The following is a 116,070-nucleotide window of genomic DNA, read 5'->3' on the forward strand; positions in this document are numbered from 1 at the left end:
AAGTGAAGTCTTCCAGCATTTAGCGCTACTCGCCTGAAGCGCTAAATGCCTGCATGTCTGGGCGTCGGGCAATACAAGTTATATGCCGGTCCGTGCGGCCGTTTGTGTGGCCGCCGGGCCTATTTTAATGCAGGGGCCTGGAGCTGCCGCTCCACCCGCCCCTACATTAATCCGGCCCTGCCTATAAGGAATTTTACTTTTAAGGGTATTATGGTCATCAAGAGAAAAATGCTGTTTCTTAGCGCATTTACCGGAATGGTGTCCTTTAGCTAATTGCGTGGTAGATTCTTCTGCTGACCAAAACTGGTCAGATTGAGTAGAAGGATGGGCTTGAATTGGTTGGTTCTGAGACATGGCAATAGAGATGGATTTAGAAATGGATTCACTCAGGGTGGACATAGCTGATTTAAGTGCATGTTGGACTGATTTTGAAACTGACTTGTCTAGGATATCATACTCTGAGGTACAGGAGGGGTTAATCTCCTGAGGAGCAATCTTATTAGATTCCATAGTGAAATATAATATGGAAAGGCACAAAAATATATATTTATGAAAGAGATAATTATATATATATAGGATGGCATAGAAACAATAGATATATATATACTAGGGGTATGAATTGGCAAGAATCTGGAGATACGATACGTATCACGACACACGTATGACGATATGATATATCCCGATATATACCGATTCTGTCTCAAAGACAATATAATGCGATTTTTTCGCATGAGGCTGTATGAGGGCAAATTTTTTGCGCCATAATCTCTTTTTTGTATTGGTACCATTTTGGTATTGATCTGACTTTTTAATCTCTTTTTTTCTGGGATATTATAAAAATTGCAATTCTGTGTTTTTTTAAATTTATTTATATATTTATTTATTTATTTACATTTATGTCATTTACCGTACGGGATACATAATGTTATATTTTAATAGGTTGTGCAATTATGCACGCAGTGATACCAAATATGTTTACTTTTATTACCGTATGTTTACATGTTTTTATATAGGAATAGGGGGTGATTTGAACTTTTAATAGGGAATGGGTTAATGTATACCTTTTAAACTTTTACTATAATTTTTTTTTTTTTTTTTTTTACACTTTATTAGGCCCTTAGGGGACTTTTAGGAGGAATCATTAGATTCCTCATACAGATCAATAGAGTTCTATTGAACTCCATTGATAGAGCCTAGTCCAGCCAGGCTCTATCAATGACAGAGCCTGACAGCAGGGAACAGAGGTAAGCCCCCTGGCTACCTCTATAGTGGATCTACCCCCCACGCGATCGAGCTGCGGGTCGGCGATTCACCCCACCAGACCACCAGGGAGCATTCACAGGTCCCTTTAGATGCCGCTGTCAGCTTTGACAGCGGCGATCTAAAGGGTTAATAGCCAGCCTCAGTGATCACCGCATGCTGGCTATTAGCAGCGGCCCCCAGCTACTGAGAACAGCCGGGGGCTGCAGAGTATGGAGCGGGCATGAATCGGGACCCCCCCTCCATACAGACTGCTGAGCGCCGCAACGCTTGTCAGGTCCGGCCCTGCTTGCCCGAAGCAGTGCTAAGGGCCGGAAAAATTCACCTGCCCAGTGCCCAGAACGGCATGTCCCGGGCGTCTGGAGATAGGATTTCCACATCCCTGAAAAGATCGATTTGAAAATATTTTTAATCGATACAGTATTGTCAAATGAAATATTGCGATACTTGACTGAATTGATTTTTTCTTACACCCCTAATATATACAATATCAAATATGGATATCACTGAGATGATATATAAAATATTATGAGAGAATCAATATGTGGTGTCCCGATACCGTACCTTGTACCGTACCTTGTGTGCTAAGTCCCCAAAGTCAGTTCGTGTGTACCGGTAGGATCCTCCTAGTGGGATAACCCCTTGTAACCTCTTCCTTCTTTAATTTTATGTGTTTGATATATATAATATAGATATGTATAGTACTTCCAGGACCTTATGTCACATGACTACTAAGTCTACTGTTAGGTTATTCTTAAGGACCTTCCAGGTCATGTGAGAGGGTCACATGATGTACCACAATGTGGTACATTGTGAAAGGACTGACAGTTGGTGGAACCAATAAGCTATGAGCCTGCCACCTTGCCATATAAGGGTGCTGTATCCAATGATCACTCTCTTCTCCCCTTGCTCTTGTTCCTGATCATCTCTAGAGAAAGCATCACTCTGTACAATTCTGCAAGAGAACTTAGGCCTGAAGCCTGCTAACTTCAGCCGAATACAAAACCGTGAGTTCAACTAAACTCAATTCTAAATCTACATGACTACTGAACCTAAAACCAAACCCTAAATTCAGTGGAACAGCGTAAAGCAAGCCTCAGAGCTTATTTCATATAAGGTCCCAACCAACTGTGAGGAACTTAAAGTCGGTCCTCTGTAAAGACTGTTACTCCTGTTAACCTGCATAAAAGTTGTATTAAAGTTATTTCCAGTTTGCTAAACCTCCAGTTGTGGACAATCCTTTATTCCTCCCTATCGTTCCTGGGACGGGTGGCGGTAGGCTATATATACAGAGAAAGAACCCGCACCCTGGCGTCATGACAGTTAAGGGATAATCAGACACCCTTTCATCACTGCACAGCTACACCCTACCTACCCTAAATCCCCACAAGCTCACCACAAATACGTAACTTAATCCTGCAGGGAGCAGTGAGAAAGAAATGAAGTGTTCATCAATTACAATCCTTTTATGACCTATCCTACATTATGATTGGCTGTTCATGCTCATTCATGTTTGGTTGTATACAAGTTTTGTCGGAAATAAAATTGTAATTTTATACATCACTATAGCAGAGGCAGGAGTCATATAACCTACCTCTAATGGAGACACAAACCTGGCTCAGAATACATACAAGTGCCTCACATTGCTTAAGAGCATATCAATACACAATATCCGCTATCTTTAATAAACAGTGCATCCTCATAGGAGTATACTAAAACACTCAGCAGGTGGAAATTTTGAGTTCCCACACTTTTTTCCCCAGGACTTGACCAATCCTGGTGTAAACATTAAAGATATCCACAACATTGTATTTACCCAAAGGGGGCCAAGAGGGGTCTAGCAGGCTCCATATGTTGGTATAATTTCTCTTTTATTCCTGGATAGGGTAATGTAGTCACCTATAGTATTTTTTTTACAAATGCATCCAGTAAAAAAAAAAAAAATACACAAATAATGTATTCTGCACTGTCTGTTTTTTTTTTGTTTTTTTTTTTTTGTTTCTGAACTTTACCTTTTATTTCAGAAAGTTTTCTACCCCTCAAATTACTGTGTAGACTTAACATCCAGTGACAATATTTCATGACTAATGCAGTTTGACAGTTAATTTTACAGTAAGTCCAATAAAAAGGGTGGAAACAACTGCTAGTGCCTGAAACCCTCGACACCTGAGCAACTTCTGGAATGCTGCCTTGTCTGCCATTTCTTGTAGCTCTGTTTCCTTGTTGGTGCAGTCCAGGGAAGCGTAGTTAGTCAATTCAATATTGTCTGTGATGACAAAACGAGGTAAGAAAAATGACATCAATTCACAATGTCCACTCCATCAGTCTTCCAATACTTTTACATTTCAAATGAGTAGAACCACTCAATGTTTCATGACACTACAGCATTTTGCTACTCATTTGGGGGTTAGAGGGAGGGGTAAGCCTTATTGGCTGATGCCCTGTGTTCACAGCCAGTGATTGACTGCCACCTTCAAGCCAGCAATCTCTGACAGTACCAGCCAATAGGAGCACTATATCTGTAGCAAAAGGACATTCCATTCTAAGAAGACAAAGCTCACCAGAACATCCAACAGGTGGCAGCAGCTAGGGGTATCAGTTAAGCAGTTCTTGTACAAGGGATCTTTCAATTGCTGTACTGTCATTTCTGAAATTCTGCTGGCTACAGCAGGCTGTGACAGTTGATATGATGTGGCAGCCACAAAATGTTTCAGAAGACCCTTGGCTATCCCACAACTGTGCCACAGGTGACCTGCTATGAAGTAGGCCAGGCTCCTGAGAGACACAATTTTTCCGGGGACAGTGTCCTCAATATAGGGATGTCTGGTTGCCTAACTCCAAAGTACTCTCCAGTTTACACCTAACAAACTGTGCACTTGACCCAATTACATCCCACCAGAAATGCTACCATCCCACCACCAAATGCTACATACCTGGGGCATCTATATTGGGTTCTAAAGATGGGACTGGTTTCATTTTCAAACCTACACGTTCTTTTACCTGGAATAAAAAATATTTACTATTCTAAATGAGAGGTGATTGTTCAGTTTAGAACTTAATTCACATTTTTTTATTTAAAGGAAAACTGTCACATATTTGCTCCCGCACTATCCACAGGTACTGATGGATAGTGCGGGAGATGCTGATTCCTACAATCCCTACCTTGGCCGGATCCGCCCGGCGGTATGCCCGCAATCTTAGCTTTATTGTACCTGGAAATACGGCTATAACTGGCACGAGCGGGTTTCTGCAGCTCAACTTGCACTGACATCAGCGCCGCCCGTCCGCAGCGCCGCCCGCTTATGAATATTCATCCCCCCCTTCCTCCAGCTCTACCTCTCTTCGCAGCTCCTAACTGGAGGAAGGAGGGATGAATATTCAAAAGCATGCGGCGCTGACGTCAGTGCAAGTTAAGCTGCAGAAACCCCGCCCGTGCCAGTTACAGACGGATTTCCAGGTATAATAAAGCTAAGATTGCGAGCGAACGGCGGGGCAGATCCGGACAAGGTAGGCATTGTAGGAATCAGTATCTCCCGCACTATCCATCAGCACGTATGGATAGTGCGGGAACAAATATGTGACAGTTTTCCTTTAAGCAGTTGGTCTATAATATTTGTGCAAATCCTTATCCCACACATTTAGGCCCCATAAAGACAGAATTCATATAAGGCTAATTCTGTGCCAAAGATTGCAAAAGAAGTGGGTTTATATACAATATTTATGGAAAGTCCAATCGATTAATACTGAGTCTGACAGGAAAAAAACATCACAGGTAAATGGTGGTACTGCCAAGGCAGTTTACTGGGTATTCATCTGTGCTAGAGAAAACACATGAACATATGTACAGGGCCTAAACAGAATTCAGGCTTGAATAGATACTTTTACAGAAGAACGTAACATTGCGTAAGACATTGCAGTGTTAACCCAAAGAAATTAGGATTTATGATCAAGAAGAAGCCTTGGGTGCCCATATCACATATCTTTTTACAGTTGCTTGATATGCTCTCCCATTCCTGAGATATGAGTTTATAGTCCCTGGGCAACAGAAGATCATGGGGCCACTCTGTGCTCACCCATGTGCAAGTCACAATTTTATAGAAAGCCCTCCCCCACAAACAATATAATTTATTTCTCCTCCTGTACTGGCTGCCTGAGAGTGATAGTAGTGAGTAGTCCCCTCACCTCCATACTGACTGCATCCAGATCCCAGAGTCCCCTCACTTCCATACTGACTGCACCCAGATCCCAGAGTCCCCTCACTTCCATACTAACTGCACCCAGATCCCAGAGTCCCCTCACCTCCATACTGACTGCACCCAGATCCCAGAATCTCCTCATCTCTTTACTGACTGCACCCAGATCCCAGAGTCTCCTCACTTCCATTCTGACTGCACCCAGATCCCAGAGTCCCTTCATCTCCATACTGACTGGAGGTTAGGAGACTCTGGGTGCAGTCAGTTTGGAGGTTAGGAGACTCTGGGATCTGGGTGCAAACTGACTGCATCCAGATCTCGGAGTCCCCTCACCTCTATACTGACTGCACCAAGATACCAAGGTCCCCTCATCTCTTTACTGACTGCACCCAGATGCCAGAGTCTCCTCACTTCCATATTGACTGCACCCAGATCCCAGAGTCTCCTCACTTCCATACTGACTGCACCCAGATCCCAGAGTCCCCTTACTTCCATACTAACTGCACCCAGATCCCAGAGTCTCCTCACCTCCATACTGACTGCACCCAGATCCCAGAATCTCCTCATCTCTTTACTGACTGCACCCAGATCCCAGAGTCTCCTCACTTCCATACTGACTGCACCCAGATCCAAGAGTCCCCTCACCTCCATACTGACAGCACCCAGATCCCATCTCCTCATCTCTTTATTGACTGCACCCAGATTCCATCATCCTCATCTCTTTACTGACTGCACCCAGATCCCAGAGTCCCCTCACCTCTATACTGACTGCACCCAGATCCCAGAGTCCCCTAATCTCCATACTGACTGGAGGTTAGGAGACTCTGGCATCTGGGTGCAGTCAGTTTGGAGGTTAGGAGACTCTGGGATCTGGGTGCAGACTGACTGCATCCAGATCTCGGAGTACCCTCACCTCTATACTGACTGCACCCAGATACCAAGGTTCCCTCATCTCTTTACTGACTGCACCCAGATCCCAGAGTCCCCTCACCTCCATACTGACTGCACCCAGATCCCAGAATCTCCTCATCTCTTTACTGACTTCACCCAGATCCCAGAGTCTCCTCCCTTCCATACTGACTGCACCCAGATCCCAGAGTCCCCTCACCTCCATACTGACAGCACCCAGATCCCATCTCCTCATCTCTTTATTGACTGCACCCAGATTCCATCATCCTCATCTCTTTACTGACTGCACCCAGATCCCAGAGTCCCCTCACCTCTATACTGACTGCACCCAGATCCCAGAGTCCCCTAATCTCCATACTGACTGGAGGTTAGGAGACTCTGGGATCTGGGTGCAGTCAGTTTGGAGGTTAGGAGACTCTGGGATCTGGGTGCAGACTGACTGCATCCAGATCTCGGAGTACCCTCACCTCTATACTGACTGCACCCAGATACCAAGGTTCCCTCATCTCTTTACTGACTGCACCCAGATGCCAGAGTCTCCTCACTTCCATACTGACTGCACCCAGATCCAAGAGTCTCCTCACTTCCATACTGACTGCACCCAGATCCCAGAGTCCCCTCACCTCTAAACTGACTGCACCCAGATCCCAGAGTCTGCTCACTTCCATTCTGACTGCACCCAGATCCCAGAGTCCCCTCACCTCCATACTGACTGCAACCAGATCCCAGAGTCCCCTCACCTCCATACTGACTGCACCCAGATCCCAGAGTCTCCTCACTTCCATTCTGACTGCACCCGGATCCCAGAGTCCCCTCACCTCCATACTGACTGCAACCAGATCCCAGAGTCCCCTCACATCTATACTGACTGCACCCAGATCCCAGAGTCTCCTCACTTCCATATTGACTGCAAAAAAACACCAAAAGAGCACAACGGAGTCATTTTAAGAAAGAATATGCGCCAAACCGGCACCAATTTTATTATTTCTGAAGAAAACAAGCAAGTGCATTCATAAAAACACATATATGCGAGAAAAGAGGAATACAGCAACAAAACAGTGATATCACCGGCTCTGCACAGGTAATAATAAAAGTACATAAGTTTGTTATAACTGAATGTATCCCAATTTAGATATGATAAAATTGTATATGAACAGTGTAATAAAGATAACAAGAAGGCATCACTAGTACATGTAAATAGCTATTGCACATCCTTAAGTATTGCACATAACAAGTATATAAAATCCAAGGATATTAATATGTAGTAAAAGTGCAATGTGCATATAGCAGCAGCCTGCGTCCGCAGGCACAGGGGATACAGACCTAATAGCAATGAATCAACAAGGTACGATACACTAGCAGAGACCGGGATAGCACCACTCCAACGTACGTTTCGGTACGTCACCTTCGTCTGACTCCCAGACGAAGGTGACGTACCGAAACGTACGTTGGAGTGGTGCTATCCCGGTCTCTGCCAGTGTATCGTACCTTGTTGATTCATTGCTATTAGGTCTGTATCCCCTGTGCCTGTGGACGCAGGCTGCTGCTATATGCACATTGCACTTTTACTACATATTAAAGGGGTATTCCAGGCAAAACCTTTTTTTTATATATATCAACTGGCTCCGGAAAGTTAAACAGATTTGTAAATTACTTCTATTAAAAAATCTTAATCCTTCCAATAGTTATTAGCTTCTGAAGTTTTCTGTCTAACTGCTCAATGATGATGTCACATCCCGGGAGCTGTGCATGATGGGAGAATATCCCCATAGGAACTGCACAGCTCCCGGGACGTGAGTCATCATTGAGCAGTTAGACAGAAAACAACAACTCAACTTCAGAAGCAAATAACTATTGGAAGGATTAAGATTTTTTAATAGAAGTAATTTACAAATCTGTTTAACTTTCCGGAGCCAGTTTATATATATAAAAAAAAAGTTTTGGCCTGGAATACCCCTTTAATATCCTTGGATTTTATATATCTGTTATGTGCAATACTTATGGATGCGCAATAGCTATTTACATGTGCTAGTGATGCCTTGTTGTTATCTTTATTACACTGTTCATATACAGTTTTATCATATCTAAATTGGGATGCAATCCATTATAACAAACTTATGTACTTTTATTATTACCTGTGCAGAGCCGGTGATATCACCGTTTTGTTGCTGTATTCCTCTTTTCTCGCATATATGTGTTTTTATGAATGCACTTGCTTGTTTTCTACGGAAATAATAAAATTGGTGCCGGTTTGGCGCATATTCTTTCTTAAAATGACTGTGGTACTCTTTTGGTGGTTTGATGAAATAAATTGGAGTTCATAGTTTCACGGCCCTACTATAGACGTGAACTTATACCCTCCCCAATATTGTGTGTATCGTTTTGCACATATTGACTGAACCCAGATCCCAGAGTCCCCTCACCTCTATACTGACTGGAGATTAGGAGATTCTGGGATCTGAGTGCAGTCAGTTTGGAGGTTAGGAGACTCTGGGATCTGGGTGCAAACTGGCTGCATCCAGATCCCGGAGTCCCCTCACCTCTATACTGGCTGCACCCAGATACCAAGGTCCCCTCATCTCTATACTGACTGCATCCAGAGCCCAGGGTCCCCTCACCTCCATACTGACTGCTTCCATCCCTCCTTACTGACTGCTCTCACCCACCGCTCCGTTTCCTGATATAGGGGGTCTCTGCTCTGTCGCCTGCTCTGGAGATCCCTGCTCTGTGGCCTACTATGGGGGTCTCCGCTCTGTGTACACCCCAGTGGTTGGCACAGGGTCCAGTCTTGCCCTCAGATTGTTTTTCTTTTTGAGAGGGTGGATAGGGATGGTGTCCCCCTCTTCTCCTACCTCTGAAGGTTTCCTGCAGTGCTGACCTCCTATATCCTGTATATGTCACGCGACCCTCCAGGTCAGGAAAAGAAGAAGAGGGGAGCTCCCCTGCAATAGCTCTAACCTCCGATGCTGGGACACAGTGTTCCAGAATCGAAGGAGAGACTTACATGAGGGGAAAAAAATTAGTTTCGGACCTCAGGTAGTGCCCAAGTGCCGAACTGTCAGTCCAGCCCTGATTGAGGGGCATGCATGCCTCAAACCCGCCGTTTGACTATATAATTTCGTTCATCGGGGGATATGGCATAGATCTGTAGAAGAGAACAGATTGACCTTTATATAGAGATGAATATCCTAATATGCATCGGTCACTGACAATAGTTCCTCTAAAATGTTCCTTGCAAGACTACAGGAATTATCCAGAAAATCTTTTCTTCATTTATAACATTCCATATATTTGTGGCTGTAGAAACAGACTGTCATGAAGCAGACATAATAATCGGAAATGTCACTACAAATTATGGTGAAATGTTAAAACTGTCATTAAACTGAGTTATCTCTGCAACGTATTAAATAAAAGGGCACACAACTCATGATATATGAATGTTCTAAAATATGCAGAAGATTTGTTCCATCTCTCAACTTTTGTGATAGTTTTTTAAGACAACATTTTTAGCTTGTGTAATACACAGTATTATGCCAATTTGTAATTACAAGACCTTTACATCGATGACCTTGTTACAACGAGCGCTCTGGGTCCCTGCTCCTCCCCGGAGCGCTCGCGGCGTTCCTCTCTCTGCAGCGCCCCGGTCAGACCCGCTGACCGGGAGCGCTGCACTGACATTGCCGGCGGGGATGCGATTCGCATAGCGGGACGCGCCCGCTCGCGAATCGCATCCCAAGTCACTTACCTGTCCCGGCCCCCGGCTGTCATGTCCTGGCGAGCACGGCTCCGCTCCTTAGGGCGCGCGCGCGCCAGCTCTCTAAGATTTAAAGGGCCAGTGCACCAATGATTGGTGCCTGGCCCAATTAGCCTAATTAGCTTCCACCTGCTCCCTGGCTATAATACCTCATTTCCCCTGCACTCCCTTGCCGGATCTTGTTGCCTTGTGCCAGTGAAAGCGTTTAGTGTTGTCCAAAGCATGTGTTTCCAGATCTTCTGCTATCCACATTGACTACGAACCTTGCCGCCTGCCCCGACCTTCTGCTACGTCTGACCTTGCCTCTGCCTAGTCCTTCTGTCCCACGCCTTCTCAGCAGTCAGCGAGGTTGAGCCGTTGCAAGTGGATACGACCTGGTTGCTACCGCCGCAGCAAGACCATCCCGCTTTGCGGCGGGCTCTGGTGAATACCTGTAGCATCTTAGAACCGGTCCACCGACACGGTCCACGCCAATCCCTCGCTGACACAGAGGATCCACATCCAGCCTGCCGAATCGTAACAGACCTGTCCTCATGATAGGCCATAAATGTCTGATCGGTGGAGTACCTGGCACCCCACCGATCAACTATTCGGCAAAGCCAACTTATGCACAATGAACAGGGTCAGAAGCAGAAGTGAAGATCCATTCATTGGGTGTAGGGGGGGGGGGATAATAAAAAAAAAAGTGTGAGATTTGTAGCTTAGGCTACAGATACTACAAATGTACCAGATTTTTTTTTTTTTTACAAGTAACGAAGGTTGTTTAAAAAGGTGTTACATAAATAGGCTATGTTCACACTGCATAACTGCGTAATTTTATTAGAATGTCCATACAAAAAATTTCTTGCCATATATTCCATCCACGGATAGCTACGACCAATGAGAGCTGCACTGCAGTAACTGAGTACCTACACTATAAAATGAATGGAGCCGTCCACTCCAAGCCTTGTCCACAGTGAATATGCTGGAGCTATGACTTTGCAGAACAACTATGCAGAACAACTGAAGAATAAGAATTTTTTGTAATTTGTTTTTTCTAATTTTCCATTTTACAATGTGCATTGTTGCTGTTTTCAGTATGACCACTAAACCTAATAACAAGCTGACATTTTCTATTCTGTAAAATAAACTTTTCAGCAGTCTCTGCAAAGCATGCCTAGAAAACTTCCCCATGGAAGTCAATAGGGTCAGCTCCAGTCTATTATTCCTTTGTCCATGGGGCTTACTGTAAAGCATATCTCTAAATACTGTTAAAATCAGCTCAGGAAAGATAACAGCTGATTATATAAAATAGGCAATGAGAAAATAGGAGCATGTTAGGAAAAAAATGAATATGTTTCAGTATATGCCTCTAATCAGTAAAAAAATTTAGGTTATGCATCTCTTTAAAGGAAAACGGTCATCAATTTCACCCACACTAACCTGTTGGTACAGTTGTGTAGTCCAGGTGACACTGATGATAACAAAACTTACCTGTCCCCGATCCATAGTCCTGTTGGCCCATTATCCTCCTTGTTTGAGCGGCAGGCTTGGTGCACAGGCATGGCTTCAGGAGCACGCTGACATCACCGATGTTGCTTCTTTGCTGGGTCCAGCTGCGAGCAGGGCTTGGGAAGTAGCAGGGGTGACATTAGGGTGCTCCTGAAGCCCTAACAAGGAAGACAACGGGATTATGGTATAGTTATCATCAGTGTCCCACATTACACACCTATACCAACAGGTTAGTGGAGGTGAAACTTATACATAGTTTGTGAGGTTGAAAAAAATATAGTCCATCAAGTTTAGCCTATTGCCCTACTGTGTTGATCTAGAGGAAGGCAAAAACTTCCCATTAGGCTGATGCCAAATGCCCCATAACAGAGGAAAAATTCCTTCCCGGCTCTAATATGGCAATAATGAATATCAGAATAAATCCCTGGATCAATGTTCTGTCCCAATAAATCGAATATCTATAAACTCTAATATTATATTTATTCAGAAAAACATCCAGAACCCCATGAACTTATTTGGTGAGACATCACAATATCATGTGGCAGAGAGTTCCATAGTCTCACTGCTCTTACAGTAAAGAATCTCTGTCTGTGATGATGGTGAAACCTTTTTTCCTCCAGATGTAGTCATGGTTACTGGCCTAGGTATAAAAAGATCACTAGAAAGATCTCTGTACTGTCCATTCATATATTTCTACATTGTGATCAGATCACCCCTAAGATGTCTTTTCTCCAAACTAAATAATCCCAAGATTGATAACCTGTCTTGGTCCTGTAATCCTCCCATACCATTAATTATCTTTGTCACCTTCCTCTGTACCCTCTCCAGTTCGGCCATGTCCTTTTAATATACAGGTGCCCAAAACTGGACACAATGCTCCATGTGTGGTCTGACAAATGATTCATACAGAGGAAAAACTATGTCCTTATCACGTGCCTCTATGCCTCTCTAGACACATCCCAAGACTTGGCAGCAGCTGCCTGGCACTGATCACTAAAGTAGAGTCTACTGTCCACCAGTATCCCCAAGAACTTTTCAGTAGTATTTTTACCTTATGTCTTATTATTTAGCACATAATTGCACATGTTGTTTTTACCGCCCAAGTGCACAACCCTACATTTATCCACATTAAACTTAATTTGCCATGTCTGTGTTCAATTCTTCAGGTTTCCCAGATTCCTCTGTAATATTATGTTATCCTTATCTGTTGTAATAACCTTACCCAGTTTAGCGTCATTTGAAAATATAGAAAGTCTACTCTGTAATCCCTCTACAAGGTCATTAATAAACATATTGAAATGAAGTGGACCCAGTACTGACCCCTGTGGTACCCCACTTGTAACTGTCACCCAACCAGTGTAAGTTCTATTGATACGCACCCTCTGCTTCCTGTCACTGAGCCAGTTGCTAATCCATTTACATATATCCTCCTCTAGGCCCAGCTATTTTATTTTATGTACTAACCTTTTGTGTGGCACAGTATCACACACCTTAGAAAAGTCCAGATATCTAACATCCACATCTTCATCCTGGTCCAATCTATAACTGACCTCCTCATAGAAGATGATCAGATTAGTCTGGCAGGACCAATACTGCATAAACCCATGTTGGGTGCTGTGTTAGAAGGCTATTTTCATTAAGATATTCCAGAATAGCATCTCAAAAATCTTACCCACAACAGATGTTGAGCTTACAGGTCTATAGAGGGAGACTTATCAAAAACCTATGCAATGGAAAAGTGGTCCAGTTGCCCATATCAACCGATCAGATTTATTTTTTTCATTTTTGAAAGGGCCTTTCCAAAATGAAAGAATCAATCGGATTGATTGCTATGGGCAACTGGTAAACTTTTTCTCTACAAAGCTTTTGATAAATCTCCCCCATAGTTCCCAGGAACCCTTTTTGAATTTTGGTACCACATTTGCTAAGTGCCAGTCCTGTGGAACCCTATCATTATAGAATCTTTAACCCCTTCACGACGAGCGACGTATATGTACGGCGCCGCGAAGTGTCACTTGGCGCGGCGACGTACATGCACGTCGCGGGGTTCCGAGAGCGCCACGTCCCCGATAGCGGTGATCGGGCCGGGATGACTGCTGTTATCTAACAGCAGGCATCCCGGCACATCGCCGAGGGGGGTCCTGAGACCCCCCCCATCACCGCGATGCGCGTAAATCGCAGGTCAATTCAGACTTGCGATCTGCGCGATTCCGGGTCATACGGGTCACTTGTGACCCGTAAAATAAGAGGGATCGGGGGTGTCCGAGACACCCTCGATCCCCCTGAAGGGATAGGAGTTTGGTGGCAGGGGTGCCACCCCTCCTATCCCTGCTATTGGTCGGTCGAGCGACCGACCGATAGCAGACCGGGGGAGGGGGGGGTTAAAGTTCGGTTCCCTCGCTTTGCCCACCTATCGGTGTCCGGGCAAAACGGGGGAAGTGTCCAGGGAAGGTCGGCGCCGAAGGTCCCTTACCTGGATCTCGGATCCCCGTTCTCGATCCTCTCCTACATGCGGCGGCAGCAATACTTCCGGGTCCTAATAGGTGAGTTGTTGCCTAGCAACATCCGGAGGGCCACAGTTTACAGTGGTCTCTAAACCGTGGCCCTCCAGATGTTGCAAAACTACAACTCCCAGCATGCCCAGACAGCTGTTTGCTGTGTGGGCATGCTGGGACTTTTAGTTTTGTAATATTTAGAGGGGTTCAGGTTGTAGATCACTAAGTGGTCTCAAACTGTAGCCCTCCAGATGTTGCAAAACTACAACTCTCAGCATGCCCAGACAGCAGTTTGCTGTCTGGGCATGCTGCGAGTTGTAGTTTTGCAACATCTGGAGGGCCACAGTTTTGAGACCACTGGACAGTGATTTACAACCTGAACCCCTCTAAATCTTGCAAAACTACAACTCCCAGCATTCAGGAACAGCATAAGGCTGTCTTGGCATGCTGGGAGTTGTACTTGCGTGCCTCCAGCCATTGCATAACTACATCTCCCAGCATACCCTTCCGCAATCAGTACATGCTGGGAGTTGTAGTTTTGCAACAACTGGAGGCACACTGGTTGGAAAATATTGAGTTAGGTCATAGAACCTAACTCAAGGTTTTCCAGCCAGTGTGCCTACAGCTGTTGCAAAACTACAACTCCCAGCATGCATGGTCTGTCAGTGCATGCTGGGAGTTGTAGTTTTGACCCCCCTCCCATGTGAATGTACAGGCTACATTCACACTGGCGTCAGATTACAGTGCGTTCCCCGCTACAAATTTGAGCTGCAGCAAATTTTCCGCCGCAGCTCAAACTCCTAGCGGGAGACTCTGTGTAATCTGCTGCCAGTGTGAATGTAGCCTACACTAACATAAAATAAAGAGTAAAACACTACATATACACACGTATACTGCCCCCCCCTACCACCCCCCTCCCCAATAAAAATGAAAAACGTATTGTACGGCAGTGTTTCTAAGATGGAGCCTCCAGCTGTTGCAAAACAAAAACTCCCAGCATTTCTGGACAGCAATTGACTGTCCAAGCATGCTGGGAGTTTAGCAACAGCTGGAGACACCCTGTTTGGGAATCACTGGCATAGAATACCCCTATGTCCACCCCTATGCAAGTCCCTAATTCAGGCCTCAAATGCGCATGGCGCTCTCACTTTGGAGCCCTTTCGTATTTCAAGGCAACAGAATAGGGCCACATATGGGGTATCGCCGTACTCGGGAGAAATTGCCTAACAAATTTTGGGGGTCTTTTCTCCTTTTACCCCTTATGAAAAGGAACAGTTGGGGTCTACACCAGCATGTTAGTGTAAAAAAATAAAGATTTTTACACTAACATGCTGGTGTTGCCCTATACTTTTCATTTTCACAAGAGGTAAAAGGGAAAAACGCCCCCCAAAATTTGTAACGCAATTTCTCCCCAGTACGGAGTTACCCCATATGTGGGCGCAAAGTGCTCTGGGGACGCACAACAAGGCCCAGAAGGGAGAGTGCGCCATGTACATTTGAGGTGATTTGCACAGGGGTGGCTGATTGTTACAGCGGTTCTGACAAACGCAAAAAAAAAACACACCCACATGTGACCCCATGTTGGAAACTACACCCCTCACGGAATGTAATAAGGGGTACAGTGAGAATTTACACCCCACAGGTGTCTGACGGATCTTTGGAACAGTGGTCCGTGAAAATGAAAAATTTTGCACAGCCCACTGTTCCAAAGATCTGTCAGACACCAGTAGGGTGTAAATGCTCACTGTACCCCTCATTACATTCTGTGAGGGGTCTAGTTTCCAAAATGGTATGCCATGTGGGTTTTTTCTGCTGTCCTGGCACCATAGGGGCTTCCTAAATGCGACATGCCCCCCGAGCAAAATTTGCTCTCAAAAAGCCAAATATGACGCCTTCTCTTCTGAGCATTGTAGTTCGCCCGCAGTGCACTTCAGGTCCACTTATGGGGTACCTCCATACTCAGAAGAGATGGGGTTACAAATTTTGGCTGGTCTTTTCTGCTATTAACCCTTTAAAAAATTTGAAATTTGGGGGAAAACCTGGTATGCCATGTGTTTTTTTTTTTTGCTGTTCTGGCACCATAGGGGCTTCCTAAATGCGACATGCCCCCCAAAAACCATTTCAGAAAAACTTACTCTCTAAAATCCCCTTGTCGCTCCTTCGCTTCTGAGCCCTCTACTGCGCCCACCGAACACTTTGCATAGGCATATGAGGTATGTCCTTACTCGAGAGAAATTGGGCTACAAATATAAGTATACATTTTCTCCTTTTAACCCTTGTAAAAATTCAAAAATTGGGTCTACAAGAACATGCGAGTGTAAAAAATGAAGATTTTGAATTTGCTGCTTTTCCTGTGAAACACCTAAAGGGTTAAAACACTTTCTGAATGTCATTTTGAATACTTTGGGGGGTGCAGTTTTTATAATAGGGTCATTTATGGGGTATTTCTAATATGAAGACACTTCAAATCCACTTCAAACCTGAAATGGTCCCTGAAAAATTGTGAGTTTGAATATTTTGTGAAAAATTGCTGCTGAACTTTGAAGCCCTCTGGTGTCTTCCAAAAGTAAAAACTCGTCACAGGAAACTTACACAGGAAAATCCATTGTCAGATAACAAGCGAAGAAGTAAATTCTCCAGAAAATCTTGCCTATTTAACTCAACAAGAAGTGTGGTGCAACACAAATCACCAGGCACCATTTGGCATCCATCCTAGGATTTTCCAGAAATTAAGTACCGTAATAGGCAGACCATTATTTCTTATATTTAAAGGGGTATTCCAGGCAAAAAAAATGTTTTATATCAACTGGCTCCAGAAAGTTAAACAGATTTGTAAATTACTTCTATTAAAAAATCTTAATCCTTTCAGTTCTTATGAGCTGATGAAGTTGAGTTGTTCTTTTCTGTCTAAGTGCTCTCTGATGACACGTGTCTCGGGAACCGCCCAGTTTAGAAGCAAATCCCCATAGCAAACCTCTTCTACTCTGTACAGTTCCCGAGACAAGCAGAGATGTCAGCAGAGAGCACTGTTGCCAGACAGAAAACAACAACTCAACTTCAGCAGCTGATAATTATTGAAAGGATTAAGATTTTTTAATAGAAGTAATTTACAAATCTGTTTAACTTTCTGGAGCCAGTTGATATAAAAAATGTTTTTTTGCCTGGAATACCCCTTTAAATATAAGAAATAATGGTCTGCCTATTACGGTACTTAATTTCTGGAAAATCCTAGGATGGATGCCAAATGGTGCCTGGTGATTTGTGTTGCACCACACTTCTTGTTGAGTTAAATAGGCAAGATTTTTTGGAGAATTTACTTTATCCCTTCGCTTGTTATCGGACAATGGATTTTCCTGTGTAAGTACAGTAGAGAAGAAGGCATTTAGTAGATTGGCCTTTACCTCATCTTCCTCCACCATTACACCTAGATTATTTTTTAAGGGGCCAACATTTTCAGTTTTTAAAGTTTCTTATTATTTATGTAGATGAAGAATATATATAAATGCATTTTACTTCCTATGGCAATCCTTCTCTCTGTTACAATGCTAGTTTTATTTCTTGATTTACATAATGTATTCCTCTCATAATTTTTTTTTATGTTTCCCCACTGCTTTCTTGTTTTAGTAGTCTGAACACAGATGACAGTTTCCCTTTAAGACATTTTCTTTCACACACAGTATAACAATGGAGTGCATACAGTGCTGCCAATTTTGAATTGTACAAGCATTACTTAGGGAAAGAATTACCTTTTCTGTCATTAAATTCCAGTCTAATCTCCAGAAATAAATAAAAAGGTAAATATTAATGCTCACAATGGCGGTTAGCATTCCAATCCAGAAACCTGAAAGCAGAAGAGAGAGAAGCATGTTTACTGTTGACTTATTTCACATACGCTGTAAAACAGATTCAGAAACATGTTATTTTTTCTAATGTGTTTCTATCTTATGATGGCCATTTTTTTTATTTTACTTTTTGTACATTATTATTGAAGCTCCCATCTTGCCTGAGCTATTTTTAACAGCATCTAGAGAGATGGACCAAAGGATCTTAGACAGTAGACAGGACCTGTCCTATTCAGCTGAATTAGAGACCCTACTGGGCATTCTCTGTGACCTTTTAAGAGTTGTTAGACCGGAAGGGGGATGTTGAGCTATAACGTGTAAGGTAGTGGATCCAGTGTTATTTCTCTACTGGTGTCATTTTTCACTATACTCCTGTCTGTACTTAGAAAAAAGGCATTACATGGAAATGATCTATATACAGAAAGCCTCAGCTTAGTTTAATGCCTAGTGGCTAGAATGGAAACTACTAGATTTTAGGATTATTACAAAATTTAAATAGTAAAATGGAAAAAATATATATATATGGTTACTATAAAAACTTCATTTTTTATGACACATTGGGGGAGATTTATCAAAACCTGTGCAGAGGAAAACTTGCCCAGTTGCCCATAGCAACCAATCAGATCGCTGCTTTCATATTTATGAAGGCCTGTGAAAAATGAAAGTAGTAATCCGATTGGTTGCAAGGGCAAGTTTTCCTCTGCACAGGTTGATAAATCTCCCCCATTGTCTTTAACGTTACTAAACAAGTATAACATTAAAGGTCACTTAAGTTAGACCACCATTTACCTTGTTCTTTCATAAAAATACTTTTTGCTGCTAGATATAGCTGGACATGATATACAAATTCCATTGTGGACATTTTTGCAAAGCATTTTTTTTATTCTTGTTTTATACATGTCCAAGCACATACGGCAGATTCTTTAGCAAAAATTTCTGTGAGTAAAAATCAGTTCCATTTACTTTATGCTTTCTGCCAAAACAACCCCATTCAGAATTTTAACTCTGATTTATAAGGTAGGGTCAAATGTGGCGTTCTTTGCTGCTTATTTTCTGCAGCTGATTTTTCTATCTATTAAGTTTAAAGGGTGACCCTACCCAGAGCCGGCTCCACCTATAGGCAAAATAGGCAGCTGCGTGGGGCGCCCGTTTCAGTGCAAGAATGTTACTATACACTGTCTCCACACAGGTCCTGATAGCAACTACTCAGTGCTCATCTCCCCCCTCATTTTCATGACACGGCCAGGTAGAGGAGCGCAGAGTTTACGTGATTTGAAGGTGCACAGCATCACCACTACTGCTGCATGCTTCTCCTGAGCATGACTATATAAGCCTTGAATTATGCCTCCTCCCCTTGCCCAGCCCTCTAGATGCTGGAGGTATAGGACCTGTAATGATTTTACCATCATATTAGCCGTTCAGGATAGAAGCAATAGTGGATGAAGGACCTGTGTGATGCTGTGGAGGAGACAGGACTGAGTTGGGGTGGAGGTAGCCCCAGTAGTTAGGTAATTCTATTACCTAAGAAGGAGGTTTGTTGCAATGTGTCACACTAGTAGTAAGAAGATAACACAAGGAGGAGGTTTGTTACACTGTGTCACCCCAGCAGTAAAGAGATTACATGAGGAGGGGGTTTGTTACAGTATGTCAACCGAGTGTAGTAGGTGGGGTGTGTAAAAGGGTGGAGCCAATGGGAGGAGTAAAGGGGGTGGCAAAATTATGTTTTGCCTAAGGTGGCCCTACCCTAAAGGAAATCTCATCTACCTGCCGTGGAGAAAATCCGCACAATTTCCACAGTCTGGCCTTTATTGCATTTTTAATGTGTAGCAAGTCAATTCCTTTTTTTAGTAATGTGAATTTATCAAACATTTTAATTATTGATTTCAATGGGGAAGTCAAACTCTGCAATACTGTAAAGCAAATTCCACAGCTGAAGATTTTTAAACACATGGGCCCAGATTTATTAATTTGCCTGAAATACCAACTGTCCGTTTTTGCCCATAACAACCAATCACAGCTCAGCTGAGCTGTGATTGGTTGTTGCGGGCAAAACCGGTTTGTGTTTCAGGCAGATTGAAAAATCTGGGCCATTGGTGGAGATTTATTAAAACCAATCAGCTCACTTCTTTAATTTTTAAAAAGGCCTCTGAAAAATTAAAAAAGCAATTTGAATGGTAGCTATGGGCAACTGCTCAACCTTTCCCCTGCACAGGTTTTAATAAATCTCCCCCATTCATTTCTTATTTGCATTTTCAGCAGTAACAAATCCACCCAAAATACACACAATTTGGTGTGAAAATTCTGCAAAAAAAATTAAAAATCTTCAACATTTCCATTATGTGTGGCTGTATCCTTATGGTCTTACCTTTTATCCCAAGTTTCGCTAGAAACATTAGAGGCACTCCAATAGGAAATGTTATTAGACAATATGCAAATAAAAATGCTAATGCTGCAATCTCTGGCTTTCCAATGCCTTTTAATGCTCCAGAAAAGACACTCTGCAAATATCAGACAGAAATCAGGTTATTTAAAAGTAAATAAGGAATCTGACGTAAAGCAGCTTTATCCAAAGAAGCTTAAACTGTATAGTAAAAAGTAATCCTAAGAGTCCAGCGCATACACTGCTCATACACACAACATTAAAATTGCAGCAAGAGAAGGACACGCTGTAAAGGTATAAGAATGATCACATTTCCTAGCTTCAATCTGTGGCATGTGGGAACCACTACTTTAATGATCATTTCAGCCACGTGATACCTCAAAATTTGGATTAAAGAGGTACTCCGTCCCTAGACATCTTATCCCCTATCCAAAGGATAGGGGATAAGATGTCTGACTGCGGGGGTCCTGCCGCTGGGGACCCCACCGATCTCAGACAACCACTGCATAGAGTGAACTTCTCTCTGTGCCGGATGACTGGCAATGCGGAGCAGAGGCTTGAGACGTCATGGCCAAGCTCCGCTCGTGATGTCACGGCCACACACCCTCAATGCAAATCTATGGGCGGGGGCATGATGGCCGTCACTCCCCCTTCCATAGACCTGCATTAAGGGGGCAAGGACGTGACATCACGAGTGAGCGTGGCTGTGACGTCATGAGCCTCCGTTGCTGCACCTATCAGACATCTTATCCCCTATCCTTTGGATAAGATGTCTTGGGGCAGAGTATCCCTTTAAGTCACTACAATATGAATGTGTGATGTCTCCTGTTTAAAGGGTGGGAGGCCAACGATGAATTGGAATGACAGCAAGAGGTGCACAGAGGTATACCTCTGCACAATGGAATCATTACATTGGAAGAATATTGCATAATGATCCATTCTGTCCCTCTTTTGTCTTGGATGCAATGATAGCTGGAAATTCATCTGGAGACCACATGAGCAATGCCAATAAGAGGCCTTCACGAGGGAAAATCACACCAATCCTATTCCCAGGATTATGGTGTGGGGTGACATAATGTACAGAAGCCAGACCACTCTAGCCCTTGTTACAGGTATACTAAAAGCTTGGCATCACATTAATTCAGTTGTGGAACAAATGGTATGGTCGAATGTCCCAGGAGCATTTTTCAATACAAAGCTAGGCTGCATGTTGCTCAGCCTACTGTAAGCAGCCTGTGTGACCTAAACCTGCTACCATGGCCTTCAGTGTCTTTGGACTTGTCTTCCATCAAGCACATTTGGGACATAATTAGTTGGCAATTGCAAAGGGAGCTGTCAGCAGTGGATGCCCAACTACATTCAGCATGGCAGAACATTCTACAGATAACCATTAATAACATGCCAAGGCATGTAAGTGTAGGCTAGGTTCACATGCCCGTTGTTTCCCATCCCGCTATTCTCCCGTCATTGCTGCTAAATGGACCATACTAACAAACAGATGCAAACTGAAGCAAAAGGATGCCATTAAGTGGCATCCTGTTGCAGCAGTTTTTAATCCATTTATTTTTCATTTTGCTCAGAAGTAATAACTGATCAGAAACGGATTGGGAAAAAACAGGCGCAAACAGAGACATTAAAGGCTCATCTTTTTTCAACCCGTTACCCATAGACTTCAATTTTAAATTTATAATATCCGTTTCTATTCCGTTATTTTTGACGGTAGAAAAATACTGCATGCGTGTTAAAAAAATAAAAATAAAAAAAACAACAGGAAGCAAACGTGTTCAAACAGGTGATAAAGGATTGTAAAAAAAAAAATCCCATTGACATCAGTGGAATTATTTTACAGCCGTTTGCAACCAGTTTGAAAAATTATCAAACGGATTGATAACTGGCATTTCTTAACGGGGCCAGACGGTAATGTGAATAAGCCCTATGTTTTAACACGTGGCACTCATACTCGATATTGAATAAATCATTAAAACCTGAGATTTATTAAAACCTGTGGAGAGGAAAAGTCAATCAGTTGCCCATAGCAACCAATCAGCTTGCTTCTTTTATTTTCAGAAAGGCCTCTGAAAAATGAAAGAAGCGATCTGATTGGTTGGTGTGGGCAACTGGTCGACTTTTCCTTACCACAGGTTTTGATGTCTCCCCCTTTATCTTTGGATATCAGAACAACAGCAGCAGATTACAACCATATGCCTACAATCCACCTGGCAACACTACATTTTTTCTGATGCCTCAGGGTTGTGCAAGAATAAATTGGGCATTAGAAAACAATAGTATGCTAATAATTAACTAGTTAATAAATATTTGCATACTTACGACTGATGGAGTAAAAATGTAAAATAAAGCACATATTGGTATGGTCTCATACACTAGAGATAAAATATCCCTATAAGAAATAATCAGAAAAGATGTATTGTCAATATTTTTTAACATGTTTCTAGGCAAATCATTTAAGATATAAAGCTTCGGTTAGTTTCATACTGCTTTTTACAGTCTTCAAAGGCCGATTTACTGAGAAAGCCTCCCAGGTGCATATGTCTGACATATTCTAGGCCCTTAATTACCCAACATGGGCCACAAGATGCTGTTTAGAGGGGAGGAGGGGGTCTATTGGGGTTGAAGCCCCGGGTCTGGCACCCATAGCCCTGGGTCTGACTGGTTGCCAGGATGCCGCTGCCACTTTAAGTAAGTCTCTGCTGCTCACTGACTTACCGTGTAATGTAGTAGCTCCTAGAAGTCTCAGTCTCTGCCTCTCCCATAGTACACAGCTCTGAGGTAGGGCTGTACTGTCCATATGGGAGGCTGTAGTAGAAGGGAGGCAGCTAGGACCTTCTGATCTTGCAGATGACAGGAGAGATGCAGGTAGGAGACCTAAGTCTGCTGTGCATTGTCTACTGAGCTGATATACCTGAGTACGTAAGAATGATAGGAGTGTGGTTGCAGCATTCACACTCCTATCACTCTATTACAGCGTGTACATGCTGAGATCTGAGCGTGATAGGAATGTGATTGCTGCAACCACACTGTATGGTTTCCTTCTGGTTTAGTGAGGATACTGATCAAGCAGCTTGGCGTGGCTGATGGCATGGTTAGGGGCTTAACTAAGGAAGACCTAGCAACGCCCCTGCTGTCTAGTTTAGTGCAGACTACAGCCTAGAAATGTGATCTGGTTCACCCTGCAGGTTAACAACAACATTTCTTAATGGAATCATTTTAAGAAATTTGTTTCTTGGACTATTCCTGCACAATAACTGTTTTTCTTTAGAAATTTGAGGTTTGCTTTAAGATTGGCAAATTCTAGCATTTTATATTTTAATGTCAAATACTCTCGGAGTTCATGTACATTATACAGTTTTTTCCTTGCTTCACTATGCAAAGTACCACCAGCTAAATTATCACAAGGTATAAAAAACGATCACTTACTTTTCATTGACAAACATTTTTCCAAGCTGACTTCTCAGCCCAATCAATAATATGAAAATGAATATCGCAAGAGTTCCTGAAAAAGACACATCAGACTTGATATGATATAATTTTTACAGATACATATTGGAGGGTCCTCTTGGCAAATTTGTAATATGTAATAAATAGAAAAACTTATGTGTAGCTCTGCAGTGGATCTTAGACAGCCCCTGCAGTGCCACACACATAGTCATCCTGCTCATACCAGTGTAGAATCCAGGACGGTGGAGCAACAGGGCAATTGCCCCCCCTTCCCCAAGAGATTAATTTCCCCTGTCACATTCAGGACATCCCTGTGTACCGAAACATCTTTTTGGGACACAAGGATGTCCCGGTTACCTTTCTGCGGCCCCGCATTAATTTTAAAAACGCAGGGGCCCCAGGAGGTAGCATACACAGGGACGTCACTGACGTCCCGTGCGTGCGCCCATAGGAGCGGAGCGAAGAGGACGCGTGCATGGTAAGTTACCAGCGGCACGTCATCTTCGGTGCTTCAACCACCGTTCCTCCGGTCCCGGGACCTACTGCTATGGTCTATAGGCCATAGCAGTAGATCATGACCAATGACTGGAAGAGCGGTGGTCGGAGCACTGAAGTTGGACAGTACGCAGACATACAGCCTCCAGCCATACACTGTATATGGCTGAAAGCTGTATGTCTGTGGGGTACACTGCCTACCTAATGTGGGGGGAACTATATTGCCTACCTAATGTGGGGGAACTACAACCTAATGTGGGGGAACTATACGGCCGACCTAATGTGGGGGAACTCCAACCTAATGTGGGGGAACTATACGGCCGACCTAATGTTGGGGAACTACAACCTAATGTGGGGGAACTATACTGCCAACCTAATGTGGGGGAACTATACTGCCAACCAAATGTGGGGGAACTATGCTGCCAACCTAATGTGCCAACCTAATGGGGGGGAACTATGCTGCTAACCTAATGTGGGGGAACTATACTGCCAACCTAATGTGGGGGAACTATGCTGCCAATCTAATGTGGGGGAACTATGCTACCTACCTAATGTGGGGGAAATATGCTGCCAACCTAATGTGGGGGAACTATACTGCCAACCTAATGTGGGGGGAACTATGCTGCCTACCTAATGTGGGGGGAACTATGCTGCTACTAAATGTGGGGGAACTATACTGCCAACCTAATGTGAGGGAACTATACTGCCAACCTAATGTAAGGGAACTATACTGCCAACCTAATGTGGGGGAACTATACTGCCACCTAATGTGGGGGAACTATACTACCAATATAATGTGGGGGGACTATACTGCCGACCTAATGTGGGGGAACTATGCTGCCAACCTAATGTGGGGGAACTATGCTGCCAACCTAATGTGGGGGAACTATGCTGCCAACCTAATGTGGGGGAACTATGCTGCCAGTCTAATGTGGGGGAACTATGCTGCCAATCTAATGTGGGGAAACTATGCTGCCAATCTAATGTGGGGAACTATGCTGCCAACCTAATGTGGGGAACTATGCTGCCAACCTAGTGTGGGGGAACTATGCTGCCAACCTAGTGTGGGGGAACTATGCTGCCAACCTAGTGTGGGGGAACTATGCTGCCAACCTAGTGTGGGGGAACTATGCTGCCAACCTAGTGTGGGGGAACTATGCTGCCAACCTTGTGTGGGGGAACTATGCTGCCAATCTAGTGTGGGGGAACTATGCTGCCAACCTATTGTGGGGGGAACTATGCTGCCAACCTAGTGTGGGGGAACTATGCTGCCTACATAGTGTGGGGGAACTATGCTGCGTACTTAAAGGGATACTCTACTGCCTCAGCGTTCGGAGCATTTTGTTCCGAACCCTGGGTGCGGGCTGCGGGGTTGTGACTTCACAGCCACGCCCCTTGTGACATCACACCATGCCCCCTCAATGCAAGTCTATGAGAGGGGGCATGTCGACCACCGCACGATACTCTGATAGTGCCCCTCCTGAGACTACACTCTGGATCCGCCCCCGGCTCATACAGAGTAAAAGTTTTATTACTACTGTGTGAGCAAGTGTGAGCATGAGGACTTTGGCTGTGGCACTTTCCTCCTTTAGTGTGCAGGCCTGGATCATCCTTCAATGGTTTTCCTGATACCATGCATCTTCAGTCACACAGTAGATGACTGTCCTAGTTTGTGACACATTGTCGCAGGCCACGGCATAAAGTGGTAAAAAGAAAGCAGCAATCGGCACAACTATCCTAAAACAAACAGGCACGCTAGAGAGAAAGAGAGGAGTGGCACTACTGGAAAAAAAAAAAAAATATTTTTCTAACAGTATTCTTCACAAATACAACATCACAGTATATTCCAAAACTAGGAATATTATAATGCAGTAAAAGCAATCAAGGTACTGATTTTAGGGGTGTGTGGTGTCCCGGTACCGTATTACATACCGTACCTAGTGTAGAGGTCCCCAAAGTCAGAGTAACTACGCTCAGGTAGGGTCCCTCAGGTGGGACTGCCCATAGTCGCCTCTCCTCAAGTCTAATTCTCTAATGTTAATGCATGTATATCTTTAATAAATAATGCACAGTGATCCCTCAACTTACAATGGCCTCAACATACAATAGTTTCAACATACAATGGTCTTTTCTGGACCATTGTAACTTGAAACCAGACTCAACATACAATGCTATGGAATCTGCGAAATGTGTCAATGACTGGAAGAACCGACCAATCAGAATGGATATTTCACTGGTAAAACCCCTGTATTCCTAAAGTGCATGCACTGACTGGTGTCTGGTAGTGCCCCCTACAGTACAGGGAGCTATTACTTGTTCTGTACTCTTTACCTGTGCCAGGGTTAGCTGCTCCTTAGGGCATCAGGTGAGGGCGGCTCAATTTTCCTTTTTTTAGGACATTGCGTGTTCTGTACAGGACCCTGAAGAAGCTCCTGTCCTCTACATAGAGCAGTGTTTCCCAAAGAGGTTGTCTCCAGCTGTTGCAAAACTACAACTCCCAGCAAGCCCTGCTGGGAGTTGTAGTTTTGCAACAGCTTGAGGCACCTGGTTGGGGAACACTGAAATAGACAGTGATTTACAGCTCCCAGCAGATCTTTCTTACTTTTAGGTGTAAGGATTTGCTTTATCTGTTTAAGTTATCTACTTATTTATCTTTAATCCTCACTTTTTCCTATTTTTGGATGACATTTTGGTGGGTTCTGAACCAATTACCAGGTTTCCATAGAGTTATGGTCTCAACATACGATGGTTTCAACATTGAATGGTCGTCCTGGAATCAATCAATATTGTAACTTGAGGGACCACTGTATACCTAATATTATGTAAAGTACTTACCTTGTTTAGCGTCGCAGGACCTTCGGTCATGTGACCATGTTAATATCCTCTATGGTATGTTGGAGGACCATTGGAGGTCCTTGGGTCACGTGTTACCCACAAGTCTTTGTAATTGTGATTGACACAAGTATGGACCAATTAGCACTAGTCCAGCCCCTGCCCATATAAAAGAGCTGTAGCCAATTATCACTCTCTTGGGTATCTGCTCTGGTGGATGCCGGACTAGCAGGACGGATCTGCGCAACTTGCAAAGACACGCTGGGCCTGAAAAACCTACCGGCCTCAGCTGAACTAAAACTGTGAGTTCTAAACTACCCCTGCTAAAGCTAGCGTGACAAGTGGACCGCAACTAAATCCCCTAAATCCAGTGGAACAGCGCCTAATACCTAAAGACTCTAAATTGCTAAAGTCCCAACCTTTGTCAATCTCCAAAGAAAGCAGTTGTATACATAGAGTCTGTTCAGTTTAGGAAGCTTGCAGAAAATCTTCAGTAAAAGTTATACCTTTTTCAGAAAACTCTCCAGTTGTGGACATTCTATTATTATCTACCTCACTATCGCTCTTGGGAAGGGTGGTGGTAGGACAAGCATTACTGAGGAGCCCTCACCCTGGCATCACGAATAGCAAGGGTTAACAAGCACCCTTTAATTACCACACAGCTGCACTCCCTATACCCCACATTCCCCAGGCTATCACAAGGGGTGCAACAATGAAAAAATACTGAAAATAGTACTCAAAAGTAGAAAAAAATTTTATCATTGTACATTGTACTAATAATAGCATCCTTTATTTCCTGTATAAAAAAAACTCATGCCGAGACATGTAAACAGAGGTCATCAGTGAGCTGAGCGCAGAACAGGCTACAGCACTGTTTTGCGGTTACCCGATTCCTCAGGCCCCCATATAGCCAGAATCAGAAATAACCAGATACTTTGCAGGAGCTGGTGGTGTTTTTTTTGTTTTTTTATTATTAATTTTATGGGAAAAGGAGTCCCACTGCAGTTGTGCCGATCGGAGAGCTGACCGTTATCCATTCTGTCAGAAGCCTCTTAAATGCTACGATCGCAACAGTTAGGTGGTTGATGACCAACATCAGAGTGATTGCTAATGTCTGTCATTGACTGTGAGTGCTGGCTGGCAGCTATCACAGGCATCCCCTGTGCTTGCTTCATAGCCTTACTGTGCCATCCACCAGGGGTTAAAATTTCTAATTCTTTGTTTGATTAAGAGCTAAGCAATGCCCAATATATGTGACAATCCCATATCTTTCACATGACAGTATTCTGGGTATTTTGTATCAGTATTTGTTAGCCAAAACAAGGTACGAAAGCTGCAAAGAGTTCACACTATAGTTCATAGTTTTGTATAATTTGTAGGATTCTTTTTGGGCTTTCCAGTTTTTAAAAATGTTAAATTTCTATGATTTTGGCAAATTGCCCAGAAAAAAATAAAAGGAGGCTGGTGTGAGGTGCAGAACTGTGTTCGCTCCTCCCCTTAGCGGTCCAAGGATTGCCAAAGATACAGCAAGGGGAGTGGAAGGCATAGCAAGGCAGGACGCAACTCTGCACCTCCCTCAGCTCCGCTCCTGTCAGCGGTCATTGTGTAGTTTATGACAGGAGGGACGTAGATATGCACGGTAGTGTTCATGTCAGGAGGACGTACTGTATATAAATGAACACTGCTGTGCATATCTATGTTTCTCCTGTGATGACCGCTGACAGGAGTGGAGCTGAGGGAGCTGTGTACGGAGCTGAGGGAGGTGCAGAGTTGCGTCCTGCCCTGCTCTGCCTTCCCCTCCACTCACTGTATCTTCGAAAATCTCCGGACAACTTAAAGGGGTACTTCACTGTCCCAGTGTCCGGAACATTTTGTTCCGAATGCTGGGTGCGGGCTATGGAGGTCGTGACGTCATGCACAAGCCCCCACGGATGTCACAACCCCCGTAGCCCTCACCCAGCATTTGGAACAAAATGTTTTGGATGCTGAGGCAGTGGAGTACCCCTTTAAGGAAGGAGCGAATGCATAGGATGCAGTTCTGCACATTACACTAGCAACATTGCGAGTCTCCTACTGTACTTTAACATGTTTGCTTGGCCCATCTCGCTGTGCATATTCATCCAGACTTGACAGCTATCTGATGTCTAAGGTTGGCCTTAGAAATATAAATATTACTACATATACTATAAAATACATTATATATATTATATATTTATTTCTACCTGCTACTACTAAGCCCAGTTTAGAAGATTTCTTGGCCCGGTCAGTCTCTCCAGCTCCTAGATGGTAACCAACTCTTAAGCTGGTAGCAATTCCAAGAGCAAATGGGATCTGCAAAGTATTGAGACATAGCAAATTATTATTAAAAAAATTGAAACATAGTAATACAAGTAACAAAGAAATGACATGACAATAATATTTTGCTGTACCTTTATTAACATGGTTATTAACTGAATTAAAAGGGACTGCCCTCCAAGTTCCACTAGATTAATGAGACCTAAAAATATGAGAAAGTCAACAATACATCTATCTATAAAAGTTGGGATTGTAAAACATGGATATGTAAAAACTGATGCTATTAACCTGCTAGAATCATTGCTATTTCAAAAGCCCAGCATTCAATCATATTTATAAGTACTCCAGGAATTGCCAGTGCTAGGAAAGGTCCCCAGTCATTTAGACATTCAATTGACCATCCTACATGTAAAAGAGAAAATATTACAAACACATAAAAACAAATATTATGCAGTTTTACTGCAGTATATTATGCCAGTGGTGGATTATAATATGGGAAGTTGGGTGGCTGTCTGGGACCCATGGTGGGTCATATTCCTAGTAGAATAGTGGTAGTGGTAGTGGTATCTATAGTCTGAGAATCCAGGGTTACATCCGTGACTACTCCGGATCCCCGGGCGAAAGTTGCTTTTGTCTGTAGCCTAAAAATAGAGTCAGGAGCCGTCACAGAGGCCACAGTTACATGATGAAGACTCACTTTGCCTGCAGTGGGCTGTGTTTAGCAGGAAGAGAAACAGCTGCATTGTGGGAGTTAGGAAAGGTTGAGATTTTTTTTCATACTCTTCTACTGTTGCCGCAAAGAGGGTACTGTTGAGGGTAACTACTGTGTGGGGGCACTATTGGAGGGCTTACTGTGTGTGGCACACGATAAGAGAGGAAAATACTGTTTGCAGACACTATTAAGGGAGTAACTACTGTATGGGGCACTTTTGTGGGGCTAACTACTGTGTGGGGGCAATACCGAGGGATAAGCTACTGTCGGTAACTGCTGTGTCTAGGCACTATTGGGAGCTCTCTACTGTTTGTGGACACTATTAAGGGGTTAACTACTATGTGGAGGACACAAAGAAGGAACTAAATACTGTGTGGGGGCACAAGGGGTACATGATAACATTACTGTGCGGTGCAGAAAAGGTGGGTATTATCACTCTGAGAAGTTTGCATATAGGAGGTGAGGATGCTGGAAAAGTGAGGAGCTAAGGAGACTCTACCTGTGGGTCAATGGATGTATTTAAGGAGGGTCAAGGGAATATGTGAATGTTTTTAGTGTTTTTTATTCAGTTACAGTATGGTGATGTTAGTCAGTCATTAGGCGGAGTCATTCATGGTGTAGACTTTCTGTTTGTCCCATGTAAAGTTATATTATTGGTAATATTAGACTTCGTAGAAGTTATCCCACCAATCAACATTATCTTCTATCAACAGGATAGGTGATAACTATCTAAGTGCGGGAGGTCCAACCCTTGGTGTGAAGAATGGGGACCTGAGTAAGTCCATCAGAATGGAGCAGTGGTGCGTCTCCTTTCATTTTCTATGACAGCTGCCAAAGACAGAAGAGTGCTGTGCTCTGCCATAGAGGAAAAACAGTGCAGCAGTGCACACATGTGACTGCCACTCTGCTCTGACGGGAGACTTGGGTACCTGCTTTTGAGGTCATGGGGGAGTTCTAGAGGTTAAACCCACACAATCTGATTATTTCCCATCATGTGAATAATGTAGAACTTCTAATGGTGGGACAACTCAATTACTAGAATATAACGTGCCACTGCACACTATTGAAATGCTTGGGGGGGGGGGGGGGGGGGGACTCCTATGATTTAGTGTTAAGGCCTAAAAAAATCTTCAATATGCCAATGGTCCATGCCAATGTTTCTATTGACAGTCGCTTAGAGGTTTAAAGTTCATTTATCAAAGAAAATAAATTGTCCTCCTTCCAGACCAAAGATGCAGGTAGCAGGGAGACAATAGTATTTTTATGTGTTCTAGTGATGAAAGGAATGTTGACATCGAACATGGGACACACAATTTTAAGAACCTAACCGTTTTGTTCTTTAAGTATGTAGTCACACGGACAATATCCGGAGCATATTTGATGCACAGGTTCTGAAGCTGCAGATTTTATGCTGTAGAGTTCAGTGTAAACTAAATCTGCAGCTTCAAATCATGCGCATCAAATATGTGCAGGATACAGTCTAAAGGTGCATTCACACCTGCATATTTTCTGCTGAAGATATGCTTTCAGAAGATTGTGCTGCCCATTGACTTTCAATGGGTAGCAAAATCTGCAGCAGCAAATCTGCAGAAGATCTGCAGGGAAAAAAACGCCCTAAGGGTACATTCACACGTACAGTATCTGCTGCATATTTTCTGCAGCTGACTTTGCTACCCATTGACTTCAATGGACCGCAAAATAAGTGGCACAAAATATACAGCAGATACTGTACGTGTGAACGTACCCTTAACCCCTTACCGCAAATGGACGTTCATAAACGTCCATCTCCGGCTCCCGAGGTATAACGCTTGCTCAGCAGGTGAGTGCACATCATAACCGGTGGGTCCCGGTTGTTAGAGCCAACCAGTACCCACGGCTAATGGCGGGCATCGCTGATCGGGCTAATGTCTGGCATTAACGCTTTCAAACTTGATCGCCGCGTCTAAAAGGAAAGCAAACATTGCCGGTTAGCTGAGTGGTGCTGTTCGGGACGCCGCGGTGAAATCGTAGCATCTCGAACGCTTGCAGGATGCGAGCGGGATCCCTACCTGCCTCCTCGCTGTCCGATCGCCGAATGACTGCTCCGTGCCTGAGATCCAAGCAGGAGCAGTCGAGCGACGATAACACTGATCAATGCCATAACAGTGATCAGTGTAGGAAATCAGTATGAGGGCTATAACATTGCAAAAAAAATTAAAAATAAAGTGATAATAAATGTGATTTAACCCCTTCCGTAATAAAAGTTTAAATTACCCCCCTTTTCCCATTTAAAAAAAACCTGTGTAAATAAAAATAAAGGTGTGGTATCGACGCATGCCTAATTAAACCGCACGGTCAATGGTGTACATGTAAAAATTCCAAAGTCCAAAATATTGTATTTTTGGTCACTTTTTATAACATAAAACAATGAATAAAAAGTGATCAAAAATTCAGATGAAAAAAATGGTACGGATAAAAACTTTAGATCGCGGCTTTAAAAATTAGCCCTCATACCACCCCTTATACAGAAAAATTAAAAAGTTATAGGGGTCAGAAGAGGTAATTTTTCAACATATAAATTTTGGCACATGTAGTTATAATTTTTTTTGTAGTAAAATAAAATCAAACCTATATAAATTGGGTATCTTTGCCACTGTATGGACCTACAGATTAAATATAAGGTGCAATTTTTATGAAAACTGCCCTGCATAGAAACGGAAGCCGCTAAAAATTACAAAAGGGCTTTTTTTTCCCCACAAATAATTTTTTTCTGGGTTCGCAGTAGATTTTGTGGTGAAATTATTAATGGTATTACAAAGTAAAATTGTTGGTGCAAAGAACAAGCCCTCATATGGATTTTTAGATGGAAAATTGAAAATGAAAAATCGCCAAAGAGGGAAGGGGTTAAACAAAATTGAAACATAAGATCAGTCAGATCTAACTGTTAATGTGTGAATATGCTCCTTGATCTCAATAAATCCTATCTGATATGAAACCACTTTTTGTTTACATGGATACACAATTTAGACATCAACACATAGGGACATACCAGGCCAAGTTGCAAGATGTAACTTTCTTATTCTGATATAGATGAACAGCAGGAAACAATCACAAAAAGTCCCTACAGTGATCGCCACAGCTCCACCTCTAAAGAATGAAAGTAGTAAAAATTAAAATCTATTATCCTTATATTGGTATGTGAACACATAAGTTATACAATGAATCTAAATACTCACAACTTTGCGTCTATAGCTGGTATAACCAAAAAGGTATGCAGACACCTCTCCCAATTATTGAGCTCAGGTGTTGCAGTCACATATATTGCATAAAAGTGCATAAAAGTAAACACACAGCTATGTCATCTCCATAGACAGATATTAGTATAAAATAGATTTTGGGGGGCTCACACTAAATAGATGTATAAAGTGATATATATATCGAGGTGTTTATGTTGCATGTAACCTCTCGTACCAATAACAATACAGACCTCCAGATATATATATGGTGTATGAAGATGAATAATAATAATTAATAGATATGTGTTAAGGTCTACAGCAAGGGCTGCTGTACGTATACAATTAATAGCAATGTTTATTAAGATGTGATAAATAAGTGTCTAAGCAGGGCCCTTGCTGTAGACCTTAACACATATTAGAAGTAATATATAAAAATGTTCAATATTATAAATTAATTAAAAAAACAAACATAAATGTATGACCGGGTAGAAAGTCAATTATAGTTCAAATACAGCCACCAGATATTATTAATGCGTTACTGGCTCCAGACTCAGATTGCGGTGAGTGGTGCAAGGCACCAAACTACCATACAAAATGTTCATGCAAGTACAGTTTGTATGGTAGTTTGGTGCCTTGCACCACTCACCGCACCACTGGATGATAACGGAATGTAGCAGCTCGGTGACCAGCGGTCTTCACTCCTGCGAACTGGCACAGCTGTGCAGCCGGCACGGAGATGGTAATCGCTCGATGTGTCGGATCACAGTGGTTATTGCAGCATAGACTTGCGTCCGGCCAACAGATGGGTGCTGTGGGATGTGGTGAGTAATGATGCGGGCAGGCGGCATCCTCGTGGGTGGATCCAGTGGTAAATTGCGCACGCCTAAACAGTGGTCCCTAGACAGAGGGGTTCAAGCTGTTGCAAATGTAAATATGAGTCCTTTAACAAGGTGGTCTGTATTGTTCCGGTGTATTAAATCGACTAAACTCGTTTTGGGGAGACTCCTTCTTCAGTAGAGATATATCAAGAACCCCATATTGATTGTGATCTTATATAGTCCATGAACTTTGAATGACATATGTTTTGGCTTTTTAAAAGATAAGGACTGGATTATGTGAACTTGTAGGGTTGCTTATATACAACGATATACATTTTGAGTTACTAGATTGGCAACCTAATGTATACTTAATATTATTAGGATAAGTAGGTATATAGATATATATAAAAAAAAAAAAACACATAAGAATAAAACTACATAAAAATAAAATGAGTACAACTAGCCAGTTCACGTAATAAATAAAGCAGTACAATATAGATATATAAATAGGAACCTGATAATATTAATAGGGTCTATATCTAAAATGAATAAATACACATATGGATTGCAACAAATTATATATCAAGCAGCTGGGGTATAAAATATGTAGTATAAATAGAATACAAGAAAACATGAAATAAAAGATATATATATACATGCTTGAAAAAGATGTCGGGATGCCGTCGAAACGTCGCATTTGATATGGGTCAATAAATCCCAATTTTTGCACTTTATTACTGGGTGTGCTGCTATACTTTCTGCATTTATATATATATATATATATATATATATGAAATATAGATAAAATATAAAGTGCAGATGTAGATGCACTGTGGGCTAGGTCTCTGGTCCCATTGGTCCCATCCAGGCACCGATATACAGCCTGGCACTGGATGGGGCAAAAGCCAGAGCCCCCAGGGAGTTCTTACAAGAAACCAAACACCTCTAACTTGGAATTCACTCCTCTTGGTTCTATAGTCTCTAATTAATAGATTTTTCTTGCTTCAGCTCTGGACATTTTTGCAATATGATTTACCCCCACCCCACCCCACCCTCCCTCCCTCCAGTCTTTTTTGATCTTCTGTAAACCTGTAAAAATTTAATCTGATGGATCTTGATTATGATATTGTAAAAAATGTGAAGATAAAGGATGATTTGAGTTGCCTTTTTTAATGTTACGTATATGTTCCGAGATACGTGTTTTTAATGGTCGTTTTGTCCTACCTACATATTGCTTATTACAACTTCATTGACTTATGTATATACCACCTTTTGTATTATAAGAGATATTATCCATGATTTCCCATTTAAAACCATTTACTGTGGAAATAATTTCCACAGTTTTCCTTTGAAAATGTATTTTACAGTTTGATCATAGACCACAACGATAAAAGCCTTTTAAAAATAACTAAAATGTTTCCATTTTTGAACAAGTCTTATTTTGTATGGTGGGGGCTACTTGTAGACTGCGATTAGGGGCTTTTGTGTAAATAATGGAGGGGGTGGAAGATATAATTGAGCTTAAAACTTTATCCTGATGTAATAGATGGCAGTTCTTTTTAATAATTTTCTCAACTTTTTTATAATCATTATTAAAGGGGAGAATATGACGTATTTTATCTTCTTACTTAGATTTTAGGGGTGTGTCAGTAAAATATGAGCTTCTGTCTATGCTTGCTATTTTTTCTTTTGCTTTATGTAGAACTTTATTGGGATAACCTATTTCTTTAATATTTTTGGTAAGGTATGGCGTATCATTTGTGAAGTTTCTTTTTAATCTTCTAAACTGACCGGACGGGATATTTAACAGCCACCTGTTTTTTTGCAGTAGGTTTATGGAATGTGCTGGATTCTATTTGGCCACCAGTACTAGTGATATATATATACCGTATATACATATATATATATATATATATATATATATATATATAAAATTATTAAAAAGAACTGGCATCTATTACATCAGAATAAAGTTTTAACCTCTTAAGGATGCAGGGCGTACCCCTACGCCCTGTGCCCGGTGCCGGTATACAACGCAGGGTCACACGTCATACCGGGTCGGTCCTGGCTGCTAATGAAAGCCGGGACTCTGGGCTAATAGTGTGCGGCACCGATCGTTGTGCCACATGCTATTAACCCTTTAGACGTTCAAAGCTGATCACCGAATCTAAAATGAAAGTGAAAGCTTCCCGGCAGCTCAGTCAGTCGGAGGTCCCCTTACCTGCCTCCGTCACATCGTATTAAAAATTAATAAAGATCATTTAACCCCTTCCCTAATAAAAGTAAGAATCACCACCTTTTTCCCCATTTAAAAAAAACTGTGTAAATAAAAATAAACATATGTGGCATTGTCACGTGCAGAAATGTCCAAACTATAAAAATATATCATTAATTAAACCACATGGCCAATGGCGTACACGCAAAAAAATTCAAAAGTCCAAAATAGCGTATTTTTGGCCACTTTTTATAACATGAAAAAATGAATAAAAATCGATCAAAAAGTCCGATCAATATAAAAATGGTACCAATAAAAACTTCAGATTATGGTGCAAAAAAATTAGCCCTCATACAGGCCCGTAAGCAGAAAAATAAAAAAGTTATATGGGTCAGAAGTCCGTTTCGCCATGGATATTTTGGTAAAATGACTAATGTCACAATAAGTGGTGCAAAAAATAAGCCATAATATAGAATTTTAGGTGCAAAATGAAAAGCGTTATGATTTTTAGAAGGTGATGAGGAAAAAATGATAATACAAAAACGGAAAATCTCTGCATCCTTAAGGGGTTAAGCTCAATTATATCTTCCACCCCCTCCTTTATTTATACAAAAACCCCTAATCTCAGTCTACAAGTAGCCCCTACCATACAAAATAAGACTTGTTCACACATGGAAAAATCTTGGTTATTATAAAAAGGCTTTTATCGCTGTGGTATATGCTCAAACAGCAAAATAAAAAAAATTCAAAGGGAAACTGTGTAAATTATTTCCACAGTAAATGGTTTTAAATGGAAAATTATGGAAAATATTTCTTGTAATACAAAAAGGTGGTATATACATCATTCAATGCAGTTGTAATAAGCAATATGTAGGTAGGACAAAATGGCCATTAAAACACGTATCTCGGAACATATTCATAACATTAAAGGGGTTATCCAGGAAAAAACTTTTTTTTATATATCAACTGGCTCCAGAAACTTAATCAGATTTGTAAATTACTTCTATTAAAAAAAATCTTAATCCTTTCAGTACTTATTAGCTTCTGAAGTTAAGGTTGTTCTTTTATGTCTAAGTCTTCTCTGATGACACCTGTGTCAGAAAACGCCCAGTTTAGAAGCAAATCCCCATAGCAAACCTCTTCTAAACTGGCCGTTTCCCCGAGACAGGTGTCATCAGAGAGCACTTAGACAGAAAAGAACAACCTTAACTTCAGAAGCTAATAAGTACTGAAAGGATTAAGATTTTTTTAATAGAAGTAATTTACAAATCTGTTTAACTTTCTGGAGCCAGTTGATATATATAAAAAAGTTTTTTCCTGGAATACCCCTTTAAAAAGGCAATTCAAAACATCGCTTATCTTCAAATTTTTTACAATATCATAATCAAGATCCATCAGATAAAATTTTTACAGGTATACAGATGTGGTAGCGGGGTGTGATGAGGGCAGATGTTGTTACCCTACGGGCAGATGGCATTAACCCCTTGTATTCGTGACGACAGGGCATGGTTTAGCTTAAAACCACTCGAAGGTATACCGCTGGACCCTGGGCTAGGCACGGGGGCAATAAAGACTCCGAAACCAAGTTACAGAAAATGGTGGCTTTACTGAGGGTAGACAGTTGGTAAAGTCTATACAGTTCAGCCAGGGCCCAAGGATGTGACCAGTGACACAGAGACGTTAAGGGCTTGCTGAGACTTGTATTAGGACTGGACAATTGACTGCAGACCATGCTGACTTGACAGACGTCAGGAACTGACTTGGCTTGACTCAGAAAGCTGTAACTTTAACTTACTTGACTTGATGGTGGTTGCAGGACTTGACTTTGAGGCCTCAAACACTCTGGACACACACATTAGACACGACTGCACTGGACCTCAGCAGGAAGTGAGCTTTAAGCTCCAAGAGAGAGAAGCTTCACCCAGGGCTTGTGTGGGGGAGGCTAGCAGGGAACCCCTAGGTCACTCTTTGGATCACCTGGTCACTGATACCTCCTGGGTTACAATAACATGACATAACTCTTAAAGATACAACACATTTTATAATACAATCCACTGCAGAACATATGTATAGGGGTGAAACAGGTGCAAGGGGCCCTGGGGACACTGGAGGAGGCTGCCTGACAGGACAGGAAGGGTACGGGGCAACATCTCCCGTACTGGGCCACCTCACAGAATATACAAAATGACTGGAGGGGGGGGGGGGGTGGTAATTATATTGCAAAAATGTCCAGAGCTGAAGCAAAAAAAAAAAAAATCTATGAATTAGAGACTATAGAACCAAGAGGACTGAATTCTGAGTTAGAGGTGTTTGGTTTCCTGTAAGAACTCCCTCTGGCTCTTGCCCCATCCAGTGCCAGGCCGTATGTCAGCGCCTGGATGGGACCAGAGACCTAGCCCACAGGGCATATGCACTTTATATTTATATTAATATTTAATTTTACACTTATATTTTATCTTTATTTTATATATATCTATTTTATATTTCATGTTTTATTGTATTCTATTTATGCTACATATTTTCTTCCTCAGCTGCTTGATATATAATTTGTTGCAATTCATATGTGTTCATTTTAGATATAGACCCTATTAATATTATCAGGTTCCTATTTATATATCTATATTGTACTGCTTTATTTATTACTTGAACTGATATGGCTAGTTGTACTCATTTTATTTTTATGAATGTTTATCCTTATGTATTTTTATATATATCTATATACCTACTTATCCTTATAATATTAAGTATACATTAGGTTGCCAATATAGTAACTCAAAATGTTTATCGTTACATATAAGCAACCCTACAAGTTCACATAATCCAGTCCTTATCTTTGAATGAGCCAAAACATATGTCAATCAAAGTACATGGACTATATAAGATCACAATCAATATGGGGTTCTTGATATATCTCTACTGAAGAAGGGGTCTCCCTGAAACGTGTTTGGCCGATTAATACACCCCAACCATACAGACCACCTTGCTAAAGGACTCATATTTACATTTGCAACAGCTTGAACCCCTCTGTCTAGGGACCACTGTTCCAGTGCACACAATTTACCGCTGGATCCACGAGGACACCACCTGCATCATCACTCACCACATCCCACAGCACCCATCTGTCGGCCGGACGCTAGTCTGTGCCACTCCGGCAATAACCACTGTGACCAGACACATCGCGCGGATACCATCTCCGGGCCGGCTGCACAGCTGTGCCAGTCCGCAGGAGTGAAGACCACTCTGGATGGGAAGAATAGCCACATTCAAAATGTTCCTGCTTCCAAAATTCTTATACCACTTTAGGACCCTTCCTATCCTCCTCCCTAAGTCCTTTTTTCAGAAAGCCAACCGTATATTGTCAAACTTTATCTGGTCAGGCAAAAAACTTAGAATTTCATTATCTATTCTTACTAAATCCAAAAGGGCTGGTGGATTAAGCACTCCGGATATTAGAGGATACTACATCACAACACTTGTTTCATTTCTGAAGCATTGGTGGAATGTAGCTACAAACTCCTCATGGGCCATGATTGAACAACTTTCTACTTATCCATACACATTATACAACATGCTCTTCCTTCCTGCCTGGAAATAACCAGTCCCTAAATTATATAACCCGTTAGTCAGAGCCTCCTACAAAGCCTGGACACAATATCTAAACTCATTAACCCCCCTTAAATATTCAACTATAGAGGATCTTCCCCTCTCCATGGTCCTTGCCAATTCACCTGATTTGGACCTACAAAGTTGGTTTGATAGTGGTATCACCCACATCAGACATATTATGAAACACTCTGAGATCAGGCCTTTCGAAGATACAGTATTCATTCAAGTTATCATGTTAATAATAACCAATTTCACAAATACCTAATTATTAGACACTTTATGAATACAATTATGCCTTCTCAGCTTAAATTGGATAGTAGCACTTTACAATATTTTTCATCCTCTATAAAAGGCATTAAACCTTTATATAACTTGTATACTAAATGTGATACATTTTACAAAAGCTACCCATTCCGCTTATGGGAAGGAGATTTAGGATTAGACATAGCAACAGAAGATTGGCAATACGCCTTTAAATATATACATAAATAATTTCAATGCTCTTCTCACATTGAATCCGCATACAAAACCATCCTCAGATGGTACTTTACTCCTGAAAAGATTGTGAAAGCTTATCCTGGTTCTTCAAAATTGTGTTGGAGGGGTTGCGGTCATAAAAGTACAGTGATCCCTCAACTTACAATGGCCTCAACATACAATAGTTTCAACATACAATGGTCTTTTCTGGACCATTGTAAGTTGAAACCAGACTCAGCATAAAATGCTACGGACAGTCCAGATCTGTGAAACGTGTCAATGGCTGGAAGAACTGACCAATCAGAATCGGCAATTTACAGGTAAAACACCTGTATTACTGAAGCGTATGCACTGACTGATGTCTGGTAGCGCCCCCTACAGTACAGGGAGGTACAACATGTTCTGTACACTTTACCTGTACCAGGGTTAGCTGCTCCTTTGGACACCAGGTGAGGGCGACTCCATGTTACTTTTTTAGGACATTGTGTGTTCTGTACAGGACCCTGAAGAAGCTCCTGTCCTCTACATAGACCAGTGTTTCCCAAGCAGGGTGCCCCCAGCTGTTGCAAAACTACAACTCCCAGCATGCCCGGACAGCCTTTGGCTATCCGGGCATGCTGGGAGTTCTAGTTTTGCAACAGCTGGAGGCTCACTGCTTGGGAAACACTGACATAGACAGTGATTTCAGCTCCCAGCAGATTTTTCTTACTTTTATATGTAAGGATTTGCTTTATCTGTAATAGTTATCTACTTATTACTTTAACCCCTTAAGGACCAAGGACGTACCGGTACGTTTTTGGTCCTGCTCTCCTGATATAACGCGGGGTTACACAGTAACCCCGCGTCATATCACGGCGGGCCCGGCGTCATAGTGAAGCCGGGACCCGCCTCTAATAGCGCGCAGTGACGATCGCGGCGCCGCGCGCTATTAACCCTTTAGCCGCGCGCTCAGGCTAAAAGTGAAAGTGAAAGTTGCCGGCTAGCTCAGTCGGGCTGTTCGGGATAGCCGCGGCTAATCGCGGCATCCTGAACAGCTGACAGGACAGCGGGAGGGCCCCTACCTGTCTCCTCGCTGTCCGATCGCCGAATGACTGCTCAGTGCCTGAGATCCAGGCATGAGCAGTCAAGTGGCAGAATCGTTGAGGACTGGTTTCTTATGAGAAACCAGTGATCAATGATGAAGATCAGTGTGTGCAGTGTTATAGGTCCCTATGGGGGCTATAACACTGCAAAAAAAAAGTGAAAAAAAAGTGTTAATAAAGGTCATTTAACCCCTTCCCTATTAAAAGTTTGAATCACCCCCCCTTTTCCAATAAAAAAAACACAGTGTAAATAAAAATAAATATAAACATATATGGTATTACCGCGTGCGGAAATGTCCGAATTATAAAAATATATCATTAATTAAACCGTTCGGTCAATGGCGTACGCGCAAAAAAATTCCAAAGTCCAAAATAGTGCATTTTTGGTCACTTTTTATATCACTTTATATCACTTTTTAGATCAATAAGTCCTATCAATGCAAAAACGATACCGTTAAAAACTTCAGATCATGGCGCAAAAAATGAGCCCTCATACTGCCCCATACACGGAAAAATAAAAAAGTTATAGGGGTCAGAAGATGACAATTTTAAACGTATTAATTTTCCTGCATGTAGTTATGATTTTTTCCAGAAGTCCGACAAAATCAAACCTATATTAGTAGGGTATCATTTTAATCGTATGGACCTACAAAATATAGATAAGGTGTCATTTTTACCGAAAAATGTACTACGTAGAAACGGAAGCCCCCAAAAGTTACAAAACAGCATTTTTTTTTTCAATTTTGTCGCACAATGATTTTTTTTTCCGTTTCACCGTAGATTTTTGGGCAAAATGACTGAAATCATTACAAAGTAGAATTGATGGCGCAAAAAATAAGCCATCATATGGATTTTTAGGTGCAAAATTTAAAGAGTTATGATTTTTTTAAAGGCAAGGAGCAAAAAACGAAAATGCAAAAATGGAAAAAACCCCGGTCCTTAAGGGGTTAATCCTCACTTTTTCCTATTTTTGGATGACATTTTGGTGCCTTTAGAACCAATTACCAGGTTTCCATAGAGTTCTGGTCTCAACATACAATGGTTTCAACATACAATGGTCGTCTCAGAACCAATTAATATTGTAACTTGAGGGACCACTGTACTCTCCTTCACATACTATGGAACTGCCCACTCCAAATATTCTGGTTAGAGTGCAACAATCTCCTGACGTCTATATTTAACTGTTCCATTTCGTGGAATCCCCAACTAGCCCTTCTTTATATAGCTTTACAAAATATACCGCCTCCACTAAGAGAATTATTTTGTATTATCCCGATAATTGCTAAAAATACATTACTGAGTAACTGGAAAACTCCAATGGTCCCCTGTTTTGATATCATCCTGAATAAAATAAATACTACATATTCATTCGAAAAGGTTATAGCTAGGGGTTCTGAAAAGTTGGATAAGTTTAACATCAGATGGGCTTCATGGTCTCTGTCCTCTCATTGTACAGATATTTGAGTAACAGTGATGTTTCCACTGCCATGATACTTACACAAAGACATTATGTTACAAGAGGCACATTGACATCCATTATTAGAGTTACACCTTATCATCATCTTATTCTATAAGTATTGTCTTGGCATTTGCACTTTTCCACTATGTTTCAATATGCATCAGATATACAGTAACCCCCCCGACCTACGATGGCCCCGACATATGATAAAATCAACATACGATGGCCTCTCAGAGGCCATCGCATGTCGATGTCAGCATCGACATACGATGCTTTTATATGTCGAGGCCATCGCATTAACTGTTATCCGACAGCGCAAAATGCTTAAGCTGCTGTCGGATAGCAGTTTAAGCATCCCTGGCAGGTTCGCTCACCTATTCCCGCTGCTCCGGGTCCACTTCGCGATCCTCCGGTGTCTTGCGCATCTTCTCCAGGGTCCGGGCCTTGCTTTCCGGCGTCGTTATTACGTCACTACGCACGCCGCGCCGGCGCAGCAGCGTAATAACGTCACCAGAAAGCGAGGCCCGGACCCTGCAGAAGATGCGCAAGACACCGGAGGATCGCGAAGAAGACACCGGAGCAGCGGGACAGCATCGGGAGCCCCTGGGAGACCATCGGGAGTGGTGAGGACCTGGTGCGGAGCGGCGGGGACAGGTGAGTATAATTTCCTATACTTTACATTGCACGGATCCCTCAACATACGATGGATTCGACAAATGATGGGTCGTTTGGAACGAATTACCATCGTATGTTGAGGGACCACTGTATAAGGATAAAAGAAAACTAAAATATATAACATTATTGGTACGCACGCATACTACTGTGTATGTCATGTCGGAGATGTTATATTTCCTTTATTCCTATTTATTTTATTTTTATTTATTTCTGTTTTCCTTTTGATTTGGTTAAACAACTACCTATCCTATATGTAAGATTGAATGGACAACCAAGTCTACCTATGTACAGTAAGCAAATGTTCGCTGTGTTTGTTGTAGTAAAATAATAAGTTGACAGCTGCGTCTGTCCTTTATGCATGCTTATGTTTTTCTATTATGGTAAAATTCAATAAAAAATTATTGAAAGAAAAAAAAGGAGTGAAGACCGCTGGTCACCAAGCTGCTACATTCCGTTATCATCCAGTGGTGCGGTGAGCGGTGCAAGGCACCAAACTACCATACAAACTGTACTTGCATGAACTATAACTCAGGAGCAATCTGAGTCTGGAGCCAGTAACGCATTAATACTATCTGGGGGCCGTATATGATCTATAAATGACTTTCTACCTGGTCATACATTTTTTTTATTTTTTTTAATTAATTTATATTATTGCACATTTTTATATATTACTTCTAATATGTGTTAAGGTCTACAGCAAGGGCCCTGCTTGGACACTTATTTATCGCATCTTAATAAACATTATTGCTATTAATTGTGTATGTATAACTAGCCATATCTATTAATTATTATTATTCATGTTCAGATATTAGTAGTAGTATCTCACTGAAGAGTTCAATGACTTTAAACAGGACACGCTCATTCTGGCCAGCTTGCTTGCTAGAACTTACATTCTATCCTAAGGAAAGTAGAAGAGATTGTTAGCAGTGTGTGACCATGTGGGGACTTTATGCATTAGGGTACGTTCATACGTATGCAGATTTGATGTACAGGATTTTCTGCTGAAGATTTCAATGTAAACTAAATGATTGAGCACAGCTTGTAATCTGCAGTTACAAATCCAGCGCATCAAATCTGTGCAGGATCCTGTACCTGTGAATGTTTCCTTAACTCCTTGAGGACAGAGGGCGTACCTATACGCCCTCAGCCAGCTCCCTGTCTATAATGCGGGGCCATGGTGAGTCGGGCGCATTCAAAGTTGAACGCCTTGTCTAAAGGGAAAGTAAACCATTGCCGGTTAGCTCAGGGGGCTGTTCGGGATCACCGCAATGAAATCACGGCATCCCGATCAGCTTACAGGACAGATGGAGGGTCCCTACCTGCCTCCTCGCTGTCCGATCGCCGAATGACTGCTCAGTGCCTGAGATCCAGTCATGAGCAGTCAAGTGGCAGAATCATCGATCAATGGTTTCCTATGAGAAACCTTTGATCAATGTAAAAGATCAGTGTATGCAGTGTCATAGCCCCCTATGAGAGCTATAACATTGCAAAAAAAGTGAATAAAAAGCTAATAAAGATCATTTAACCCCTTCCCTAATAAAAGTTTGAATCACCCCCCTTTTCCCATAAAAAAAAATAGTGTAAATAAAAATAAATTCCCAAAAAATTCCAAAGTCCAAAATAGCTTATTTTTTGTCACTTTTTATATAATGAAAAAATGAATAAAAAGCAATCAAAAAGTCCAATCAATACAAGAATGGTACCGCAAGAAATCTGCCCTCACACCACCCCGTATGCAGAAAAATAAAAAAGTTATAGGTATTAGAAGATGACAATTTTAAACGTATACATATTCCTGCATGTAGTTTTTTCAAAAGTACGACAAAATCAAACCTATATAAGTATGGTATCATTTTAATCGTATGGACCTACAGAATAAAGAGAAGGTGTCATTTTTACCGAAAAATTTACTACGTAGAAACGGAAGCCCCCAATTTACAAAATGGCATTTTTTCTTCAATTTTGTCACACAATTAATTTTTTTCTGTTTCGTCGTAGATTTTTGGGTAAAATGACTAATGTCATTACAAAGTAGAATTGGTGGCACAAAAAATAAGCCATCATATGGATTTTTAGGTGCAAAATGTAAAGGGTTATGATTATTTAAAAGGTGAGGAGGAAAAAAGAAAGTGCAAAAACAGAAAAACCCTCCATCCCCAAGGGGTTCAACAATATTTTATAATAAAAACTATTACAAAATGTGCTTGATTTCTTATGTTAGATACATTGTTGCAATAAGTACAGTTAAAGCAGAAGTACACATAATCTTTAACCCCTTAAGGACTCCTCATTACCTTCTAAAAATCATAACGCTTTCAATTTTGCACATAAAATTCCATATGATGACTTATTTTTTGCGCCACCAATTCTACTTTAAAGTGAGGTTAGTCATTTTACTAAAAAATTCACAGCAAAACAGAAAAAAAAATCATTGTGCGACAAAATTGAAGACAAAATTTCATTTTGTAAATTTTGGGGGGCTTCCGTTTCTACAGAGTGCATTTTTCAGTAAAAATGACACCTTATCTTTATTCTGTAGGTCCATACGGTTAAAATGATACCCTACGTATAAAGGTTTGATTTTGTTGTACTTCTGAAAAAAATCATAACTACATGCAGGAACATTTATACGTTTAAAATTCTCATCTTCTGACCCCTATAACTTTTTTAGTTTTCCACGTACGGGCCGGTATAAGAGTATTCTGAAGTTTTTATCGGTACCATTTTTGTATTGATCTGACTTTTTGATCGCTTTTTATTCATTTTTTCATGATATAAAAAGGTGACCAAAAATACGCTATTTTGGACTTTGGAATTTTTTTGCGCGTACGCCATTGACCGTGCGGTTTAATTAACTATATATTTTTGTATGTATTTCCATACGCGGCAATACCAAATATGTTTATTTTTATTTACACAGGTTTTTTTTTATTGGAAAAGGGGGGTAATTCAAACTTTTGTGAGGGAAGGGTTAAATGACCTTTATTAACTTTTTTTTCCCCTTTTTTTTTTTTGCAGTGTTATAGCTCCCATAGGGATCTGATCTTTTACACTGAACCCTGCAAAGCCATAGCTTTGCATGGATCAGCGTTATAAGGGGGTTGATTGCTCAAGCCTGCAGTTCAGGCTTGGAGCAATCAAACGCCGATCAGATGCAACGGAGCAAGGTAAGGGGACCTCCGCTCGTGTCCTAGCTGATCGGGACATCGCGATTTTTATCGCGATAGTCCCGATCAGCCCGATTGAGCTGCCGGGAAGCTTTTACTTTCGTTTTAGACGCGTCGATCAACTTTGATCGCTGCGTCTGAAGGGTTAATAGCGCTATTAGCCCAGGGTCCCGGCTATCATAAAACATTTTTGGATCTGACAGTGTCCATTTAAGTCCTTAAGGACCAGGCTCATTTTGGCCTTAAGGACCAGAGCGTTTTTTGCACATCTGACCACTGTCACTTTAGCATTAATTGTTTTTTCATGACTTATTCTACTTTATGTTAGTGTTAAATTTCAACTTGCATCATTTCTTGGTGAAAAATTCCAAAATTTGATGAAAAAATTGAAAATTTAGCTTTTTTTTTTTAACGTTGAAGCTCTCTGCTCATAAGGAAAATGGACATTCCAAATAAATTATATATTGATTCACATATACAATATGTCTACTTTATGTTTCCATCATAAAGTTGACATGTTTTTACTTTTGGAAGACATCAGAGGGCTTCAAAGTTCAGCAGCAATTTTCCACAAAATTTTCAAAATCTGAATTTTTCTGGGACCAGTTCAGTTTTGAAGTGGATTTGAAGGGCCTTCATATTAGAAATACCCCACAAATAACCCCATTATAAAAACTGAACCCCTCAAAGTATTCAAGATGACATTCAGTAAGTGTGTTAACCCTTTAGTTGTTTCACAGGAATAGCAGCAAATTGAAGGAGAAAATTCTAAATCTTCATTTTTTACATTCACATGTTCTGGTAGACCCAGTTTTTGAATTTTTACAAGGGGTAAAAGGAGAGAAATCTTCCTAAAATTTTAACCCAATTGCTCTTGAGTAAGGAAATAACTCATATGTGTATGTCAAATGTCCGGCGGGCGCAGTAGAGGGCTCAAAAGGGAAGGAGCGACAACAGGATTTTGGAGAGTGAGTTTTTCTGAAATGGTTTTTGGGGGGCATGTAAAAAAAAACACATTGCATAGTATTTTGGAAACTACACCCCTCAAGCAATGTAACAAGGGGTCCAGTGAGCCTTAACACTCCACAGGTGTTTGACGACTTTTCATTAAAGTTGGATGTGTAAATGATTATTTTTTTCACAAAAATGCTGGTTTTCCCCCAAATTTTACATTTTTTACGAGGGGTAATAGGAGAAAATGCCCCCCCCAAATTTGTAACCCCATCTCTTCTGAGTATGGAAATACCCGTTGTGTGGACATCAAGTGCACTGCGGGCGCACTACAATGCTCAGAAGGAGTCACATTTGGCTTTTGAAAAGCACATTTTGCTGAATTGATATTTGGGGGGGCATGTCCCATTTAGGAAGCCCCTTTGTTGCCAGGACAGCAAAAAAAAAAAAAAAACTCATGGCATACTATTTTGGAAACTACACCCCTAAAGGAACGTAAAAAGGGATACAGTGAGCCTTAACACCCCACAGGTGTTTGACGACTTTTCGTTAAAGATGGATGTGTAAATTATCTTTTTTTTCCCACTAAAATGCCGGTTTCCCCCCAAATTTTACATTTTTACAAGGGGTAATAGGAGAAAATGCCCCCCAAATTTGTAACCCCATCTCTTCTGAGTATGGAAATACCCCATGTGTGGACATCAAGTGCACTACGGGTGCACTACAATGCTCAGAAGAGAAGGAGTCACATTTGCAAATTTTGCTGAAATGGGGGGGACATATCGCATTTAGGAAGCCCCTATGGTGCATGAACATCAAATTTTTTGGAAAGTACACTCCTCAAGGAACGTAGCAAGCAGTACAGTGAGCCTTAACACCCCACAGGTGTTTGATAAATGTTTATTAAAGTGGGATGTGAAAAGGAAAAATGTTATTTTTTACACTAAAATGCTGCAGTTACCCAAAATTTTTCATTTTCAAAAGTGGTAATAGGAGAAAATGGGAGAGCAGGAGCGCAGTCAGGGGCATTGAACTTTTACATAGCTGCCTATGGAACCAGAACAGCCGATCCCCCCTCAAGGAGCGTTACATGGGGTAAATTACTAAAATGGGGTACACTAACTAACTAAAGTGGGGTACAGTGGGACATAAAATTATAAAACAGGTTATGTTCCAGAATGATGAGCATAGCCAAAACTAAAAAATATGCCCACCCCAAACCCTATGCTCTGAATCATCATTCTGGGAATGTGATGTGTGTGGCCGTCCCTAACCTGTTGCCTCAAATGCGCACCCCACTCAGGTGGAGAGAGAGCGCTGCGCATTTGAGGCAACATAAAAAAAAGTCCCCTATGATAGTGACTCAGGTCTTATCAGGTCTTATCAGTTTTTTTTTTATAAATTAGTTTTTGGGGAAATGTTGTGGTTTTATGGGGTTAAAATTTGGAATGTACTCTGGACTTGGTACATTGGGGTCAAATTATGGAAAATTAAAATGAAAAGGGAGAATTAGTACTCCATGGAAGTGTGATACTCCCTGAAGCAGTTTTTAATGCAGAGGCCCGGATGATCGGGGCAAGTGTCACATTGATAGGTGGTGTCCTTCCGTATCCCCCTCTTGTTACAAACTCTGCATTTTTTCTGGGATCGTCCCTTCTTTCCAGTGTGGGGGACCTGGCACCTATAACTTCAGTTCCTTGGGAAGTCCAGCCTGCTCTTTCCCGGTCACCAAAGATCAGGACCTTTAGGACTTCTTCTTGGAACTGGAGGTATGTCTCTGTGTTGCCAGCGTACTGGGACAGTACAAAAGAGTACTGGCAACCTGTACCATGTAGACCACAACTTTTTTGTACCATACCCATGTTTTCCGCATGGCGTTATGTGGCTTGAGGACTTGATCAGAAAGGTCAACTCCCCCCATATACTGATTGTAGCCCAGAATACAATCAGGCTTGAGGACCATTGTTGTGGTACCTCGCACAGGGACAAGTGAGCTGCCGTTACCATGAATTGTGGTCAGCATAAGAACATCCTTCTTATCCTTATACCTGACCAGCAAAAGGTTTTCATGGGTAAGGGCATGGGACTCACCCTTTGGCATAGGTGTCTTAACAAAATTTAGAGGGAGGCCTTTCTGGTTCTTCCGCAAGGTCCCACAAGCGGATGTGGATCTGGCGGCAAGGGATGTGAACAGAGGGATGCTGGTATTAAAGTTGTCCACATAAAAGTGGTAACCCTTATCCAGCAATTGGTGCAAAAGGTCCCAAACGATTCTACTGCTAGCACCCAGACATTCTGGGGGTTCAATATGGGAATCTCGTCCCTCATATACTCTAAACTTGTAAGTGCACCCAGAGGTACTCTCACAAAGTTTGTAGGGTTTCACGCCATATGGCGCCCGCTTCGAGGGAATATACTGGCGGAAGATGAGTCTCCCCTTAAAACTCGAGACTCATCTACCGAGAGCTCCCTGAGGGGTACGTAGGCCTCCAAAACTTTGGCTCCAAAGTTGGGGGGGGGGGGCATGCTGTATTATCGGTGTAATGTCGGCATTTCCGAATGGCCTTGAACCGCCTCCGTGCCATGACCATACTGCAAAGCGGATAGGTATGTTCGGATAGGTATGTCTGGTATAGGATGTCCCCGCTCCAGTACTGTCTGACACTGGGCTTTTTGACCAGGCCCATATGCAGCACGAGGCCCCAAAATTTTCTCATTTCAGCTGCATCAATGGTGTACCATTCATTGGGCCTGGCCAAAAAAATCAGGATGGGGGGTGATGAACTGTTGGGCGTACAGATTCGTCTGCTCCACCATAAGATTGACAAAGCTGTCACTGAAAACATAAATAGTCAATTTCAGTGAATCCAGCCATGTCAGTCTGGATTCCTGAGTCGCCAACAAACTCCGGAATCCGTCTTCAGACAGGTTCACCGGAAGGGGGCTCCGGTATTCGTCTCTGAGGGGTCGGACTTCTATTACGAGCAGCATGGCCACTCGTACTAGTGCCGGCCACTGGGTCACTTTCATGGGGGTACGTGGCCGCCGCCGTACAGGGGACTCATCATCAGTACTAGATGATGAGGAGGACGAGGAAGAACACTGGAATTGTAGGATCTTACTCGTCCTCACTGACAGATTCGGAGTCGGAGGCTAGTAAGGTGTATGCCACCTCCACCAAAAATGCCTGGTGACGGGGGGAGGGTGTGTGTGTGGGGGGAAGTATGTAGCGTGTGCTTTGTGTAACTTTTATATATAATGGTGTGTGATTATAAGTCGCACACCGTTACGTTCCTTGAGGGGTGTTGTTTCCCAAATAGTTTTGCTGTTCTGGCACCATAGGAGCTTCCTAAATGTGACATGCCCCCCAAAAACCAATTCAGCAAAATATGCTTTCCAAAAGCAAAATGTGGCTCCTTCTCTTCTGAGCATTGTAGTGCACCCGCAGAGCACTTTACGTCCACACATGGGGTATTTCCATACTCAGAGGAAATGGGGTTACAAATTCAGGGGGGCATTTTCTCCTATTACCTCTTGTAAAAATTGTACATTTGGGAAAAAATACTGCAAAACTGCAAACCCCATGAGAAAATAGAAAATTTGGGGTAACACCAGCATTTTAGTGAAAAAATGTTTTCATTTTCATGTCCAATTTTCATGTCCAATGAAAATGTGTCAAACACCTGTGGGGTGTTAAGGCTCACTGTACCCCTTGTTATGTTCCGTGAGGGGTGTAGTTTCCAAAATGGGGTCACATGTGGATGTTTTTTTTTTATTTTTTTGCGTTTATGTCAGAACCCTTGCATCAGTCACCTCTGTGCAAATCACTAATTTAGGCCTCAAGTGCACATAGTGCATGAGACCTATTGTGCATCCACAGATCACTTTACACCCACATATGGGGTATTTCCGTACTCAGGAGAAATTGTGTTACAAATTTTAGGGTCTTTTTTTTCCCCCTTTTACCTCTTGTGAAAATGAAAAGTATGGGACACCAGCATGTTAGTATAAACATTTTTTTACACTAACATACTGGTGTAGACCCCAACTTTTCCATTTTATTAAGGGTAAAAGGAGAAAAAGTCCCACAAAATTTGTAACACAATTTCTCCAGAGTATGGAAATACCCCATATGTGGCCCTAAACTGATGCCTTGAAATACGACAGGGCTCTGAAGTGAGAAAGTGCCATGCGCATTTGAGGCCTAAATTAGGGATTTGCACAGGGGTGGTCCAACACCACAAATACCCCACAGCAGTGTTTCACAAACAGGATGTCTCCAGCTGTTGCAAAACTTCCAGCATGTCTGGACAGTCAATGGCTGTCCGGCAATGCTGGGAGATGTTATTTTGCAACAGCTTGAGGCTCCTTTTTGGAAACACTGCAGTACAAGGCGTTTTTAATTTTTATGGGGGGGGGGAAGACTGTGTAGGGGTAAGTGTATACTGTATGTAGTGTTTTACCCTTTATTTTGAGTTTAAGCTGCAGTGGAATATTTGCCGCAGTTCAAACTTTGCAAGAATTTAGGTGCACTACTCTGGAAGATGTGAACAATGACATTGGCTAACCCTCAACACTGATGTTAAAATTGAGACATTAGCCAGTATATCCTTATATGAAGGACATACCAGAGCCTGCACACCAATGCCAAGGTTTCTCAAGTGGCACGGGACCTAACACTAACCTACCTGTGCGTGATAAGCAAAACCAGGGGCCAGTGGGCAATTACAGCAGTATTAGGCGGACTCACAGCCTGCTCCCAGTTACCTCCAGTGTGAAACTGGAGGTAACTGGGAGTAATTGCCCACTGGCCCCTGGTTTTGCTTATCACGCACGGGTAGGTTAGTGTTAGGTCCCGTGCCACTTAAGAAACCTTGGCGGTAGTCGGGCTCTGGTATGTCCTTCATATAAGGATATACTGGCTAATGTCTAAATTTTAACATCAGTGTTGAGGGTTAGTCATATGTTATTGTTTACATCTACCACAGTAGTGCACCTAAATTCTTGTATTGTATTCTAATTGTTACACATCCACACATTTATCTGGTGTAGGATGCCATTCTGGGACTTGTAGTCTGTTGCAGGCATCCCCCATTGTATGCATTTTTATGCCGGGGATCACCCTTAGCAACAGACCACAAGGGTAGGATCTGCTCCCCCAGTATATATGCACAACTGCATTTGGGGTTGAGCACCTCCTGCCTGCCAGTTGCTCCTTTTTTGTCCGCAGTTCAAACTTGCAGAAGAAAACTCACTGTAAACCCCCGCCCGTGTGAATGTACCCTCCAGCTGTTGAAAACTACAACTCTCAGCATGGACTGACAGACCGTGCATGCTGGGAGCTGTAGTTTTGCCACAGCTGGAGGCACACTGGTGAGGAAACTTGAGTTAGGTAACAGACAAACTCAGTGCTTCCCCACCAATGTGCCTCCAGCTGTTACAAAACTACAACTCGCAGCATGCACATTCTGTCAGTGCATGCTGGGAGTAGTAGTTTTGCAACAGCTGGAGGCACACTGGTGGGAATACACTGAGTTAGGTTCTGTTACCTAACTCTTTGTTTGCTCACCAGTGTGCCTCCAGCTGTGGCAAAACTACAACTTCCAGCATGCACTGACAGACCGTGCATGCTGGGAGTTGTAGTTATGCAACAGCTGGAGGCACCCAACTACAACTCCCAGCATACCGAGACAGCAGTGATCTCCAAACTGTGGCCCTCCAGATGTTGCATAACTACAAATCCCAGCATACCCAGACAGACATTTGCTGTCTGGGCATGCTGGGACTGGTAGATCTAGAGGGCCACAGCTTAGAGACCCTAGACTGTGGTCTCCCAGGCCACTTACCCAGATCACCGCCGCTGAAGTTCTGTGCCGCCGTCGTCATGACATCCGGATCGCTGCCGTCAGATAACGTCATCTTCGCCGCCTGGATGTGGACCGAGTGAGCTCCACTGTTCCCCTGCTCTGCCTGGACACCCATGGATGGGCAGAGCGGGGGAACTGAACTTTAACCCCCCCCCCCTTTCTGCGATTGGTCGATTGCTTCTGACCGATTAATCGCAGGGATGGTAGTGGTGGCACCCCTGCCCCCTCACTGCTATCCCTTCAGGGCGACCGGGGATGTGTTGGACAGCCCCGATCCCCCTTATTTTCCGGGTCACCAGAGACCCGTATGACCCGGAATCGCAGCAAATCGCTGGTTTGAATTGACCAGCGATTTGCGGCGCTCGTCGATATGTCAGCGATGTCACAGGATGACTGATGAATGTTTTCAGCAGGCATTCCGGACCGGCCCCTGCCAAGCGAGCGGCAGGGACCGGAAATGCTCAGGGCATACAGGTACGCCCTGTGTCCTTAAGGTTTGGGGATGCAGGGCGTATGCATACGCCCTGTGTCCCTTCAAAATAACTCAACACACAGCCATTAGTGTCTAAACCTTGGCAACAAAAGTGAGTATTCCCCTAAGTGGAGATGTCCAAATTTGGTCCAAAGTGTAAAAATTTTGTGTGCCCACCATTATTTTCCAGCACTACTTAACCCCTTAAGGACGCAGCTCATTTTCACCTTAAGGACAGAGCCATTTTTTGCTATTCTGACCACTGTCCCTTTATGCATTAATAACTCTAAGATGCTTTTACCGATTATTCTGTTTCTGAGACTGTTTTTTCGTGACATATTCTACTTTATTTTAGTGGTAAATTTTCATTGTTACTTGCATCCTTTCTTGGTAAAAAATCCCCAAATTTCATGAAAATTTAGCATTTTTCTAACTATGGATATTCCAAATACATTTTATATTGATTCACATATACAATATGTCTACTTTATGTTGGCATAATAAAATTGACCTATTTTAACTTTTTGAAGACATTAGAGGGCTTCAAAATATAGCAGCAATTTTCTAAATTTTCATGAAAATTTCAAAATCTGAAGGGACAGATGTTACAGAACTACAACTCCCAGCATGCCTGGGCAGTCTAGGCATGTTGAGAGTTATAGTTTTGCAACTTCTGGAGGGATACTGTTTGGGCACCACTGTATATAGTGGTCTCCAAACTGTGACCCTCCAGAGTTGCAAAACTACAACTCCCAGCATGCCCAGACAGCCTTTGGCTGTCTGGGCGTGCTGGGACTTGCAGTTTGGCAACCACTAGGAAGGAAGCAGTAAATATCGCTTTACTGCCACCTTCCTTGATGCTTCGCGCTGTCGCCTCCCTACCTCCGCCGCTGATCTCCGCTGATGCCACCGATGATCGCCGGTCCCCACCACATCTTCTCCCCAGGTACCGGCCTCCATCTTCTCCCCCCGTTCTGCCCGACATCCAGGGGTGGGCAGAGCGGGGAGTTTCCATGGTAACCCCCCGTCTTCAACTGCCATTGGTCAGTAGTCATAGCTGACTGATGGCAGGGGATAGGAGGAGGTGGCACCACTGCAACCTCGCTGCTATCCCTTAGGATGATCGGGGCTGTCACTGACAGCTCCGATCATCCCTATTTTCCGGGTGATCGGGTCACCAGAGACCCGATCAGCCCGGAATAGCGACAAATAGCAGATCTGAATTGATCTGCGATTTGCCGCAATCACCGACATGGGGGGTTCTCAGGACCCCCCTGGGCGATATGCCCGGATGCCTGCTGAACGATATCATGGAGTCCCACGGGCGTATCCATACGCCCTATGTCCTTAAGGACTCACGACACAGGGTGTATGCCTACGCCCTGCGTCCTGAAGAGGTTAAAGGGGTACTCCCCACATTTTTTTTTTTAAATCAACTGGTGCCAGAAAGTTAGACAGATTTGTAAATTACTTCTGTTTAAAAATATTAATCTTTCCAGTACTTATCAGCTACTATATGCTCCACAGGAAGTTCTCTTCTTTTTGAATTTCCTTTCTGTCTGACCACAGTGCTCTCTGCTGACACCTCTGTTCATTTTAGGAACTGTCCAACGCAGGATAGGTTTGCTATGGGGATTTGCTCCTACTCTGGACAGTTCCTAAAATGGACAGAGGTGTCGGCAGAGGTGAGAGCACTGTGGTCAGAAAGAAAGGACATTCAAAAATAAAAGAACGTCCTGTGGAGCTTACAGCAGCTGATAAGTACTGGAAGGATTAAGATTTTTAAATAGAAGTAATTTACAAATCTAACAAATTGAATTTAAAACACCGGCGCTCCTGGATAAGTTATTGAAGCTGCTCTTACACCACTATAACAGACCCCTGATCCACTGTTAAATTATTGTGTATTTATAGAAAATATTGTTTTCAGTGGTATTAGCGCTATTATGATGTACTATTGTAGGAACTGCTGTTTCCCCAATAGTTAATTGATCATATTAAATGAAATAAAATTGCATAGAACAAGTGTATATGGATAATGATTCTTTACCTATTTTTGCTGAATGTGATGGACGATCTCCTGCTTTATACTGGTTAGCTGAAGTAGTCTGGATCTTTGTGCTGTATCTTTAAAAAGTTTTTCCTGCGCTGTATGCGATCGTAGATATATTCCTCCTCGATGCGATGCTCACGTGCTAGGAGAACGCCCCGGCCGGTAGCGTCTGCAACCAGCGTACGCGAGGTAAAAAAAGGGGAGCCGGGATTGGACCTCCGGTGTTTGCTGACTACTCCTCAGGTACCTGTGAGCGCCAAGACTTCACCTGTCTGACGCGTTTCGGAAATGAGCGATTTCCTTTTTCAAAGATCAACTTTGAAAACACGCTCTGGGCACTGATTACAAACAGGGTGCCGCATGCATGATCCCGGGCGTCCCCAGCGGCGGGACTCCCGCGATCAGGCATCTTATCCCCTATCCTTTGAATAGGGGATAAGATGTGTAAGCACCGGAGTACCCCTTTAACTTTCTAAGCCTCTTGGACATGGAGTTCACCAGAGCTTCACAGGTTGTCACTGGAGTCCTCTTGTGCTCCTCCATATTAACATCACAGAGCTGGTGGATGTTAGAGACTTTGCACCACCCCACCTACCATTCGAGGATGCAGCACAGATGCTCAATAGTATTTAAGTCTGGAGACATGCTTGGTCAGTCCATCACCTAACGCTCAGCTTCTTAACAAGGCAGTGGTCTTGGAGGTGTGTTTGGAGTTTTTATCATGTTGAAATACTGCCCTGCAGCCCAGTCTCAGTATGTTACAGTACATATTGGCCTTCATGGATTCCTCAGTGAACTGTAGCTCCTCAGTTCCAGTAGCACTCATGCAGCCCCAGATCATGACAATCCCACCACCATGTCTGACCCCAAAAAGTTTATCTTGGTATGCGCTTTTAAATTTTCATTCCATTCGGTGTGCGCTGTGCATGTGCAAACTCAAAAATCGTATTGTGCAAACCGGATGGAACCATACGCACATATGGTTCTCTACGGTTCTCATTGACTCCAATCTAAAAGGAACCGTATACGGTTTCAATACTGTTTTTCACCCATACAAAAAACTGTGGTAGGCTACGGTTTTGGTTACGGGAAAAACTGGACAAAACCGTACAAGACAAAAAGTACACAACCTGATGCATACGGTTTTCAATGGAGGGTCAATGCATACGGTTTTCAAATTGAAAATGTATATGGGAACTGAATTGCAAAAACAAGGTGTGAAAGTCAGGTTTTGAGGAATCCGTTTTTCATCAAAAACCTGATACAGGAACTGTATTGCAAAAATGTTTGAGTAAGGCATTACATCTCCCACAAGCAAATTGCAGGGCAGAATACTTTAAACTGTGCACTAAAAGTGAGGAGCAAAGGTGCCAAAAATACTACTAATACTACTGCCAAAAATAATTTTTTTTTTTATGACATAGCTGGGTATATTTATTTAGTAGAGTGTAGGACTTTAAGGGGAAACATTTTACTCTGGGCCAACCCTTTTTAACTCCTATGCTGGGTTCCCATATAATGTTTTGGTCAGTATTTATTCCTCATTTTGGAACACATTTTGGTCAGTATTTCTAGCCTAAACACCAAAACACAGAAATGGGTGGAAATGTTTCCATTATACACCTGTGCACGAAGGTTTGCATACACTGGCAGAAATTGTGAAATTTTTACATTGATTTAAAAAAAATATATATATTTAAGGATAGTGATCATATAAATCCATTTATTATCACATATTAGTTTGGCTCCCTTTTTTAACCCCTTTAAAGGGGTTATTCAAGAATAGAAAAACAGAGCTACTTTATTTAAAAAACCACTCCATGTCGGTTACCAGGTTGGGTGCAGTATTACAACTTCGGTCTATTCACTTTAATGGAACTGAGCTACAGAACCACACCCACCTGACGACAGAAGGGGAGTGGTTTTTGAAAGAAATTAGCTCTGTTTTTCTATTCCTGGGAAAACCCCTTTAAGTTTAGTGAGTTTTTATAAAAATTTCTAAAAAGTTGCACATTTTATAAGCAAAGCCAAACCACTCAATAGGTGGCAACAAACCACACATCAGAAATATGTGCAAAATCATCATAAACCATAAGACAATTGAGTTTGAGCAATTAAAGGGGTATTCCTGGCAAAAAAACATCTTATCCACCATCGAAAGGATAGGGGATAAGATGTCTGATCGTGGGGGGCCCGCCGCTGGACCCCCCGCGATCTCCCTGCAGCAGCCCACATTCTATGCATAGCTGCATCTGCATTTTCGGAAACCGCCGGGCTTCCGAGATAGGGAAGTGATGTCACGCCACGCCCCCTCCATTCATTTCTATGGGAGGGGGCGTAATGGCTGCAACGCCCCCTCCCATAGACATGAATGGAGGGGGCGTGGCGTGATGTCATGTCCCTGTCTCGGAAGCCCGGCGGTATCCGAAACTGCAGACGCAGGTTCGCATAGAATGTGGGCTGCTGCAGGGAGATCGCAGGGGGTCCAAGCGGCGGGCCCCCCGCAATCAGACATCTTATCCCCTATCCTTTCGATAGGGGATAAGATATTTTAGCCTGGAATACCCCTTTAAAACTGGCATAAAGAAGAAAGTGCAAGTGTGGAAAATTGGAAAATGATAAATCCCCTCCCTTCCCGTTTGTTTGCATTATGGTCAGCTCTACTTTTTCCACATTGTGCTTCACCCTTTCTTGATAACTAGCAAAAACAGGTAGGAACATGTCATGCCAAATTCACAAGAAGAACGGTGACAGCCAATTGTCAATTTGATCATAAATTTTCACGATTAAAAAAAAAGTGCAACATTGAGTTCTAAAATGCTTGAATTGTTATTTTATGTGTAATACATTATTTACTGAAAAATACTTGCCAGGAAAGCTGAAAGGACATCTTTAACTTAAAAATAAGTGTTACATAATGACTTACATGACCCCAATTTGTAAAACGAAAAGTAGTAAATAGTTCAGGAAGGTACTGACTAGGATTCCCAGGCAGCTTACTGCAATTTGAGGCCAAATGACTTCCTGAATGGACGAAAAAGAAATAGAAATATATATAAAAAAGGGCACAACTATATACGTAAACAAGCAGAAACTGGAACTAGAAATCTTAAAGATAATCCATAAAGTGTAAAGTTTCATTAATGTGATGATAATCTGAACTATTTTGCAGCCCCTTCAAAGGACTTCCCTTATTAAAGAAATGTTGCAACAATAAATCTAAAACAGTAGTTTAGTTTGGTTTCACCTGCTGTGTTTCTGAGTCAGAATACAATGGGGTTGATTTTTTAAAACAAAATATGTCAGAATTATTGCCGCCCTTGCACCAAAACCTGGTGTGCATGTGTGAAATATAATATTTGTTTTGAATACTTTCAATGCCTCACTAGACAGTTTTCCAAAATATCTATAAAATTAGGCATGGAGAAGAGGACATATAAAATATCACAGATATCCTAATGATATTTGACATTATTTTGATGCCCAATATTGTAATAATAAAAAGTCTAATATGCGTTATCTACCATTTAATAGTTGTACCACGCCAATTTATAGTGGGTATACATTCTGGTGTAAGAGTTCAAACAAACAAAATCTTCACCAAAAGAAAGAAAAACACTGGGCACTCACGGTTGGATGCTTGTGTGGATTTAATATTAAAAAACGTTACATCAGTGCGGCAGATGCTCATGCAGGCGTGTTTCACAGGCTACGGTCCATTTCTCCCGATACTTCGCGCTTCAACAGGCCTTACACGTCACTGCCTTCAGGAGTACATCTTAAATAACACCTGCTCACCTTTCAATGCCGGTAAATATAAAGGGCTCTGCTTCTTTACCGGCATTGAAAGGGTCGAATATGCTCACAATGGTTGGAAGAAAGATGATATTCTGCTAAGAAAAGAAACACGGTGGATATTATGGCTAGAGGCAATGAGTCATATTGGTCTTAATGACAGAACTGAACTGAATGCACTTTTGTAATTTTCTATGTTCCACACATTTGTTTTTAGAGTTGTTTTAGATCACTTACCTGGTTACCGTTGTTATGGGCGTGTCCATGATGACAGGTGAACAGGTGTTATTTAAGATGTGCTCCTGAAGGCAGTGACGTGTAAGGCCTGTTGAAGCACGAAGAAACGGACCGTAGCCTGTGAAACACCCCTGCATGAGTGTCTGCCGCACTGATGTAACGTTTTTGAATATTAAATCCACACAAGCATCCAACCGTGAGTGCCCAGTGTTTTTCTTTCTTTTGGTGAAGATTTTGTTGTAATGGACTGCATCTACTATACACTGTGAGCACCACTTAATCATTGTGTGAACGGATTTGCTACTAGTGGGATCGGCGAAAGTCTATTTGGAGTGCTTTGAGCCGGGCAGTGCCGGGTAGCTATTGCATGGACTAGTAGAGTTCAAACAAAACTACCTTAAAGAGTACCTGTCACCAAACTAAACTTTTAATATATTATTCCTTATGTAATTTTAAGACACTTTGCTGTTAAAATTATCAACCTTTATATGATTTTAATGTTATTGAAGAAACAGCCACTAAGTGGCTCTGTTCTGTTTCCTGTGCAAGTCAAACTGTTAGTTTAGTCTCCTCCCGGCCTGACAGGAGACCAAATTGCATGTGGGGCATGGCGAGGCACAGCTCGCAGACTTCAGTGACATTGAGCCTGCTGGGGAATGCCCACTTTCTCCTGCCGTGAGCAAGGGGAAAGGTATGATACAGAGCTTTTTAACACCTTAAGGACGAAGGGCGTACTTGTACACCCTTTTGCTGCTCCCCTTCTATGACGCGGGCTCAGGCAGCTGGTAGCCATCTGGACCGTGGTAATATGGGACATCAGCGATTGTGGTAATACCTGGCATTAACCCCTTAGATGCCGCGGTGAAACTTGATTGCGGTGTCTAAAATAAAATAAAAAACTGGCCCGGCAGCTCAGCGGAGCTGATCGGGGCCACAGCGGTAAAACCGCGGTGTCCTCTTAAGCTTAGAGGACGGGGGAGGGCCCTTACCTGCCTCTTCTCTGTCAGATCATTGCTCTGAAGCTCCAGTCAGCCATAGCAGGCTGGAGCAGCAGAGCGCGATAACACCGATCAATGCTATGCTATGGCAAAGCATTGAACAGTGTATGCAATCCAAGGATTGCATGTAATAGTCCCCTATGGGGACTAATAAATAGTGTAAAACAAAAAGTTAAACATTTTTTAATAAATGTGAATTAACCCCTTCCCTAATTAAAGTTTGTATCACCCCCCTTTTCCTATAAAAAATGTAAACAAAAATAAACAAACATATGTGGTATCGCCGCGTGTGTAAATGTCCAAATTATAAAAATATAATGTTAATTAAACCGTGCGGTCAATAGCGTATACGTACACTTTGTGTACCATAAAAAAATTATAAAAATTTTGCCCTTCTCAGTAGTGGCTTAGCGGGTCAATAAAATCATGTTGTCAGAGAAGATGTCAACAGTATGGGAGAACTCCCTGGACCTCTTTCATGAAGTTTGGCAACCCTGGCTCGATTCTCCGCATTCCGCTGATGTCGCCATTTATTTATGACTTTGACTGTTTGCTGTGTGTGTTTTACTTTCTATGCATGCCTCTGTTTATCTGTAGTAGTAGGCTATGACCTGCCCTAATCCCCATTCATCCTTCCCTACTTCTTGACTTCATCCCTTGTTTTGCCCTTCCATTGCCTGGAATTTTCTTTATATTTTGCTTGTCTTTTAAATACTATTTGCTCTTCATGCCACGTCCTTCAGACCTCTTTATTATGCACTTGTATTTAGCTGTTTATGTTTTCAATAAACTATTGAACTGTTTGACACTTGTATAAAAACCAATCAATAAGTCCCATCTATACAAAAATGGTACCCATAAAAAAAACTACAGATCACTGCGCAAAAAATGAGCCCTCACACATCTTCGTATATGGAAAAATAAAAAAAGTTATAGAGTTCAGAACAGGACATTATTAAACGTACTAATTTTGGTGCAAAAAATTATCATTTTGTAACAGAAGTAAAACAAAATCAAACCTATATAAGTTTGGCATCATTTTAATTGTATGGACCTACAGAATAAATCGTAAGCCCCCAAAATGTAAGCTTAGAATTGGTAGCCCCCAAAATTTACAAAATGGCATTTGTTTTCTAATTTAGCCCCACAAATATTTTTCTTCTGGCTTCGCCGTAGATTTTGTGGTGAAATGATTGATATTATTCCAAAGTAAAATTGGTGGTGTAAAAAACAAGCCCTCATATGGGTCTGTAAGTGGAAAATGTAAAGTGCTTTTTAGAAGGTGAGGAGGGAAAAATGCAAGTGCAAAAATGAAAAAAAAAAAAAACATGGTCCCTAAGGGTTAAAGCTCAGAATTTTAATTTTTTTTAAGGAAATCTGTCACCAGTGTCACCTGCACTAACCTGTTGGTACCGACAGTTAGAGCAGGTGACACTGATTGACAATGGTACTCACCTTGTCCTGTTCCGTGGGGGGATCTTCGGTAATTTCCTCTGTTAGCTCTAGTCCCGGCAGCGTACTTGGGGCACGGGCAGAGCTTACTGACATCACCGCTGCTGCGAGATGCTGCTCCCTGCTGGGTCCCGCTGTGAGAGAAGAGCAGCAGTGACGTCAGTAAGCTCCGCCCGTGCCCCAAGCCTGGTGCCCGGAGCGGAGCTAGTGGAGGAGATTACCGGAGATCCCCGCCACAGAATGGGACAAGGTGAGTACCGTTGTCATCAGTGTCACCTGCACTATCTGTTGATACCAACAGATTAGTGCGGGTGACACTGGTGACAGATTTCCTTTAAGGGCAGGAGAGGTATAGGTACTAGTTAGGGAATATTATCTGAGTTAGATTAGATAAAATGGTTTGATGACAGGTATTCTTTAAAAGGTGGCCTTACCAATTCACTAGAGTGTATGTGGGTCTCCTGACCAACCCCTGGTGACAGATGTAGGGGGAAAGAAGTATGAAGCAAAATAAACTACAGCATGCCTAATACTTGGTTTTCACAGGAAATAAACTGTAGTTTTAGGTGTCAAGCAGTGGTTCATTCTCTCTTTCTTTAAGGGGTTGCCCCCTGTCGGGGGAAAACCCTTTACTAGAACCCCCCCTTTTAAAATATAACCTTTATTGGTGTTTTAATAAAATGATACCCCACATAAATGTTTAAAACTACAGAGGATTTGATGTGGTGTGTAAACTGTTGTCTGTTATACACTTGGAAGGGGTATAAGGGTCCAAATTGCGCTTATATAATCTTGTGCTGGTTGTCCAGAACACGTCAGCTATTGGTACCCAATCCCTATGCTGTCATTATCCTCCGCTGATCTAAAACCAAGCAACTACTAGCCTCCCCGACGTTTCGCTGAACGGATCAGCTTTGTCAATGGTAGCGAGGCTAATAAAACCCTAATACCCTTCACAGCTGATCCGTTCAGCGAAATGTCGGGGAGGCTAGTAGTTGCTTGGTTTTATATCAGTGGAGGATAATGACAACATAGGGATTGGGTACCAATAGCTGACATGTTCTGGACAACCAGCGCACGATTATATAAGCGCAATTTGGACCCTTACACCCCTTCCAAGTGTATAACAGACAACAGTTTACACACCACATCAAATCCGCTGTAGTTTTAAATGTTTATGTGGGGTATAATTTTATTAAAACACCAATAAAGGTTATATTTTAAAAGGGGGGGTTCTAGTAAAGGGTTTTCCCCGGCAGGGGGCAACCCCTTAAAGGTTGTTACATATTAATTTGCCCTGAAACCTCCAGGGACACTTTTGTTGTATTTAATTATACCATTGTCTCTTTCCACTGATAATAGATTAAATAGACAGATGGATAGATTGGATCTAATAAAACAACATCTTCTTGTATCTTCGTGATACCACAAGTAGTAAAATCATGCAGCTGAGTCTTTAAAAATAAAATGTTGAAATAATAACTTTTTGTAATAATGCAAGTATACATTAAAAATAGTATTTTTTTTTCTTTGTAATCACGCCAAATGTTAATTTTACATTCTAAGATAATATTTCAATGTGATTTTGGCTTAGGGGTGTAGTGACATAGGGGGCCTTTGATGCAGTTTTTATATAGCAAATGAGGGAAGAACATATATTTGTTTGTTTGTTTAAACAGTTCTTAAAAGAAGGGGAAAGACTGCAGTGCCTATTTTGACTATTTGAAGAAAACAGCAATCATAGGGACAAATTTCTGATCTTCCATGATAAAATGCATTTTGTATATATGGCATGTAGATGGTAGCAGGGAGCTAACATCAATAGAAACAGTAGTCAAAATGTTACTGTACAATTAAAAATAAAGAGGTGTCTCCCTTAAAACTACAGCTAAAGTTGTCCACATTGGAATTTTTTTATCAGCTGTAACAACATCGAAGGCGGAAAGCTGTCAAAAACTCAATCTGATAGGTTGTGTATTTTTGGTCATTTCTCCGGTATAGTCGTCATTGTATATTAGAAATCTATCATAAGAAATGACAGAGCATTACCACTGAGCACGCACTATTCACTTTAGCACATGATTTTTGATTTAGAAAACATCATATATTTTTAATGCGCACTTGATCTAGTCACAAAAACTACAAAAGACTAGCTCTGCTGACTATAATCATGAGTGAATGACCAGCTTAAAGTGTTAAAGGGGTATTCCAGGAAAAAAACTTTTTTTTTATATATCAACTGGTTCCAGAAAGTTAAACAGATTTGTAAATTACTTCTATTAAAAAATCTTAATCCTTTCAGTACTTATGAGCTTCTGAGGTTAAGGTTGTTCTTTTCTGTCTAAGTAATCTCTGATGACACATGTCTCGGGAAACGCCCAGTTTAGAAGCAAATTCCCATAGCAAACCTCTTCTAAACTGGGCGGTTCCCGAGACACATGTCATCAGAAATTACTTAGAGAGAAAAGAACAACCTAAACTTCAGAAGCTCATAAGCACTGAAAGGATTAAGATTTTTTAATAGAAGTAATTTACAAATCTGTTTAACTTTCTGGAGCCAGTTGATATATAAAAAAAAGTTTTTTTCTGGATAACCCCTTTAATGTCATTGGTATAATCTTTTGACATGTTGTTCAGACGCTAAAGTGCATGAAAATTTGCTTCACCGCCAGGCCAGCCTCCCTATTTAACTTTTTCATTCCATAGACTAATGCATGGAAAGAGTCAGATTTCATTGAAAGCAAGGGAAAGAAGTGCGCTGCAGGTGCGACCTAAATTTTTGAACTGTCTGGACAACATGACAAACGTTTTTACAAATGACACTAACACTGTAAGAAACAAATATCAATTTAGAAATATCTAATCATCGCATAAGTAAGGGGACGTACCTGGTTTTGTAAAAAGCGAAGTCCAAGTTGGAAAAAGAAAAATGCCTACAAAATATATCAGGAACAATTAAGTAGAATTAATTAGTGTCAACAAATGGCACAAATTACAAACAGATTTGCTGTCCATAGAAAAATAATAATTTTGCTTTCCTTGAGTCCAAAAGCAGCACCAATGGGTATTCCTGCCTTTAATTCTTCCTTAAGACTGACCCACATAAAAATCAAAATCATTAGCCACAGTATAAGTGGAATTCAAACTGATCACAACCTTGTGTTATTGAATAGATACTTTAACATATAGTTTGGGTAAAAAGTGTGCTGTCTTTGGACTCAAGGAAAGCAAAATTAAAGTAAGAATTAGTACTAACTTTCCATATTATCCAAAGGCAACACCGATGAGACTTAGGCTGGGTTCACATTACATTTTGATGATACGGTCAGTGTATCCGGCTGGGGGGAGTGAAAACCGGGGGCTCCTGTATCCCAGCCCCGATCTCATTCATTTGAATAAGCTGACCGGAGTCAGCACATTTGCCCCGTATCCAGTGGTATACTACAGTTTTAGGTTCGGTCAGAAAACCGACCGGAGTAACTATCTGACTCCAGTTGCCTCATTTAAATGACTGGGATACGGGAGTGCCCGGTTTTCACTCCCCCCAGCCTGATCCGGTGACCATATCATCAAAACGTAGTGTGAACCCAGTCTTACATGGACCAAAGAGCTTAGGGTAGGTTTTAAAGGTTGACTGCTGCACTAAGGACTCCAGTGCTGAAGGCTGGATTTCTGGTCTGGATGTCCAGCCTATAGTGCTTATTAAATGTTGATAAAGATGTCCAAGATGCAGCAATACAAATATCCTGTACTTAAGCCTGCTCTGATCATGATGTGGTAGTAGATATAGTGGACTGTGCCCTAACTGGAATTAGAGGCACACTACCATTTGTTGTGTACGTGGATTTAATCCATCTTGCCAATTAATCTTTGGCTGCTTTATTTCCTTTATTAGGTCCAACATACTGTACAAATACATTTTCTTCTTTTCAGAATGAATCAACTCTTTTCAGATATCAAAGGATAGCTCTTTTTTATATAGAGAGTCTGAAGTCATACGTTTTCATTAAAATTTGGATAAGAATTAATATCTCTTGGTGCTTTCGTACATTTGTTCCAATGTTTTATTTCTTTAACACTACCTGTATGTTTTGATCTGTTCTATTTCGGCCCGTCAGGCCGTTGTTACCATACATTGCTTGCTTTATTGAGTTTTTACTGATTTGTTCAATAAACCTTTTTTTGAATTTGAAAAAATAAATTGGATAAGAATAAAATTTGTCTATAATACTTGTCTATAATTTTAACCTCTTAATCCACTTTAGGACGAAAAGTGGCTTAGGTTCTTAACCATATTCCATCCGACATGATCTTCATTTGTTTAAGTAGAGAACTGTAACTGCGTTGTCCGACTGGAACAACACAGACTTGTTCAGATTGCCCTCGAAATGTAAGAAGGCTAGTCAAACTGCCGTCATCTCTTTTAGATTTGAAGAACTTTGCTGTAGTGCTTATGGCCAGACTCCTTGCACCCACTGATCTTTGAGATGTGCCCCCCAACCGGAAGATGATGTGCTCTGTAGAAACTACAACCGGCTTCTGTGGTTGAAATTTAATTACTTGAAGTAGATTTTTTTTCCATCAACACAAACTCTTTGTGCTCCAGCTGATTTTTTAGTGGGGCTTACAGAGATTTTATGTCTCTGTGACGCAATATCTTCAGTTTCAGGTCTCTCATATGGGCTTTTGCCAAAGGCATAGCTTTTATGACTGTAGTCAAAAGTCCCAGTAAAGAAAAAAGGGGAAAAAAGACTTAGACATATGCAGGGAGCACAGGAGGAAGCACCAAGCCTTATCCTTGGTTGATCACAGAGCAATCCAACAAGTGGAGGAAGGGTACTCCAGCTCCACGGAGGGTAAAAATAATTAACTTTATTCCATTACATAAACAAAGTCTAGAGACTAAACTGAATCCTTTGAACTACGTATCATTACTTCAATTCTGATAAGTGAGTAAAAAAAATGATTAGAATATATATATATATATATATATATATATATATATATATACATATGCTAGATCGTTCTTATAATTCATGCCTAGCGGATACCTTGCGTCAAGCACTATTATCCAAAAGTTTTTGATATTATGCTGAGAAGCAATTAGATCATTATACAAGATTGTAGATGTGCGACCATGTCTGTTTCTTCTACCTGAATTCACATTGTGTTTTCTATCCCCTCCTTTTTTTTTTGTTTGAACATGTGTCTGCACTCTTCCCCACCCCCTCAGCCCAACCCTATATAAGTAGTAGTTAGCTACACAAGGGCAATTTCTTTCCTAGCAGCCTCCCAGTCTGACTGGGAGAGCATGGTAAGTGTGCTGTTACACCTTGTTCACACTGGTGTGGTGCTGTGCGGCGTCCGTTGCCGGCGTGTCTGTGGGGGGGGGGGGGGCGGCCCATAGACTGGTTTGAGTGGCATTGGGGCCGCTCTGCCAGTGGGTCGTTTCCCCCCCGTGGGCACTGGTGCCGTGGCGGTGGTGCTCGCCGCCCAGTGCTACGCCATTTTATGCTAGGGACCTTAGGGACCCACTCTAAATAGGTGGCCTTGATGTGGTGAGTGGGCTTGTACTTTTTGATCAAAAATGTATACTAACAACCTGTTAGTTTTTGATATTATGCTGAGAAGCAATTAGATCATTATACAAGATTGTAGATGTGTGACCATGTATGTTTCTTCTACCTGAATTCACATTGTGTTTTCTATCCCCTCCTTTTTTTAGTTTGAACATGTGTCTGCACTCTTCCCCACCCCCTCAGCCCAACCCTAGATAAGTAGTAGTTAGCTACACAAGGGCCATTTCCTTCCTAGCAGCCTCCCAGTCTGACTGGGAGAGCATGGTAAGTGTGATGTTACACCTTGTTCACACTGGTGTGGTGCTGTGCGGCGTCCGTTGCCGCCGTGGCGCCGTGTCTGTGGGGGGGTGCGGCCCATAGACCGGTTTGAGTGGCATTGGGGCCTCTCTGCCAGTGGGTCGTTTCCCCCCCCGTGGGCACTGGTGCTGTGGCGGTGGTGGTCGCCGCCCAGTGCTACGCCATTTTATGCTAGGGACGTTAGGGACCTACTCTAAATAGGTGGCCTTGACGTGGCGAGTGGGCTTGTACTTTTTGATCAAAAATGTATACAAACAACCTGTTAGTTTTTGATATTATGCTGAGAAGCAATTAGATCATTATACAAGATTGTAGATGTGCGACCATGTCTGTTTCTTCTACCTGAATTCACATTGTGTTTTCTATCCCCTCCTTTTTTTTGTTTGAACATGTGTCTGCACTCTTCCCCACCCCCTAAGCCCAACCCTATATAAGTATTAGTTAGCTACACAAGGGCCATTTCTTTCCTAGCAGCCTCCCAGTCTGACTGGGAGAGCATGGTAAGTGTGCTGTTACACCTTGTTCACACTGGTGTGGTACTGTGCGGCATCCATTGCCACCGTGGCGCCGTGTCTGTTGGGGGGGTGCGGCCCAAAGACTGGTTTGAGTGGCATTGGGGCCGCTCTGCCAGTGGGTCGTTTCCCCCCTCGTGGGCACTGGTGCCACGGCGGTGGTGGTCGCCGCCCAGTGCTACGCCATTTTATGCTAGGGATGTTAGGGACCCACTCTAAATAAGTGGCCTTGACGTGGCGAGTGGGCTTGTACTTTTTGATCAAAAATGTATACTAACAACCTGTTAGTTTTTGATATTATGCTGAGAAGCAATTAGATCATTATACAAGATTGTAGATGTGCGACCATGTCTGTTTCTTCTACCTGAATTCACTATTATCCAAAAGGCTTCTCTTTTCAGCAGTGCCCTACGTAGTGGGTGGACTTATTCAATTCCACGTACCTCCAAACAAGATGTATCACCTTCATGAACATCAACAAAGCGCTTAGATAAACCAGAAATTGAATGTGAAACTGGAAACGCACTATGGAACTATGGAAGTGTTCATAGATGCATCTTTTGAATTTTCTTGTAGTGCAACCTACGTATTGTACATTACACAATTTACATGTTACTAAATAAATTATGTGAGTGGTATCACAGTTAATAAATGACTTTATAATGTATTTCTTGCCACTAACTGCAGATGAAAAATTAGTAGACCTAGGAATAAACTTACATAGGTTGCATCTACTTCTTGCACATTTGAAACACCACTTAACACGTAACCACGTACCATTATCTGATTTGCTGGCAAAGTCACTGGGTGACAACCGATTGCTTATAGAGCGGCCTCGTCTTGCAACAACATTAACACTGTTACGAAGAATATCATTGAGTACAACATCGTCATAAAGAATGGGTAAATGTTTCATGACAACAGATTTGATTTGTGCAAAATCGGTGCTATAAGGTGTAGAAAATGTAACCTTCTTATGAGTATATTCACACTTGACATCAACCTTATCATCAGACAATAAAGATGTCCGGCCCCCGGGCTCTCCCCAATACAGAAGAATAGCCTCTACTGCATAACCTCCTGTCAATGTCACAACAGGCACTCTGTACTCAGTGATATTCTTCGTAACGGTGTTAATGTTGTTGCAAGTGGAGGCCAGTCTATACGCAATCGGTTGTCACCCAGTGACTTTGCCAGCAAATTAGATAATGGTACGTAGTTACGTGTTAAGGGGTGTTTCAAATGTGCAAGAAGTACAGTCATGGCCGTAAATGTTGGCACCCCTGCAAGTTTTCAAGAAAATGAAGTATTTCTCACAGAAAAGGATTGCAGTAACACATGTTTTGCTATACACATGTTTATTCCCTTTGTGTGTATTGGAACTAAACCAAAATAGGGAGGAAAAAAAGCTAATTGGACATAATGTCCCACCAAACTCCAAAAATGGGCTCAAAATTATTGGCACCCTTAACTTAATATTTGATTGCAAACCCTTTGTAAAAAATGTCAGAACTTCAGAACTCTCCAGCGCTTTGTTGCCATCCATTTCTGGGTGCTTTTTGACATATGTTTGGGGTCATTGTCCTGCTGGAAGAACCAAGATCTCGGACGCAAACCCAGTTTTCTGACACTGGGCTGTACAGTGTGATCCAAAATCCATTGGTAATTCTCAGATTTCATGATGCCTTGCACACATTCAAGGAACGCAGGGCCAGAGGCAGCAAAATAACCCCAAAACATCATTGAACCTCAACCATATTTCACTGTAGGTACTGTGTTCTTTTCTTTGTAGGCCTAGTTTTTGGTAAACAGTAGAATGATGTGCTTTACCAAAAAGCTCTATCTTGGTCTCATCTGTCCACAAGATTTTTTCCCAGAAGGATTTTGGCTTACTCAAGTTCATTTTGGCAAAATGTAGTCTTGCTTTTTTATTTCTCTGTGTCAGCAGTGGGGTCCTCCTGGGTCTCCTTCCACAGCATTTCTTTTCATTTAAATGTTGACGGATAGTTTGCGCTGACACTGATGCTCCCTGAGCCTGCAGGACAGCTTGAATATCTTTGGAACTTCTTTGGGGCTGCTTATCCACCATCCAGACTATCCTGCTTTGACACCATTCATCAATTTTTCTCTTCCGTCCACGCCCAGGGAGATTAGCTGCAGTGCCATGGGTTGCAATCTTCTTGATAATGTTGCGCACTGTGGACAAAGGCAAATCTAGATCTCTGGAGATGGACTTGTAACCTTGAGATTGTTGATATTTTTCCACAATTTTGGTTCTCAAGTCCTCAGACAGTTCTCTTCTCCTCTTTCTGTTCTCCATGCTTAGTGTGGCACACACAGACACACAATGCAAAGACTAAGTGAACTTCTCTCCTTTTTATCTGCTTTCAGGTGTGATTTTTATATTGCCCACGCCTGTTACTTGCCCCAGGTGAGTTTAAAGGAGCATAACATGCTTGAAACAATCTTATTTTTCCACAATTTTGAAAGGGTGCCAATAATTTTGTCAAGCTCATTTTTGGAGTTTGGTGTGACATTATGTCCAATTAGTTTTTTTTCCTCCCTTTTTTGGTTTAGTTTCAATACACACAAAGGGAATAAACATGTGTATAGTTAAACTTTTGTTACTGCAATCCTTTTCTGTGAGAAATACTTCATTTTCTTGAAAAATGTCAGGGGTGCCAACATTTACGGCAATGACTGTAGATGCAACCTATGTAAGTTTATTCCTAAATTTACTCATTTTTCATCTGCAGTTAATGGCAAGAAATACATTATAATGTAATTTATTAACTGTGATACCACTCACAGAATGTATTTAGTAACATGTAAATTGTGCAATGTACAATACGTAGGTTGCACTACAAGAAAATTCAAAAGACAAAAATATGCACACTTCCATAGTTCAGACAGTGCGTTTCAAGTTCTATTTCTGGTTTATCTAAGCACATAGCTGAAGTTCATGAAGGTGATTTGTCTTGTTTGGAGGTATGAGTCCACCCACCACGAAGGGGTGGAGACTGGTCTTGGACACTGTTGAAAAGAGAATCCTTGACACAAGGTATCCGCTAGGCATGAATTATAAGAACGATCTAGCATATATATACTAATCATTCTTTATACTCACCTATCATATTTGAAATAAGGATACATAGTTCAAAGGTTTCAGATTAGTCTCTGGACTTTGTTTATGTGTATGCGACTGCCTAGGTGTTCTGTTTGGGGAGGAGAAGCAGCATCTTAATTCTGATCGGCACTTCAGTAAATAAAGTCATTCATAGTGAGCAGACCTTATGCCATGACTAAGAACTTTATAGTTTGAAACGCGTTGGCGTATGTGGGTTTTCACTTACTTGAGCACCTTATGTTTTGTTTGGTCTGTTTTGGATTTTAAGACATGATGGAATAAAGTTAATTATTTTTACCCTCCGTGGAGCTGGAGTATCCTTCCCCCACTTAATAAATTGTCACTTGGGAGTCTGGATCAGATGACAAAGCTGAAACTTGATCTTAAAAGACAGAGAGAAACAGCTTCCGTTGTAGTGTAACGTTGATCAACCCTAGGAACTAGGTTCTGATTGTAGGAATCAATTCTGACTTCTTTAGGTTTATAATAAATCGCACTATATGAATCAGATTCATAGCTATCTGAATATGCGCTTGTAGCATAAGAATTGACTCTGCCAAAGGGCATGGCATTATTTAGTAATGTAGAAGTTTTCTTCTGGTCTTGGTGGCAATTCTTAGATACTGACTGAACATGTCCAAGTGGGGCAGTAGATGCAAGGGTGTGTTTTGGCACAAGTGTGCATACAGCAATTTTAGACAAAAGTTCCTTGGGCCCAATAATTCTAAGGCTCATCATAATTTTTGTAAGTCCACTTTAAAGTAAACATTGCACACCCAGGGTTTTTAAATTTATTAAGAATGACAGTGGCATTGTTCACTGTGGGGGACAGTAGTATGATTGATTAAGGGAGGCAATGGCATATTTTATTGAGGGGGACAATGGCATAATTCATTAAGTGAGACAGTGGCACAATTAATTAAAGGGAAAGTCGCCCAATTTATTAAAGGGGTACTCCGGTGAAAAACTTTTTATTTTTTAAATCAACTAGTGCCAGAAAGTTAAACAGATTTGTAAATTACTTCTATTAAAAATCTTAATCCTTCCTGTACTTATTAGCTGCTGAATACTACAGCGGAAATTCTTTTCTTTTTTAAACACAGAGCTGTCTGCTGACATCATGAGCACAGTGCTCTCTGCTGACATCTCTGTCCATTTTAGGAACTGCCGAGAACAGCATATGTTTGCTATGGGGATTTCCTTTTACGCTGGCAGTTCCTAAAATGGACAGAGATGTCAGCAGAGAGCACTGTGCTCATGATGTCAGCAGACAGCTCTGTGTTTCAAAAAGAAAAGAATTTCCGCTGTAGTATTCAGCAGCTAATAAGTACAGGAGGGATTAAGATTTTTTAATAGAAGTAATTTACAAATCTGTTTAACTTTCTGGCACCAGTTGATTTAAAAAAATACGTTTTTCACCGGAGTACCCCTTTAAGCGGGACAATAACACAATTCATCAAGGGGAACATTGGCACCATAAATTAGGAGAAGCACAGCGGCACAATTCATAAGGTGGAGAAAGCAATAATTTATTAAGTGTTGTACAGTGGCAGAATTCATTAGGGGGGGGGGGGTGCAGAGGCAAATTCCAGAATTATTTGAGAAGGCAGGGTGGCACTGTTCATTAAGAGGACACAGCAGCATAGTTCACTGAGAGGGCACTGTTCATTAAGAAGGCATAGGGGCGTAGTTAATTGATGGGGCACAGTGTCACAGTTAATTTAGGAGGCACATTGGCACGGTTCATTTAGCAGGCACAGTGGCACAATTCATTGAGGGGGCACACTGGCATTATTCATTGTTTCGGAGTGCAGAGTTGCACAATTCATTGAGGGGGCACAAATGCATCACTTATTGGTACAGGTAGCACAGCATGTAGCAGCATTATGTTTAGGGGCACAGTGAGTGACAGTAATATATTAAGGGACACATGTGACAGTATTATATCCACGCAGAATGTCATGGTTTCCATCAGTAAAATGGAACTTGTGCACAAGGACATATAAGCCTTTAGCTATGCCCCTGCTATCAAGATGGTGTTACACAAACAGGCTTAAATAGGCTTTTATTTACTTCCTGGGTGATCAGTACATGTGTGTAATCACAAGATCCCATCTCAACATAGTCCAATAACAGTTCAAAAATACACAGAAAATAATTGCCACTTATTTTTTTATATACTCAAAAGCATACAGAAATCATATCACCTAGAAGTGCACCCCGTTTACTGTTCAGTTCATATACAGTCTCAAATCTTCCGGCTAGCTATCCACAAAGGTACCGGAATTCTTGTACAGAACATACACTTTCTCAAGTCTGCAAGACGTCATTCGTATAAATGGTGACGGGTTTACTACACATGTGAGCTTGAGAAAGTGGAGGAGCCTGAAACATAATGGAGGTTGCGCTACACACCTGGATCTGTAAAGCTCCATAACAGTTTGCAGACTTGAGAATATGGACATGTTTTACAAGGATACCTGTGTACGCGCTACGCAAGTGATGCTGTCTTCATGTAAAGATTAGTATCTAAATCTAAGTTAGGTAAGGGACTAGATACATTAGTAAAACACATATACTTACTGGTAGTTCTGGTAGTAAAACCAGTACACACAGTTCAGCTTGTCTGTTGCAAAATGAAAAAAATAATAATAATATATATAAAAAAATAAATCAAACATTTCACATCATTGAAAATAGAATATGGAAACAGGATGGATGCATTAAGGTTGTTTTACGGCTCCTCTGACCTGTTTGCATCGACTTGACCTGGTCTGGAAAGCGTAAACAAGCCGACGAAGGGAAGTTACGCAATTTGTGTACCTTCCAATGACTTTAAAGGAGAACTGTCAGCAAGTTCACCCACACTAAACCTAATACATTGGGTTATAGTGTGGGTGAACAGGAGTCTCTAATCTAATATATCTAATATAAATCTAAAGTTTTGTTTTCGCCGAGTTAGCGTCCTCTAAAATGTCCGACATCACCTCCTGTGTAGCGCTTTGCAGGCGGTCCCCCCCGGACAGTCTTACTACGGATTCCAGAGGAAGGTGGCGAAGCCTGCCCCCCCCCTTGTTGCATATTAATTTTGTGATAATCCACATCCTAGTGACCTGCAGTCATGAGCTCCCTGAGTGCCGCGCTCTGTCTTGAGAGCGCATGCGCTGAAGTTTATACCCAGCTCCCACGTCACATGCCTGCAGAGTGCAACACAGGCGGTGATGTCAGACACTTTAGAGTACGCTAACTCTGTGAAAACAAAACTTTACAAAGTAAGTGAACCCATTAGAGACTCCTCTTCAGTGTGGGTGAACTTGCTTACAGTTTTCCTTTAATGGGAGTTATGCGTACAGCATAGCCCCTGCGAGCCCCTCTGTTTACATAACTCTAGTGCTAGCTCCTCCCCCTCAAAAACATAAAAAATAACTAAAACAAAGAGGGGATTTATAATCTGTTCTACCTTGTCTACAGACTTTAACCTGGCTATGAGTAACAATACTTCAACATAGTAACTGTCGACTCTTATTTACATTCACGTTTGCACGTTAGGCAAAAATGTTTTATTCCTGACATTCCTGTTAAATTCAATTAAATGTAAACAATTAGCTCAAATATTACAAACTATCCTATATACCAAACTGAGTTATTTCCATATGAAAGTTGTAGTTTATAAGTAATACTTTCCCCTTTTAATAAAATACAATTTTATACAAGTGAAAAATAAATCAAAAACATGCATGCAGCATAAGAAAGTCTGCCAAACACCCACACTATCTAATGTATCTGAGGGTATCTTGACTATACAACAGCTGCAGAAATTAACTGTATACAGTAATGTTTTGTTATGGAAAACTTACCTTGCCACATCTTTGTTTTGCCCACATAGCAGCAGAATGTTTTCAGCATTGATATACAAGGCCCAGCATGGAAAGCACGCAAGTATTAGAATAAGGAACGCTCGCTGCATAATGACTCCGAAAAACTTGAGGTTTCTTCCTCCATAAATCTTATTAAAAGATAATGATATATGAGTGCAATATACACACAACCTAAACCTCAGACATACATTTCCTACTATATTGATGTTTGTTTCTCCTTATACTTTTATATTTAAACTATTTACCATATTTAGGCCATGTTTGCACACCAATAAAAAATGGTTGTCTTTTATTTTTCCATAACTGGCTGAAAAAGTGGCTGTAAAGAAAATATGGACTTTTCATGGTGTGTGAACATGACCTTAAAAAGAACTTAGTACCCACAGTTGGGTCCCATCTCTTCAAACCCTTTCTACCCTCAGGAGAGATTAAAAAGATGCCATCAGCAACATTCAGTGTAAGAAGAACCATTTCCTCTTAAAATATCTGGGCCATAATAAGGATATATTTCTATATCACCATAAGGCACTGTTCTAAACAATATTTGTCTGTATTATTGGAACAGTAAATGGCAAACAACTTTTGTGGACCCATATGTGCATTGTATGGCAATATTATTTGGGCACTGTATGGCAATATTATTTGAGTATTACTTTAGAGCGGTTGTGATGATGCGATAATGTTTTTGTATAGTATGGCTGAGGATACTCTAGTTCCAACTTTAAAGCTTTAGGAAGAAAATGGCAACTGCCAGCAGCTAAAATGTCATCACTTTTATTCAGGAAATACAAGTATAAATAATCACGTAACAGTGAAAAGCAGGAGTAAAAACATTAATGCAGGGCGCAGAGAAACGCCAATATGAATGCGTTTTGAGTCACATGACTCTTAATCATAATTAAAACTTTAGCCTTCAGTTACTCACTTTTTCCATCATATGACAAAAATTTAATTTTTGTTAAAATTGGCAATAATATCCTGTAGAGTTATTCCTCTTATATTAAAAGAAGAAGCAAAATAGCAGACCTGTCACCCAAGTAAAAGATAAACAATATTTCTGTACTGTATGTACAGCCTTGTACACACTGGACATTTAAGTTTACTTTTGAATATAAAAGTAAAGGATCTGATCTGTTAAAGATCATTAAAGGGGTTAACCACCATAAGGTGATTTTAATATGTACCCGTCAAACAGTAATGGACATGCTTAGGATGGATCCGTGCTTGTCTTGGAGCTAAATGCTATGTTGTGAGATTACCATAATGCTAAGGCTATCTTTTTGTGGAATAGCCATTTCCTGTTGAAGTTCCCTCCCTCGAACTACAAGTCCCATGATTCTTTGTAAGTGTGAGGTGATTTTTCTCCGCCACCCGACCCACTGAAACCCACCTAAGCTGCCTTTTATGCAGCAGACCAGAGTTTTCTAACCAGGGTGCCTCAAGCTGTTGCAAAAATACATGATCTCCCTTTCTCTTAGCGGTCCCTCCACCCAATAAAGCAAAGACAGGCTCCCTTTCCCCATCTGACTAGTTATGTAGTGTCTCGGGTTGCACTGCAACCTGGAAAAACCTAAGATGACACTTATTTTGTATGCTGTTAAAAATAAACATTGGGGCAAAGATCACATAATAATCGCACACAGGTACAGACATTATATTATGAACTACAATAACTTCAAAGCCCCTGTTGCATAGTCAAATAAATAAAAAACTGGACTACCCCTTTAAATCCGTTCAAGCACAGAAAGGAAGAAAGAAATAATAATATATGGTTTATTACCTGTGATAGGAGAGTATCACATGCAGCATTTAATCCCAATCCCACTGCTATTCCAGTCAGTGTTGTGTACTGATAAAAGATAAAGAATTATAATTACAGTACATGACATATGCTTTAATGGTGGGCCACGTTTTAAAATATTTACTAGCAGTCCATGATAAATTGTAAATATGACATTTCTGCTTGGATTAAAACACACAGTGACAGCTTGTAGCTTTAATAAAATACACAAATCCATCTATTTTCCTCCATTGTTAATCTAAAAGAAATCCAAGAAAAGCATGCAAAGAAGTTATTATTTGCCTCAATAAGGCCATGTACACATGATGGAATTCCTGTGCGAACAGAAAAATGTCGCATGGACATTCCACTGCAGCGGAGTTCCAAAAGGATTCTGCTGCACTGTGCCCACGGCAGAATTTCTGATTTCAGAGTCCGCAGAAAGAATAGACATGTCTTTTCTTTTTGTGGAATCCACACAGAAATACATTGTTGTCTATGAGACGGCATATTTCGTGCGGAAATTCCACTGAAAGCGGAACACTCTGAAATGTGCAATCTCATAGACCAAGACATGTCTATCCTTTCTGCGGACTTATTTTCCACCGGAGTACCCCTACAAGGTCTATAAGAACTATAAATGAGACATTATTGCTGGGGGCTCTATGACAGATTTTGCATTGGGGCCCCACATCTTCAATTACCAATGTGGTCTTGTGTAATTTCAGTCTTGACAGGCCAGAACTGTTTTGTCAGCATTGTTATGATGGTGTAAATTAAAGGGGTACTCCGGTGGAATTTTCTTTTTTAAATCAACTGGTGCCAGAAAGTTAAACAGATTTGTAAATTACTTCTATTAAAAAAATCTTTATCCTTCCAGTACTTATTAGCAGATGTTTGCTACAGAGGAAATTCATTTATTTTTTCATTTATTTTTTGTCTTGTCCACAGTGCTCTCTGCTGACACCTGATGCCCGTATCAGGTACTGTCCAGAGCAGGAGAAAATCCCCATAGCAAACCTATGCTGCTCTGGACAGTTCCTGACACGGACAGAGGTGTCAGCAGAGAGCACTGTGGACAAGACAAAAAAGAAATTCAAAAAGAAAAGAATTTCCTCTGTAGCACACAGCAGCTAAAAAGTACTGAAAGGATTAAGATTTTTAAATAGAAAAAATTTACAAATCTGTTTAACTTTCTGGCACCAGTTCATTAAAAAAAAAAAAATTCCCATCAGAGTACCCCTTTATAGGTTACATGCTAAGAAATACATAAAACAATACTTACAGAGACGGCAAGCATCATTGCATCGAGTTCTACTTTTCCAATATGTCCAACAAATACAGTGGTTATAATGATTGGTACATAATCCAAAAAATTGGCAAGGGCCTGAGATTTGTGAAGAAAATAAAGCACATCATTATAATTAATTAATTGATTAATTAATTCTTAATTAATTTTAGAAAAAAATTTGTAGATATCGCCATGTCAGAATGTTTTTATATTATAAATTAGAAGTAAAGTTCAGCCTCATATTACTGTTTTTTGTGCTGATGTTTTTATTTAATAAAATGTGCTTTTACTTGAACATTTTGCTATTTTGCTATTTTGTCTATGGAGAATAAAACAGGAATGAGATAGAATAATACATTGGGAAAGTATTCAGATACTTAAATTTTTTTCACATTTTGCTATGTTAGGCTTTGTGCTAAAGAAAAAAAAAAAAAAAAATCAAGTTTTCAAAGACACAAAACCACTCACGGCAGAAGAACAAACGATGATCCGGCACCAGAGATAAGACTTGCAGCTTTATTTTCTCCGTATCAAAATGAACAAACAATACACAGTAAAACCGACTCCCTCCACAGTCATACGCGTTTCAAGCGCATGCGCGCTCTTCCTCAGATCACAGAGTGCGCATGCGCATGCGCTTGAAACGCGTATGACTGTGGAGGGAGTCGGTTTTACTGTGTATTGTTTGTTCATTTTGATACGGAGAAAATAAAGCTGCAAGTCTTATATCTGGTGCCGGATCATGCCTTGAATATCAGCACTTTGCCAAGTGTGGACCCGTGCACAGAGACTGGTGGAGGTGAGCTGTACAATACTATTTTTTTGTCTGACAAAACCACTCACACCGAGGCCCGGACTGGCCTACTGGGATACCGGGAAATTTCCCGATGGGCCGCGGCCCTGGGACCGCTTTGAGATGTGGCTGTGTGCAATTTATTCCCCTCCAACGGCCTCCAGGGCCGGATCATTGGCGCTTATGGAGCGCCTGATCCGGGCCCTGTGCCCGCAGGGGGCCCCCGTCACATTAGGGACATCACTGTGTCCCGAAAAATCGGGACACAAGGATGCCCCGGTTACCTCTCTGCGGGCGCCAGCCCCGCGTTAACTTTAAAAATGCAGGGGCCGCCGGGATGTAGCGCACGCAGGGACATCACTGACATCCCGTGCGCGCATCCTTAGTAACAGAGCAGAGCGGAGCGGTGAGGAGGACGCGCGCGCATGGTAGGTAAGTGACCAGCGGCACGTCATCTTCAGTGTTCCGACCACCGCTCTGGGGTCACGATCTACTGCTATGGCCCATAGTCCATAGCAGTAGATCGTGACCCCGGAGCGGTGGTCGGAACACCGAAGTGGGGCAGTACACAGGCATACAGCCTCCAGCCATACACTGTATATGGCACCTAATGTGGGGGAGCTATACTGTACCTAATGTGGGGGAGCTATACTGCACCTAATGTGAGAGGCTATACTGTACCTAATGTGGGGGAACTATACTGCCAACCTAATGTGGGGAACTATACTGCACCTAATGTGGGAGAACTATACTGCACCTAATGTGGGGGAGCTATACTGTACCTAATGTGGGGGAGCTATACTGCACCTAATGTGAGAGGCTATACTGTACCTAATGTGGGGGAACTATACTGCCAACCTAATGTGGGGAACTGTACTACACCTAATGTGGGGAACTGTACTGCACCTAATTTGGGGAACTATACTGCACCTAATGCAGGGAATCTACTTTTTTGCTCTTTATATATGTCTTATCTATAAATAAGGCACTCTTCAAATACGCCTTAAAATGCATGATTTTACCTTTTATGAACAAGAAAATGACGACGTGCTGGTATAATGACGCAACACTATGGGGCTGGTATGTAATTTTTTTCCTGGGCTGGTTTTCACACCCAGTCCGGCCCTGCTCACACCGGCCGTTTTTTTTTTTTTTATAAATGGGAAGTCTTTATTCTCTCGTATTATAATGCCACTGAAGTTGAGGAAGTTGTTTGACCATTTAGTTCCACTGAATAGTACTGCTTGGGGGCCATTGGGGGTACACTGGAGCCTTACAGCTACCTTAGACATTTTGAAAAGGGTTATACATTTTCTCTTCTGAGATTACCACGGACTGGATTATTATGCATTTCTTATATTTTGCGTGTTTTGGTAATATGCTCCCAATGTTTCACACATTGCTCATGTTTACAATTTGGTACTTAGTGCTACATTGCGAAAATACCAGCCCTACTGTGCTGCCGCTTTTCATTGGACTTTCATGTGATGTTCTCCTTATGATATGGATTTTCTGAAGTATGCATACCTCTGTTATCTTGGTTTGCTGTTTGTTTACTTGTGTCCAAAAAATTAAATAAAACATGTTTTAAACAAAAAATTTATAAATAAAGTTTTCCCCCATCATTCTGCACTCAATACCCCACAATGACAAAGTGAAAACCTAATTTTAAAAAGTTTAGCAAATTAAAAATTGAGGAAGAGGAAAAACTAAAAATTCAACATGGACATAAGTCTTCAGACCCTTTGCTATGACACTTGAAATTTAGCTCTGGCTCCTCTCATTTCTTTTGATCATCCATGAGATGTGTCTACACCTTGACTGAAGTTACCTGCAGTAAATTGAGCTGATTGGACAAGATTTGGAAAGTCACACCGTCTATATAAGGTCTCACAGCTGACAATGCATATCAGAGCAAAGATCAAGCCATAAGTAAGAAAGAATTGCCTGTATAGCTCAGAGACCAGATTGCGTAAAGGCACAGATCTGAAGGATACAAAATAATTTCTGCTGCACTTAAAGTTCACAGGAGCACAAAAGCCTCCATAATTCTATAATAAAATATACACTGCTCAAAAAACATAAAGGGAACACTTAAACAACACAATGTAACTCCAAGTCAATCACACTTCTATGAAATCACACTGTCCACTCAGGAAGCAACACTGATTGACAATCAATTTCACATGCTGCTGTGCAAACGGAACAGACAACAGGTGGAAATTATAGGCAATTAGCAAGACACCCCCCCAAAAAAGGAGTGGTTCTGCAGGTGGTGACCACAGACCACTTCTCAGTTCCTATAGTACCTAGCTGATGTTTTGGTCACTTTTGAATGCTGGCGGTGCTTTCACTCTAGTGGTAGCATGAGACGGAGTCTGCAACCCACACAAGTGGCTCAGGTAGTGCAGCTCATCCAGGATGGCACATCAATGTGAGCTGTGGCTAAAAGGTTTGTTGTGTTTGTCAGCGTAGTGTCCAGAGCATGGAGTCGCTACCAAGAGACAGGCCAGTACATCAGGAGATGTGGAGGAGGCCATAGGAGGGCAACAACCCAGCAGCAGGACCGCTACCTCCTCCTTTGTGCAAGGAGAAGCACTGCCAGAGCCCTGCAAAATGACCTCCAGCAGGCTACAAACGTGCATGTGTCCACTAAAACGGTCAGAAACAGACTCCATGAGGGTGGTATGAGGGCCCGATGTCCATTGGTGGGGGCTGTGCTTACAGCCCAACACTCTGCAGGACGCTTGGCATTTGCCAGAAAACACCAAGATTGGCAAATTCACCACTGGCGCCCTGTGCTCTTCACAGATGAAAGCAGGTTCACACTGAGCACATGTGACAGACATGACAGAGTCAGGAGACGCCGTGGAGAAAGTTCTGTCTGCAACATCCTCCAGCATGACCGGTTTGGGGGTGGGTCAGTAATGGTGTAGGGTGGAATTTCTTTGGGGGCTGCACAACCCTCCAAGTGCTTGCCAGAGGCATCCTGACTGCCATTAGGTACCGAGATGAGATCCTCAGACCCCTTGAGAGACCATATGCTGGTGCGGTTGGCTCTGGGTTCCTCTCAATGCAAGACAATGCTAGACTTCATGTGGCTGCAATGTGTCAGCAGTTCCTGCAAGAGGAAGGCATTGATGCTTCACAGATGGACTGGCTCGCCCGTTCCCCAGACTTGAATCCGATTGAGCACATCTGGGACATCATGTCTCGGATGCTTTAGTCCAGGTCTGGGAGGCCATCCCTCAGGAGACCATCCACCACCTCATCAGGAGCATGCCCAGGCATTGTTGGGAGGTCATATGGGCACGTGGAGGCCACACACACTACTGAGCCTCATTTTGACTTGTTTTAAGGACATTACATAAAGTTGGATCAGTCTGTAGTGTGGTTTTCCACTTAGATTTTGAGTGTGACTCTACATCCAGACCTCCATGGGTTGATAAATTTGATTTCCATTGATAATTTTTGTGTGATTTTGTTTTCAGCACATGCAACTATGTAAAGATGAAAGTATTTCATACGATTACTTCATTAATTCAGATCTAGAATGTGTTATCTTAATGTTCCCTTTATTTTTTTGAGCAGTGTATTTATGTGGGTTTGGACCAGATGGGTTAGCTTTTTTCTGGTTAATCTAGTTTTGCTAGGTACTAAACACTGCATGAACACCCTACAAGATCTGCCATTCTGTGGGAGGCTCTGACTCATCTTATCCTTACTGTATGGCCTATTTTTATTCTAAAACAATCAATTTATGGAACAGACTCTGGGGAGATTTATCAACACCTGTCCAGTAGAGAAGTTGTTGAGTTGCCTATACCAACCAATCAGATCGTTTCTTTAATTTTTGAAAAGGCCTCTGAAAAATGAAAGAAGCAATCTGATTGGTTGCTATGGGCAACTCAGCAAAATTTCCTCTATACAGGTTATGATAAATGTCCCAAATTTCCCCAAAAAATGTGTTTCGGTCCGAATTTATTTGCGGCGCATCGCTATTAAAAATGCCTATTTCTGACCTACAGAGAGCCTGGAGGTGGTAGAAGCATGAGGAGACCATATAGTGGCTGAATGACATAGCTTGGAGTTGGCAGCAGCATATAGTGGCTGAATGACACAGCCTGAAGACTGCAGCAGCATGAGGAAAACATATAATGGCTGAATGACACAGCCTGGAGGTGGCAGCAGCATGAGGAGAACATATGGTGGCAGTATGAGACAGCTTGGAGCTGGCATCAGCATGAGGAGAACATAAGGTGGCAGTATGAGACAGCTTGGAGCTGGCATCAGCATGAGGAGAACATATGTTGGCAGAATGAGACAGACTGGAGGTGGCATCAGCAAGAGGAGACCACATGGTGGCAGAATGAGGTTGCAGCAGCATCAGGAGTCCTGAAAGTGACCCGGTGACAGAGTGGTGCGGTGGGTGGCAATACCAGTACCCAGTGACAAAGGTGGGTGAAAAAAGGAGAACTTGACATCAGATGTGTGGCATCAGGTGGGTGGCAGGATCTGAATAGTAGCTGAGGCAGGTAGGCAGAAGAAAACGGTCTCCTTTGTAAAAGTGTTAGTGTGCACTAAGTATTGAGGATATGCATTACGTAAAACTTAACTTTTAACCTCTTAAGGACCAAGAACATACCGGTACGTCCTGAGTCCTTTCTATAACGCGAGGCCACGTCGTGGCCACGCGTCATAGCGGGTCGGGCCCGGCCTCTAACAACGGCCGGGACCCGTGGCTAATGACACGGGGAAAAAAAGTGGGAAAAAAAGTGAATAAAGATCATTTAACCCCTTCCCTAATAAAAGTTTGAATCACCCCCCTTTTCCCATAAAAAAAAAAACAGTGTAAATAAAAATAAACATATGTGGTATTGCCGCGTGCAGAAATGTCCGAATCATAAAAATATATCATTAAATAAACTGCACAGTCAATGGTGTACGCGCAAAAAAATTTCAAATTCCAAAATAGTGTATTTTTGCTCACTATTTATGTTATGAAAAAATGAATAAAAAGCGATCAACAAGTCCGATCAATACAAATAATAGTACCGCCAAAAACTTCAGATCACAGCGCAAAAAAAGTCCAGCAGATCTTCAATGTGTGTTGGCATGGTCATGTCAAGGTATGCCACCACCTGGTTGTTCAGGTCCTGCTCCAGGTCTACCTGCTGCTGATGAGTTGCTTCACTATGCAGGTGAAGAAAGCTACTCATCAGCAACTGTAGACTCAGGCTGCTGCTGATGGAGCTGTTACTGCTCCTGTCACCCCACCCCTCCCCAGCAGCCATGGCAGTGAAAGGTGAGTGCAGAGGGCCCCCCCGAGTCAGGCCTGCAAGAGGATGGACGATGGTGCAGATAGGCATCAGCCAAGTGACTACGTAGGATGTCTCTGTAGTAGGTCAGTTTGTCCTCCCTCTCAGTGGGTTTAAAAAAGGCCCCCATTTTGTGCCAGTAGCAAGGGTCCAATAAGATGGAGATCCAGAAGTCATCCCGCTGCCAAATGGTGACAATTCGGCAGTCACTACGCAAGCGAGCATGCATCGTGCCATTTGTGCAAGTGACTCAGAGGGACTTCCTGCCTCCACTGCATGCTGCCACAGTGTGTCTGGGTCCTCTGTCTCGCCTTCCTCATAAACCTCTAGCTGCTCCTCCTCTCCTGTCAGATGACTAGACAAACCTCCCATCTCGCGAAACCTAAACTGTGCTCCACTGTGCCCCTCCCCCTTCAGTTCATCCCCCACAGGGCTCATGCGGCCGTGAGATGTAGGCGCCATGTCTCCAGTGCCATGACCAACAATTGTTTCTAACACGTGTTGTAGTAGATGAAGCAGTGGAATGACGTTGTTCATCCCGTAATCCTGGCGACTGACTAATAATGTGGCTTGCGCAAAGGGCTTGAGCAAAGGGCAGGTGTCACGTATGAGCTGCCACTTGATGACATTGAACACAGGGGAGTCCCCCTAGCCGCTTGGATCATCAAGAAATTGGTGATGGCTTTTCTCTGTTCGTATAGTCGGTCCAACATATGGATGGTGGAATTCCAATGTGTGGAAACGTTGCAAATCAGACTATGTTGGGGGATGGTGTTCTGACGCTGCATCTCAAGGAGGGTGTACTGTGCGGTGTACAAGTGGCTGAAGTGCATGCAAAGTTTCCTTCCCATTGTTAGGATATCTTGCAGATGGGGGGGAACACTTCAGGAACTGCTTGACAACCAGAACACGTGTGTCATGCAGGGCGCATGTCTCAGGCTTCCTTGTTGCAGTGCAGACAAGATATTCTTCATGTTGTAGGTCACCATGGTTCCAATTTCCAGTTTTGTGGAGTAAGCCATGATTCGATTTCTTGATGAATGACTTTTAGCAGTTCCTCCCCTGTGTGACTCCATTCGCCAAGGCAAACCATGTGAAGAACAGTGTGACACTGCCGTGCCCTGCACACATGGTATGCTGGAGGGGCACTGAGACTTGTCCGTGCAGTGGAGGCTGAGGACATGGTAGAGGATGAGGAGGCGGAGTCGCACACTGTCGCAGGACCAACGGCCTGAGAGCGTGAAGGCGGAAGCAGCGTGACCTGTCCAAGTTGCTGTTGTGGCTGTGCGGGAACCATATTCACCCAGTGGGCCGTAAAGGACATGTATTGTCCCTGACCGTAGTTACAGCTCCACACAGCAGCGCTTCCGTGCACTTTGGTACACACCTACAGGCTCAAGGACTGGCCCACCTTCTGTTCCACAAAATTGTTCAGGGCTGATACTGCCTTCTTCGCAAAGAAATGACGGCTTGGGACTCTCCACCTTGGCTCGGCACAAGCCACCAGTTCTCTGAAAGGTGCAGAGTCCACCACTTGAAAAGTGAGGGACTGCAGCACCAGCAACTTGGACAGGAGCACATTCAACTTCTGCGCTGTTGGATGAGTGGGTACATACTGTTGTCTCTTAGACATGGCTTCGCCATGTCTAAGAGATTGTTGGCGGAATGACTGACTCGAAGTAGTAGGAGCAGGAGCATCTGGAGCAACAGAAGAGGGGTATGACACACAGCTCCCTTCGGCTGAGGTGGTAGAGCCTTGCTGGCTGAAACAAGGAGCAGCGTGCCACTGGGTGATGCAGTAGGCTGGACCACCACATCGGAGCCACGGTTCTCCCAGGCTTCTTTATGGTGACGCTGCATATGTTGACACAGGGCCATGGTACCAACATTGGGACCTTGGCCCCGCTTCACCTTCTGTCGACACATCTTGCATGTGGCCAGGTTAACATCCTACGGATGCTTTTTGAAAAACTGCCACACCGCCGAGTAGCTGATTTTCCCACTAACAGTCCGCACTGATTGACTGCTACTGCCACCGACTTCAGGAACCCCTGTTCCACTACCTCCGGGGAAGGTAGGCTGCAGCAAAGCAGGTGTTCTATTCTGGGCACGTTTGGCTCCAGACTTTCCACTTCTGCCACCATGCTGACTGCCAACCATGCTACCAAGTGCGATCGGCTTCATCATCATCGAGTTGTGTCTGCACGTCACTGATGTCCTCCTCAGGTTCCTCAAAAGTGTCTGCTTCAGGAGCCTGAACGATCGCAAAACCACCTCCCACGCTATTCTCCTCATCACTACTTGCCCGCCTAGCGGAGGAAGCGGCGGATGTCTCTTCCACTTCTTGGCTGGGCAGTAGTTGCTGACTGTCCTCTAGTAGATAGTCCTCATTAAATAATGGAGCTGAACCAACAGCATAAGATACTTCTGTGGGGGAGGAAACAGCATAGGACAGAGGCAATGGGAGGACAGGGACTGCTCTCGGGCCATGCCAAATGAGGGTTGTGTCTGAGGAACCCACCGACTGTTGACTGGGGGGTGTCAGATGTCACTTGTGATGAAGTGGATGACCGTGTTAACCAATCAATGATGGCAGATGGGTTGCTGGTCGAGACACGACCGCCAGCTGATATCGGGAGCTCAGGCCTCTCAATGCCACTGCTGCCACTCGCTCCTAGTCTGCTGCGACCTCTGCCTGATGAATTTAGGCCTCTGCCACTCCTGGCACTTCTCTTCCTGACATAGTTAGTGCATATATGAGGGGAGTACAATATGCTCCACTATGCTTAACACAGTATTTGTCTACAACACCAGCAGGTGAGTACTTTTGGCTGGCCTTTCACAGTATCTAGGCCCTTAAGGCTTTAACAGGAACAAAATGGTACACCTCTTAGATGTACGTATGTGTTACACTTAATAGAGGACAATATGCTTTTAGTGCTCTGCTCACCCTAACTGGCTGGCTACTTTTAGCTTTTCAGTTGTTGTAAACACCCGTCGCTGTGTAATATACCCAAAATTGCACTCTCTCTCATTCTTACTCCCTTCCCTATCAGTGCTTCTAGGCTGGATTTGGGCTTGAGGTGAATCGCTGCTGTAAAAAAGCCTTTCTGTACAACACACTGCTCTCTGTCCCTCTCTGCAATAGAACCCTGATGTGACTTGGAGGTGAATCTCTGCTGTAAAAATGCTTTTCTGTGCAACACACACTGCTGTCTGTCCCTCTCTCTCTCTGCAATAAAAGGCTGAAGTGACTGGCTGCAAGATGGCTGCCGATTAAATAGGGCTGTGATATCATAGGGGTGGATGGCTGCTGATAGGCTGCATGCTGCATGTGATTAAGGGTCATCCCGCCTACCTGCCTTCCCAGGATTCCTTGCCCCATGTCCTCACATGTGGATCCACCATGTTAGATGCCCTGGAGCCTGGACCACGCTAAATTGAGTTTAATGAAGCGATTCACGTGATCGAATCGCGGCGATATTCGCATTCGTTGCAAATTGAATTTTTCAAGAAATTCGTAACGAATGCGGATTTGTCAGATTCGATTTGCTCATCCTTATATTCCAGTTCTCGACACTGATTCTGTGTGGAATCATCATATTGAGATCTTACTGTGCTATGAGGCTTAGCTGGATCTTGTCTTTGAGCTCAAGTGCTGCCCCCTGAGTGATGTCGTCACTTCTGACCAGCTCCTACAGCTTTTATCATCATTAGTGTTGGGCGTGAATATTCGCAATGTGAATATTTATCGCAAATATTGCGAATATAGCGCTAAATATTCGCAATTCCGAACATTCACATTTTTTTCCCCAGTGATCATCCCTCCCTGCTTCCAGCTTGTGGTGTAAACAAGGCTCCAATACTCGTTACTGTGTCAGACTGGCGGGCGCCCAGAAATTTGCATATGCAAATTTTCGCGCATATTGATCCTTCTTTATCTCTTTTATCACGCAATATTGCACATGCGAATTTTATGGCACATAGTAAAAAAAAGCCATGAATATGCGAATTTTGCGAATATATGATGAATATTTGGCCAAATATTCGCGAAATATCGCAAATTCGAATATGGCCTATGCCGCTCAACACTAATCATCATCTCCCTTTCATATAAATATATATATCTTTATTGGGACCATCAGGGAGGAATGAAGAGCGTTCACAGCATGCTGCCTTGTGCTGAGCAATACCATAGACAGAGAAGGAGAAATGAATGAATTAATGAATACAGCAGTTGCAATGTTTTTTCAGCAGGTGTGGGCAGAGAACTGGCAGGAGTGCCGACAGAAAGCAATGCATTCTGGGAATTGTAGTACTGGGCAACTACTAACCAGAAAGCAGCAAGAGGACATGGTAGGGGAAAGAACTGTATACCCACAAAACAAAAGATTTTTTTATTATTTCAGAACTGAGGCAGACATTGCGCAGTGCAATATGCTTCTGCAGCATTTTTTGTTTTATCTGATGTCAGAGTACAACTTTAGATTACCCTGTGTGAACGTGCCAAAATACCAGGAAAAAAATTACTGCACATTTGGTAACTTGGGTAGTGTACATATCGCCTTGAATGCAATGATTAATGCAACTATCATTTCTATTTGCATTTTAATAGAAGAGCCCATCAGTGGATTTATTGGTTTATTTGTTTGGTTACTTTTTTGGTAATTTTGTAAGCTAATAAATAAAGCCCTTTTAACCCCTTAAGGACACATGACGTACTGGAATGTCATGTGTCCGCTCCCAATCTATAACGCGGCGCCACGGCGTGTGCCGGTTAGCTCAGTGGGCTGTTCGGGATAGCCGCGGTGAAATCGCGGCATCCCGAACAGCTTACAGGATAGCAGGAGGGTCCCTACCTGCCTCCTCGCTGTCCGATCGCCGTATGACTGCTCAGTGCCTGAGATCCAGGCATGAGCAGTCAAGCGGCAGAATCATCGATCAGTGGTTTCTTATGAGAAACCAGTGATCAATGTAATAGATCAGTGTGTGCAGTGGTATAGGTCCCTATGGGATAATAATGATCAGTGTGTGCAGTGGTATAGGTCCCTATGGGATAACAATGATCAGTGTGTGCAGTGGTATAGGTCCCTATGGGACCTATAACATTGCAAAGAAAAAGTAAAAAAAAAAGTGAATAAAGATCATTTAACCCCTTCCCTATTAAAAGTTTGAATCACCCCCCTTTTCCCATAAAAAAAAAAACACAGTGTAAATAAAAATTAAAATAAACATATATGGTATCGCCACATGCGGAAATGTCCGAATAATAAAAATATATAGTTAATTAAACCGCACGGTCAATAGCGTGCTCGCAAAAAAATTCCATAGTCCAAAATAGTGCATTTTTGGTCACTTTTTATATCATAAAAAATGAATAAAAAGTCCTATCAATGCAAAAATTGTACCGTTAAAAACTTCAGATCACGGCGCAAAAAATTAGCCCTCATACCACCCCATAGGCGGAAAACTAAAAAAGTTATAGGGGTCAGAAATGACAATTTTAAACATATTAATTTTCCTGCATGAAGTTATGATTTTTTCCATAAGTACGACAAAATCAAACCTATATAAGTAGGGTATCATTTTAACCGTATGGACCTACAGAATAAATATCAGGTGTAATTTTTACCGAAAAATGTACTACGTAGAATCGGAAGCCCCCAAAAGTTACATAACGGCGGGTTTTTTTTCAATTTTGTCTCACAATGATTTTCTTTTCCGTTTCACCGTAGATTTTTGGGAAAAATGACTGATGTCATTACAAAGTAGAATTAGTGGTGCAAAAAATAAGCCATCATATGGATTTTTAGGTGCAAAATTGAAAGAGTTATGATTTTTTAAAGCAAGGAGCAAAAAAACGAAAATGCAAAAACGGAAAAAACCCTGGTCCTTAAGGGGTTAAACAGGGCAATTATTGTCTGAATGAGCTAAAATTAAGACCTTGCACTTCATTTTACTGGATGCGAATTAGCAGTCATATTTATGGCAAAAAATAAAATAAATAAAATAAAACTAAAATACTGTGTGTGTATGTGTGTGAACATTAGTCAGCAGCATATCTTCTTGTGTAAACAGGGTCTGTACTGCCAACAATGATGAACGTGAAAAGATCCATCGACTGTTCATGCAACCATTCACTACCAATAACCTGTCTGGTTTAAGAGCCCCTAAATCGGTTAGCTGTCTGCCCATGTCAATACTATTCTTAGCAAATACTGTATGTAGGACCTGCAATAACCAGCTTCAATATGAAAACATTGTATTAATTAAAACAGATTTAAACAATATTACGAGTAAAATTTTGAAACTATCAATAAATAAAACTACTTTGTGAATAACTATAGTAAAGCGTTCTCCAATATGTTCTATATAATAACTTACCAGAGGTCCTGTATACCAAAGGAGAATCTTCAGTTCAAACACATTTTCCCTGAATATTTCCTTGATCCTGTGTGAGATGCCAGAACAGCAGTTTCTTGACATGTTGACCAAAGTTGATATCCTAGGTCGAGATATGTTTGCCGAGGGAGCCCCTAGTATTTTCACATTATTAGAGAAGCTGTTAATATTCCATAGGAGTCTTTTAATCCTTGTCACAAAAAGAATAAACCAGTAAAGCTTTGACAATGTCAATGCTTTGGGCTAAAGGCGTGGGTCAGCAAGTTTCTGTCACCAAACTGGTTTATCTATATTTTTTAAAGTCATTTGCAAAGAAAAGAAGTTGCATTTTGGCTAGGAATTACATAATGGAACTTTCCCATGAAACTATATGTTAATAATCAATTGTTTCTAATGTTCTGAGTAGCCATACTCCTTTAGAATGGCAGCTGTGTAAATGCCAGCCAATATATATATTGCAATAAGATTGCAGCTCTGACTGCTCTGCTCTGTAGCTCAAACAAAAACTAAATTGGACTGAAACCTTTAACTTTAAAAATTTAAGGTTTAAATTAAACAAACAGACATTAGGTAAGAGACAGGAACAATTTGTTTTATCTCTATATGAGCTATCTGCCCATATCTACAGCCACGATATTGAGCTGACAGATTCCCTATAAAGAGGTGTTACGCCGAGCGCTCCGGGTCCCTGCTCCTCCCCGGAGCGCTCATGGCGTCTCTCTCCCTGCAGCGCCCCGGTCAGTCCCGCTGACCGGGAGTGCTGCACTGACATGGGCGTCGGGGATGCGATTCGCACAGCGGGACGCGCCCGCTCGCGAATCGCATCCCAAGTCACTTACCTGTCCCGGTCCCCTGCTGTCATGTGCTGGCGCGCGCGGCTCCGCTCTCTAGGGCGCGCGCGCGCCAGCTCTCTGAGACTTAAAGGGCCAGTGCACCAATGATTGGTGCGTGGCCCAATTAGCTTAATTGGCTTCCACCTGCTCCCTGGCTATATCACATCACTTCCCTTGCACTCCCTTGCCGGATCTTGTTGCCTTGTGCCAGTGAAAGCGTTTAGTGTTGTCCAAAGCCTGTGTTACCTGAACTCCTGCTATCCATCTTGACTACGAACCTTGCCGCCTGCCCCGACCTTCTGCTACGTCTGACCTTGCCTCTGCCTAGTCCTTCTGTCCCACGCCTTCTCAGCAGTCAGCGAGGTTGAGCCGTTGCTAGTGGATACAACCTGGTTGCTACTGCCGCAGCAAGACCATCCCGCTTTGCGGCGGGCTCTGGTGAACACCAGTAGCCTCTTAGAACCGGTCCACCAGCACGGTCCACGCCAATCCCTCGCTGACACAGAGGATCCACAACCTGTAAGCCGAATCGTGACAGTAGATCCGGCCATGGATCCCGCTGAGGTGCACTGGCCCTTTAAGTCTCAGAGAGCTGGCGCGCGCGCCCTAGAGAGCGGAGCCGCGCGCGCCAGCACATGACAGCAGGGGACCGGGACGGGTAAGTGACTTGGGATGCGATTCGCGAGCGGGCGCGTCCCGCTGTGCGAATCGCATCCCCGACGGCCATGTCAGTGTAGCGCTCCCGGTCAGCGGGACTGACCGGGCGCTGCAGGGAGAGAGATGCCGTGAGCGCTCCGGGGAGGAGCAGGGACCCGGAGCGCTCGGCGTAACAGTACTCCCCCCCCCCCCCTGTTCGTCCTCCACGTCTAGGAAACGCACGCACGCACCCAGCTCACGTGGGTGTGGCGTCTCTTGGTTCAAAATCTGCTTCTCCACGTCTCACGGTGCCCGTGCGGATCTCTCCTTCTGCCAACTCCTCCCTCTCAGCCGTGGCCTGCTTGGACTCTGGTGCCTCTGGGAATTTTATTTTGGAGTCTTTGGTGAATAAATTCTGCATCCCGGTGACCCGTCTCGTCAAGCCGCTCTACATTTCCGCGGTCAACGGAGTCAGATTGGATTGCACCGTGCGTTACCGCACAAAACCCCTCTTAATGTGTATTGGACCCCATCACGAAATGATTGAATTCTTCGTCCTTCCCAACTGTACCTCTGAGGTCCTCCTCGGTCTGCCATGGCTCCGGCTTCATTCTCCCACCCTTGACTGGACCACCGGGGAGATCAAGAACTGGGACTCTGCTTGCCATAAGAAATGCCTCTCCCCCCCTCCCAGTCCCGTCAGGCAAGCCTCAGTGCCTCCTCATGGCCCCCGTCCTGGTGACACACTGCCCCGTGCCAAGCTTCACCCTCTGCCCTCCCTCCCCATTCCTACTTCTGCTGTACTGCCTGCCTTTGAGGAAACCCTCCATTCTTTCCCGGTGTCCTCGTCCCAGGTAAAGCAGTTGTCGGACAAAAAAAGGGGGAGACCTAAGGGGGGGGGGTACTGTTACGCCGAGCGCTCCGGGTCCCTGCTCCTCCCCGGAGTGCTCACAGCGTCTCTCTCCCTGCAGCGCCCCGGTCAGTCCCGCTGACCGGGAGCGCTGCACTGACATGGCCGTCGGGGATGCGATTCGCACAGCGGGACGCGCCCGCTCGCGAATCGCATCCCAAGTCACTTACCCGTCCCGGTCCCCTGCTGTCATGTGCTGGCGTGCGCGGCTCTGCTCTCTAGGGCGTGCGCGTGCCAGCTCTCTGAGACTTAAAGGGCCAGTGCACCAATGATTGGTGCCAGGCCCAATTAGCTTAATTGGCTTCCACCTGCTCCCTGGCTATATCACATCACTTCCCTTGCACTCCCTTGCCGGATCTTGTTGCCTTGTGCCAGTGAAAGCGTTTAGTGTTGTCCAAAGCCTGTGTTACCTGAACTCCTGCTATCCATCTTGACTACGAACCTTGCCGCCTGCCCCGACCTTCTGCTACGTCTGACCTTGCCTCTGCCTAGTCCTTCTGTCCCACGCCTTCTCAGCAGTCAGCGAGGTTGAGCCGTTGCTAGTGGATACGACCTGGTTGCTACTGCCGCAGCAAGACCATCCCGCTTTGCGGCGGGCTCTGGTGAACACCAGTAGCCTCTTAGAACCGGTCCACCAGCACGGTCCACGCCAATCCCTCGCTGACACAGAGGATCCACAACCTGTAAGCCGAATCGTGACAAGAGGATCTATGGCATCTCTAAAAAAAGAGAGATTTTACTACTCTTGAAAAGCATATGAGTTTATAGTTTGACTGACTATTCTGGGAGTCAGTCAGATGGGCGTGAATTTAATTTAAATAATGGGAATGAATATCAGGTGATAGGTGGGATTATAGAGTTAGGGGGGGTGTATTAGGCAGACACTGTAAAACATTCACATTCCTTCACTATAAACTCACTCATCGCTTTATAGTCACTCCCATTATTAAAATTAAGCTCATGCCCATCTGACTGATTCCCTGAAATGTCAGACAATCTATAAACCCCACATACTGTATCTCGGGAAGGCTTATCAGGAAACCGTAAGAGGAAGGGATTAAACGGCCACAGGTCCCCTTTAAACTAATTACCACTGTAATTTATAAAATTGTTAGTACCGTATATACTTAAAAAATGATAAATTTTACAAAAAAAACAATCCCTTAATATGATGTTATTATTTCAAATCCACTCTTAGTAGATACAAAAGAGAAGTATCAGTGTCTAAAACTCATTAAATGTGGCGCTAGTTATGTAAGGCATCAGAATTATGGTGCATTTGTAATATCAAATTGGCCCCTCTGAGTTTTTTTTTCTTTTGCAAACATGTGCCCAGACAGGTTTTCCTGCTTGGATTAATTTGCCTTCATTCTCCTCATTCTCTGTATGGACCTTGGGGCAGGCTTCTAGGTTTCTCTCTACCTCCAATTAAAACATAGTGTTTATCAGGTATGCAATGAAAAGTCTAAAAATAGAACAAAAAAATTGAGAAAAAAATAGAACTTACTTTTTAAGGCATACCTAATAAACTCTATGTTTTAAATGGAAGAAACATGTTCTGAATGCCTGGGAACTGGAGGCAATCCTTTATATACTACTTCAACAGGATACGACTTACTTTTCTCTATCCGAGTTCTCAAGATCTAGCAGACTGTCTGTGAACCTTATTTACATAGTAGTGATTTTTCTCATTTTTCTTGTTCTCTCTCCTTCATTCTGTCAGTGGCACCCAGAAGTTTTGCACTGCAGCATATGTGCACTAGCTGTCATTCACAGGGGAGTAAGTGGTTAAAATGCAGGCATCATTTTCAGATAGGCCCCAAGCAGGACTCTCAGCTGCACAAACTAATTAGGCTGCTTTCACACTATAAAAATACCTCCGTTATAAACGCCCATTATAAAAACCCTGAAAATCGGCCATGAAACGCCCGTTAGAAAATCCAATTATAGCCTATGGGATTTTTCCAATAGCCGTTTTAACCCGTTATCGCCCGTTATTAATAACGGCAGTTATTTTGTGACGGGCCAATGAATGGAAGAAATAGTGCATGCACTAATTCTCCTGTTACTATCGCCGTCACAAAATAACGGCCGTTATTAATAACGGGCGATAACGGGTAAAAACGGCTATTGGTAAAATCCCATAGACTATAATGGGATTTTCTAACGGGCGTTTAATGGCTGATTTCCAGGGTTTTTATAACGGGCGTTTATAACGGAGGTATTTTTATAGTGTGAAAGCAGCCTTATTGCTACAATTATTTGTTGCAAGTTTACTGGTAAGATTATTATGAAGCAGTACACATTTGAGATAGAGTTCTTCTGTGCCCTGCAGTCGCTATGCATTGTTATATTTAGTGTATATCATTCAAGCCAGGGGCCTCAAACTCCCGGCCCCCGAAATGAAATTTTGTGGCCGACACCAGGGATCTGGAATTTGTATCACCCAACGCCCGGAACAAGCAGGGCTAAATGCCAGAAGACTTCACACACTTCGGCAAACACTGCTACATGGGACCCGATGCACACTAGACTGCTACTTACATCTGCCTGCGGAGACTTCCTGGCGGAGGTGCGCGCAGTGAGTGGCTTCATCGCAAGCGCCACGCAGTGTCGCCGGCGTCCTGCGCAGCACGTGTGATGATGTCACTTACAGCACGCACCTCCGCCAGTAAGTCCCCGCAGGCAGATGTAAGTAGCGCTGTCCAGGTAGGGAACCTGTGCTACCACTACCTAATGTGGGGAATCTAAGCTAAGGCTACCTAATGGGGGGATTCTGTGCTAAGGCTAGTTAATGTGGGGAATCTGTGCTAAGGCTACCCAATGTGAGGAATCTGTGCTAAGGCTACCTAATGTGGGGAAACTGTGCTGCGCTACCTAATGTGGGAAAACTGTGCTATGGCTACCTAATGTGGGGAATCTATGCTAAGGCTACCTAATGTGGGGAAACTATGCTAAGGCTACCTAATGTGGGGAATCTATGCTAAGGTTACCTAATGTGGGGAATCTATGCTAAGGCTACCTAATCTGGGGAATAGGTGATAAGGCTACCTAATGTGGGGAAACTATGCTACCTAATGTGGGCAAACTGCTACCCTCCTAATGTGGGGAAACTGTTGCCTACCTAATGCCCCCCCCCCCCCAGCAGTAGCACCCCATCATCCGTCAGCTCATGCTATTACCACAGGGGGGTATGGGGAGTGGGGGGGGGGTGTTGCTGGTGGATGATAAGGGGTGCATGATGGAGGCATTATACGTGAGGGGTGCATGATGGGGGCATTAAATGTGAGGCGCGCCAGCCACTACCTCCAGTGGCACCCAGATAATTTGAGTTTGAGACCCCTGATTTAAGCATATTCAATGTATCAAATCTCTGCTAATGTGATAAACAGGAAGTCCATACACTTGGAATGTACTTCATGTCATCAACCTTGCCAGATGATAATTCTGAAGGTTATTAAGCTAAATATTTTTTTTTCTAGTTCCGCAAACAATTTACAGTGATACTGTATTTATAGGGAAACTGACAGCAGGGTCCCGCAAAAGCCTGAATATACACATAGATGGTGCAGTTAACTCTGTTTATAATGCTTCTTAATGGGCAAAAATCGGTGCAGTCAAATGCTTTCTCCCATCCGCTGAGGCCAATAACCCCTACCCCTTTCTGCCGATAACTCTTCCCTGAGAAAGAGCTGAGAAAGAGCAGGTCAATATTTATGATATAAGGTGGAGTTATCAATGATGTTGGCAGAAAAAAGCGCTGTTCATAGCAGCAGCCCGCCTTCTTTGCACATAAGAAAAAGTTCCCATAATAGCAACCAGACGAATATCTCCTGAACCACTGCCCCGATTTACACCTGGTTGTAAGCGTTAGATACAGAGTCACCCGATCTACCTACCTGTAAATTCTGGTTAGTGCAGGTGACCCTGCTGTCAGTTTCCCTCTAAAGGGAATCTGTCAGCTGTATTTACTGCTATTAGCTGCAGACACCAGGGTTGTTAGGGTAGCAAAACAAACTGTACCTTTATTTTTCAACCAAGTGTCAAGGAGGCAGAGCCGAGCTGCTCTAGTACCACAGCCTAGTACGCCTTTTTGCTTGGCCCCAGCTCAAAGCCCCTCTTTGACGGATGTATCATGCCCTGACAGATTCCATTTGATGATGTGTCACTACCTCAGAAGAAAAAATCCTTCACCTCCAGTTATTTATTTTTTGCTTCTAATTTCATTGAACAAGCAAACTCTTCACATGACTCGCTCCTGAACACTATAATGTTATGAGGACAATATTTTAACCCATTAAATGGGCACTCATTAAAACAAATTTTTGCTATTGCACTCCTTATGGTAAATATAAAATCTTTCTAATGTACTTTGTTTTAAAAAAAAATAAGTTTTTTATGTTTAAAAAAAGCTGCCACTACACCCTGTTCCAAATTATTATGCAAAATATTTTTTTTTCATTTTCCTAAATAATTGATGTAAATAACAGTCGGCATAATTCTCATGTTATCAACTATTAAGAGTACAATTAAAATGTTATTGAACAAACCTCCTAATGATAACAGGATTTTTTTTTTAAACATGAAAAACTTACAATGCATTGTTCCAAATTATTACGCACTGTAAGTTTCAAAACACTTTATAGGTTGTAAAGAACTGAAAATTGTCATTTGTTGTGTTTGCAGTTTATTTACTTAAATCAAAAGCTATTTCAATCAAACTTTTTTTTTTCAAATATATTTTTACTAAACAATTTTCAATTCAAAAGAATTAGAAAACAAAGCATCACATTAGCACGGCAATAAAAGATGTTGCGTTACAAGGGCCGATAGATGCTGATGGAATAATACAATGATATTGTCCTGGCAGCAAAGCAGCAAATCAAAGAAAACAAGATACAACAAGGAGCATAGACAGCAAGGGGGGTCGCCCGACTCCAACAAACCCTGCGGTGCAGAAACTAGCGACCAGAACTAAAATGAAAGCTAAACTGCCCAGGGATCCCACCCTGTTAACCAATTTAGCAAAATTCCTCTGCCTCCTCCCCCTCCTCTCTCCACCCCCAAACTAAGTCCCGACTCCCAAGGGATTGCACACCAGAGCAGCAAGAAAGATATAGGTTGAAAGTGAACTTATGCATCTGGTAAACGCAAATCACCAAAAGTACCCTTAAGCACTTCGATATTATACCAGGTGGTATGCCAAAAGGGAGGAACAATATCGGCTATCCCTTGAGAGTCAAAGTGAGATACAATAAATGAATGCCATTTCTTGAAAAATCTCTTCGTGATGGTGTCCCTGAGCAGCGTTGACCCCTTGATTGTGGCAGGCAGTTTAACGTAAGAAGTGTGCAGTAGCGCTGGGAGGGGCTACGGCGCTGCCAGGGCCCCTTCGACCCTCAGATTTAAGTAGAAGGCCGAGCCATGAAGCCAGTCCATCACGTGACGGAATAGACAAGCTATATTATATCCCCTGACATTCGGAAAATTTACTACCCCCTCCATTTTGCCCAGCATGAGTTTTTGCAATGCAATTCTGGGACGCTTGCCTTGCCACAGGAAACGGGTGAAAGCTGAATTGAGGCGACAGACATCATCATGTTTTAGTAGAAGCGGGAGAGTTTGAAGGGGGTATAATAAACGTGGGAAACTTATCATTTTAATTAGGTGGCAATGCCCCAGAAAAGAAAGCAGCATTTGACTGCACCGAGTTTTCCCACTGCTTCAGTTCTGAGAAAATCCACTTAAAAAGAGGGACATAATTCAGGAAGTACAGCGTGTCAGGCGTTCGTCCAATACGAATACCCAGATAAGTGATAAATGAGGTAGTCACCTCTACTCCCATATCGCTCCCTCCCAGTATCTCCCATGTAGGTGTCACTACCAGGGCAGTAGTACACTTTTAGAGGCATTTATTTTGTAGTCCTCACTTCCTGCCATTTTCTCTTATGGGCAGGGGTAGGAGAGGTGACAAAATTTGAGTAAGCCTCTGACAGCGTTACACTAGCCTTTGTATGACCCTCCAGAGTCTTACACTTAAGTTTGTTACTTTACGCCAGTATCTTCCCCCTAATGACTACTTTCACTGTCTCCCAGTAGAGTGTAGGATTATCCCTATGTGCTGCATTGTCCATCTCAAATTCCAGCCACCATTCCCTCAAAAGGCCCAGGAAGGACTCGTCCTTAGTAAGGTAGCATGGAAAGTGCCATAGGAAGTCAGAGCCCTTGGTGGGAGGATGGCAGGAGCTCCAAGACAACTAGCGAGTGATCCGAAATGACAATGTCATGGATGTCCACTATCCGCAACATGGACTGACCATGAGTCAATGCGGGACCATGAGCCATGTGCATGTGAGAAGTGTGTGTAATCATGGCTGTCCGGGTGCAGGTCAACCGAGTCAGTGTTAGAAAAGGAGGGAGTACTTTGTCGCTGTGGCGCGCAGATAGTGGTTGCAGAGAAGAACTTTTGCAATTGATAAATGGATCTACCACTGAGTTTAGGTCCCCGCCCCAGGATTGTGAACGGACCGGCCGTTCATTGAACAGTATCTGCTAGGGAAGTAAAAAAGGAATTATTATCACCATTAGGGGCATATACATTATAAATACTATAAGTGTCACCATTATGATCCAGCTGCACCTCAGACAGACAGCCTTTCACATCTCTCTCATGAGAGAGTAGGCGATTTATGAAACAGAGTCAATACTCCAGCTTTGCCCTTTACTGCCAGTGAGCCCAAGACCTTACCCACCTAGAGATTCTGCATTCTCGAAAAATTTGCCTCCTCAAGATTGGTCTCTTGAAGGAGAACCACATCAGGATGCAAACGTTTCAGAAAGTGCAGAAGTTTTATCCTCTTATGAGGAGACCTCAGCCCCTTTACGTTCCAAGAAATTATTCTACACATAATTCATGACAGCCGCCAGAGGGAAAAAGGGGAGTGAGGGAGAGGCAGAGGTAAGTCCAAAGTATAGTAGGAAAAGTAGGACTGGGTATGTTAAAAAGGGAGGGTGGAAAACGCTGGAGGAGAGGATGATCCAGTAAAACATAAAATAAACTAATAACCCAAAACCATAAAGATAAACGAAAACACAAAGTGGTGCCCAGTATGGAGGCCGGACAACCACCAATTGTGTAATAGACCTCACTTTTTTGGGCACATGTGGAGATCGAATCCCCCACCCCAGTCCCCCCCTTTAATACAGCTGTACTGTGGCATCCCAATCCGCTATTAGTCTAGGATAAACAGCCCTCCCGGACAGGACAGAAAAGTATGCGTGACCAGACAGAAGTACTCTCTCACCTGGAGAAAACGGAGATTAATACATCAAACTTTTCTAGAGATATGTCTCCCCCGGCATCTAATGCTTAGAGATAGGAAAAGTGTGGCAGAGTATCAAATCCCCAAAGGACAGCATTCCAGCACGGTCAGATAAACCAAAACCACCCCCGGGGTAACAATAAGCAAGACTAAGCCGTTGAGAACAGTTAATTCCTGACCTCCCCCAGTTGCTAAAAATGAACACAACAGTCACGACATAATACTCAGTGGAGGTGGATCTGCTGCTCCTGCATCTGCTGCGCCTCCCCACTGACTTTCTCCATTTCCTAGTGTATTCAGCAGAGCCCGGATGACTATCTCTGCACCTGGAGAGCATGGAGGAGGTGTCACTCCGTCCCCTAAGTCATAGAGAGCGACGATGAGGGGAACGGGGGCAAGGAGGACGACCTGGTTCCGTCAGAAGATCTCGAAGAGCCGCATCCGCAGCAGACGGTGATTGATAAGAGGTGAAGGTCCCATCCAACCGGAAAACTTTCAGAGTTGCCAGGTATTGCAGTTGGAAGAATTTCTTCGCTTTGTAAAGTTCCATGCAGACTTTCCCTTAAGCTCTCCTCCGCTTGGCAAGTTCAGCTGAGAAATCTTCCGAGCAGTATTTTTCTGTTGCATAAAGTAGGCAGGGAAGTGCGACGTAGAAAGGCCTTGAGAAGCTCCACCTTGTCATTATAGTCAAGCAACTTGAAGATAACTTGTCTTGGTCAGTCCGCAGAGCCAGGGCGGGAGCGAGAGTCAGCTGCAGGCGCTCTCCCCAGTCGATGTACTCTTTCCACCCGACATTTATGCTGAAGACCCAATGCATTGGGCAGGTCGCTCTCACAGAAATCTTGGAGATCAGATGGAGGGAGGGATTCACTAACCCCCACCAAGCAAAGGTTATTGAGATGGGAACAGTTCTCTAAGTCCTCCAATTTTTCACTAACGTGACACAAGTCACTTTCTGACTGTCTCAGTCTAGTAGCAATGCCATTGTTCTCATCCTCCAAAGCAATAATTTGGTTTTCTGCCTCATCCAGTCTAACAGCATGAGTCCCCAGTTCTTACTGGATACGTGTCAGTGTAGAATGTATGGTATTCTCTAGCGTCTGCAAGGTCCAAGGGTGCGGATAGCGATATGTCCGCCGTTGCAGCGACTGCTTGCCATGGAAACTGATGGAGCGTAGATGAAGACCCCTCCTCAGGCATGAATAGCGGTTGGCTCCAAGATACTTCCATAGCCGACTGCACTCTACAGCTGGGCTATGTGCAGCAGGGGGATGGAGAGACTTGTAAGGTGAGGGGTACTGGAGGCGTAGTATCCCCTCACTGTTTCTCTTGTTGTAGTGTAGGCAGAGAAAATGGTGGCAGCCCCTTATGCAACGTGGGGCCGCCGAGTACAGTCTTCCTGGCCAGATACCTGGGTGACTCAACACCTGCGGACCCAGTGTGCAGCCTCCCGGTGAGAAGAGCAGTGCCAGGAGGAATGTCCCACAGTGTACAGGGATCACCGGCCCGCTGCCACCTGCCAGGGAAGATGGCGGCCTCTGTGTGGAGGAGCGCAGAAGCAGTGCTGCAAAGGGGCGCAACGCAGACCTGCTGTGCTGCTGTCGGATCTCTGGTGGAGTCGTGGAGGCTGAGTGGTGGCAGCTGGTCTTCGGTGCGGGTATGGGGCCCTAGGTGTGGGGAGCTTTGTCTCCCTGCTCCTCACATGCCCGCGCCGGAACCGGAAGTCAATCAAACTTTTAACAAAATTTTAACTTTTTAAACATTTGAACAGGTCACGTTACATTTTAACATAGGACCCCTTATTTGATAGCAGCTTCACAACACCTGCATCCATTGAACTTGTGAGTTTTTGGACAGTTTCTGCTTGAATTTGTTTGCAAGATGTCAGAATAGCCTCCCAGAGCTGCTGTTTGGATGTAAACTGCCTCCCACTCTTATAGATCTTTTGCTTGAGGATGCCCCAAAGGTTCTCAATAGGATTGAGGTCAGGGGAGGATGGAGGACACACCATGACTTTCTCTCCTTTTATCCCCACAGTAGCCATCGATGCAGAGGTATTCTTTGCAGCATCAGATGGTGCATTGTCATGCATAAAGATGATTTTATTATGGAAAGCATAGTTTTTCCTTCTGTACCAGGGAAGAAAGTGATCTCCAAGAAAGTGAAACTCCAAATACTCTGCAGAGGTCATCTTAACACCTTCGGGGACCCTAAAGGGGCCGACCAGCTCTTTTCCCATGATGCCGGCTTAAAACATGACTCCACCACCGCCTTGCTGACGTTGCAGCCTTGTTGGAACAGGGTGGCCGTCCACCAGCCATCCACTACTCCATCCATCTGGACCAGCCAGGGTTGCACAGCACATGTATTTTTCTGCCCAATGCAGCCATTTCTGCTTGTGAGCATTGGTTAGAGGTGGCCGAATAGGAGGTTTATGCACAGTTGCAAGACTCTGGAGGACTCTACACCTTGATGTCCGTGGGACACCAGAGGAACCAGCAGCTTCAAATATCTGTTTGCCGCTATGTAATGGTATTTTAGCAGCTGATCTCTTGATCCGATGCATGGATCTGGCAGAAATTTTCCTCAATGTGCCTTTACCTGCCCAAACCCGTCTGTGCTCTGACTCAGTCACAAATCTCCTAATAGTGTGATGATCACGCTTAAAGAGTACTTTGGTACCCCAACTTTATGGTTATCTAGCATGTTTGTAGCAAACTGAGAACTTTTGTAATTCACGTTATACATCTATCCACAGCATGTCTGTTTTTTACTGACCTCTTTTCTGTGACGGAAGTTCAGTAGTTTTTCTGGTTGCTTTTGATTGTCATCCACACCTGCGGTCATTTTTGTTCACTGTTGTGGACAAGACATCAGTGCTGCAGGAGTTGCTGTTTTTTTTTCTCCTGCAATGGTTTCACCCCTTTTCCACACACCCGTAATGAATATTCATTCACGCGCCCGACTCACAGTGTACTGAATACCCCGTATCAGTTCTGCGGCTGACATGTAACTCCATCCCCGCCATGGGGACCGTGCGCCAGCGGGAGGAATCAGGGGAAACGGCTGTCCGCTTCAAACCTTGCAGTCAATGAAACACTAAACCCCAGGGCCTGAGCCCGGGGTGAAAAACCCCTATTGCTTACCCCTTAAAAAATTACTTTTATTAAATGCACATAAAATGTCCCAAAAATAAAGATTAAAACTGATACCAGGTGTACCTAGTGCTTATGACATCTGAGTTAAGAGAATAGTCACCACTATTTCTGGCTGATTGTATACAGGGTAACACACTGGTATCGCTTAAAAGCAAAACACTATTGCTGCGGGGGACATTGCTTCTTGGGAGGGGGGGGGGTAGAAGCAGAGCAGCGCCCACAGGTCACATATGATCAGCGTGCTGTGGCTGACAATTCATTCATTCCCTGATGTGGGGACTGCGGGGTGAAAAGCTGACAGTGCGCAAAGTATACTAATAAGCAGGGCGAGAAAAGGGCATGCTAGAAGGGGGGGGGGGAAAAGTCCGGCCACAAACAGGGCTGGGCGGCAACGCAAAACAAGTTGGGCAAGGCACTGAAAGAGGAGACAGACTACAAGGCATGTTGGAGCTGTAGTTTCTAAAACAAAGGCAAAACGGAAATAGATGCTAAACTACATGGACACACTTGTGCAAAGAAAGGAAGAGAAATACAAACAAAGAGCAAGCATGAGACCAGAGATAACAAGAAAACTCACCTGCAAGGGTAAGTAGAAATTGAAAAAACACATTGGCCACCGGAGTACCCCTTTAAGTTTTTGTGAAATATCTTATGTTTTCATACCTCGTCCAAGGCACTGAGCTATTTCTCTCTTTTCGGCACCAGAGAGATCCTTTTTCTTCCCCATAGTGCTTGAAAATGGTGCTCTGCTTAATAATGTGGAACACACACCTTTCGTAGTTTTTCCTTAAATTGGGCTCACCTAGTAATCTAATTATCACAGGTGACCGAGATTGTTTTCAGTGATCAAAAGAGCCCTGAGACACAATTCCATCATGAATTAAACTAAAAAACAAAAGATTTAATCTTTGTAAAACTTAAATAGAATTTGCATAATAATTTGGGACAGGGTGTATGTGTCTTCCTACTTGTCCAGAGCACATTTTCCCTCATCTTTTGCACAGACTTTAAACTCCTGCCGGCATGGCAGAAGTCCAAAATCAGAAAATGCTGAGGGGAGTGTGTGCAGCCTTAGCCAATCAAAGCTCATCTCACACTGAACTGCTCTGAGCTGTGTGTAGGGAGGAAGTTCTCCCCTGTATGGCTTCAGATGATGTCACGCCTGCTAGGAAACGCCTCTTCCCAGTCTGTGAATCTGACTGAGACTGAGCAGAAAAAAAAGTCTGAACTATCAAAACATAATATTAATGATCCCATATGGTGAAGGCCGTAAACATTAAAAATTAAAAAAAAGTACAAAATTGCTGCTTTTCGGTCATATCACATTCCCAATTTTTTTTTCTAAAAACAATTAAAAAGTCCCCTATACGCAAAAGGGGTACCAAAAAGCTAAAGATCAATGCACAAAAAACAAGACCTCATACAGCTACGTATACGGAAAAATTGAGAAAGTTGTAGGTGGTCAAAATATTACAACTTTAAAAATACAGTGGTCCCTCAACATACAGTGGGGATCAAAAGTTTGGGCACCCCAGGTAAAAATGTGTATTAATGTGCATAAAGAAGCCAAGGAAAGATGGAAAAATCTCCAAAAGGTATCAAATTACAGATGAGATATTCTTATAATATGTTAACAAAAGTTAGATTTTATTTCCATCATTTACACTTTCAAAATAACAGAAAACAAAAAAATGGCGTCTGCAAAAGTTTGGGCACCCTGCAGAATTTATAGCATGCACTGCAAGTATCACAGCTTGTAAATGCTTTTTGTAGCCAGCCAAGAGTCTTTCAATTCTTGTTTGAGGTATCTTTGCCCATTCTTCCTTACAAAAGTCTTCCAGTTCTTTGAGATTTCTGGGCAGTCTGTCACGCACTGCTCTTTTAAGGTCTATAGATTTAAAATTATGTTGAGGTCAGGAGATTGTGAATGCCATGGCAAAACCTTCAGTTTACGCCTCTTGATGTAATCCCCCATGGATTTCGAGGTGTGTTTAGGATCATTATCCATTTGTAGAAGCCATCCTCTCTTTAACTTCAGCTTTTTCACAGATGGCATCAAGTTAGAATTCAAAATTAGCTGAAATGTTATTAAATCCATTTTTCTTTCTACTCGTAAGATGTTTCCTGTGCCACTGGCTGCAATGCAACCCCAAAGCATGATTGATCCACCCCCATGCTTAACAGTTGGACATAGGTTATTTTCATTAAATTCTCTACCCCTTCTTCTCCAAACGTACCTTTGCTCATTCTGGCCAAAAAGTTCAATTTTAACCTCATCGGTCCACAGAACTTGTCTCCAAAATGCATCAGGCTTGTCTATATGTTCATTTGCAAAGTTAAAATGCAGATTTTTGTGGTAAGAACATAGAAGAGGTTTTCTTCTGATGACTTTTCCATGAAGACCATATTTGTACAAGTATCTCTTTATTGTGGAATAGTGTACCACAACTCCAGTGTCTGCCAGATCTTTCTGGAGGGATTGTGCAGTTAAATGTGGGTTTTGAATTGTTTTTCTCACAATCCTGCGAGCTGGTCTGTCTGATATTTTTCTTGGTCTTCCAGATCTTGCTTTAACTTCCACTGTTCCTGATGACTGCCATTTCTTAATTACATTCCGAACAGAGGATATTGACATCTGAAAACATTTTGCTCTCTTCTTGTAGCCTTCTCCAGCTTTGTGAGCATCAACTATTTTCAGTTTCAGATTTCTAGACAACTGCTTAGAAGAACTCATGGTGCTAATTGTTGGGGCAAGGTCAGATGAGTCTGGACATTTAAAACCTTTGAGATTGACATCACCTGGTCTTCCCAGATGATGATTGAGAACAATCCATGACAATGGCAGGTCTCAGCTTTGCAAAAGGGGCAGTGCATGCTATAAATTCTGCAGGGTGCCCAAACTTTTGCAGACACCATTTGTTTGGTTTTCTGTTATTTTGAAAGTGTAAATGATGGAAATAAAATCTAACTTTTGTTGACGTATTATAAGAATGTCTAATCTGTAATTTGATGCCTTTTGGAATTTTTTCCATATTTCCTTGGCTTCTTTATGCACATTAATACACATTTTTACCTGGGGTGCCCAAACTTTTGATCCCCACTGCATGTCTATGGAAAACTGGTAATTGGCTAATTTTTTGCGTTGTGGTCTGTAGTTTATATTGGTACCATTTTTGTTTTGATGGGACTTTTTGATCGCTTTTTATAATTTTTTTAGGGTATACAAAGTGACCATAAATACACAATTTTTTAAAGTATACGCCATTGACCGTGTGGTTTAATTAACATTATATTTTTATAGTATAGTTCAGACATTTGTGCACACAGTGATACCACATGTTTATTTTTATTATGTTTCATATTTTTTATATGGAACTTTGGAAAAGGGGGGTGATTAAACTTTTAATATGGAATGAGTTAAAGGGGTTATCCACCATAAGGTGATTTTAGTACATACATGCAAGGCTATCTTTTCGTGAACTGGGCATTACCTGTTGGCGTTCGGTCTCTTAAACTACACATCCCATAGTTCCATGTTTGTAAGTGTGAAGTTACATTCCTCCCTCCCACACATAAGCCACCCCACCCATTGCAGCACAAATGAGCTGTATCCATTCAAAAGACCATTGTTTTCTAACCAGGGTGCCAACATCTGTAGCAAAATGATCTCTTTCTCACCCAGCGGTCGCTCCACCCATTGAAGCAGGACAAGCTCCCTTTGCACAACTGACTAGTGAGGTCATGCCTCGACACACTGCAACCTGTGAAATCCAGAGACCTGGGTGACTTTATTTTGTATTTTGGTAAAAATGAATATTGGAAAATCGAAAATCACATAAGAATTGCGAGACCACCGTCACACACAGGTACAGACACTATATTATGAAGTAAACTAACTTTATAGCCCCTGTAGCATAGTCAAATAAAAAAAAATCCTGGACTGCCCCTGGACTGTGTGTTTTTTTTTTACTTTTATTAAACTTTTTTTTTACGCTTTATTTGTCCACTTAGGGGACTTTAAGGAGGAGTCATTGGGTTCCATAGAACTCCATTGATCTGTGTGATCTGTACTCATTTGGTTGAGCCTGGATCAGCCAGGCTCAATCAAATAAAGAGCCACGAACACAAGGGAAAGAGACGTAAGTACAATTCGTCACGCAAAAAAACAAGCACTCATATGGGTCTGTGAATAGATAAATATAAAAAAATGATTAAAAGGCTAGGAGGAAAAAACTAAACTGCAAAAATAAAATTGGCTTTGTCCTTAACCCCTTTTAAGGACCAAGCCCATTTTCACCTTAAGGACCAGGCCAATTTTATTTTTGCATTTTCGTTTTTTTGTCCGCGCCTTCTAAGACTCCATAACTCTTTTATATTTCCATCTACAGACCCATATTAGGGCTTGTTTTTTGCGTGACCAATTGGACTTTGTAATGAAACCTCTCATTTTACCAAAAAATGTATGTAAACCCAAAGAATTATTTTTTTAGGGAGAAAATTTTTATGAAAATCACATTTTGCACACTTTGGAGGGTTTCGTTTTCCCACAGTACATTTTTCAGTAAAAATAACGTGTTCTTTATTCTGTGGGTCAATACAATTAAAATTATTCCCATGGCCAGATACTTTTCTATTCTTGTACCGCTTAAAAAAATCTCAAACTTTTTGTACAAAATCAGTAATATAAATTTACCCTATTTTGACCACCTATAACTTTTTCATTTTTCCGTATATGGGGAGGTATGAGAGCTCCTTTTTTGTGCCGTCATCTGTATTTTTATTGATACCGCATTTGCATATATTAAACTTTTAGATCACTTTTTATAAAAAAAAATTTTTACAACATGTGACAAAAAGGAAGCATTTTTTTTTTTTTTTACGTTTACGCCATTCACCGTACGGGATCATTACCACCCCCCCCCCCCCCCCCCCCAGTTTTAACAACTATCCCATATTCTTTGGTTAGGGGATCATTTTTTCTGGCCTGGAGTATAGTGGATCAGATAGTGACGGGATAATACTGCCATGCTAATACTGAATAAAACCACTATACGCAGACCAGTATCACCATTAACACCACTGTACACAGACCAGTATCACCAATTACATCACTATACAAGGGACAGATAATACCGCAACACTATGACCACTGCCATTACCACCATATAATGATGGGATAATATTACCATACTGATACTAAATAAAATCACATTACAGAGACCATTATCACCATACAAGGGACAAATAATTGCACCACACCTTCACCACTATCATTACCACCATATAGTCGAGATAATACTACCATACTGATACTAAATATAACCATTGTACACAGATCAGAATCACCAATAAAACTACTATATACAGACAAGTATCACCAATAACACCACTATACAAGGGACAAATAATACCGCCACAATATGACCATTTCCATTACCACCATATGATGGGAAAATATTACCATATTGATACTGAATAAAACCACTGTACACAGACTAATATCCCCCATACAGTGACCATATAGTAGTGGCCTTGGCTCTACACAGACTCTACAGACCATATACAGTGATTACATACAGTTACATCAGGTGACGTCTTCTCTAATTGGAGTCAATCACATTTGTTTTTCTTCTCCATCCGGCCCAGACCGTCATGTCAATTCTTCCATCCACATTTGTCTCCACAGAACCTGCCAGACAAACATTTTAGGATTCGTACTCTTCAAGCACCTATAGCGTTTCATTAAATAATAATAACCCCTTGATGTCTCACACAGTAGAGTAAGTAGATAAGCAGATTGGGGAAAGAGTAGGTAGGCACCCCCACTAAGTAGATCCTTTCACATGGTTTCCCCCATTACCGAGGTGCCCAAATAGGTAAGTGTCTGTAGGTAGGTCCCCATGGTATTTATTCCCCGTAGGCAGTAGCAGCTTCCCATAAGTAGGGGTTACTCCGTGTAGATAGGTCCCATTGTAGATGGTAGCCCCTCTTTATTAGGTTGAAGTCCCCAGTATATGGTTGCAGCCCCCATATATAGTAGTAGAAGGCCTCCCACATATAATAGTAGCAGCCCCCATTTAGCTCATAGTAACAGTAGCAGCAGCAGCAGCAGCCCCCCCCCCCCCAGGTAGTAGTTGTAGTAGAAGCCCCCTTTAGGTAGTAGCAGCTCCCTTTAGGCAGTAGCAGCCCACATTAGGTAGGTAGTAGTAGTAGCAGCAGTGCATTTTAGGTAGAGACATCTATCACACATCATACATACAAACATCACACATACATCATACATACACAAACATCATACAAGCAACCTACAAACATCCGTCTGTCTTACACACATCTGTCATACATACACACACATCATACATACACACACACACCATACATGTCATACAGTCTTTCCCCGAAAATAAGACCTATTGTTCCTTTTGCATTCTGGCTAAATATAAGGCCTCCCCGAATATAAGAACCCCCCCCCCCCAACACACACACACACACACATAAAATAAAAAATCAACGTCGGACCTCTCTGTACCTTAGTGGTGGTCACTTTCAACCAGTGAGCTGCGGCGGACGGCTCTCTGAATGACGAGTGATGCCGTCACACCAGGACTACGGTAGCCGCCACCTGTTCCTCACTCTGCAACAGTGAGTCACGTGGGCAATGTGAGGCACAGACACACAGGGGTGCCTTGGGGGGAATGTGAGGTGGGGGGGGGGGGTGCCATGAGCCCCACTGGATTCTCTAGACTCCCCCCACCCTCACCCCTGTTCTGTGCCAGTGGATTCAATCCACTGGCACAGGGATGAAGCTGAGGGGGAGGGGGGGGGGACTAAATAATCCACTGTACACTGTGGATTCTTCTTCATGGAAAAATAAGACATCCCATGAAAATAAGCAAAAATTTAGGCTGGGTTCACATCACGTTTTTCCCCATATGGGAGCGCATACGGCAGGGGAGAGCTAAAAACTTGCGCTCCCGTATCCTGCTGTATGCGGTCCTGTATGTAGTTCATTTCAATGAGCCGAACGGAGTGAACCGGTCGGCTCATTTTTCCCCGTATGCGTTTTTTTGCCGTACGTAAAACCGTAGTCAACCACGGTTTTAGGTCCGGTAGAAAAGGGCATACGGGGAAAAATGAGCCGACCGGTTAACTGTGGTTGGCTCATTGAAATTAATTACATACGGGACCGCATACAGCAGGATACGGGAGCGCAAGTTTTTAGCTCTCCCCTGCCGTATGCGCTCCCGTATGGGGAAAAACGTGATGTGAACCCAGCCTTATATAAGACACTGTCTTATTTTGGGGGAAACATGGCACATACAGCTTAAACACATCTACAGATGAGTGAAGTTACAGTCCTTCGATTCTGCACAAGCCTCACGGCTCGGCGGTTGCTGACTTTAGCCTGCATAAATTAGTTCAGCTTTCAGGTGCTCTGGTGAGCTGGAAAAGGTGGATATAGTCCTAGGAGACTCTCCTAGGACTGTATCCACCTTTTCCAGCCCACTGGAGCACCTGAAAGTATACACACATCACACATCATGCATATAAACACACATCATATATACACACATCATGCATACACATATACATACACCCGCCACTGCCCCCCACATCATACATTACATATATACACACATCACAAACAGACATCATACATATACACACATCATACATACAGTATATATATATATATACATATATATATACAGTATATATATATACATATATATATATATACAGTACACACATCATACAATATATTCAAAGTGTTTTTATTGGGTTTTCCAGGTTTTAAACACAATTATAGCAACTACAATAAGTAACAAAGAAAAATAACAATAAACAAGAATTAAGAAACAGTGAAAAGGATATTATAAATCCAGAAATAATAAAGTACTTCACCCTTATGCTGGAGAGGATGCGGAATATACGGATCTATTGGTCATATTTTCTGGTATTGTCCTAAACTACAAAAATTTAAAAAAGATGTAGACGCATTGATAAGACTAATATCTGATAATAAAACTTTTCACACATCATACAATCACACACGCACATCATGCATACACATATTATACATACACCTGCCGCTGCTCCCCCACATCATACATTACATGCATACACACCTCACAAAAACACACAAATTATAGATATACACACATCATACATACACGCACCGCTGCCCCGCCACATCATGCATTACATACATACACACATTATGCATACACATACACCCACCACTGGACCCCAATCATACATTACATACATACACACCAAACATATATAGATTTCATATATAAACACGAATTATGAATATACACATATCATACTTACACCCACCGCTGCCAACACATCACACATATACAACAATCAGACCCCAGTGATCGCACTGTGGGGGGTTCAATGAGCTCCAAAACATTTTCCATATAGATGCTGTGATTGGTATTGATCACGGCATCTAAAGGTTTATTGATCAGGATGATCGCTGATGTCTGCCATTAACAGTGAGTCCCAGCTGTCGAACCTCCTCCGATCACAAACTTTGTATAGGAGATAAGTTGTCAAACACCAGAGCACTTAACCCCTTAAGAACCCAGGTTTTTCCGTTTTTGCATTTTCGTTTTTTCCTCCTTAACTTTAAAAAAATCATAAAACTCTTTCAATTTTGCACTGTGTTCCAAAAAGAAAAGAATTTCCTCTGTAGTATTCAGCAGCTAATAAGTACTGGAAGGATTAAGATTTTTTAATAGAAGTCATTCACAAATCTGTTTAACTTTCTCGCACCAGTTGATTTTAAAAAAAAAGTTTTCCCCTTTAACCCCTTGGGGACGGAGCCCATTATGACCCTAAGGAGCATTTTTTGCAAATCTGACCACTGTCACTTTAAGCATTAATAACTCTGGGACGCTTTTACTTATAAATTTGATTCAGAGATTGTTTTTTTCGTGACATATTCTACTTTATGGTAGTGGTAAATTTCCGGCGATACTTGCATAATTTCTTGGTGAAAAATTCAAAAATTTTATGTGAAATTTGAAAATTTTGCATTTTTCTAACTTTGAAGCTCTCTGCTTGCAAGGAAAATAGACATTCTAAATAAATTATATATTGATTCACAAATACAATATGTCTACTTTATGTTTGTATCATAAAGTTGACATGTTTTTACTTTTGGAAGACATCAGAGGGCTTCAAAATTCAGCAGCAATTTTCCAATTTTTCACAAAATTTTCTAAATTGGAATTTTTCAGGGACCAGTTCAGTTTTGAAGTGGATTTGAAGACCCTTCAAATTAGAAATACCCCACAAATGACCCCATTATAAAAACTGCTCCCCTCAAAGTATCCAAAATGACATTCAGTAAGTTTGTTAACCCTTTAGGTGTTTCACAGGAATAGCAGCAAAGTGAAGGAGAAAATTCAAAATAAAAATTTTTTACACTCGCATGTTCTTGTAGACCATGTTTTTAAATTTTTACAAGTGCTAATAGGAGAAAAAGATCTTGGAACAGTGGGCTGTGCAAATGAAAAATAAAATTTTTCATTTTCACGGACCACTGTTCCAAAAATCTGTCAGACACCTGTGGGGCGTAAATGCTCACTGCACCCCTTAATACATTACATGAGGGGTGTAGTTTCCAAAATGGGGTCACATGTGGGGGGTCCATTGTTCTGGCACTATGGGGGCTTTGTAAACACACGTGGCCTTCAATTCCGGACAAATTTTCTCTTCAAAATCCCAATGTCGCTCCTTCTCTTCTGAGCATTGTAGTGCGCTAGCAGAGCACTTTACATCCACATATGGGGTATGTTCTTACTCAGAAGAAATGGGGTTACACATTTTGGGGGGCTTTTTTCCTATTTTCCCTTGTGAAAATGAAAACTTTACGGTAACACCAGCATTTTAGTGAAAACTTTTTTTTTTCATTTTCCCATCCAAATTTAATGAAAATCTGTCAAACACCTGTGGGGTGTTAAGGCTCACTATACCCCTTGTTACATTCCGTGAGGGGTGTAGTTTCCAAAATGGGGTCACATGTGGGTATTTATGTTTTTGCGTTTATGTCAGAACCGCTGTAAAATCAGCCACCCCTGTGCAAATCACCAATTTAGACCTCAAATGTACATGGTGCACTTTCACTCCTGAGCCTTGTGCGCCCACAGAGCATTATACGCCAACATATGGTTATTTCCGTACTCAGGAGAAATTGCGTTACCAATTTTGGGGGTCTTTTTTTCCTTTTACTGCTTGTGAAAATAAAAAGTATGGGGCACCACCAGCATGTTAGTGTAAAAAACTTTTTTTTTGTTGGTGTAGGCTGGTGTAGCCCCCAACTTTTCCTTTTCATAAGGGGTAAAAGGAGAAAAAGCCCCCAAAATTTGTAGTGCAATTTCTCCCGAGTACGGAAATACCCCATATGTGGTCCTAAACTGTTTCCTTGAAATACGACAGGGATCTGAAGTGAGAGAGCGCCATGCGCATTTGAGGATTAAATTAGGGATTGCATAGGGGTGGACATAGGGGTATTCTACGCCAGTGATTCCCAAACAGGGTGCCTCCAGCTGTTGCTAAATTCCCAGCATTCCTGGACAGTCAGTGCCTGTCCAGAAATGTTGGGAGTTGCTGTTTTGCAACAGCTGGAGGCTCTGTTTTGGAAACACTGCCGCACGATACGTTTTTCATTTTTATTGGGGGGGGGGGCAGTGTAAGGAGGTGTATATGTAGTGTTTTACCCTTTATTATGTGTTAGTGTAGTGTAGTGTTGTATTTTTAGGGTACATTCGCACTGGCGGGTTACGGTGAGTTTCCTGCTAGGAGTTTGTGCTGTGGCGAAAAATTTACTGCAGCCCAAACTTGAAGCAGGAAACTTACTGTAAACCTGCCCTTGTGAATGTACCCTGTACGTTCACATGGGGGGGGGCAAACCTCCAGCTGTTTCAAAACTACAACTCCCAGCATGTACTGACTGAGGAGTTGTACTTTTGCAACAGCCTGAGGCACACTGGTTGGAAAACCTTCAGTTAGGTTCTGTTGCCTAACTCAGTATTTTCCAACCAGTGTGCCTCCAGCTGTTGCAAAACTACAACTCCCAGCATGTACTGACAGACCGTGCATGCTGGGAGTTGTACTTTTGCAACAGGTGGAGGCACACTGGTTGGAAAACCTTCAGTTAGGTTCAGTTACCTAACTCAGTATTTTCCAACCAGAGTGCCTCCAGCTGTTGCAAAACTACAATTCCCAGCTAGAGATGAGCGAACTTACAGTAAATTCGATTCGTCACGAACTTCTCGGCTCGGCGGTTGCTGACTTTTCCTGCATAAATTAGTTCAGCTTTCCGGTGCTCCGGTGGGCTGGAAAAGGTGGATACAGTCCTAGGAAAGAGTCTCCTTGGACTGTATCCACCTTTTCCAGCCCACTGGAGCACCGGAAAGCTGAACTAATTTATGCATGAAAAGTCATCAACTGCCGAGCCGAGAAGTTCGTGACGAATCAAATTTACTATAAGTTCGCTCATCTCTATTCCCAGCATGTACTGATCGCCGAAGGGCATGCTGGGAGATGTAGTTATGCAATAGCT

The 116,070-nt window shown here is 42.5% G+C and overlaps 1 protein-coding gene across 1 annotated transcript; it reads right to left on the minus strand.

Moving 5' to 3' along the window:
• Positions 1-3,299: 3,299 nt before the first annotated feature.
• Positions 3,300-95,708, minus strand: LOC130357819 (multidrug and toxin extrusion protein 2-like). The gene is made up of 18 exons (XM_056560548.1): positions 95,628-95,708; positions 91,613-91,764; positions 79,112-79,213; positions 77,827-77,895; positions 76,026-76,174; positions 74,752-74,794; positions 65,542-65,586; positions 59,098-59,195; positions 33,143-33,240; positions 29,691-29,804; positions 29,537-29,604; positions 29,330-29,438; positions 23,760-23,835; positions 22,653-22,722; positions 20,310-20,442; positions 17,849-17,943; positions 4,194-4,260; positions 3,300-3,526 (listed from the first exon to the last, which is right to left on the minus strand). The coding sequence occupies exons 2-18, from the start codon at positions 91,712-91,714 to the stop codon at positions 3,345-3,347; spliced, it is 1,620 nt and encodes a 539-aa protein (XP_056416523.1). The 5' UTR covers positions 91,715-91,764; positions 95,628-95,708; the 3' UTR covers positions 3,300-3,344.
• Between the last annotated feature and the right edge of the window lie 20,362 nt (positions 95,709-116,070).

This window comes from Hyla sarda, chromosome 2, assembly GCF_029499605.1.
Source record: "Hyla sarda isolate aHylSar1 chromosome 2, aHylSar1.hap1, whole genome shotgun sequence".
In the NCBI taxonomy this organism is placed as follows: domain Eukaryota; kingdom Metazoa; phylum Chordata; class Amphibia; order Anura; family Hylidae; genus Hyla; species Hyla sarda.

What these genes read in the sequence shown, in the direction of transcription:
- LOC130357819 (XM_056560548.1), bottom strand. Translation starts at nt 91,714, where the DNA reads ATGTCAAGAAACTGCTGTTCTGGCATCTCACACAGGATCAAGGAAATA. An exon ending in GTTTTACAAATTGGGGTCAT is followed by an intron (nt 33,241 to 59,097) that starts GTAAGTCATTAT and finishes TTCATTCTTTAG; the next exon opens with AGGTGGAGCTGTGGCGATCA. An exon ending in ACATCTTGCAACTTGGCCTG is followed by an intron (nt 29,805 to 33,142) that starts GTATGTCCCTAT and finishes TTTTACATGTAG; the next exon opens with GATGGTCAATTGAATGTCTA.